The sequence below is a fragment of the Phocoena sinus genome, chromosome 10 (assembly GCF_008692025.1).
Source record: "Phocoena sinus isolate mPhoSin1 chromosome 10, mPhoSin1.pri, whole genome shotgun sequence".
Taxonomy (NCBI): domain Eukaryota; kingdom Metazoa; phylum Chordata; class Mammalia; order Artiodactyla; family Phocoenidae; genus Phocoena; species Phocoena sinus.
The window spans coordinates 76,921,977-77,066,155 of record NC_045772.1 but is presented as its reverse complement, the minus strand read 5'-3'; the positions used below and the strand labels follow the sequence as shown (position 1 = coordinate 77,066,155).

Here is a 144,179-nt window from a genome sequence, read left to right as displayed (position 1 = left end):
TCCCCAACCTTTTCGGCACCAGGAACCAGCTTCACGGAAGACTGTGGGGGGGGGTGGGGGGGGCAGGGCATGGGGATGGTTCAGGCGGCAATGCTCCTCTGAGGCTAAGAGAGCCTCACGTCTTATTCCCCCCACTTTAAGCTCTGCTCATCTTCAAGCAAAACTAATACTTACCATTCACCTACTTTGAATTTAAACACATGAAGCTCTTCGAACTCACGTGAAGAAAGGAACCAGATAGGACGGAGTGTGTGGGGACACCTGCCCAGTACATTAAAGATAAACACATGCTTGAATCATACATTCATTCCACAACCTATTATGTGTTAGGCATATTGATTCTGCCAGTTAGGACTGAGTATACAGTGACAGAAACTAACTCAGACTGGGCTCAGATGAATGGGAATTTATCAGCACACAGAATTGAGGACTGGTTTCAGGAAAGGCCTAACTCAGGGCTCAAACAGCACGAAGAAGAAACAGATTTCTCTGTTGGCTGACTCTTCTCTCCTCTGTGTGCTGGTTCTGTTCTCAGGCTCTGAGTCGCTGGTTGAAGCAGTAGCTCCAGCCTCACAGCCTCTTAGGTTCAAGTGCAACGAAAGGGAGAGAGATTCTTCCAGAGAGCTGCAGCACAAGTCCCGGGATTCAACGGCTGGACCATCTGGGGTCTTGCGCCCATTTCTGAACCAGTTGTGGTGGTCTGGGGATAAGGATGGATACTGGCTTAAGCTGGGCCCCAAGTTCTATGCCTGGTGCTGAGTCAGCATCACTGGGAGCACAGGGACTAGAAGTGGGGGAGGGGGTACTCTGCCCAAGATGTGCTACCAGCGACACATTCTCCCCCCTTGCAGGAATTCTCTGCAGACAGTAGGGCATCACTGAGAGCAGTATTGGTTCACAACCTCATTTGACTAAATACTCAGCTCACCCCCACCCCTCTATTTAATCAATGCCTCCCTCTAAAAGTGTTATCTCTACACCCGCGGTCCACACTGCTTCAGCCTTCCTTTAATGCGCTGGATGCGAGGATATTTCTAAATGTTTGGTCACGTCTCCTTTGAGATGCCACATACTACCCTTCTCTATAGGAGGAAGCAGCCTCTAGGGGAAGGAAGGAGGCCAACAGATGAAAGGTTACGTCTCTCCTTCCACCCCTAGGAAGATTCATAATTAGAACCTTCCTAGATGTAAAGAAAAAGGGCCAGAGCCAGCTTTCCAAAAGTGGAGGGACAGGTATTTTCCCAAAGGAGGGAGGTGGATCAGACAAGTCAGTAAAGTTCCCGCCAGTTACAGGATCCTCTGATTCACACCCTCTCTCAGAACAGGCAGGGTCTGGTTTTGTTTTCAAGAAGGGGAGAGGGCATTGGCTCCTGACAGGCAGGGAGCCCGGGAGACAAGTCCCTTCGGGAAGGAGGAAGGGGCGGGGCTGGGAGGGTGGCGGGACCCACTGCGCCCACTTCCCAGCTGCAAGCGTCAGGCTGCTGCTTCTCACACCCCGCTTGGATTCTGAGCATTTTCATAAATCCGCAGAATTAGCTCAGATCGTCAGCTTGTACTTGACAGCTTTATTCCTTCGGCTCTTGCAAGGCAAAGTAAATCAAAGCTTGACTGCTCAGAACTTGGCAGGAGCGTGTAATAAAGACGTTCCGCAAGGTGGGGGGCAGGCGTGGGCAGCCTCTCAGGGTCTATCCCAGATCCAGGCTGCCTCCAGGGCACATCGCAAATTGTAGGAATTACAAGATTGCCCCTCTCCATGGTGGACTATATGAGCAGCCCTCAAGCCGTGTCAACGGAGAAGGAAAGGCTACGCAAGGAGAGGACAGAATGAGAGGGAGATTTTCCAGGTGCAGGGTGCCCTGGCTGGAAAGCCCTGACACGCCAGCCAAACGCTGGAACCCATACAGGCGAAGTGAAGAAAGCAGCACAGCTTACTTCGGGGTGGGGGGTGGGGGCAGGGCAGAGGGTGCTCTGCAGGGGGAGTGGGCGGAACAGCATTTCAGCGCTGAGACTCCCCAAAGCACCAGCAGAGAGCTGGGCCCTCAACACGGGTTCAACTAAAGCACGGTTTCAGCCTTTGTGCTGATGTTGCCTCATTTCAAGTTTTATTTCTTATTGATCCACTTGTAGGTCAGAAGCAATGCAAGAGCCACACAAGTTACACAACGCGTATGTTCTAAACAGTCCAGTTTGCCGAGGGCTTTGCAAATAAACCTGCTCTTCCCTGGCCCTTCTGCCTTACAGACCTCAGCCTCTGTGTAAGGATCCAGGATCTCTCAGGTCATATTAAAGCCCAAATTTCATCCTTTATCTGAAACACAGCACTTTGAGAAATGGGAAACATGTAATTTGCAACCTGACAACGCTGAATTTTACCTGAGCCCTGGGATCCTGGAACACGTTGGTGAGGATTAAGAAATCCCCCAACAGTTTTTGCTTAATGCCAAGACGGGTCCTTTCTCATCTGACTTAAGATGCCCCCTGTTCACCTGTGACAAGGCCAGACACAGATCCTCATATTCCCTTTCTTTGCCTCATAAATGATTAGCTGAACTGCTTGTCCCCATTGATCAATGCAACAAAACACTGTTAACCAAACTTTGGTTAAGCTCTCTCCTTCCTCCAGGCCCTTGAACTTTGGCCCACCCTCAGCTTCTGAGAATAGGCTGACCTCAGGGTCAAACGTTCTCTGATCTACCATCCGCTCGTGACACTCTTTCATCCCACTTTCCCGAGGCCAGCTCTTTCCAGGCTTGTTTACTCCTCTCTATAACAGAGGAAATTTTTTTGCCTAACTCTGAGATGTTTGCAGATCTATGGTCACAGCCCTCTCTCACAGCAGTAGTTCTCCTCACCCCTGGCAATAATTCTTTTGAATACAAGTATCTCCTTACTAAGTCTGGAATATATATGTTTTGGACAAACCAGAAATGAAAGACAACCCATCAGCTTCCTTTATGAGCATATGCTGATAGTAGAAGTATTTTTAATAATTGTTTGATTCTTCAGTCCCCTAAATGGGTTTCCAGAGTGCACTGACCATTGTGACCTCTGACAAATAATGAATAGGGTAGATTAGTCTAAGTTAAATGCCTATCATGTGTTAGGCACTGTTGTGTTTACATATGTTATCTCATTTAATTTCCCCAGTTTCCAGAAGAGATAGGTACTAATTTTACTTTCTTTTACAAAAAAGGAAACAGGCACAGAGAAGTTAAATAACTTATCCAAGGTCACACAGCCAGTGAATGGCAGAGCTGGGATGCAAAGTCAGGTCGGTCCAAGGCCACAGTTCAGGCATTTAGCCATCATGCCATGGGCTTTCCTGGGGATGACTTCCTGGGATGCTCCTTCTAACAGCTGGCACCCCTGTGGATAGGAAGCATGTGAAAAAAAGAAAGAAAGAAAGAAAAAGAATCCCGACAGCTTGGCCTCCACAGCTGGGAACTGGTTTTACACCTACCAATCCTAAACCGTTTCGCAGACTAGCACTGTCTGCTGAGATCACTCTGTGGGGTGAGACAGAGACCACTCTGCAACTGTGCCTTTAGCACAAGCCAAAACAGCCGAGAGAACCACAGAAACGAGCAAACAACCACCCCCCACCCCCTTCCCCTACCCCCACCCTGCCTTCCTGGTTAACATGAGCAGCTACCACTTCTTTACGGGTGACAGCGTTAGCTAGATGCCGTTCCTGTCACCTCTTCGATGAAAATCATTAAGATACTCACCAAATCATTAAGATACCCCCACTTTCTTTTTTTTTTTTTTGATACCCCCACTTTCTGACAGCACCCAATCCGGAGCAATCCTCACTCTGCTGAACGCTTCCCAAAATCATCTAACAGAAACCCCAATCCTATTATAAGCCCTCCCAATTCTCTCTTGTCTAGATGCGGCACAGTTCCACGGTGTTTACAGTCGCCCTTGCTTTGTTTGACTACAGGTGGGAACCTGGCGGGCTGTGCGCCACCTGGTGGTTGTATCATGTAATCGCAGGAGCGTCTGTCTGGGAAGTTCCTCAAAGCCCACTCCCTTTCCCCTTTCTGCTTTGCAGTCCTCCTCCTTCCCTCTTCTTAACCTCTCCCCCAGCTCTCTTCCCCCATCCCCCAGTCTCCCTCTGGAAAAGGCTTTATTTCCTTTGGTATAGTGTGAATCGTTTACCATACTGAAGAGGTCTCTCTAACTTAGTTATCTTCAACTCAATTTCACCAGCTGGGGAATCGCAAGCCTCAGCCTTTACAGTCCCTGTGCTTTCTCAATACTCCTGAAAAGGGAGGAAGGGGGTCAGCAGAGGCCTCTGTGGGTACAGTTAGGCTCTCCTTGTGGGAATAGGAAGTCCAGAAGCATCTCTACCACAGCTCCTCTTCCCAAAGTTTGCACCCTTGAAATGAAGGATAAAACTGTTCAGTTAAATTATTCTTCTTACTAATATTCCCAAACACGAATCACAAAAAGTCACACACACACACACACACACACACACACACACACACACACACAAATTCTTGGGACTTCCCTGGTGGCACAGTGGTTGAGAGCCCGCCTGCCGATGCAGAGCACACAGGTTCGTGCCCCAGTCTGGGAAGATCCCACATGCCGCGGAGCGGCTGGGCCTGTGAGCCATGGCCGCTGAGCCTGCGCGTCCGGAGCCTGTGCTCCGCAACGGGAGAGGCCACAACAGTGAGAGGCCCGTGTACCGTCAAAAAAAAAAAAAAAAAAGAATCCGCCGACAGACGCAGGGCACATGGGTTTGAGCCCTGATCCGGGATGATCGCACATGCCACATAGCAACTAAGCCTGTGCGCCACAACTACTGAGCCTGCGCTCTAGAGCCCATGAGCCAAAACTACTGAGCCTGCGTGCCACAACTACTGAGCCCACACGCCTAGAGCCCACGCTCTGCAACGAGAAGACACCGCAATGAGAAGTCTGCGCACCAGAACGAAGAGTAGCCCCTGCTCGCCGCAGCCAGAGAAAGCCGGTGGGCAGCAACAAAGACCCAACGCAGCCATAAAAAAAAAATAAATAATTAAAAAAATAAAAACCTCTGGATTAGTGCAGAATATTGTCTCTAAATTTAAAAGTTTATTTTTGTTGTGACTTTCTTTTATTACCTATAATAAAACATGTCCTACGTAACAACCCATGGCTGTGGCGCAGATGAAATAATGACAGCAGCACATTTCTGGAACTTTTTTGGTTACATGAATATAAGATGATGATGTGGAAACTCAAATGGACATGATGATATTACTGCAGCAGGCTAAAGGCGATGACTGCTCTATATGGCAACACGGTAATGAAAATGGATGGCATCGTCACGTACTAACTTCCGTTATAATTACACCACAGGACGTTTCTTAAATTATGTGATTGGAGCACATTAATACAGTTTTCTATGACACTGCTTTACCTACTTCCTAAAGCAATCCTCTCCTATGGTAAAAATCAATGTGAATTTTTTCAGATTTGTATTTTTTCTAGATATTTTCAGGTTATTTTAGAAAACACAAAACCTGTATTACTTAATGAAATGATAGGTTTTTTTAGTATATGATGTGATATTTTCTAATAGTACTGCAATGACTGACAGTTCGTGTCTATACATCACTTTTAAAGTTCCACAAATAATTCACTGAGAAATAAATTCTCGTGTAAAAATTAAAATTCAGAAAAATACAGAGTAAATGTTAGAAGTCACCCATCAGTCCCAACCCCTCCCCCAAATCTCACTCCCCTTCCCTACAATAACCACTTTTGTGTGCTCCCTTCCAGATCTTTTTTTTTTTTGCATTTACACTCACATATACGCACATATTTTGCAGATAACAAGAGTAAACGTTTCTTCCATATTGATGCGTTCCAGATACACTATTTAATTCTTGTAGGAGAGGCAATATTTTACCTCTACCCTCTTAGAGTTTTCATCTGGGCATGAGAATTAAATTGACATGAGGCAGATTAACCAGAGAAAAGCATACAAATTTATTTAGTATAAGTTTTATGTGACATGAGAGCCTTCATAAGGAAATAAAGACCCCAAGCAGTGGCAAACCTAAATGCCTTTACACTAGATTGAACAATGACAGGCAATTGTGGAAAAGCAACTAAAGGAAACGGGGAAGCTAAAGAAAGCTAAGAGTTATTTTAACAAGGTCTGTTTGCAAAGAAGTCTCTTGCCTTCAACTTCCCACCCTTGATGATACGGTTGTTGGACGTCTCCCATAGGGCAGTTTATCTCCTGCTTTCAGGAAGAAAAGAGGGCCAGTCAGAGCATCTGCTGTGTACCTTTAGCTCGAAATAATCCTCATGCCAAAGTGGCCTGTTTTGGGGTGGCATATTTGGCCACCCTTCATCTTCACAACAACCTTTGAGGCTCATGCCATTAGCTATCCATTTACAGATAAGGTGCCGGAATCACAGAGGAGGTAGCTGTTCAAGTTGCACCACTGGTGAACAATGAAGCCAGATTTTGAACTCAGGCTCTCTGGGTTCTGTCCCAAACTCTCAATCACGACCCTGTATCGCCTGCCAGTGGCAAGTTCAGTATCAGCCCAGATGCTTTTCTGTCTGTTAACCACAGGAGCTGAGTGGGCTACATGCTAGTGCTATGTGGCTATTCAGTGGTGGCTGATGAGACTGCAATGGTGGTCACCCCGGTAACACTGTGCATCTGAACCTGGGCTGTTGCAAAGCTTTGCTGTGGTCTAAACACAATAGGAACACAGTAGAAAGTGCTAGTAACTCGAAGCAACAAATGCAGTAGATCTAAGCTTTTATGCACTGTCAAAAACTAGGGTGGGTTTCTCCAAACTGCAAGATTTACTTAACTGTCTTTGTCAGTTGGGTAAAATTAAATTTGGGAATATTTCTTCAAAATCACTTTCTTGCCACATTGCTGACCCCCAGTGTGGTTCCCCAAATACTGTTCCAATTTATCAAGAGTGAAAAAGTAGGTTTTTCCTTGGATCTCATTTTACGCTGCTGTCTTTGTTTCATCTATGTAATGAAGATAATCCTGGCCCTATTCCTTCAGAAAATTGAGGATTGTATTGGAGGACATATAAGTGAAAGCACTTTATAAGCTGCAAAGTGCTCCACATGCCTGTCTCTGACAGTGCCCCATGCCTTCCTCTCTGGGCTGTAAAAGTGGATGAATCAGCTCTTAGCATCAATCATTAAGAAACAATTAATGAAAGTGCTCAGATATGATTAATGCTTTCTAAATAACATTCAACCAACACAGACTCTACCTCCATAACCTCTTGTTACGAATATCTGGTTCAAATATTATAGTGGTAGAATGCTATTCTTCACCACTAATATAAGCACATTCCCTCCTAGGGAATATAAAGCAATGAAATAAAAACTGCATTAGGTGCCTGGCACTAGTAGGCATTCAAATATCTATTCAAAAATAAAAAAGAAACACCGGTCCCAGTCCAGCCCTATGAAAAGCTGACCACTGAAATTTATCGCACTTTCCATATGCATCCATTTTTCTCATCTTAAGATGGAGAAAATAAAGTCTGCCATCATCTTTGTCTCTCAGAGATGTCATGAGATTGAGATCATATATGAAGTACAATATATAAATTTAAGCTATTGCTTTTTTCTTTTCCATTATGGTTTATTACAAGATATTGAATATAGTTTCCTGTGCTACACAGTAGGTCCTTGTTTATCTATTTTGTATATAGTAGTTTGTATCCGTTAATCCCAAACCCCTAATTTATCCCCCCTCCTTTCTCCTTTGGTAACTATAAGTTTGTTTTCTATGTCTGTGAGTCTGTTTCTGTTTTGTAAATAAGTTCATTTGTATCATATTTTAGATTCCACATATAAGTGATATCAAATGATATTTGTCTTTCTTTGACTTCATTCACTTAGTATAATAATCTCGAGGTCCATCCATGTTGCTGCAAATGGTATTATTTCATTCTTTTTTATGACTGAGTAATATTCCATTGTATCTATGTACCACATCTTCTTTATCCATTCCTCTGTTGATGGACATTTAGGTTACTTCCATGTCTTGGCAATTGTAAACAGTGTTGCTGTGAACACTGGGGTGCATGTACCTTTTCAAATTAGGGTTTTCTCTGAATATATGCCCAGGAGTGAGATTGCTAGATTATATGGTAGCTCTATTTTTAATTTTTTGAGGAACCTCATATGTTCTCCATAGTGGCTGCACCAATTTACATTCCCACCAACAGCGTAGGCGGGTTCCTTTTCCTAAGGTATTATTTATATATGTATTTTCCATTAAGGCCCACATAGGTAAGGTGAGTTATCATCAGTGTGTTACACGGGGCATCGATGGAAATGGGAGCTGGCAGTGCTCAGGTCTTGGAGTTAAGCAGCGGGACCAAGGCCCGGTAGGCAGTAGGTAAGGCAGGGAAGTGCGTGGGGGAAGTCTGAGAAGGAACAGCTGGAGGGAAGCAGCATTCAGAGCTCAGGAGGTCTCACCAAGTGAATGGGAACTAGTCAGTGCTGGGAAGAGGGTAAAAGGCAAAGGACTCATCAAAGGTCGGCCACAGCAGGCAGGAGACTGGCAATCAGTGAGCGCGAGCTAGTCCTGGTACGGGAGTTGGTTGCACTTGCCCTGATTTACCACACCTGCGTCAGAATTCCATTGAGCTTTGCTCCATAAGGTTTTGCTGACACATGGAGCTGAAGGTTGAAGTCAAGAGAGAAGCGGTCACCATCCAATCAGCCCATGTTGCTTGTAGCTGTTGCCATGTTACAGGTGTGTGTTCATGGCCCCATCTGCTGCTAACAGTGAGTCATTCTTGCAAATAAAATAAATATCAATACATTTACATGCATCATATACCTTATACAAATCCTGTGAGTGGTGTTACAAAAAATAACACATTTGGGAAGCAAAACAAATGCTTAGGTTGGCAATTTCTTCATGTGATTCCGGTAGTGCTGTTAACCTTGCCGGGAGATATGACTGTTACCTTATTCAAATACTATCTACTAATGTTCACCCACGTTTATTCAGTGTTTGGATATCTGCCATAGACTGTAGTTCTCTGTAATACCACTAAACGTAATATTTATTAATTATTAAATAAATTTGTTTCCTATATCCATAATTGTGAATAAAGAGTAGGAATAATGTTGGCAGTATTTTAAGAAAAACTTATGGTTTCAGGAATTCTTGGGAATTCTGATATCTCATCCCTAAATCCCAAAGATTAATATCTGTCAGGAATTTGGAAACATTAATGTTCTTTGTTGTGTCTGGGGTGGGATTAAGGCTTTGCAAATGTGGAGAAGCAAGACCCTACAAATGTCTGTAGGTTCTAAGTGTCACATGGTGTGAAGTCTAAAGGTGGGAATGGTAGGGTGAGGTGGAGTGTGGTCATTGTTCTTCCATCTATGGAGGGTGGCTTATAATTAGAATATTCTTCCAGGTTAAGTGAAATCTTATGTAGATTAAGATGCTTGTGTAGGTTATGTAGGTGATAAATTCACAGGGATGCAGAAGTTTTATTTAATTTCTCCCTGTTATTAGAAATTTTATAGAATCCCAGAAGGTGGGATTGAAAGGGAAAGATGAACTTGATATTTACAGAAAGGTCCTTTGTTAGAAATAAAGATTCATGATCATGGCAGAGCTGATTATATGTGTCCACCAAACCATTTCATTTTCTTCTTGAGCTCAGAGGAAGACTACATTTCCCAGCATCCCTTACATAAAACTTTCTCACGTTCTTTCAGTCTGGCTGTCTCTCCATCTGCGCTGCTGGAAGTGAAGACTCCAAGATGGCAGAAACACGTGATAGGAGAAGCGCCAATCCCTGAATTTGCTGCTTAGAGAACAGCTGTCCCGGAAAGTGCTCTGACCAGGAACATCAGCATGAATGAAAAACAAATTGTTATACTGTTCAGCCACTGAGAGTTCAGGGTTTCGTTTGTTACCCGGTATAGCCTAGCCTATCTTAACACTGTGCTGTGATCTTCCTTACTCTTCACTGGAGCGAAGGAACAGCATGTGGGACGTACAGTGTGGTAAGTGACTATAAAATAAGGCACATTCATACTGTAGTATGTGCGGGACATTACAGGAAAATGCATTCCCCACATGTGGAAATGATGTGTCCCCTGAGACATCAGCAAACAAAACCCACATCTAATGGATTTGGCTACTATCAGTTGAAACAACTCAATAACTAAGAGCTCTTGCCATCAAACTGTGTGCCTCCATCAGTGCTCCTCTGCCCTACTTGTTCATTATGATGTAATAAGTTGCAGTGTATTGTTCTTTGTACCATAGTCTCTTGGGAATGTGGTAGTATAAGACTCCATCTTTGTGCCCTGCCAAAGTTCGCTTTTGGACCAGACCCTGACTGTGAGGACCCCACCAGCTTTCTGCTTCCCAGGAAGACCTTCTTTAGCAGCCAGCAAGGCTTACCAGCCAAAACTTCTCACACAGCCCAGTTCTCTTTTAAATAGTTTAGAGTAACTTAGGCCTTAAAGTAAGCAGATTGTCAGCAATAGGAAACAGCTGAAAGGGGAAAGCATACTGGACAACATTAGTGCAAGAGAAGGGGGGGCCTACAGCCATCACGCAGCAACACTAGGTGTCTTCCTGGGAGCGGAGCCCTGGGAACCGAGAGGGGCTGCATGACTGCCATTTTCTTGACTCAGGGTTTGATTTAGTCTAGAATCTGACTCGTGTCTTGACACCAATAGCACTTACGCAGATAAATGTAAGTGCGACAGTCTATCAAATTTAAATAAAGATCTAAGGTCAGATTCTTACTTAGATTTGGTGTTTCAGGGTTCAAAGAGATAAGATAATCTACTCCAGCAGATAAAGCTACTGGGGACTTGTCAGAACTGGAATAATTCTACAGGCTCTTGAGAGAATGGAGAAGTGAGAATCAGTTACCTTCAAGACTCCATTTAAAAGCATTTATACAAGGGATGTCAGTGACAGCAAAATCATTTGCTGAAACACATTCTGAATCTCTGGCAGTCTCTCAGTTACAAATACTAATTTGTAAAAGTCCCAACTGAATGAATGCATTAAACAGCAGTTTGTTTTTTCCTTTTTTTTTTTTTTTTTTTTCTCGGTACGCGGGCCTCTTACTGTGGTGGCCTCTCTCGTTGCGGAGCACAGGTTCCAGACGCGCAGGCTCAGCGGCCATGGCTCACGGGCCCAGCCGTTCCGCGGCATGTGGGATCTTCGCGAACCGGGGCACGAACCCGTGTCCCCTAGCATCAGCAGGCGGACTCTCAACCACTACGCCACCAGGGAAGCCTTTTTTTTTTTTTCCTTCTTAAACCACACTGGAAACGCCCTCTCTCACTTACAGCTCCCCGACCAAGGCAGTTATGAATGAGCTGATGGTGCCCCCTGGTGGCCACCATGGAGAATCACCTGGCACAGGTGCTTCCTTGATTTGTACTGGCCACCTCTTTACTCTTGTACCGATGTGCAGCATTTCTGAAAATCAAAAGTTAAAAAGTTGGATTTATGTGGTCTATATGAACTTATGTGTTATGGGAGTTTTCATTGCTATAGAACTAAAACGGAAAATCAAATCTTTAATTTTATTTCACACTCTTCAAATATATATTTCTAATACTGGGCACATAGTCTTTAATTTTCTTCTTTTCCTTCACAGCTTGACCAGTGGACATTCAACTGAGACTTAGGAGGTGTTCCTTTGAGAACCATCTCTGTCTCAATTGTTTTCTATTAATGTGGTCTTTATTTTTTAATTTTCTCTGATTTTTTAATTAAAATAAGAGAAAACAGAGTAAGGTATTAAATCATATGGGCTAACTGCCAAAGATGACATCCTGTAAAGTTGGCTGGCAGAAACCTCAAACAAGGGCCCAACTCCAACATTTGCTGGGTACCGTTGTTTACCATGTAAAAGTGCAGGTTTGAAATGTGCAGTGGTTGAAAATCAATGACTGTTATATTTTATTTTTCTTTTTGGGGATTCTATCCTGCTTTTTTTCCCTTAAAATGGAGTTAACTGCATTCCAGACAGCTTTTTCTTCCACATGTATACATATCATTTTAAGGAAAATATTTCGTCCTCTTCTGCCTCTTTTTAATTCCAGGTACAGGTGCAAAATCACTGCTAATAGTGGTTGGGAAAAAAAGCCATATAAGTCCTGAATGAAGTAAGACTTTCTAAAAACTTAGGAGTGTCGACCTCTAAAGTCTTTCAAGTACCCAGATGTTTCTTTTCATCTTGTCAGAAATTTTCATGTTCGTTTTCATCCATTTAAAAATCTACCCTGGGGACTCCCCTGGTGGTACAGTGGATAAGACTCCATGCTCCCAAGGCAGGGGGCCTGGGCTCGATCCCTGGTCAGGGAACTAGATCCCACATGCATCCTGCAACTAAGAGTTCGCATGCCACAACTAAGGAGCCCACGTGCTGCAACTAAGGAGCCCTGGAGCTGCAGCTAAGGAGCCCACCTGCTGCAACTCAGACCTGGTACAACCAAATAAATAAATTAAATAAAGAAATATTTTTAAAAATCTACCCTGTTTTTCTTAAAGTGTCAACTTTCAAGATAAATAAAAAGCTGATTATATTTTAAATCGTTTTTTGTTTTTTCTATTATTACAATAGAACGGTTTTAAATTTGTTTTTAAACTGCAAACATGAAAGTCTTAAGTGATAGCATGGCTTAAAGAGTCTTTTGTTTGAGGGCCTGGGAACTAAACATCGTCTATTACATCTATTACAATGTTTCCGTATAAAGATATACATATTCTAACTCCTGAAATAATGAACAGATGAGGACTTCCTGTGCTAATTTATAAAAATTCTAGCTGATTTGACTCATGCAGAGATATACTTATTGGTATTTTAAATAATAATAATTATTATAAATATTTATTGAATGTTTTCTGTCTTCTAGGCGCTGCTTTAAGAAACTTATAAGCATTGACTCATTTAATCCTCACCACGACCCTATGACAGTTACCTCTCGTTATCTTGTTTTATATATAGACAAGGATGCTGAAGCACAGAGAGGTTAAGTCACTTAATCAAGCTCACAGAGCTATTAAGTGGGGGAACAGTTTGCCTTTAGAGCCACTGTACTCTGCTCTTTTACAGAGTTTATTTTGTAACATAGGCAGTTAACTACTGAGATTCATATTCAAGCTCCTTGAAGGGAGGCAGCAAGCCTTACTCATTTTTGTTTCTCCCACAGCGTCCACCCCTAGCAGATTCTCAAAAGAGAGTTGTTGACAACTGAGCTAGTTGGGGATACCTCTCTCTAGTGGTTACTATTGTCCATCATACACAAGGTTTCTGTGTTCTTAATATGTCCCCGAGGGACATACTTTAGCAAATGTGAAAAACCTCAGTGCTGTAAATGTTGATTTAATCAAAAGAACTGACGAGTAGCTTGGGGTGCTGGCCTAGGTGAGTCCCTCTAGCCTCCACAGTTGACTGGGAGGGACACAGCCCACAGCCCTTAGCAGTATGTGACCCGGTCAGGGGGCACCTTATACCCGATGCACCTTCTTTGCTCTGGTCCCACCCATTCAACCTTCATGTCTCTGTTGTAAAGCCTTGGGTTCTACCTGCTGATCACTGCCAAATATGGTGAGGCCAGGACACTGTGTGTGATGTGAGCTCTTATGGAAGTCACCTAAGTAAACAGAGAGGGCATGGTTCCTGGGTTTCCCTTTTGGAGTGTTTTGCCACACGATCGGGTGGGAGTAAGGGTGGTGGGAGATGCTTCTGGATGCTGTCTCTAGTGGGTGGGGCCCGCTGTTTCCTCCTCAGCACGGGTACAGATGTTAAAGGCATTATGTACTGAAGCCAGAAGCTGTCCAAGCAGCTTACTGACGGACAGCAATTTGGGTACAACTGGAGACTATACTGGAAGAGGCAACGAAGAGAGAAGAGAGTGCACAGGACGCGATGCAGATGAAGTCTTAAGCCAGATGGACCTGGATCAGAATCCAGGTTCTGCCACTGCCAGGCCCAGGTGAATTTATGCAAGTTACTTAAGCTCTTTGGCCTCAGTTTCCCTATGTTGTATTAAAACTGAGATTAGTAATCTAGTTCACAAGGTTGTTAGGAGAAGTAAATGAGATATTGTGAATAAAGAGCCTGCCATACAGTCACACATGATACATATTGTTTGACTTTCCCCTGAATTCCCTTCCTGTACTTCTGGCATATGAAAAAATGATTAGGTAGAAATAGCCTGAGTCCAGAAGGGGAAAATAGACTAAGCTTTCCTGGACTACATTTTTATATGGATAAAGATTTTTGCAACTGCAAATACAGGCAGCCCTTAGTACCCTTGAGATATTCGTGATATTTTCCTCTGATGTTCTTGTAGCTCCTGAGGATTGCTGTGGGCTGAGGGTGAGAGACTGACTTTGTGAAATGCTGCCCATCCCCCATCTCGGAATCAGGCAGGACTCTGGTGAGTTTCAGATGTTGCAGAGAAAACGGAACCATAGCGCGGATGATATTAAAGTTTGTTTCCATTCTAACAGTCTATGGGTCTAGAACTGAGCATCAGTTTCCTCTTATGGACAGGTTGCTGTGCAGAAGTAAAGGATGTGAAATGTAGTACTCGGGTGATACGGTCATGACTGCATCATCACTGTTAACAATGGCTAATTACTGACTAGGACATCTAAATCTGTCTGCTGGAGACAGGGAAAGTTGGTGAGGATTGCCAGGCTACCTTTTAAAATGCATAATTAAAATACAGAGTAGTTTGAACTTGGTGATGAGAAAGCTTTTCTTTCACCCTCCCAACACTCCTTACTGTGTCTGCTTTGTTTTCAGAGGCTGTTAACATGCTGACAGCTACTGAACTGCTGTTTACATTTTGTTACTCCTCTGATCACACACCTACCATGACTCCCAGTTGAAATTCCTAATGGAATCCAAGCCTGGCAATTGAGCTGTCCACCGGCCGGCCCCACCCTATCTTTCTAATTTTCTCTCCCATTTCCTGGAGCCCATGAACGTCCTCTCTAGTCAGACTGGGCTCTTTATTCTCTCCAGAATGAACTTGTAAATTCTGGCCTTTCAGAAATGCTGTGCCTGAAATATCTTTCTCCTTTCTCATCAGCAAGTCTAAATCCTTAAAGGCTAAGGGACTACAGCCTGATCTTTACATGCCCAGCTCTGCCTGAGTTTGTCATCCCAGCCCTGCTGCGAATTATTTATGAGACTTCGAGCACGTGACCTACCCTCCCTGCGCCTCCATCTTTACCTGTAGAACAGAAGTCACAGGAGCGCCCACATTCTAGACCCATTTTGAAGCTTAAAAGACAATTTATGTGAAGCACTTAGAACAGTATCTAGTGGGTAGTATGTAGCCAAGAAATGTGAGCTGCCATTGCTCATCCTGCCTCCCTGGACCTGAGCCTTTTGTGATCGCCCAGTGTCACAATGACTCCTTTTTCTAAGTTCATGTATTGTCTCTGCTACTTCTTTGCCACTTATTTGTTCATTCCACAAATAGTTGTTGGATGCCTACTATGTGCCACACAATGTTCTCAACGCTGAAAACAAAGCAAAGGCCTTGTTTTCATGGAGCTTGCTTGCATTCTAGTGAGGAGACGGGCAGTGGACGATTAAGTAAGTGAGATGTATGGTAGGTCAGATGGTAATAAATGCGACAGAAAAAAATTAGGCGAGGGATTGGGAATGATGGTGCGGGCATGGCGGTGTTATTTTATATCGGTTGGTCAAGGAGACTCCTTGGAAAGGTCATCTGTGAGCAGAGCATGGAAGGAAGGGAGAGCTTAGATATCTGGGGAAAGAGCGAATAGCAGCTGGTGGGAGGACCAGCAAGAAGGCCAGGTGACCAAATCCTCAGAGGGCAGCGGGGAGAGGGCTGGGGATGAGAGGAGAGCTCTAGTGGGGGCCTTGAAAGCCAGTAAGGACTTTGGCTTTTCATTAGAAGAAAAGTAGTTTGTACATTTGTGGCTTTTTTCCCCCTGGGTACTGTCTCTGTCAATTAACTCCCATATCCTCAGCTTCTCCCTGTCTATTGTTTTTTTTACTTTTCCTCAATGTAAAACAAACTTAGGTGTAGTTATGAATTTAAGAATTTCATCTTCTGGTTTGTATCCCCTCATCTGGAGATTGCGTCCTCTCTTCACCTTCGATTTCCACAGCAAGATCCTCGAAAAGGTGTGGTCATGTGCTTCCCGTCTTCCCCGTGGCTCTGCTGAAACGGCCCTGGTCAAGGTCGCCATTAGACACTTTCAAACATTTATCTTCCTTGGCCTCTCTGCAGCATTTGAAACTGTTAACTCTCCTTCCCCTTAGTTTCTAGGACACAGCTCTTTCTGACTTTCTTCCCACCTTTCTTTCTTTCCTTTTCCATCCCTGTATCAGTAGGGATGGGTTTGGCTGCTCAGTGATACCAATCAAGAATCCAGGCTCTTTCCTTTGGACATGGTTTAGTGGTACCTCCCTCTGTGGACACAAGGTGGCGCTGAAACCCCTGGTAGGTAATATTTGTACCTACCACCAGGACAGTGTCCCATACATTTCATGCCATTTTACCACTGAGGCCTTTCCTGACTTTCCATATAAAATGTTACTGTACCTCAACCCATTTTCCCTATTCCCCTTATTCTGCTTTTTCTTCTTAGGGATGACATATGCCTTTATTTCTTTATTATCTTTCTCATCCATGAAAAAGTAGACTCCATGAGGTCAAGGATTTTCTTCTCATCTGTATCCCCACAGCCTTGGCACCCGGTAGGCAATCAGTCCCCGCTTGCTGAAGGAACCAAAGAATCTCATTTGTCAGCACCGGGTCACAAGTCCACCCTTAGACCCACATGGAAAGGGGGAGAGGATTGCCACGATTGGTTGGGACCAGCCACAAGGGAGAATGGCTACTGGGTAACCAACCAACAAAGCCATACTACCTTGGCCAGTTTTTTATTTCCCTGCCTTTTCATTTAGTGTTAGCATGCCTCAGGATTCGTTCCTTGGCAGTTTTTTATTTACACCACATCCTTCTTGGGTGATTCCATCCCTTCCTTGCTGTCACAGACTGGTGCTGCCCACATATATGTTTCTAACTCAGCTTTCTCTCTGGGGCCCCAGACCTGTCCTAGGGTGACCGGCTGTCCTGCTCTGCCTGGGACTCTCCTGGCTTTAGCACTGTAAGTCCCGTGTTCCAGGAAAGCTCTCAGTCCTGGGCACCTGGGAGGATTGATCACCTTGCAGACTGTCTACACAACATCCAAACCAGAACTCTCTTGAACTCCAGAAGTATATCAACTGCCTCTAGAGCTTCCCTTAATCCCAGAGTCCCTTACTTACCTCAAACTCAAGATGAACCCAACCGGAATTTATGTATCCCACCCCAAATCCTCTTCTTGTACTTCTCTAATTAGAGGAGTATTGCCACTAATTACATATAGTTTTTCAAGTCAGAAAGCCAAGTGTCATCATCAAAGGAAAAAGTCCACAGTGCATTTGCCTTAGTTCTCTGCAAAATTTCTAGGTTTTACCAAAAATCTGAAAAGGCCCCTTAGAGTGTGGTGCTCAAGTAGAAAAACAGCTGACTGCCACATTTCTTAGTATAATGTGTCTGCATCTCTTGAATCTGTACTTCCTCTCCATTCCTGCTACAACTTTAATTAAGATCATCCTTTTTGCTGGGGACTAAGCAACTGTCATCCTGCCTGGTTTCTTTCAGTAGTCATACACCTTCCCTTTCCACAATCCATTCTGCATACCTTAAAAGTCTCATCTTAGTTCTTGATGCTTAAAATCATCAATGGTTCTCTTTCATGAGTCCTTCCCCCAACCTACCTCTTCCTCCTTTTTCCAAAAATTTCCCCCTTTACTCTCTTGATCCAGCCACACTGAACTACTTCAGTTTCCAGAACACATCCTGTACTCTCACCTCTCCATCTTTCTCCTCCTGACTCCTTTGACTTGAAGTTCCCCTTTCCCATTCCAGCCTAGTGAACTACTAGTGATCTGTTATGCTACACAGTGGTTATGAATATGGGTGGTTAAAGCTCATTATGCCTGGTTAGGGCTGCTCAGCTTTACCACTTCAGAGCTGTGTGACCTTCTTGCCAGAACTGGGAAGTTTAGCCAAGTTCTTGAACTTCACCAAAGCTCAGTTTCCTCATCTGTAACTTGGGGGTAATATTTGTACCTACCACATAGGGCTGTAGAGAGGATCAAACGAGATAGTAATCTGTTAATAATGTTAACTACTATTATACAAGAATTAATTTCGGCTTCTCTTAAAAGCATTTACTGAACCCTCTCCTTCCGCGGCCCTGAGTTTGGATTAGGAAGACCTCCTCTGAGTGCTTGCTGCACCCTATGCTCAGTGCTAGTGTTGATCAAACTATAATATAATTAGTTCTTCTACTAATTTTCTCCATGAGACAATAAGTTTCCTGAGGACCTTGACTCATTTATCATTGACTTTTAGGGACTACCTTATGGCCTGGACACAATAGGAATTCCCTTTTGCTCAATTTATCTTTCCTGTCACTTCCCTGAAGATAAGAACAGTGTTTGATACTTCTTTGTATCTTCCGTAGGCCCTGGATACACTATACTCTCCACGGATGGCTTTATCTACACCTACTGTCCATTTTACTTGGTGGGAAATATGTTCCCTGACAACTCCTAAGAGTCAGTTGGTTCCAAGTCCAAATTCAGTCATTTTCTTTCTTAGGCCATCTGAATCAGGAGGCAGGGTCTCATAGTACAGACAAGCTGGTAGAACCCAACCCTCTAGAACAGAGCTGGGACCCCTCTGTGGCCTGAAGAAAAGGTGACTACCAAGAAGGTGGGTCGTGAGCTGAGGGAATTTGTCTATTTTAGAGAAATTAAGATATTTCCAGATAGAGACTTCCCTGGTGGTCCAGTGGGTACGATTCCATGCTCCCAATGCAGGGGGCCCGGGTTCGATCCCTGGTCAGGGAACTAGATCCCACATGCGTGCTACAACTAAGAGTCTGCATGCTGCAGCTAAGAAGTCCACATGCTGCAACTAAGAGTCCACATGCTGCAACTAAAAGCCCGCATGCCGCAACTAAGAAGCCTGTGTGCCGCAATGAAGATCTGCGTGCTGCAAAGAAGATCCAGCGTGCCACAACCAAGACCCAGTGCAGCCAAAAAAAAAAGGTATTTCCAGCTAAACAAAAACCAAGAGAATTTGTTAATAGCAGACAAATAGTAAAATAAGTCTTTCAGGTTGAAATGAAAGGACACTAGAAATGTTTTTTGGTTTGTAACACTTTTTTCTTATCCTATCTGACTTAAAAGGCAACTACAGAAAGCAATAATTATAAATTTATGTTAATGGGCATAGAATGAAGATGTAATATGTATGGCATTAATGGCACGAAAGAGGGGGAAGAAATGAAGTTATATAAGAGCAAAGTTTTTGTATACTATTGGAATTAAGTTGGTATTAATCTGAGCTACGTTTTTATAAGTTAATATATTAATTGTAATCCCAGAGCAACCACTAAGAAAATAACTAAAAATATATATACCAAAACAAACAACAAGGGAATTAAAATAGTATACCAGAAAATATCTACTTACACAAAGGAAGGCAGTAATGGAAGAATAAAAGACCAAAAAAGACATGAGACATATAGAAAACAAGTAGCAAAATGGCAGAAGTAAGTCCTTCCTTATCAGTATACACTTAAATGGATTAAAACACCAATTAAAAGGCAAAGATTGGTAGAATGGATTTTTAAAAAACCATGGTCTAACTATATACTGTCCACAAGAGATTCACTTTAGATTTAAAGACATAAACAGGTTGAACATAAAAGAATGGAAAAAGATATTCCATGAAAAGAGTAAGCAAAAGAGATCTAGAGTGGCTATAACAATATTAGGTAAACAGCAATTAAGACAAAAATACTGAATGGTTATGAAAGACAAAGAAGGAAAGTATATGATGACAAAAGGGCCAATCCATTGGGAATATATTATGATTATAAACACATACACCCTAACAATGAAGCCCCAAAATACAGGAAGCAAAAATTGACAGAACTGGAAGAAGTAGAAAATTTAGTAAGTGGAGACTTTGATAATAGCTTCAATAATAGCTAGAACAACTAGACAGAAGATCAACAAAGAAATAGAAGACAAACTACACTACAAAACCAACTAGACCTAACAGGCATCTATAGACATTACACCCAATAACAGTAGAATACACATTCTTCTCAAGGGCACATGGAACATTCTCCAGGATGGACAGTACGCTGGGTGAAAAAAACTTGTCTCAATGATTTCAAAAGTACTTAAATCATACGAAGTGTGTTCTCTAATCATAATGGAATGAAATTAAAAATCAGCAACAGATGAAACTTGGGAAATTCACAAATATGTGGAAATTAAACAACACAGAAAGAAAACTGTAAAATTCATATTTCTGCAATTTTCTCATTCTCTGAACACCAACTAGGTGCCCATTACTTCTATTCTGACACCATCTATTTGGAGTTAGCATCAGACCCCACAGGTCCAGGGGCTCAATCCCACAGACTGCCCTCACTGCAGACACCAGTCACAAGGACCCGGTTCTCAGGCTACCAACACTTCTGCCCAACTTGGCTGCAAAGTCAGGGGTTCCCACAATCCCTTTCTCAGTTTCAATAAACCACTACAACTCACAGAAATCAGGAAAGGGCTTTACTTACTGTTACCCGTTTCTTACAACTCAGGAAGAGTCAAATGGAAGAATGCATAGAAGAAGGTACTGGGGAGAGAGGAAGGGCAGAACCTTCATGCCCTCTCCAGGTGAACCACCCTCCCCCAATCTCGATGTGTCCACCAACCCAGAAGATCTCTGAACCCCATCGTTTAGGGGCTTTTATGGAGGTCCCATTAGGTAGGCACGATCGACTAAATCACTGGCCATTGGTGATTGAACTCCATCTCCAGTCTGTCTTTGCTCCCGTGAGTTCTGGGGATGGGGCTGAAAGTTCCAGCCCTCTAATCATAAGTGTGGTTCCTCTGTTGACCAGCCCCCATCCTGAAGCTGTCTAAAGGTCTACCAAGGGTCTTCCCTGGTGGTCCAGTGGTTAAAACTTCGTCTTCCAATGCAGGGGGTGTGGGTTGATCCCTGGTCGGGGAGCTAAGGTCCCATATGATCCGTGATCAAAAAACCAAAACATAAAACAGAAGCAATATTGCAACAAATTCAATAAAGACTTTAAAAATGGTCCACATCAAAAAAATCTTTAAAAAACTGCATTAAAAATAATAATATAAAATAAAGGTCTACCAAGAGTCACCTCATCAACCTAAACTCAGGGATGGTTGAAAAGGGCTTGTTATGAGTAATGAAAGATGCTCCTATCACAGGCAATTCCAAGGGTTTTAGAAGCTTTGTGCCAGGAACTGGGGACAAAGACCACATATATATTTAAAAATATACCACAGGTCTGGGGATCCTAACAGTTAAGAGATGCAGCACATGACTAGAGCCCATTCAGTCATTAATAATTAGTCCGGTCCAGGATCCATATACTGTATGAAAATGTCTCCAGGGTGAGGCCCCTCAGGTTTGCAGCCTTCCATTCCATCTTGTCAGATTCTAAAAGCAGGAGTGCTCTCAGCAATATCTGCTTTTACCCTTTTAGGCTCCTGATAAATTGAGCTAAGAGACAATGTCATCTCTTGCTCTGAGCCTCTTTTGAGGTATTAATGTAATATTGGATTTCCCTTATTTCATAACTCATTTATTTGTTCCTCTACCCTCAGCTACTATTCCTCCTTCTCTCTACCTGTACCCAAACTTTTCCACCTTTGGAAGGGACATTAGGTTTGGCCACAACGCTGGTTTAGACTGCAGGCAGCAGTAGTAGTCTAGCAAGCACCTCTGCCTCAGCGCACCCTGATTCACATAGGGAAGGGTTATAAGATTAGTGGGCTATTTCTAACACTAGGCAATACAGTTGCATTCACTGTTAACCCCAAGTTTTTTCAGATAGGGTGAAGGTACAACATGTACCAGGAACAAAGACCAAACACACATATCTTACTATATCAGAGTCTTCAATAAGCCTTTGTGGGAAATCTTTCATAAGACTTCAGAGGATATCTCTGGAATATGATCCATCCATCCAAACTATACTCCTGGGAAAACGGTAAAGAAGGAAAATTGAAATGAGCCAAAACCTTTATGCCCTTTTAAAACTCTACAGATGGATTTAATTCAGTCTCTTTCTCACGGGATTCTAAATGTGTTCTTACTACTCCGTCTCTGTTTTCTGCTTGGGTTGAAGCCTTCTCTTATTGTAAAGTAACTGCTATGACAGTAGCAAAATTTTTTTTAGTATTTATATTTCCCACTTGAAGAAAACTCACCTAATCTGTCTAGTGATTGAGGAACCCAATTCACTGAAATTGTAGTTAAGGAACTCTCTAGGGCCCTGTCACACGTAAGCTTTGCTGCCTTATCACCAATAGTCCTCAGAGAAAATTAAATGAATAAATGGTAATTTATGAAACTACCAGAGGAACTCTGGTTACTACAGCCAAAGGCTCTAATGGCCTTTCAGGTCACTCCAGCAGGAACTCATAGACAATCCCCACATTTGCTGCTCGCTGAATACTCCATGTGTCTGTGGATCTCACCCTCATCCTTGACTCTGTTTTGTACAGTCCAATATGGCAAAAGGTGATAGAGGGTGAATGCAGAATATCCCAGTTTATAAAATGGGTCTAGCAGCTTTTCCAAAAGGTAAACTATAGGAACTTCTGCATGACCTTCATCCCAGAGACTTTGGCTTATTGAAAATCATACCAATATAAGACTGTCTTGAGCATCACTGGGATGTTACCAGAAACAGAAGCATCATGAAGGAGACCATCTTCCCAAGAGCCTCAGACTACACAGCAGGTGGCTATCTATGAGCAGTTTCTACCCAAGACCTGGGAATCAGGATGCAGGCATACCTGGAGTAAGTGACTGCCAAACTCTTCTTTGTCTCTTTCTCTTCCTTTGCTTGGCTATCTTTTCTCTCTCTGTTAGTTTAAACCTCTTATTGCTAAAGTGAAATTCATAAAGTTTCTTCCCTTAATCTTTGTTGCTTTGGGAAAATGAGAAAGATGAGCAAAGAGAGTGTTACACAGACCCGTTAATCTAGAATCTTATTTCTCTATAGACTCAGGGGCCAGCACCTTAGGTTCTCGGTGAGGACCCTCTTCCTGTTTACACACAGCCATCTTCCTTTTTTTTTTTTTTTTTTTTGCGTTACACGGGCCTCTCGTTGTTGTGGCCTCTCCCGTTGCGGAGCACAGGCTCCGGACGTGCGGGCTCAGCGGCCATGGCTCACGGGCCCAGCCGCTCCGCGGCATGTGGGATCTTCCCGGACCGGGGCATGAACCCGTGTCCCCTGCATCGGCAGGCGGTCTCTCAACCACTGTGCCACTAGGGAAGCCCCTACACACAGCCATAGTGCTGAGCAGAAAGAGAACAAGCTCCTTCCTGTCTCTTCTTATAAGGGCACTAACCCCACCATGAGTGCTCTACCCATATGACATAATTACCTCCCAAAGGCCCCATCTCCAAATTCCAACACATTGGAGATTAGGGTTTCAACATCTGAATTTGGGGGGATGTAAACATGCAGTCCATGACAGGCAGTATTAACAGGACTGAGAGGCACTGTTCAAGGTCTTCTGATAAATCTCATGCTAATACTTGTCTCCACGGTCATTTGCTATATTCTCCTCTGTGCAACCACTCACATGTCAAGTGACTGGAGTTACAAAGGCAAAAGTCATGGGAAGCTTGGGTGCCTGTTCTTTGCAGAGTCTGAGATCGCAGTCGTCAGGAGTAACATAGACCTGAACAAACTGAACAAACCAAGATGTGGTAAGACCTAGATATGAGACTCAGTATCCATGTCGACCAAAATTAGGGACTGCAAGACCCTGAAAGACTAGAAAGTTTCCACTGAGAACCTGGCAGGTGTTTGTCCCAATGGCTCTTCTGCCCAACCCTCTTGCACAGGACTTTAGCCCCTATCAGTTCTTTCCCAGCGCTGTGAGCAAAATCCAGATGGCTAAAGATAGGGCTGCTAATCTTCAAGAACATTTCTTCTCTATTCCCAGAACGACCTGAATTTTGACAGACCCCTCTTGCTAAAGTCCCGTAAAACAGTCTACTTGAGCTTCCCTGGTAGTGCAGTGGTTGAGAGTCCGCCTGCCGATTCAGGGGACACGGGTTCATGCCCCGGTCCGGGAAGATCCCACATGCCGCGGAGCGGCTGGGCCCGTGAGCCATGAGGCTCATGAGCCTGCGCGTCCGGAGCCTGTGGTCCGCAACGGGAGAGGCCACAGCAGTGAGAGGCCTGCGTACCGCAAAAATAAATAAATAAAAATTAACAAAAAACAGTCTACTCTTTTCCCCTAAACTGACTGCTCCTCTTGAGATTTCTCATGCCAGGTATTCTCAAATAAAGGCTCATGCTTAGATTCTGTGGTTCATTTTTTTCTACATAAACGATAATTAAACTTTCCAAAATGCCTGGGGGATGCCTAGGATCCTTTCAGAATCACCACCTGAAAGTCTGATTATGGCAAAGTTGAAGAAACAGCAGTTTATCAAGCCCTGGAAGAGATAATTCAGAAGTTAACACCAAAGCTGTCACAGGGAGGAGACCCACACGTGTATGGAGACTAAACTACTTTCTCTTTTCCCACCACAATCCATTGATCTGTGCCCACAGCTGTGCTTACTTAACAGGAACTATGGCAGACGCCACATGAGCAAAACCGCAGAACCAGCCAGAGCTAGAAAGGCCCAAGATGGGGACAGTCAACTGCCCTGAACCAGCTCCAGCCTGACCATGAGGGCAGCGCCTGCACAGAAGAGCCCCAAAGTGTCTAAAAGTTGCCTTTGCCCCTTACCATGCTAGGACCTCCGCCCAAAGGTGGGACTTGCACGTTGCGAGGCACAATTAGTCCGTGTGCAAGGGAGCTCAAGGGACTGCACATGTTCCAGCTGTTTCTGGAACTCTCCGCCCCTTTCCCAGAATTCTGGTGGTGCACCCACCTCTTACCCCTTAAGTTTCCTGCTCTCCCCAACCCCCCGGCAGGGAGAAGGGGTCTTCAGAGCAGGAGCTCTCCCTTGCCTACTCCTTGATCAACAAATAGTTTCTCCTCTGCTTTGCCAAACCTGGTCTCGTTCAATTGGCGCCGTCGGCACTGGGCAAGGAAAGGACCCAGTCGGAGTCCACCCGATCCGAGACGGTCGTGACAAAGTCGAACGAATCAAAGAATGAAGAAATCCAAAAGCTGGAAAGCAGAATGGAATGGTTTATAAATTGTGTTTGAGGGCCATCGTCTGCCAAACTTTTGGGCTGATAGTCATTTGTGTCCCTTTTAAAATAGATTCCTGGGATCCACCCCAAACCTACTAAATCAGCACCTCCAGGCGAAGACCTGAGAACTAGCATTGAATCCAGTGTCTTAGGTGGTTCTTATCATCAGGGCAGTTTGGAATACGTTGTTGTAGCACTGCGTTTGTAAACAGAACTGGCCCTTGGAGCTTTTAAAATGACAGCTCCCAGATTCCGCTCTGAATATGTGCACCTAAACTAGTAGTGAGGGATATAAGTGTGTGATTTTTTTTTTTTTTTTTTTTTTTGCGGTACGCGGACCTCTCACTGTGGTGGCCTCTCCCGTTGCGGAGCACAGGCTCCGGACGCGCAGGCTCAGCGGCCACGGCTCACGGGCCCAGCCGCTCCGAGGCATGTGGGATCTTCCCGGACCGGGGCACGAACCCGTGTCCCCTGCATCGGCAGGCGGACTCTCAACCACTGCGCCACCAGGGAAGCCCCACGTGTGTGATTTTAAAACTCTTCTCAGGTGGGGCTTGGCACTGCCTTCCCTGGGAACTCGACAGGAATGCAGACTCTCCAGCACCACCAGGACCTGAACCAGAATCTGACCTTTAAGAAGATTCCTAGGTGACTGGTCTGCATATTAAGGTTTGAAAAGCACTGCCCTGGGGTACTTGGAGGTGCAGGTATTCTAATTCTGATTCCTAACGCTTATGTAAGACAAGTGCAGCGCCCTCCGGAGGGGAGACACCGAGGCACCTGTGAAGAGGAGCCCACGTGCCTTCTTGGGCTCTGGGTAATATTTCATTTGAAACAGTTTTTGCTGATGAGAAATATGGAAACAGACGAAGGTGAAGTGATGCTGTAGAAAGAAAACTGAAGTAGGAGTAAGCAAGATTTGAGGTTCAGAGTTTAGGGGTTACAATATGACTTGAAGGAATGTTGGGGGACGTGTTTGGAAACTATTTGCAAATGTTTTCTTCTTAGGGTGTTTGCTTATTTGAGGCTACTGGGAGAAGGGGTTCATGGCCAAAGACACCCAGGCTATGCTTGGGGTTCCCCGCTGCTCTCTGGTAAACCGCGTCATCTCCCCAGATCTCCATTTTGACTTCTGTAAACAACGAACTTTGGCAAGGGACAAGTCCCTTTCACCTTTAAGATTGAGAAACTGGGAACAAGGGACATTTTTTCCTGTACTGAAAATTAAAATCAAGTTTATTTTTAAAGTTTCATTTGTAATATTACCTTTATTTATAACAAAAATGACTGGCCTTAGAGTTCAACTCTCTTGTTTGCTGTCCCACAACTTTTCTGTATGATTTCATATCAGTAATATAGTTGAGGAATTTCTAGATACTTTTTGATCTCCAGGAAGAACGAATGAACCTGTAGTTTTCTGAGTGTTTCCTCTGGGCCAATAATAAATTCTTCATATAAGTTTCATGATTCTCTAGTGAAGTAAATGTATTATGTGGAAATAAACGAAGGGCACCCAGATGAGAACGAAGAGGCTATTTATTGGGAGTTTGCTCTAGCAAGGGAATCAGCCAGCATCTCTTACTTTGGGCAGAGACCCACAGGGGAGTGAGAGTCCCCAGGTGAGCAGTGATTGGAGATTGCTGGCACCGGAAGCAGGAGGTGGGCTGACTAGAGTAGGGCATCTTATGCTTTTGGTCTGAGGAGCATTTTGCCTTTCTCCGGTAGCTCCTGAGTTGGAAGTGGGGCAAATATTAAGGAAGCTGGCAGTCATTGACCTCATCTGATCATTCTGGACTAATAGCTGCAGAGGTTGTGATTTGGCTTCTGGGACTGCTTGCTGCCAAGGTTGTGGCTCAGAGTCTATTGTCATACAGACTGGTCATTGTTCATTTGTATATTCAGTCTCTTAATATGAAACTGTTGGAAAAAAGATAGCATTTTGTTTGTTTCTAAGAATAGCTCCTGTCACAAGCCACATTTAAAATATATTTTGAAGCAGAGAAAATATAGAGCTAGTCTATCTTAGACAACTTTCGTTTTTAAAAGACATAAGAACCATGTCTATTGAAGACCAAGTTTCTTTCTTTTTATTTTTTTTGTAATATAAAGCTTTTTAAATTGAAGTATAGTTGATTCACAATGCCATATTACCTTCCAGGATATAGCAAAATGGCTCAGCCATATGTACATATATGAATATATATATTGTTTTTCACAGTCTTTTATACTATAGGTTATTATAAGATATTGAATATAGTTTCCTGTGCTATACAGTAGGACCTTTTGTTTATCTATTTATATATGAAGACCAAGTTTCTGATCAAATATTACCTTAATTACCTCTCTGCAATCTGATCAGCTTGATCAGTAGGTAAGTGTGGGGTGAAAAAACAACTAAACTAATTCTGGCTAAACTAAGCCAGATCCCAGTTACTACAGTTCCTCTCTCTGTTAATGACGCATGTAGGTGAACCAGATTCCCAAAGTTAGAACTTAATTATAAGCCTTCTTATATGGTTAACTAATTCTTTAATTGATCAGCCAATTATTTAATTAAAGGATAATTATCCTCCAAAGGGCAAAATTATTACTCCCATACAGATATTATGAAACGAACATGTGTAAAATATTTTTAAAAACTCATTAATGAGGAAACTGGTGTCAAAGAAAAACCATAATGGAGGCCACAGTTTGAATATACCCTAAGCAATCACCCCTAGCCCCATAACCAAAGCTTCAACTGTCCTGATCTCCCCCAAATGCTGACTCTGACCTTAAACAAAACTTAAGCTTTCTTCACATCAGCATGCCCTTACAGCTTCCTAGCCCATCAGCTATAAACAGGTAAGCTTGTGCGATGCTACACTCCCTGCAAGAATGTAAGTTTCTATTAACCAATCGCGATAGAAAACAACATCCTTCCTTATTTAACTGAGCTGTAGCTGCTGAAAGCGAGTGTCTTATCCCTTCTGGTTTTCAAATCTCCCAGTTTGTGAAGTTTTTCTTGCTCAATAAAATATTCATATCAAGTAAAGCTCTCTGAATTTTTTTTTTTTGGCCGCACCTCGCTGGCTTGTGGGATCTTAGTACCATGAGCAGATGTCGAGCCCAGCCCCGGCAGTGAAAGCGCTGAGTCCTAACCACTGGACAGGCAGGGAATTCCCTCTGAATTTTCTTTTGACACAGGTAAGCTGTTACAACCAGTTCAAAGAGGACTCCAACAGATTCATTCATAGAGCAGGAAAATTGAAATGAATCTGCAGATGGAGGCAAAACTAGCTTCTTTTTCTGTAGAGCAGGAGAGAAGGAAACTGGACAGGACAAGATTTACATGACTATGGTTGGGATTTATTTAGGATTGCTGTAAGCTGTCTACAATTAACAAAGTTGTAAAATAGTTCCCAGAGAATCAGACTCGGATGACTGAGAGAGGCTGTAGGCTAAACAATGCATAGTTTTCCATTAAAACAAAATTTTCCCTACTACTGTTAGAAATTCTAACCTCAGAGATTCTTATAGTTTAACACCTCTATTCCCAGCCTAATTTTTCTTTATTAAATAAGGTAATAGTTTATGAAAGCTTGTGCACATGGTAGTCATTACACTTTAAGAATTCTGAGCGTATCAAATAAAAACCCAAGGATAATTTCCAATTAGTTACCTAAATTTTATTAAAAGTTCTTACATTTTTTTTTCTCCCCAAGCTATAAAAGCCTGATGATGTTCAAAAGTAGCAACAGCACTATGGGCATAAAATAATTTGAAAAAATTTAAACAAAGTTTTAGGGAACTAAAGCACTATGGCAAATTCTAACTACCATGACTATCAATGTAATACTAGTTCATAATGGGAAAAATGGGCTGTGAGTTGAATATCATTCCTAGTGAACTAAGCTAGGATATCTTTTCTCTTCCACTAAAGAAAGATTTCAAAATCCAAGTCAGAGAGAATGTTCTTTGGGTTATTATTAAGGGATAACAACCTTGAATCCAATCTAATTTGTTTATTTCTTAGAGTAAATCATTGATTAATTCATTCAACAAATATTCATTGATATCCTAATATGGGCTCCACCTTGCACTAGTGGGCAGGAAATAAAGCAATAAATAAAATGGACAAAATCCCAGCCTTCAATAAGCATGTGGAGGGGACTTCCCTGGTGGTGCAGTGGCTGAGAATCCACCTGCCAATGCAGGGGACACGGATACAAGCCCTGGTCTGGGAAGATCCCACATACCGCGGAGCAACTGAGCCCGTGTGCCACAACTGCTGAGCCTGCGCTTTAGAGCCCATGAGCCACAACTACTGAGCCCTCATGCCACAACTACTGAAGCCCACATACCTAGAGCCCATGCACTGCAACAAAGAGTAGCCCCCGCTTGCCACAACTAGAGAAGGCCCGCGCATAGCAATGAAAACCCAACACAGCCCCAAAATAAATAAGTAAATTTATATTAAAAAAAAGCATGTGGAAATAAGTCATAGGAGAATGCAAGTTAAAAACCACAATGAGATCCCACCCCACAGCCAGCAGAACGGCTAAAATTGAAATGGCTGACACCACAGTCCATGATGTGCAGCTCTTACACACAGCTGGTAGGAATCTTAAAATGTTATAATCATTTTGGAAAACTGTTCAATAGTTTCTTATAAAGTTAAACATACACCTACCCTATAGTCCAGCAATTCCTCTCTTAGTTATTTACCCCAAAGACATGAAAACATATGCCCACAAGAAGAGTTCTACAAGAATGTTCATAGATGCTTTATAGCTTTATCAATAATGGCCTCAAACTGGAAATGACACAAATGTCAATAATCAGAAAAAGAGGTAAAAAAAATGAATTATGTTCACACAGTGGAATGCTACTGAACAAGAAAAAGGAGCGAAGGACCACTGCAAGCAACAACGTGACTGAATCTCAAAAACGTCATGCTGAGCAAAAGAAGCCAGATACAAAAGGGTACAAACTGTATAATTCCATTTATATGAAACTCCAGAGCAAGTAAAGCTAACCTATGGTGATAGACATCAACACAGCGAGTGGGTGGATGTGTGAGACTGACTGAGAAGGGGCAGAAGGGAACTTCCTGGGGCAATGGGAATGTTCTATGTTTCGATAGGTGTGTGTTACATGGTTACGTGCATTACATTTATCAAAATTCTCGTCAGACTGTTCACTTGGGATTTGTGTCTTCAGCGTATGTGAATTAGACCTCAATTCGAAAAAAGGGAAAAAGGAAACAAATTTCTGTCCTCACGGCAAGTCCCTGTCCTCGTGGGAGTTCAACAAGCCAAATAAATGATGAATGTCTATGGAGAAAAACAAAACTGGGGGGCTTCCCTTGTGGCACAGTGGTTGAGAGTCTGCCTGCCAATGCAGGTGACACAGGTTCCAGCCCTGGTCTGGGAAGATCCCACGTGCCACGGAGCAACTAGGCCCATGAGCCACAACTACTGAGCTTCCGCATCTGGAGCCTGTGCTCCGCAACAAGAGAAGTCGCGTTAGTGAGAGGCCCACGCACTGCGATGAAGAGTGGCCCCTGCTTGCCGCAACTAGAGAAAGCCCTCGCACAGAAACGAAGACCCTACACAGCCAAAAATAAATATAAAAAATAATAATAAATTAAAAAAAACAAAAACAAAGCTGGGAAATTGTTTGCAATTTTAAATAGGGCGGTCAGACCTCATGGAGATGGTAGCATTTGAGCAAAGACTTAGAGGAGTTGGGGGGTAAAAATCCTCAGCAAAGTACTAGACAACCAAATTCAGCAGCACATTAAAAGGATTATACACCATGACTAAGTGGGATTCACCTCTGGAAGGCAAGGATGATTCAAATACAAAAGTTGATCAGTGTAATCCACATTAACAGAGTGAAGGGGAAAACCACGCCATCCTCTCTTTGATGCAGAAAAAGCATTTGACAAAAATCAAGGATATGAGGGGTTAGTTGTGCACACGTCTAAGATAAGACCATCCCAGGCTGTTGGTGGAGCAAGTGTGAAGACCCTGAAGCAGGAAACAGCAAGGTGTGTTTACAAAACATCAAGACTGTAGGCGGAGGGAACTCCCTGGCATCCAGTGGTTAGGACTCCGTGCTCTCACTGTGGAGGGCCTGGGTTCAATCCCTGGTGGGGAGAAAAAGATCCCACAAGCCTCGCAGGACAGCAAAAACAAAACAAAAGTTGGTCGAGTGTATTCGAAAAGTCGTCGAAAGGGGAAGGCAGTCGGAGTGGAAGTCAGAGAAGGGGCTGGGCTGGATGTGATGGGAATGGGCAACGGGGTGATGTCAGAGGGTTCCAGGGGAGCATCGACAGGACCTAACTTCCTTTTAAAAGGATCACTTTGGCTTTTTTGTTGCAAATAGACCACAGGGAGCAAGGGCAGAAATCAAGGGGTTGGTTAGGAGACCATCACGATAATCCAGGCTAGAGGTGATAGTGGCTTGTACTAGAGGGAAGTGCTGCAGGTGGTGAAGAGAGGCCAGATTCTGGGTATATTTTGAAGGTAGAGCCTACGGATTTCCTGGGGGTTAGTTGTGGAGTGTGTGTGTGTGTGTGTGTGTGTGTGTGTGTGTGTGAGAGAGAGAGAGAGAGAGAGAGAGAGAGAGAGAGAGAGAGAGAGAGAAAGGGAGACAGCCAGAGATGGAGAATGTGTCATGGGTGATACCAAATCTTTCCTAAATTTTAGGCCTTAACTCTTCTTTTCCTTTTTTTTTTTTTTAAAAAAAAGAATCAATTTTATTTATTTTTGGCTGCGTTGGGTCTTTGTTGGTGCGCGTGGGCTTTCTCTAGTTGCGGCAAGTGGGGGCTACACTTCGTTGCAGTGCACGGGCTTCTCATGTGGTGGCTTCTCTTGTGGAGCACGGGCTCTAGGCTCACAAGCTTCAGTAGTTGTGGTGCGCGGGCTCTAGAGCGCAGGCTCAGTAGTTGTGGCGCTCGGGGCTTAGTTGCTCTGCGGCATGTGGGATCTTCCCGGACCAGGGATTGAACCCGTGTCCCCTGCATTGGCTGGCAAATTCTTAACCACTGCGCCACCAGGGAAGCCCCAGGCCTTAACTTTTATCAGTGTAAAGTATTTCTGCCACATCCTACAACTAAACAAGTATACCAGTGTGTGGTCAAATTGTGGGTGAGAATCTTTGCTCTTTATTATTTTTTATTTTTACCATTTTAGCTCAGACGCACCTAAATTACCACTAGATGGCACTATAGCTTTAGTTGGCTGAGGATTTCACTTCTCAGTGGGCGCGTGATCCTTTCTACAACAAACTGGTCTTAAAGGGCCAGATGCTGGAATTTTTAGGCATGACTTAGTGACCGGTGTTTAAAAGCTTACCTAGGGGGCTTTCCTGGTGGCGCAGTGGTTGAGAGTACGCCAGCCGATGCACGGCACACGGGTTCGTGTCCCTGTCCGGGAAGGTTCCACATGCCGCGGAGCGGCTGGGCCCGTGAGCCATGGCCGCTGAGCCTGAGCGTCCGGAGACTGTGCTCCGCAACGGGAAAGGCCACAACGGTGAGAGGCCTGCGTACCGCAAAAAAAAAAAAAAAAAAGAATATGTAGATTATGACCTGATGAATGAAGGGGCACAAGACACCCATTCAGGGTCAGGCTGCCTCAGCATCCGAGCTCCCATTTAGGGAGGTAAAGCCCCACAGGTCATTTTGATTGAAGATGCAATTTCAGCACACCCACACAAAGGAAGTAGAATCACAAGATTTATTATTACTTACAGACCCCAGAAGCAAGAGGGTACAATGAGCTGGGGGAAGGGAGAGCCGGGCGAGCAGGAGATGGAGAGCAGGGTAGCAAGCACCTATTACTCATGAGGTAGTTGGGCAGAGGTCACTAACTTTCAGCAGGCTTAACCCAAAGTGGTTATTTTAAAAGGTGCCCCGGGAAACACAAAGCGGGTACTTACTGTGGGTATCCTCGACTCAAGTCTTTTTCTAAATGCTCAGACTCTAGGTGTGAGTGGTGTTTTTATACTGTAAAACGACTAGGCCGCAACTCAGAAAAATGAAATTGTTTTCCTCATCACACGGAAGGAACTGGGTTTCTCATTCACTGATGATGGGAATGGAAAATGACAACTCTTTTGGAGAAGGTTTGCAGTTAATCACACCACCATGTGATCTAGCCATTTCACTCCTAAGTATTTGCCCAATGGAAAAGAAAGCATATGTCCATACAAAGGCATGTGCACAAATATTCAAAGCAGCTTTATTTGTAATAGCAAACAAACAACCCCCTCAGATATTCATCAATAGATAAACGGATAAACACATTTTATATATACATACAGTGGAAAACTACTTAGCAATGAAAAGGAGTGAACAATTGATGCATGAAACAACAGATGAATCTCAAAGTAATTATGTTGAGTGAAAGCAAAGACAACATACTGTATAACTGCATTTATATAAAAATCTAGAAAATGCAAACTAACCTATAGTGACAGAAAGCAGATCAGCGGCTACCCGGGGATGGAGGGGATGTGGAGGACAGGAGGGAGAGAGAACACAGGGCACTGAATACGTTCAGTCTCTTGATTTTGGTGACAATTTCACGAGGGTATACACATAGCAAAACACCAAATTGTACACTTTAAATATGTGAAGTTTATTGTACGTAAGTTATACCTCAATAAAGCTGTTAAAAATAACATTTGGAAATGAGACACTGATATATAATATTTGTTAATTTCCTCCTTTATTTGCTTTCTCTTTCATTTAACAGAATTTACTGAGTGTCTTAACTGTGGCAGAAGGTAAAAGAGGAATGAGATGGTCTGCCTCTAAGCCCAGTAGAGGAGGCAGGCAGTGACAGTTCTGCATGGCGCTCTTGCTGGATATTGTAAGGAACGGCACCAAGAAACGGAGGAGAGCTTAAACAAGCTTTATTTGGGTACGCTCCCGGGCGAGGTTCACTGGTCCGAGAGAAAGGGGCCAGAGAAGTCGAGCCCGGGTGGGGGTTTGGGCAGAATTTATAGGGGAAGAAGGGAAAGGGGTGTGGTGAATCCGGGAGGGCGCAGAGTATTCCTTATTTGGTGGTCTTTTCGGTATCGTGGCAATATCTGGTGCCGGTTGCATCAGTCTTGGGACCGTTAGCCCCGCCCCTCGAAAGGCGGGAAGGCTGGGCCGGGTGGAAAGTCCCCAGGTCAGTTCCTGGAACTGGGTGGTCCAGAAAGTCCCCAGGTCAGTTCCTGGAACTGGGTGGTCCGGAAAGTTTCGGTCTGATGCAACCTGAGTCTGATTGCGTTCCCCTGCCTCGGGCCAGTTTGCCTTACAGATATATCTATAGGAAGCTAAGAAAATGTCAAGATCAGTATGTGTGTAGGGGCCATTTCTGAGGGCCTTAACTCTGAGCTGCGTTCTGAAGGGTAAGGAAGCGGTTAGGGTCAGTGAGGAGAGGGTGTATGTGTGGTGGCCCCAGCAACTTTGTCTTAAGCAAGGCATGGAGTGAGAGGACAAGGGCTTGCCACAAGAAAGCAAAGTGTAGAGGAGGGGAGCGTTCTGAAACAAGGCAGGATGGGTAAGTAGGGACTGATTACTAAGAGCTTCGGAAGCTGTGATCAGGAATTCGGCTCTGGTATTGAAGGCATGGGGAGCCAGAGAGGCTTTCAAGCAAGGAAGAATGAGATCAGATAGCACGGTCATTCAGGTCAAGTTGATAAAGAAAAAATGATATCTTTCCCTTAGATTGTCTCTCATTATGGTTAAGCAAGCATATTTAATTGCTGTCCAAGTCCTGCTAATGGCTTTTCCTGAGTCACGTTCAGATGTGTCCAATTCTTTCCATGCCCTCATCAGTGCTTGCTTGGGTTACCACCACATTCTTCAAGGGATGTCTCCTTCAATCCAACCTCTCTCTTTGATACCAGCAGCTTAAAACGGTTTTCTAAAACTCAAATCTGATCCCCTCACTCTTCGCTGAAAACCTGATCTTCAGCCTCCAGTCTGCGTCTTACCAGCACTAACTCCATAGTTCCAATAATGATAATCACAGCGTTTACGATATGCCAGGAACTGTGCTAAGCACTTTACTTTTTATCCCATTAAATCCTCCCAATACATTATTATTATCATCATTATTATTTTACAGAGGAGAACACTGATACTTAGTGTAGGGGAGGAAAAACTTTCCTTTACCCTGTTATGTTCAGTGTCTGGGATCTGCAAGTTAAACTGACAAAAGACAGATTAACAGGAGAAAAAAAAACAGAGTTTACACATGCAGTGCATAGGCACATGAGAATTCAGTGATGAATAACTCATAGGGGGTGGTTAAAATTTTGTGTTTATATACCTAACTTAGTAGGTGTTGATGAAAAATTAATTAACAGTCAATCTAAAGAAGAAATAGAGGTTTTTTTCCGAGCCAACCTGAGGATTATAACCCTGGAGACAGTCTTTCAGAAAACTCTGAGGACTGTTCCCCTAGTTAGAAGTCGAAAGCACATTTATATACATTTTTGAGACAGAGGATCGTTCATCAAAATGACACACTGACATTTTACATAACGTTAACCAGAGATACAAAGTCCAGACCTACATGTAGGAAGGGAGCAGCAGGTCACCATGACCCCTTACAGGATTAAGAAAAGAATGTTATCTTCTAAGGAGTTACATTGCTGGCGTCAGAAGAAGGGGAAAAAATGATCTTTATGGTTGAGCAGACATTCCTGCCTTGGAGGAGGTCTGGTTAATGTATAATGTAGATGCACGTTGCACATTAGGAAGAGCCCTGTCAGGAAGGGCATCTGCTGTGCTTAAATTCTCTTGTCCTGCCTTAAAAAACATATATTTTATTTCATCATAGGTGATGGGGAAGGAGAGAAAGGGCACTTATGGGAGTGACTTTTTGGAAAGATAAATGTTTTCTTTAGGAGAGTAGATAGGAGATATGATAGCCTTGAGACAATGTCTGTTTGGGTGTGGTGCCCACTTCTCAAGTCCAAGAAGATTAAAGTTGTTCTCAAGGAGGAGTTTTATGACAGTTGAGTTCTTTTGGGAGTGTCAGCTTTAGGCAGATAAGAGATTCCAGAAACTCTTTCGCTCAAAATAATTCCTGTGCCACAATGGCATATCCTAATCCCCTTCATTAGGAAGGTTTAATAATGTGCCCAAGGACATGCAGCTAATAAGTATAATTAAATAACTTGTTCAAAAAACGCTTAAAAACAAATTTGAGTATGGGGATAAATTTTTTTTACTTGCACTTGCAAGAATGTCCAGATATTAGAGAATTGGCTCGTGTACAAAAATGTAGGCACATATTTAAAGGCAAAAATCACAAGGTCAGATGATAGCTCAATTGTTATCAGACAGTTGATGGGTCTGCTTTGTTGCATTTGGGTCAATTTTGATAAAAGCGAGACAGTTCTTTCAATTAAAAAGAACAAAAGGGCGGGACTTCCCTGGCAGTCCAGTGGTTAGGACCAGGCAGCTCCCAATGCAGGGGGCACCGGTTGCGGAACTAAGATCATCTCGCATGAAAAGTGGCGTGACCAAAAACAAAAAACAAACAAAAAAAAACAACACCAAACAATAGAAAAGAAAATCCACGTTTGTTTCTCAGGGCTTACAGTCTGTTTCTCTTGGCTTATCTGGTTTATCTTATCTTGTAGGAATGTAAGGCCTTTTTTTGGACTATGGAATGAAAGTTTCAGAAAAAACCATTTCAGCTGCACTATAGAGAATGGGATAGAGGAAGGCAGGATTGCAGAGAGACCAGTAGCAGGAATTCAAGCAAGCAATCATAAGGCAGAGGCAGGAGGGATGGAGAGAAGCAGATCGATTTTAAAACTATCACTGGGATAGAATACAGAAGCTGGTTAAAAACAATAATACTTGATTTCCCTGGTGGCGCAGTGGTTAAGAATCTGCCTGCCAATGCAGGGGACACGAGTTCGAGCCCTGGTCCGCGAAGATCACACATGCCGCAGAGCAACTAAGCGTGTGCGCCACAACTACTGAGCCTGCGAGCCACAACTACTGAAGCGCCCCGTGCCTAGAGCCCCTGCTCTGCAACAAGAGAAACCACCGCAATGAGAAGCCCGCGCACGGCAACAAAGAGTAGCCCCCCGCTCGCCGCAACGAAAGCCCATGCGCAGCAACAAGACCCAAGGCAGCCAAAAATAATGTGGCTTGATTGCTCATCCATTAAAAAAAAAAAATCCTTAGACAAATTGATTTTTCAACCGGGAGTGGGGAGTGGGGGGTGGGCGGCATGCGGGATCTTAGTTCTCTGACCAAGGATGCAACCGCGCCCCCTTGCAGTGCAAGCGTGTAGTCTTAACCACTGGACTGCCAGAGAAGTCCCTAGACAAACTGATCTTGAACATCTATTAAGAATTATTACTAGCAAGAGAATCAGTGAGTGTTATTGAAATGAGAAGTTACAGTTGAAAAACAAAAATGATTGTACGTGTATGAAAATTATTATAAAAGGGATGACATATTATGATTTAATTCCAGTTGAATATAAGTGTCATTAAGGGTTTGTGCTGTGTCTATTTTGCTCACCGCTCTATGCCCAGTGCCTAGAAGTGTGATTGACACGAAGCAGATGATCCACGGCTTCAGAGTGGATTTTTTAGAAATCAGTATTTGACATTCCCTTATTTCCCAAATTAGGTCAGGGCGCCGGCGGATTTCGCTCTTCCTGTCCCTTTAAGAAGCCCAGGTAAGGGAGAGAAAGTGCTGCCGGGAAGGAGGGCGGAGCAGGAGGGCGGAGCGGGGACGCAGGGCGGGGGTGGGGGTGCTGGGTGTTGGGGGCCGGCTCTGGGGGGGAAGTGGGACCCAGCGTGCAGTTGTAAAGAAGGCGCGAAAAGAGGCGCAAAGGCGAGTGACAGACCTGCCCTGTGCTTAGCTTCCCAGGACGGTGTTAGCACAGCCAGGTAAGGAGAAAAGGAGGACTGTGCCTGCCCCTTTAAGACTGACTCCCGTCCTCCTTCGAGGGAAGTTACGTGCTAACACTTTGTAACTTGCCCCTTTAAACCTGTCTTCTCACCGTACCAGTTAATCCAGGTACCAAGTGTCCACCGCATAATCACATATTCATAACGGATGCTTCGTTGGTGCTGGCGTGGGCGGGGCATCATCGGTCTGCATGACAGGGTGTCCAAAATCAATCATCTTGTATTTGCTCTGCTTTCTTTTCAAACCTTAGGCTCGTGAGATTCAAGGGCTGACCCAATCCTTCCCTACACGATTAGTCCAATGAGGTCAGGCCGTTGGAGACCCTGAGATTACAAGGGATAAACGTGGGCTGCACCCACTTAAGGTCTATCCTTGGCTCACAGACATTTTGCCCCTCCTCGTGTCTTGGTATTTTAACTAACTGCCCACGTTTAAAAGTGGGAGTTTATGGGTAAATAGCTGGATTGTTTTGAGAAATTGAAAGATCTGGTCACGTGTCCCCTGGCTGGCTCCTTTGGACTGTTTTGAAATAGTTTCCAGTTTGCCACAGCCCTTCTGTGATCTAACAACCAGCCTGCATCACTCATTTATCACCAGTCTGGCCCTGGGTAGGCATTTGAGTTTGGGGCCCCTACTCTAAGTACTTGGGTGGATGTAAGACTATTTATATATTTATGCAGAACAGATCAGAGGTCCCAAGCAACTAGGTGTATAATTTGTGCTTAAACTGCTCTTCCTCATTCTTATTTTTATCAAGGTGTCTTTCTGTTAAGTCCAGGTTTGGTAAAGATGACTCCTCAGAGGTATTTACAGAAAGAGATTTGGGAGTTGATATTCTTTTATTACAATTAAATCCATAGTTTTTTGTTTGTTTTGTTTTTGTTTGTTTTTAGGAAAACACCTGAATCTTGATTACATTGATGTTTTATGCTAGGACTATCTTTATTGAGCAGTCAGTATAATTTGTGTATCTCTAACCACAGTTACAATTTGGTAATCTGCACGATCTTGGCTAGACTTCATAAAGGCAAGAACTGTGTTTGCCCTGATAATTGCTCTATTCCATCACTAGAATCTAAGCTTCCTGAAGATGGGGACTTTGTTTATTTTGTTCACAGTTGCCAAGCACAGTGCCTGCTTAAAGGGAAGTGATTTATTAAATGAATGAAAGAACTTTAAAGGTGCACCTTATTTTATGTAAAAGGTGTGTTCCTGAGGATTCTCTCAAAATCAGATGCTTGTATATTTGTTGTTATAAGTTACTGAAAAGGATTCTGTTGTGGAAAGGCATCTTTTAGAAGATTGGATTTTCCTAAATTAATGCACCAACGCTTTCACCTAAAATGAACTTGCACTTGTGCAGCATCGGCTACAGAGCTAACACTAACATTTTCTTACTATGCAATAGGATTTGGAAGTATTGGTGAGCCTTGGAGTTTTCAGTATTATTTATGTTTTTAGAGGTCCAGAGATTCCAGCTGAGATCAGTTTGGCAGCCAGACCCTTATTCTTTCCCCAGGAGGAGCAGCTGTTATCAAGAGCAGCACCAACAAACCTGTGCTTTGGACAGGACCGATGGCCTTGAGCCCAGTTTGGGAGAGCGTTTACATCATGTGCCATGAACCGCTGTGGTGGTCCTTCGGAGGCTGTGAGAAGCAGCGGTTTTCCTTTGTTTCCCTGGGGCCACTGCCCCTGGAGGGGAACCGGAAGCTTTTTGGACCCTGAGATGAAAGCTTTCCTGGAGGAGAACACTGAAGTCACCAGCCGTGGTAGCCTCACCCCTGAAATCCAGTTGCGGCTTTTGACCCCCAGATGCAAGTTCTGGTGGGAGAGAGCTGACCTGTGGCCCCACAGTGATCCTTACTGGGCAGTCTACTGGCCAGGAGGCCAAGCCCTGTCTAGGTACGGCCGTAAGTGAAGCGGGAACCTTTAGGGCTCCGCATATCCTTACTCTTTTCAGTCCCTTCCAATGCCTTATTCTCCCTGCTCCTCACAGAAAACCAGAGTAAAACCCCAAATTCTTTTCTTAATTTAGAGCAGTTTAGGAAAAGTTTTGGGTTGCTTTGTTGCATAGCTTTACCTTCTGCTCCAAGCTTATCAAGGTGTTTCCCGATATATAGCTCTCTCCCCAAGAGAAATCCTAGGTCAGCTATCAAGACCCTAGGTAGCTGGTCATGATCCAGAAATCTCACACTGTCTCAGGTTCATGGTTCATGATGCATGGCCCGTGCAGAGTTCCTTCAGTGGAGCTTAAAGCCCCAGTCCTTCAGGTCGCCTGGTTTAATCCTGCAAATATTGCTCCTTAAACCTTACACTTCCTCCATCACTGCCTCTTCCCAGGCTCCCAAAGGAGAGGGATGTGAGTGATTGGGACATTACTCAGGTGAACTCTGGAGTTGCACCTGCATTAAAATTATTTTTTTTTTAATATTTATTTATTTATTTGGCTGTGCTCGGTCTTAGTTGTGGCATACGGGCTCTTAGTTGCGGCACTGCCTCTGCATTTTTAAGGTTCCCCCTTTCTAACTCCCATACTGCAAAGGTCTTCTTTAGGACATTTTCTCCACATTCACACAGTGCTTTTTATTAAAACAGCCACTGAAACAAAGGCAAGAACTTACAGCATTTTAATCTAGTCTTTGCTCTTAGGACTGGTAAATGATTTAATCTTTTTATGCCTTGAGGTTACAAACTGAAAGGAAAAGGATAAGGACTTCTCTTTCACAGGAATGGTATGGTCTAGCAGAATTCAGGTTGTATATAGTTTTAAATGCAAAATAAATAAATGCAAACATAGAGCTTTTTGGAGACTCCTAAGTTCTGGAAAGCTTCCAATATCTAAACAAGTCCAATATTCTGGCTGTTGTGTTGCCAAATTTTCAAGCTTTATTTGCTTATATCATTAAAAAGAATACATTTTAAGTGATATCTATGCAAGTTGTTATTTATCAACTCCAAATATAAGTGCCATCAAATTCCTTAAGAGACTTGTCTGAATCAGAGGTCACAAATAGGTGATCCACAGATGTGTTTTCTTTGGCCTTTACTTGTAAACTTAAAAAAAAAATCAGTTGCTCACATTTAAAACTTGAGGGATTGCATGTAAAAATTTATTTCGATTTGGAAAAAAAGAATCTCTGGGGAATTCCCAGGTGGTCCAGTGGTTAGGACTCAGCGCTTTCACTGCCTGGCCTGAGTTCAATCCCTGGTCGGGGAACTAAGACGGCACAAGCCATGAGGCAGGGCCAAAAAAAGAATATCTGATAACACTGGATCTAAATCTCTGATAACACCCCATTTCTGTGGGGCAACAATTAGCTCAAGATGGGTAACAGCTGCCCCTTTTGACAGGGTACTACATCCCTGCCTTGCCATAGTTCCTTAGTCTTTTTTTGGCTTGCTGGATCTTAGTTCCCTGATGGCCCTCAGCAGTGAAAGCGTGGAATGCTATCCACTGGACCGCCAGGGAATTCCCTCTGCTCTTCTTTATTATTACAATACTAAGGTCGAGTGTCAGTTGACATTTATTATTTCAGTGTTTTCCCATTCATCTTCACTTGCTTGGTAATTACTTAGCCCAGGTCCAAATTCTTTGGTTGAACTGGTCTTTGATTGTACCTTACCAGAGAGGTCATTATAAAACAGTTCAAGCAGTAGGTAAAATCACTCTCTGTTGAACAATGAAAAGGAGACTGTGAATTTTGCATCTAGCTTACTGAGTCCTGGTTTTAGCAGTATTTTGTCAGTCTGTGTTTTTGGTGTTTAGTAGTTTCTGGATCATATAAGTGCTCAATACTTCTAAAAAGTTGACTTGAAGAGCATGATTAGTCAGTTGGATGGAACTGCCTCTTCACACCTGCCAAAGAGAAAGACCAAAATGACTAGGGATCCTCTCTCTGGCCACCTCTGCCAGCTCTTAAGGTTGACCATTTTATTCTCATTCTAGTCAGGCCAAACTTGCCAATGTTGGACCAAATTCCTTCTGCAAAGTTTCACTATTTCTTTGTCCAGTCAATCCAAAGAAAAATTTTTGTACACGTCTTACTGACCTTCTTCTATCTTAGATAATGTTTTCCCTTTTCTTTCTAATTTAGGTATCTTTTTGGATAATCCTGACGTTGTCAGAGAAAAATCTGTGTTAGATATTGGAGTGGATGTGGAGCTACAGCTATCGCTGCTAAGATGAGCGGAGCTTTTAAGGATCTTGGCCAATGACATAGACCCTAGTAAGAATTTCACATTTTAAAATATTTGAAGCTCATCTTTTTCTCTTCCAGGATAAATATCTACAGATGCCTCAACCCATCATAGCCTAGCCCATTTCCATGTGAATCTTATAATCTGATATTGTGAACTTGCTCAGTGGGACATTATCTGTGGGAATCCTCTGAGGCCTGAGTTGATGGTGCATTTTTCACAGGAGGACTTCCATTTGTGTCTGGCACATATACCAAAGTGATTCCAACCTGGGAGCACTTAACTGTTGGTCATTGCTGAGCTAGGCATTTCCTGAAATATGTAGGTAGTGTTTATTTGACCAAAACCCAAGTGAAGATAGGCCGGTGTCTTGAGGGAGATTTTATTCCATTCGAACCCAAGGTTGAGACAGGTAAGGTTTAATTTTATCTGATTTTTCTTCTAGTCTTCCCTTTCACTGAGGATCTAGCCCTTGAGGAGCTTTATTGTATATGGGGTCTCAGGTCCAACTTGTCATCCTGCTGCACAAGGCTTGTAGATCAGCAAATGTTCCTTAAAACCTCAACATTTCCAGGTGTTTGGTATTGGTTTTATTTTCAGGATATTCATATATTTGAGAATTGCAGGAAATAGCTTATATTGGCGTATACTTTAGGCTGCTTTACCTAAAAAAACAAACTTTCAACAGAATGGGAAAAAAAACATATTGTTGGAGGTTTTCTAGATTATTTAAATTAATTAATAGGGAATTTAAAACAACTTAGCATATACCAATTCACTATGTGCTTTTTTAAAGTTGCAGGAATGGCTATTACACTAAACTGTGAGTTGAACCAACTGAATCCTTTTCCCATTTTAACCAAAAACATGCTGGATTTGGAACAGGATAAGTGGGACCTTGTTGTGCTTGGAGATATGTTTTATGATGAAGACCTTGCAGACAGTCTACATCAATGGCTGAAAATTGCTTTTGGGTCTACAGAACTCGAGTACTGATTGGTGACCCTGGGCGACCCCAGTTCAGTGGACATAGGCATTCAGCATCAACTGCACAAAGTAGCAGAATATTCACTTCCAGAGCCCACTAGGCAGGAGAACAATGGACTGACAACAAGCACGGTGTGGGAATTTCAGCCTTGAGCTGTTGAAGTACCTACAATATGCATATAGCTATGTTTGGGTTTAACCCTAAAGACTGTCCAGTTCAAAGAAGGAAATTTGTGTTAAATGGCAAATCTTGTTTCCAAAATATGAAGGTTGAAGTTTTGTCACCCTTTGTCATGTAACTTGTTCTGCAGTAAGCCAAATATAGAAATCTCTATCTGTAATTTTTTTCTAGTTTTACTGCTATAGGAATATAATTATAGAAGGCAATATCCACATGTAATTCAAGTAGCTGAGAGGAATTAGATATTTTAGCAGAGTCTCTTTCTATAGTTGAGGACAACTGTGATGTATCTTTGAATTAAACAAAATAAAAAATACAGAATACTATATTTAAAAAAAATTATCTGTTAAGATCAGAGATGCAGTTGGTATGGTACAGAACACAGTAAGTCCCCTACATACGAACCTTCAAGTTGTGAACTTTCAAAGATATTAAAGTGCCCGTGTGCCAGCTGTTGTACTGCACTACCGTACTTTTCAAGGTACTCTACTGTAAGATTAAAATGTTTTATTTTTTGTATGTTTTTTATGATTGTTTGTGTGAAAAGTATTATAAACCTATTACAGTAGAGTACTGTATAGTTGATTGTGTTAGTTGGGTACCTAGGCTAACTTTGTTGGACCTACGAACCCACTCTCGTAATGGAACTCGTTCATATGTAGGGGACTTACTGTACATGGGCTTCGGAGTGAGGCCACTCGGTCACTTTCTAGTTGGGATTTTGGGCTAGTTAAGCTCTCTGAGCTTTCAGTTCTTCACCTATAAAATATTTTTATAGGTGCAAATAACCCTTTGCACCTCAAAGGGTTATTATAATAAAGTATAAAGTGTGTAATATAGGATAAGTACATAATAGGGCATCAATTAAGAAACACAGATAAAGATTTTAGAATTTCCTACATACTCAGTACTGTGATACCTTATGATGCCTCTTTTTGGTTTACTAAGGTCAGTTAGAAATTGGTTATGCCACCACTACATGCCCCAGCTTGTCAGGATCTTATATATCAATAAGAACATTAGGACATAAGTGAAAAACAATGTGAAGAATGTGTACAGTATACACTAGTTATGTAAAAAAGATGTATGTATATACCTACCTATGAATGTATGTGTAAAGAATGCATATTTACTTGTAGTAGATATAGAATATCCCTGGAAAGAACTGGTAACAGTGGTTGTCTTCTGAGAGGGTACCAGGTGGCTGGTGGATGAGGGTGGTAGGGAGACCTAGTTCTTACTTTTGGTCTTGTAATTTCGTACCGATTACATGTATTATATTTCCTATTCTCCAATTTAAAACAAAACGTGACCACGATATATGTTACAGGTATAAAACGCAGCCTGCAAATGTACCGTTGACGCTTGTACAACCTGGCGTTTAGGGGTGCTGACTACCCCACCCACCCCCTGGAGCTGAAAATCTATGTATAACTTTACAGTCCGCATCCAAGTTTCTGCATCCGGGGATGGATCGTGTAGTACTGTAGTATTTATTGAAACAAACCAAACAAAAACACATATAAGTGCAGTTCAAACCCGTGTTGTTCAAGGGTCAGCTGTACTCTCGTGTTCTCATATACTGCTTAGGAATTGTTTATGACACTTGCATTTTATGTTTTCTATACAATACACACATGCTAGTGGGATTAGGATACCAGGGAGACATGATCAGAGCTACAGTCATTCAAAAGAAATGTAGAGAAAGCAGTTAAGGGCAGGTTGTTGCCTTAGGCAGGAAAACAAGTATCATTAGGTGGGAGTTTTGGAGCTGGGTCACAGAGGATCTTGGTGATTCTTGAACTCTGGAAGTCAGAGTTTATTACAACCCAAATGAATCAACTCTTGTTTGTATCCAATTTCCATTGGTCTACTGGGGCTTAATTATAAACTCAAATTTTGATTCAGCATTGGTTAAAATCAATGGAAGTGATAGGCTACAGTGGCACTGGATGGCATTTGAGAGGAAAGAGTTTTGTTGACATATTCTTTGAAAATTCAGGATAGTCTCCTGGGTATTGTCCTTCTCAGCAAGATAAGACAGAGAAAATTAAAGGAAATTATACTCTGGAGCACTGCTGGAAATCAGCTTGAAGGGGCCAAGAGTAGATTTAATTTTAAGTATCTACATGGGACTTCCCCGGTGGTCCAGTGGTTGACAATCTGCCTTCCAATCCCTGGTTGAGGAACTAGGATCTCATATGCCGCAGGGCAGCTAAGCCCACGCATCACAACTAGAGAGAAGCCCAAGCGCCACAATGAAAAGCCTGAGCGCTGCAACAAAAGATCCTGCGTGCCGCAACTAAGACCCAACACAGCCAGAAATAAATATCTACAACACTGTTTCTGTTATCCTTTCTTAAGTATTTATGAGGAGGGTACAAGAAGGTCTTTGAGACGTCCAAATATTGCTTAAAATATTTTGAAATTGCCCATATATATAACAGTGATCCTTGAAATGACTTCATAGCATAACAAACATGTTTGTATTAAGACTGTTCACATTTAAAGAGATTATTGATATAGTTGGATTAATTTCTACCATATTTATAACTGTTCCCTATTCGTTGCCTTTGTTGTTTCTTTTTTGTGTTCTACTTTTTCTGCCTTTTCTGGTTTTATCTTTTTTGTGTGTGCTGCGTCTCATGGCTTGTGGGATCTTAGTTCCCTGACTAGGAATCACACCCCAGGCCCTCGGCGGTGAGAGCACAGAGTCCTTAACCACTGGATCACCAGGGAATTCCCCCCTTTCTGGTTTTAATTGAGGATTTTATGTGATTCCATCTTCTCTCTTCCCTTAGGATGTCAGTTATATTTATTAAAAAAAGTTTTTTAGCAGTTGCCCTAGAGTTTGCAGTGTATATTTACAACTAGTACAAGTCCATTTTGAAATAAACACTACTGCTTCATGATTTTCAGTTTGTTCAGCTTTTATCTTGTGAGGACAGGAGTGATGACATCTAATCTCTGTACGTCACAGACCAGAAACTTGAAGTATGGGTATTACTTTTATTTATTTTCTTGTCTATTCATTCAACAAACATTTGGGTGCTTATTATGTACCAGACACTGTTCTAGGTATTGGAGATACAGCAGTGAAAAAAAGAGAAATAATTTGTCTTCATGAAGCTTATATACTAGGGTGGGGAGACAGATAACAAATAAAAAATAAAACATGTCAGATGGTGACAGGTGGAAAGGGGAAAAATAGAGTCTAGAGTGACAGATAAGGGTGACAGGGATAGGTAGGATAGGGATGGGAGACCCAAATTTTAAACAGAGTGCCGAGAAACAGCTAAGGTAACTAGCAGTATAAAAAAGAAGGTCAAGCTGCAAACTGCTTTAGGATGATGAGTCCTTTATAGACTCTACAAACCTGATACCTTAGATCTTGAAACTAGTTTCCCCCAAAGCGGAAAAAGCTATTGACTTGGTTAGGTGTTCAATATTAAATCTTACTGAATTTGTCTTCAGAAAAATTTCATAGATGGAACAGGCCTTACCCATTTTACACATATATACATATGAACCACCTCTGCAGTGGCAATATATGTTATCTACGCTATAAACATATCACATTTATAAAGTAGTTAATAGTAAGGACAAGGAGTAGAGTTGAATATGTAAACCCTTCCTTCTAAACATATACAAGAAAGCTGCCATACCACACTTTCCCTGTTATTCACTACATCACAGTTAAAATAGGAAATCTTTAAGAAAAGTCCCACTGAGACAGGCTCATGGCACAGGGAATATGCTGAATTTGGGGGTAGTTTAAGCACAGTATACTTCAGAGAATTTTGTGATTATAGAGAGTAATACATTTCATTTGAAAACTAAGACCTGTGTGTTTATTTCACAATGTGAAACCAGTAGAGCTTCAGGATACAACCTCTGTGATGACATTTCATGTTTACTCATTCTTACACATTCTTGACTGCAGTTTTTAAGGATGAAAGTTTGTAGATGAATAGCATGTATTTGGGAAAAGTAGCCATACTCAGTAACATTCATATGCCGAATGGCTAAGGTATATGATGTCCTGGATTATGACATTAAACTATTATATTTCTGTTTCATTGAAATAATAAATTCTGTGAAGAAGTTACAGGCCTGATGTTCAGCTTTGCTTTCTGGCCAGTGGACATTTAAATAATTTGGAAGGTAGCAGCCAAAAAATAGCTAGGTAGGTAATTAATGCTTTTAGAAATACCTTTACTTAGAATTCTCCTAATGTTTATCCATATTGGTAAATCTCTCTTACAGCAGCTCAAATATCTAGGTAGGAGAAGGAAATTTCCAGGGAAAACAGGTAATTTAAAACTTTGCTATTAAAGAAACAAACACAATACCCTCCCCAAATACATCAGAGGGCATGCTAGGATTGTCATTTCAAGAACAATCACTCCTCAAACAAACTTAGAAATAACAGCACTATTAAAATGTTTAAGAGCCTGGTTAACTTCAAAGCATAAATCATATTATTGGAAAGCCAATCTCTAGATCGTTGTTTCCTGGGAAAGTTGTATGAAGATCATAGCTTTGATAAGCCTCAATAAGCATCAATATACAGTCCACGTCACTTGCTTTAGTTTGTTTGGGCCTACTAATTGCTCCAAGACTTCTCGTGAATGATCTACAAAAGAAAACAATGACAATATATTAATTCACGGTAATCAAAGATATTGAATGTGTCCTCATGTATAAACTGGGGATGATGATAACTATTATATCTCATAGGGTTATTTAAAGGATTAAATGAGACGATATATAAAGCATACTATAAGCTAAAAATACATTTAATTAGTGGTAACCATCACTATTATTAGCTGCAGTAAACATATCATAGTAATACTTCTAAAAAACAGGTATTTACTGTTTTCTCTGTAATTTCATCTTAATTTCACCAACCAGAGAGTAATAGGGTTAAAGTTTCTCAGGGTCCTGGCAGGAAGTAGATGACACACTAAACTAGGGTGCTTGAACAGGTTTTAACTACAAAGGAGTGATTAAAGAAAACATGATTAAAGAAACCCAACAGGTATGGTAAAACACCTTGGGAAGCTGCAACATGCCCATGACGGTTAGGGGACAGAGTAGTTACTAAAACAGGACAACTTGACCTGTAGTTGAACATTTTTCCATGTCATATAATATTTATAAAACATGATTTTAAATAGATAACTATTACATGAATTCCTTGTAATTTAACCAATCTGTATGACTGGACATTTAGATGGTTTTCAATTATTCACAATATATAGCCGTGATTTTAATATAGTTTACATATCTTTTGCAAAGTCAGTTTTATAGTATCTTTTAATGCTTTTAATGCTTTAATGCAAAAATACTGCTAAAATTTTATTACTTTAAAAATTATTCAGGAGTTTAATAAACTTGTTCCATAGATACAACCTATGTTGTGTGAACCTAGTCTTGGGAAATTTCTAGTTTAGTCATTCTCAGACTTAAAGATTTTGTAGACCACTAGGAAAAAAAGCAGGCCCAACACATGGTTACTAAGTTTTAAGTAAAACAAAAATAAGCCAAAACATTAAAGATTTAGTGCAAGAAAGAGAACTAGAGAGTGTTTGGAAACAAGAAGTTATAGTTGTGAAAACAAAGGTTTACTTCAGCAGCTAATTTTTTAAAAAGCAGCTAAAAATATAACAAATGCGCAATTTTCATTGTCATAAAAAATATCAGTTATTATAGAGGAAGTCTGTTATTACAGGAGATCTAGATTAAGGACAGGTTTCAAATAGGTTGAAAGTAAAAGGATGGAGAAAGATATATCATGCAGACAGCAACTGTAACAAAGCTGTAGTGGTTATACTAATAGAAAAGGGAGGAACACTTTCCAACTTACTCTATGAGGTCAGTATTACCTTGACACCAAAGCCAGACAAAAACATCACATACACAAAAAACAACAGACCAATATTTCTTATGAACATGTACTCAGAAATCCTCAATAAAACACAAGCGAACCAAATCTAGCAACACAGAAAGGGTTACATGCCATGATCAACTGGAATTTACCCCAGGAATGCAAGGTTAGTTTAACATCTGGAAATCAATTAATGTAGTACACTGTATTAGTTTCCTCTTGCTGCTGTAACAAATAACCACAACCTTAATGGCTTAAAACAACACAAATTTATTATTGTACAGTTTTGAAGGTCAGAATTTCAAAATGGGCCTTCCTGGGCTAAAAGCAGGTATTAGGAGCTTAGCGTTCTTTTTGGAGGCTCTAGGGGAGAATCCACCTCCCTGACTCTTCCAGTTTCTAAAGGCCGCCACATTCCTTGAATTCCTCCATATTCAAAGTGAGCAACATTGGACAAAGTCTTTCTTATGCTGCCATCTCTATGGTTCTCCTTCTGTCTCCCTCTTCTACTTTTAAAGACCCTTATGATTACATTGGGCCCACCTGGGTAATCCAGGATAATCTCCCTATTTTAAGGTCAATATACTTGTAGGTTCTGAGCATTAGAACATGGACATCTTTGGGTGGGGGCATATTTCTGCCTATGGCACCCATATTAATAGAATAAAGGACAAAAACGACATGATCATTTCAATAGACACAGAAAAGGCATTTTATAAAATCCAACATTCATGATAAAAAACATTCAACAAACCAGAAACAGAAAGGAACTTCCTCAACCTGATAAAGGGCATCTATGAAAAACCCACCACTAACATCATCCTTAATGGTGAGAGACTAAATAATTTCCCCCTAAGATCAGGAACAAAGATAAGGATTTCCCTGGGGCTTCCCTGGTGGTGCAGTGCTTGAGAGTCCGCCTGCCGATGCAGGGGACACGGGTTCGTGCCCCGGTCCGGGAAGATCCCACATGCCGCAGAGCGGCTGGGCCTGTGAGCCATGGCCGCTGAGCCTGCGCGTCTGGAGCCTGTGTTCCGCAACGGAAGAGGCCACAACAGTGAGAGGCCCGTGTACCGCCAAAAAAAAAAAAAAAAAAAGATAAGGATTTCTCCTTTTGCCACTTTTATGCAACACTGCACTGGAGGTTCTAGCCATGGAAATTAGGGAAGAAAAAGAAAAGGCATTCATGTTGGAAAGGAAAAAGTAAAACTCTTTATTTGTAGTTAGGTAATATGGTACTAAGGAATCCACTAAAAATTAGAACTAATAAATGAGTTCAGCAAGGTTGCAGGGCACAAGATCAATATACAAAAATCAATTTATTTCTACACAATGAACAATCCAAAAATTAAAAGCAGCTCTTTGTCCTTTTCCTGTTTGCCCATTTGGGTTCCCCTCTAACCTTAAAAGAACCTAATTATAGGAATGAGATCACTAAGCAATTGAAACTAACTCCTGACTTATGCTCTCCTGAACGCACATCATGCCTTGTCTAACCTGTTGATTCTTTTCCTAGATAAAAAGACGTAAGTATGAAGAATTAAGCAGTTAAAAAAGTGACTTGCTTTCTACCCCCAACAGCTCCCTTAGCAATCCTACAGGCAGACCATGCAGGCAAGGTTTTCTTCTCTCTGAAGAAAGAGTCAGCCAGTCTGCACTCAATGGAGAATGATGCAAAACCCAACCTCATGCCTCAATGATTCAATGAGATTCTTTCCCCCATTTTTCCATTTAAAAACTCATGGCTGAGCAGAATCTTTGGAGTTGGTCTCTGGACATGAGTTTACCATCTCCCCAGATTGCTATCTTTTCTTTTTCTTTCTTCTTATTTTTGGTCACATTGTGTGGCTTGCAGGATCTTAGTTCCCCGAGCAGAGATTGAACCCGGATCCTTGGCAGTGAAAGCACAGAGTCCTAACCACAGGACCACCAGGGAATCACCCTGTCTTTTCTGATTAAAGCACCTTTTTTTTTCTTTTCTTAATGGTGATATCTTTTTATTTTTTCTATTATTTATTTATTTTTGGCTGTGTTGGGTCTTTGTTGCTGCAGGCGGGCTTTCTCTAGTTGCGGTGAGGGGGGGCTACTCTTCCTTGTGGTGTGCGGGCTTTTCATAGAGGTGGCTTCTCTTTGTTGCAGAGCACAGGCTCTAGGTGCATGGGCTTCAGCAGTTGTGGCTCGCGGACCCTAGAGCACAGGTTCAGTAGTTGTGGCGCACGGGCTTAGTTGCTCCACGGCATGTGGGATCTTCCCGGACCAGGGCTTGAACCCATGTCCCCTGCATTGGCAGGCAGATTTTTTTTTTTTTGCGGTACGCGGGCCTCTCACTGTTGTGGCGCACAGGCTCTAGACGCGCAGGCTCAGCGGCCATGGCTCATGGGCCCAGCCACTCCGCGGCATGTGGGATCTTCCTGGACCGGGGCACGAACCCGTGTCCCCTGCATCGGCAGGCGGACTCTCAACCACTACGCCACCAGGGAAGCCCGGCAGGCAGATTCTTAACCACTGCGCCACCAGGGAAGTCCCAAAGCACCTTTCTTTTCTACTGACACTTGCCTCTTGAATTATTGGCATATTAGTGGCAAGCAGCCAAACCTGGGTTCCGTTACAAAATGAAATTAAGAAAATAATTTCATCTACATTACCATCAAAAAGAATAAAATAGGGCTTCCCTGGTGGCGCAGTGGTTGAGAGTCCGCCTGGACACGGGTTCGTGCCCTGGCCCGGGAAGATCCCACATGCAGCGGAGTGGCTGGGCCCGTGAGCCACGGCCGCTGAGCCTGCGTGTCCGGAGCCTGTGCTCCGCAACGGGAGAGGCCACAACAGTGGGAGGCCCGTGTACCGAAAAATAAAATAAAATAAAATAAAATACTTAGGAATACGTTTAACAAAAGAAATGAAAAACTTATACTCTGAAAACTACAAAACATTGTTGAAAGAAATCAAAGAAGATCTAATAAATGGAAAGATGTCCATGTTCATAGATTAGAAGACTTAGTATTAAGATGGCAGTACTCCCCAAACTGACTACAGATTCAATGCAATCCCTAGCAAAATTCCAGCAAACTTTTTAAAAAGAAATTGACAAAATGATTCTAACATTTACATAGGAATTCAAGGGACCCAGAAGAGCCAACACAGTTTTGAAAAAGAACAAAATTGGAAACGTGTACTTCCCAATTTCACTTTAGCTGGTGTTTCTAAGACTATTTTGGCATTTTTACTAGTTATGAATATATTATCAAATATTATATGTAAATATTTGTTTTCTGACTATATTTGTCACTCTTCTGTAGGAATTTATTATTGTACATAAATAGAAAAACACTTTTCCCTCTAGTTGTGAGCATACAGTATATTTTTATGTAATTTTAAAAACTGGATGCTAGAGGGCAGTATTACATTACTCAAAGTCTCCTCAGGCAGCTTTTCTTTTCCCCATAAAAGTATACAGTATTTAGAGCAGTGAGTCAATAGTAGGAATATTCGATGCCTGTAAGTTTATTACGCTATAGGGAGAAACTGTGGGGTCTCTAAGTATTTCATATCTCTTGCCAGAATACTCTGTAGAAATTGTGGAGGAGGAAAAATAATTTTCTCTTTACCCTTCTGAGTTCTTGGCTGAGATCCCCTGTGACCAAAGACAGACAAGAGAAAAACAAACAGAAGTTTATCAACAAGTATACTTCATGTATACATGGGAGATACCCAGGAAAAATGAGTAAACTCCCTGAGAGGGCCCAAGCCACCACCTTAAATACCATCTTCAGCTAAAGACAAAAGAAAGATTTTGGTGTTGTGGGGAGACCGGTTATGGGAAGTTACCAGGAAAAGCATAGTAAACAAGGGTAATGAAACCAGGCAGGACCCTGCTGGGCCCTCCTGGGTACAAGCCCCTCCATGTCTCCCACTTCCTGTTTGCAGAAAAAGCTTTTGTCTCCTAGGCCTTCCCCAAGTTCCAAAGAGCAGACTCAAACAGTTAATGATTAGAGAAGTAGAAAATGGAGAAACAAAGAAAGCAGGCAAACAAGAAAAGTAATAATAGCTAGAACAATGGAGTCACAGGACTCCTAGTTCCTCCTGAAGGGATAGAGATAACAATCTGACATATCTGAGTTGTTCTGCAGAAACTAGGACCCACCCCCCCAACCAGGTGAAGGATGTTGACTACATGCTGACCACCAGCACACAGACCCCAGACTGACTGGAACCAGGAGATTGATGATTAAGATTCCCAGAACTTCACCCTGTTATTTCACCACCAGCCAATCAGAAAAATGTCCACGAGCTGATCGCACACCCTGTGACCCTTATCCCTAAAGTTGCCTTCAAAACTCTTGACTGAAAGCCATCAGGGAGTTCCAGTCTTTTGAGCATCAGCTGTCCTTTCTCCTTGCTTGCACCCTGCACCACAACCCGGTGTCAGTAGATTGGCTTTGCTGCACATGGAGCAAGGAGACCTGATTTTGGTTTGGTAACAGTAAGATTCACTATACAGATTTAAGTCAGTGCCTTCTCCACTGAATCTGATTCTGATTTAGAGTCACCCTTCCCTTCTTAGTACAGAGAGGGAGACACTTTACAAATGGAGATTTCCTTTATAAATGTATATTTTCCTTACAAAAGGGTAACTTCTACTGCTTTCAGAGCTCCTCCAGTGTCTGTGAAAAATTAGCTTAAAATAATCCTTATGCTAAAGAGGCATATTTTGGGGTGGCTTATTCTGCCACTCACCAAAACACAGACTCTCAGGACTGAAAAAGACTCTAAAGGTCGTTTATACCAATCACACTACTGATGCTTGATGTCACTCTCCTACTTCCTTCCCTTTTCTACTAATAGTGAAACCACTTGACACCAAAGGCTTAGGAAATTGCTCTACTGGGGAAAGAAGTAGAAACTGTGGATTAGGTGATTTAGGTTTTTACTTCCAGTTCTACTATTAACTATTTCTAAGATTTGGGGCAAGCCACCTAAATTCATTGTATCTCTGTTCCCTTACTTTTAAAACAAGGGAGTTGTGTAGATGACTTCTAAGGAACCTTTTACCATCTTTCTAAAAATCTCTGACTAATGTAGTTGGAGACCACTTTTTGAAAGAGGTTCATTACGGGAGGTTATGGAGCCCCAAGAAAAAGAAGAAACTATGGGAAATATAAGTTAACAAACTAAGTTTTTCAAATGATCAAGGAAAATGTAATTTAGACATTTTTATAGAATACACAGTGAAAAAAGTGAGGCTGGACACATTTTTACAAACAATGATCAAGGTTCTAAGGCGTCACTACAGTGTATGGCATAAAGAAGTTTCGTAATTCTGGATTAGTAATGTATGAATAAATAATGATAAGGAAAGAGAATAATATAGGATTTAGAAAATAAAATATATGAAATTTAAAAAGTAGTTGTCCTTGAAGCAAGGAATCAGCTTTAATTACAGGGAAACTCTGAAGCAAACCACTTGTCTCTTTGTGGTAAATCTTGATATATTTATTATCCAGGAATCTAAGTAAAGAACTTGCTTGTAAAGTAATCAAGCTGATCCTTGAATCAAACAAATCCTCTGATATCACTAAAATTTGAGTCGATTAAATCAAAGTGGCAGATTTCCTGTTGGGTTTTCCTGCCTTTCAATGTAAACATAAGGACTCTAGTGCTAATTGCTTTATTGCCCTTCTAAAACCTAAACTTAGATGCCTGTGATTACTGTGAAACGCGTCTAGATAATGATAGAAACTGAAATGCATGTCCATTGTAGGAGATTAATAAAACTGTGTGAGTTGAAATTACTGAAAATCATTGCAGACATAATTTAAATTAAAATAATTTAATACATTTAAAAATTATTTTCTGTTTCCATAATGTCTGTGATCTACAGTATTTTAAATAGCAGCTTAGGTTTTTGGTCTCTTCTGCAGAAATAAAATCAGAGTGCTTCTAACAGTTTCAAGACTTAATTTATAATGTGGAGTTTTGCTTACAGTCTGATTGTAATGTTAAGAAATTTTATAAAAACTTACAGTGGAGAAGATAAACCTATTAATTCAGGGAATCTGATGAGTAACTACAGTTGACACTGCCAATTTGGGGGTCAGGTTGCTTTGAGGATAATATAACACTAGAATTGTACAAACATATGATATACATACATTCTTTTTATAGAATATGTATCATTATTGTCTTATCTAGTCAGATGTGAGCAATCACATGAATACGTAAGAGGAAACATATAAGGTGTCATGAAAGAAGAAAGAACATTTATTTATCAGGCAAAAAAAAGCATTTGTCTTTTCTGGAAAAAAGAGAAATTAACAAATAAATATAAGGTGAAGGCTTCCCTGGTGGTGCAGTGGTTGAGAGTCCGCCTGCCGATGCAGGGGACACGGGTTCGTGCCCTGGTCTGGGAAGATCCCACATGCCGCGGAGCGGCTGGGCCCGTGAGCCATGGCCGCTGAGCCTGCACGTCCTGAGCCTGTGCTCCGCAACAGGAGAGGCCACAACAGTGAGAGGCCCGCGTACCGCAAAAAACAAACAAACAAAAAAACATATATATATATATATATATGGTGAATATATTAGCCCACTTTATTTTCATTCAATGATGGTAGCAAAAATATACAATGGTAGGTGCTGACGGGAAAGTGGGAAGAGTAGAGATGATCTGGGTAGTTGAAAAACTTCAGCTTTTTTTCTCTTTAAGAACCTTTATTGGTAAAAGCCACTGTATGTGAACCCTTATATTATTATCAGATCACCCAATTTTATGACTGACATTTATACGTAAGGAAAAGTTGAGGTCCACAGAAGTTAAGTTATTCAGTGTTTTGGAGAGATGGTAGGAGACTAGGGATTGGTGCTCATTTCACTTTATCTTGAGATTTTTGTTTAATTTTAGCAGTGTTATTAAAAACTATGTCACAATGGACAAATACCATTTCAGTTTCTCACTTTCCTCTTCTGTGAAAGGAGGGATCAAAATAATAATACATGAATTATTCTGTGTTAAAAAATATGTGGGAAATGCTTGGGTAGGGGAGCAAAACGTGCCACCCCAAAATGTCTCTGTGGCATGAGGATTATTTCAAGCTGATAACAATCAAGCACCAAAAGACTCAAGAAGAAATTTTGACCTTCCTCCTTACTGCCTAAAAGAAGTATAGATCAAGTTATCGCCAGAGGTTGTCTGCAAGAATATGGGCTAGGTGTGGTGGTGGAAACTCAGCAGGGCCTAGAGATGAGAGTACCTTTATGGCGCAACTGCGCTGCATGGCCCAACAAATATTTGTTTACCAAACATTTGCTTTTTCATCTTTCATGTGAATTGCCTTCCTCCCTTTTGAATTCCCAAACCTCTACCCCCAACATCCTCTTTAGCTGCTGAAAATGTTGTTTAAGGCGAGGGTTTCAGCCATTTTGGTGAGTTACTCAGTTCTCCTGGGTCTCTTCCATGTATACATGTTATTAAACTTTTGTTTGATTTTCGCCTCTTAATCCGCCTCCTATCAATTTAATTCTTAGACCAGCCGGAAGAACCTAAAAGGGTAGAGGAAAACGTCTAACTCCCTGGCACTTAGATAAAAAAAGTTAAGTTTCTTAGCAATAGTATTTCTCAGAGCCTTTGAGAAATTAATATTCATTATAGTGGTATGTTGCATTTCCCAAACATTTGGACATATAAACATATTTTGTTTTATGCTTTATCCCTTGATGTCTTCTAGAACACCATACCATATAACTGTAATTAGTGAGATCAAGGGATTGTGGGGCAGATCAAGGAAAAAGATACGACCACAAGGTGGCAGTAGCACACAACGAGCTTTAATTGGGCAGCACTTTGATAGGTTTGCATGGAAGGGGAGTCCCTCACAACAGAACTTCCACTTACTCAGAAAGGGAGTAAGGTAAGGGAATTCCCAGAAGACTGAGCTGAGGAGGGGGGGGGTTATGTAGCTGTTGCTCAGCAGCAAGATAGTTGGTAAATTCAGTATTCTGAGCCATTATGTGGATGTGGAAAGATTTAGTGGGATTAAGTTTTCCTAGTATCTATAATCATACCAGGTAGGCATTTCTCTTGAATTCACCAACTGATAATACATCTTTGGTTTCCAGTGATCTCAGTAATTATATAATTTATCTCAAAAGCCTTCTGCTTTAAAAATCTGACTAATGACTGCAACATATTTTCCAGACTTCAAAATTCATATTTGTTAGTCATTTCTATACTGATACAGGCACCTTTAAGCATTTTATTATTGGCCTTGTTGTACTCAAATTTTAAGTTTTTGGTTGTACCTTCTAAAGATTTCATTACCTATAGGGTCTTTGATGATTGTTTTAAGCAGTTTGCCTAAGGATAAGTTTTTCTGGTTGACTGTGTGTATAGTTTGTCCTCACTTCTATTAAAAGTAGAGGGAAAATGCCAATGAACTATTTCCAAATTGTAGCCAGAAAGATAATCAAGATAAAATTAGCAAAGGCTGAGTTTATAACATGTTATGTAGCCAAGTTATCCTGAGACAAATATAACAGAACATTAAAACATTAACTATTTCAGCTAAGGTTCCAGGACTAGAGGTACCAGCTACTCTCTCATTCTAAAATGAGATACCAGACTTGTACATGATTTGCAAATGCTTGGCTGAAAACTCATTTTGAAATCCGTGGTGCCTCATCCATTCAAAGATGAAAGTGTTAAAGTGGGAAGCGACGGAAAACTGGAAATTGAAGAAAGTATTTTTTTGAAGACAGTTATGATTTGAGTTGTCGAAAGAGGGTTGCAGGTGCTTGCTCTTGCCTTCAAGCCTAGTGAGAGGGGGCTCTAAGGAGATCAGTTGGAGAATCTGATTTGTCCCTTGGAGCCTGGGAGACACATTACACTAATATCAGACCTGAGAAAACTAAAAAGCAAAAGGCTATGGTAAGAGTCCATGTGGCTAAAGAGAGGACTGAAGTTGGGGAAATAACCTGCACTCTTACTGTCTAAAGTATTGTGTTTCCTATGGACAGATGCGGGCTGGCATGGGTTGCCTTGTAGTTTGCTCATGAAAGCAACTTGGATGGTCTAGGAAACCTCAACAGAAAGAGACTGAAGGTGTACCACCAGCTGCCTGGGTGCAGAGGAAGAAAATGCTAGCTACTAGCCAGAAGAGACACATTTGCTTGAATCAAGAGAACTGTAGATGTAGGAGATATATGCAGTGATGAGGGGAGTGGCGGAAAGTGGACCCTGAAAAAGATCAGAAGTGCCCCACTTTTGAGAGAGCACGGATCAGGATGAGCTCCCCACAGGCCCTCAGTGCTGCCGCTAGATCACAGCCGTGGTAGTCAAGTTAGACTTTCCTTTCCCGACCCTTCCCTTCTGCTCACTGCAGTCCCACCCTGTACTGACATTGGTGGGGTCAGAAACCATGGTGGGCAAGCTGGGAAAGGAAGAAGAGAAGCGCGAGGTGGTAAAACAGAGTAACAACGTCCCCTTACCCACAGCAGCGTTTCCACCTACAGCAAACTGGAGCTGACTGGAGGAGCAAAAAGCTTTAATTTGAACTTGTTAGGAGTATTACGTGGGTCTAAGACGTTTTAATTGCTGAAATGAGAGGGTTTCAGTGATATGAAATGACAAGACTTTTAACTATCTGAGAATGATAAGAAAAGTCAGTGGCACATGTCGGAGATTTTCATTTGGCTTTGGGAAATATTAGGCCCTTTAGATTAAACCTGTAATTAATATAGTGTGAGGAAAATGGAGTCACTTTGTGAGTACCACTCTCTTGTTCAATGTATTGATTAAATGTACATATAGCTCAGTGAGTAGATTTACATACTTTTAGTTGGTATTCTGAAAAGACCTATTATCCAAAATTGCTGTTATTACATTTCACATACTGTGGGGTCTCCTCCACTTTACAATAATAGCCTACTTGTTAGAATATAATTTTCTGCCTTGTTTGATGACCAGAGAGCCTCTGCCTGCCTTCTCATAACCCCCAGAATAGTGTTCACATGTACCAATTCCCCGTACTCAGTCACATGAATTTTTCTGGTTCTAAATTATTTTCTTAAAATTATGATTACTAATTTTTAATAGGTAAAATAATTCACATGATACAAAATTCAAAAGGACAAACGGGTATATGGTGAAAGCTTTTTCCTAGTCTTGTTTCTCCACAACCTTCCCTAGAGGTACCCACTGGTAACAGTTTCTAACATCACTTTTGGCTTTAGTGTTGAGAGATGTCTGCCTAAAATAAGATTTAGTCTTCATTATAGATGTCACTGATAACCAAATACAACCCATTACAGGCTTAGTTTAGATTGGCAGTCCAAACACAAGAAAAACCAGAAGATGTCAAAAGTACTTCTAGGGCTTCCCTAGTGGTGCAGTGGTTGACAGTCCCCCTGCCAATGCAGGGGACACGGGTTCGTGCCCCGGTCCGGGAAGATCCCACGTGCCGCGGAGTGGCTGGGCCCGCGAGCCATAGCCGCTGAGCCTGCGCATCCGGAGCCTGTGCTCCACAATGGGAGAGGCCACAACAGTGAGAGGCCCGTACAGCAAAATAAAAACAAAAACAAACAAAAAGGACTTCTAGGATAGTAACTATTAGACTGTAATTAGGAAAAAGAGCTGGAAGGGCTGGGCATAAGTACTGACTCACACATAAGATCCTGGTTATATTGTGGTATGGGACCCACTGTAGGGGTGATGTGAAAGGCATATTATGGCTCTTATACAAGCCAAAAGGGCTGTGACTACTTTAGTGAAGTACCACATTAGCCAAATGATTCTGAATCTCAATGGCTACAGCTTGATAAGATTACAGTTAACAGGTCATTTATGGGGCTTCCCGGGTGGCACAGTGGTTAAGAATCCACCTGCCAATGCAGGGGACACGGGTTTGAGCCCTGGTCCAGGAAGATCCCACATGCCGCAGAGCAACTATGCCCATGCACCACAACTACTGAGCCTGTGCTCTAGAGCCCACAAGCCACAACTACTGAGCCTGCATGCCACAACTAATGAAGCCCACGCGCCTAGAGCCCGTGCTCCACAACAAGAGAAGTCACCACAATGAGAAGCCCACACACCGCAATCAAGAGTAGCCCCCACTCGCCACAACTAAAGAAAGCCCATGCACATCAACAAAGACCCAACACAGACAAAAATAAATAAATAAAATAAATTAGGGGAAAAAAAAGCAGGTCATTTAGCATATTTGAAAGATGTAATATTATAAACTTGACTTCATAAAGCATAATGTTTAATATCATGACCACTACCACTGCCACCATCGTCCTCCTCAAGGCAGTTAACATTTACTGAGCATTTGCCATCACCACATCGCCATCATCATCATGACTTAACATTTACTGAGCCCTCACTATGTGCTAGGCACCATATGAAGTGTTATCAGATAACCATCATGACCAAGTTTATGAGGTAGATACTGTCATTATACCCACTTAATGTGAGGAAACTGAATAATGGAATGGGTTAAGTAATTTACTCAAGGTCACACAGTTATTAAAAGGTGAAACCAAGATTTGAACCCAAGCAGCCTCATACTAACCTGTTACCAGGGGGCATCCATGGAAGAGTAATATACATATCTGAGGACAGCAAGTAAGGACAGCTTCTACAGCCTCATCAGTCAGATTCACACAATATCCCATATGAATCTCCTATTTAAAAATAAAGAAAGTATAATCAAAAGAAAAAATAGGACAATAATAACAGTGTGAAAAAGCTTGGGAAATACTGTACTCTGATAACAAAAAACCCAAATATCAACTTGCAAGAAAAACTCTATAGAAAGGACCAGTGAAATTCTGTAGTAATTTGGAAGGTATAGCACCTTTAAGAGTTAAATGCCCAACCACTTTATAAGGCAATTTGGCAGTATCTATTAAAACTGACAGTAAGTATGCCCCAGAACCCAGCAATTCCAACTGCAGATGTCCACTATATAGAGAGAAACTCTTGTACATGTGCGTAAGGAAACAACTTATAAATATGCCAATTGCAATATTATCTGTAATAGTAAAGAAGTGGAGACTTGGTAAATAAATGGTGGTTCATTAATATATTGTAATAAGATAAAACAGTTACAATGAAAAATATCTATTTGTATTAATAGACATAAATCTTAAACATAATGTTAGTGCAGACAATTTAGAAAACACTATGGTAGCATCTTATAAAGCTAAACATGTACTCAACTATATGACCCAGCAATTTCATTCTAGGTATTTACCCCCTCAAAATGAAACCATATGTCTACACAAAGACTTGTATGCAAATGTCCATAGCAGTATTTATAATAGTCCAAAATTGGAACAACCTGGATGTCCATCAAATGGTGAATGTATGAACAAACTGTGTCATATTCCAGACTATGGAATACTACTCAGAAAAAAAAGGAATGAAATATTAACACGTGCAACAACATGGGTGAATCTCAAAAACATTATGCCAAGTGAAAGAAGTAAAAGAAAAAAGTAAAAAACCAAAAGACAATTTACTGCATGATTCCATTCACATAAAAGTATAGAAAAGGCAAAACTATACTGACAAAATCAGTGGTTGCTTGGGAGAGGGCCACAGCAGGGCACTGACTGCAAAGGGATGGGAGATAACCTCTTAGGGTGATGGAAATATTCTATACTTAACTGTGGTCGTGGTTACAAGGCTGTATAACAATTACCAAAATTCATCACACTGTACACTTAAAATAGGTGAGTTTTATTGCATGTAACTTAAACCTCAATAAAGCTTGAAAAAATTTTAAAACATAATTTTGAATAAAAAAGCAAATTGTAAAACAACACACACACTATGAAACTATTATGTACTATTTAAAAACATATAAAACAATACAATATCTTATTTATGGATATATATACACATACACACACATATGCATAGAGAGAGAGATGATGCATCCAAATATGGAAGGAAAGATACACAGAAGAGTGGTTACCTCTGAAGGAAGAAAGGGGGAATAAATAAGGGGAGGGAGCTTTAGATGTAACATATAATAATTTTTTAAAAAAGAACTGGAACAAATGCAGAAAATGTTAAAATTCAAATGGTTGGTCCACAGGTCTGTTATATTACTTTCTATACTTTTTCATATATTTGAAACATTATATATCTTTTGTTTACTGTTCTAATTCAGAACCCTTTTGCATTGCTGGTGAGAATGTAAAAGGATACAGTTGCTATGGAAACCGTATGGCAGTTTCTCAAACAATTATACATAGAATTAGCATATGATCTAGCTATTTCACTTCTAGGGATATACCCAAAAGAATTGAAAGCAGGGACCCAAACAGATATCTGTACACCTGTGTTCATAGCAGCAGTATTCACAATGGCCAAAAGGTGGAAACATATCAATGGATGAATGGGTTAAAAAAAAAAATGTGATTATAATGGGCAAATTCATAAAGACAGAAGATAGAATAGAGGTTGCCAGAGGCTGGGGGAGAAGATAATGGGGAGTTATTGTTTAAAGGGTAGAGTTTCAATTTGGGATGATGAAAAAGTTCTGGAGATAGTTAATGGTGATGGCTGCACAATGATGTGAATGTACTTAATTCTACTGAACTGTACACTAAAAATGGTTAAAATAGCAATTTTTATGTATATTTGCCCATATTAAAAAAATTTAACAATTCTGGAAATAAGATTCATGTGGTAATTGATATGCATACTTATGGTAATATCAGCTTTTCAGGAGAAAAGAAATACTATGTTGATGTACATATTATAATTAATCATATCTTAGAAATAAAGGAAACTTGAATATATTGAAAACTCATAAAAATTGAGGCAGAAAGCATTGTATATTATACATTGGCAAAGGCATCCTATGATATGAATTGGCAAAGGCTACAGACAATGAAATACAACTGAGAACAAGAGATGGAAGGAACAGTGTTCAAGTCAGGTTTCATTTAAAATACATTAAGGCATTAAAAAAAAGAAAAGATTCAACTCTGGCAAATTGGGGTCCTAGCAAAAACTGTGAATTCACAACGTAACCTTTATGTGAAACAATTCAGCAATCTGAATTTGGGACCGTTAAAAAAAGGATTCATACCTATTGATCCACTTGTTTCATTATGGAGAGTTCATTATAGCAATGGAAGAAAAAAGTGATATGTCCCAACATATGAATATTTCCAGTAGCTAAAAGCTGTAAATAATCTGAATTACCAACATTAGAAAAATGATTAAAGGAAAGTGATACATAACATGGACAGATTTTGTTCTCTGATATGCCTGTGCCTAGAACACAGCAGATACTCAATAAATATTTGTTTAATAAATGAATAATTTTATACAGCAAATTAAACTTTTAGTCATGAAGACTACAGAAAACTATAAAATGACTGTAATATGAAGTTAAGAATATGATAACATTTATTAGGTGCTACCATATGTCTGGAACTGCAGTCAAACCTGGGGATAAAATGACAACAAAGTGATGAACAAAATGGTCCATGCTCACTGAGAACTCAGATCAACAGAGATTTCAGAGGCAATCCTGACATTCAACAAACGCTGTAGCATACGTTTGTACTAAATGTCAATCTTTAAGAGAGGTCCTTAGACTTTTAATCAAATTTATTTTCAAATTATAAACTATTTAGCAACATTGGTAATTTAATTTTCCAGAATTGAACAAATTAAAACCAACAGATTAAAACAGGGTATCTAATAAATAGCAGGCATACATGTTACCCAAAAGAGAAGAATCAGTTAAAAAGATGAAGATACCTGTATTTCAGTTTCAGTCTGAAATTGTGGTCAGAAAGATGCTATGAGCCAAAGGTTAAAATATATTCCTTTAAGGAAGGAATTAAGTTCTAACAAATTTCAGAAAGATTTCCATTAAAATGTTTTGGCACTTAACAGAAATAAGCTTTGGAAAACTGAAAAAGTGAAAAATTCAATGACACTACAATGACCAACACATTGGTTACTGGATTTTTTCCTAAGTCTGCTTAGGTTGGTGCTCCTAATTTTATAAAGCTGAAGTAAATATGTAGGTATATTTCCTACCACTGCATAACAACTAATTTCCTGGTGGTTTTATTAGGAAGTGATAAACTAGGTTAACTGTTTGAGAACTTTGTTAAAAATGATGGTGACTAACACACCACTGTAAAGCAACTATACTCCAATAAAGATGTTAAAAAAAATGATGGTGATTATAGGATAATGTAAAAATTGAATAACCTAATGAATATAAGGCAGTAGCATGGAGGCTAGAATGTAGTAAGTGCTCAACAAATGTTAGTATTTAAACAGTAAAAATTATGGCAGTTATTGTCCTTACAGTTAGAATGCAATTTGGAATTTGGAACTTCATATTTTAAAGAAAGGAATTTCTTAATTAAAAGATTTGTAAAAATATATATGCTATTTTATATACACACATACACACATAAATACAAGCAGAATGCAAATATATAAATATCACCAAAAAACTATTTGAGCATTAAATCAAGCAGAAATATTTTGGCAAAAACATGGCACCACCATTCTATTATAATAGTGATTACTAACTTTTATAATTCATTTATAGCCAGCTTACTTCCAAAAAGGATTTGATGTGATTTATTGTTGAAAAGCACAGCTATATTAATTATGAGTAAAAACAAAATAAAACACTGTAAACTGAAAAAGGAAAAAAACAAAATCTTGGGACAAAAGTCTTCTTCATATTTAGAAACAGGTTACAGGTATCACATCAGTCATTGGATACAAAGGTTGAACACTAATTTAAGATCTTTTCAAACAGCTGCACAATGTGGCTTCTGGAGAGGAAAAACCTTTTCTCTATCCTCTTATGTTTGTCTTTGGAAGCCTTCGAATTAAACTGACAGTAAGATTAGCAAGAGAAAAGATGAGGTTTATTCACAAGATCACAAAGAAAGTGGCTCAAAGAAATGGCTAGAATTTAGAGTTTATATACCATCTTAATAGGGGAAGGGGAGGGGGAGAAAGGACACTCAGAAAAACAGGTGACTTTTTAGGGAAGACAAAATGAACTTTAGGAGAATAGATGGGACTTAACGATAATCTTGTGACAATGTTTATTTAATGCAATTTGTCATCTGACTTCCCCATGTATGGGAAGCCTACCTTAAAGGGGGTTTGAGGCAGTTGAATTCTTTTGGAATGGTCTGCTTTTAGGCAGATGGGGGAAGGTGGGGTCTAAGACAAAGTCTTTTTTTTTTTTTTAAACCCTTGTTGTTTCTCAGACATCTTCAGATCAAAATAATTTTTACGCCACAGTGGTATAGTCTGGATCCCTTCATGGATTCAGAAAAAGATGATGGCAAGAGAAAAAATATGATGTCAAGAAAAATACACTGGCAAGAGAATAAGTAGTCCTGGTAAAAATATCAGCCAGACATGAAAATTCTAAAGAATGTCATTTTACATTGATAAATTTTCATCCATAATAAGACTATCTTTAAATGTATTAGAAGCTAAAATTTCTGGAGAATAAGAACTTTTATTGGAAGTAAAATGGGATTTATTATAAAGTATACTTTATCTCCTAATTTTAACCAGTTTTTCTTCACTCTGGGAATAAAGAGGTGGAGGTAAAAAAAAAAAAAGTCCATGTTAATATCTAATTGAGAATAAGGCACTGGTTGTCTTCTAGGTTTAAAAAAGAATTTCTGAGGATAATGTGAATTCAGATAATCATCATCTTTACAGATATTTAAAATTACCTCTAATTTCTTGGCACAAGGTCCACTAACAAGCGCAACCACACCACTGTCAGATACCTGAGCAAAGGGAAAAAGGAACATAGCACGTAAATGGAGAGGATGGAAGCAAACTTTTATAAAAATTATTAATTATTTAGATATAGTTTTATTTCCTCCCGTTTGGCAAAGGTGTCTTAGCCACACATACCTTCCACCCTTACTGAAAATAATTGGGGGGGGGTGCCAAATTATACTGTAATTATTTAACTATCAAAGCATGAAGCCAACGATTTTAGTGGACTTCCCTGGTGGTGCGGTGGTTAAGAATCTGCCTGCCAATGCAGGGGACACGGGTTCGAGCCCTGGTCCGGGAAGATCCCACATGTTGTGGAACAACTAAGCCCGTGCGCCACAACTACTGAGACTGCGCTCTAGAGCCCGCGAGCCACAACTACTGAAGCCCACTCACCACAACTAGTGAAGCCCGCACACCTTAGAGCCCATGCTCCACAACAAGAGAAGCCACCGCAATGAGAAGCCCGTGCACTGCAACGAAGAGTAGCCCCCACTCTCCGCAACTAGAGAAAGCCCGCTCACAGCAATGAAGACCCAACATAACCAAAAATAAATAAATACATAAATAAACAAATAAAAAAATTTTTAGCAACAACAAAAAGAACTAATTATGTTCTGATGAGTTATGGATATACTCTGGGCAAATACATACAGTCTCTACCTTTCAAGTCTGTATTTCATTTACCTGAGTAGCTGAAAAATCAACACACTGCAAAAATGGGCAGTTTTCTCCTAATGCCTGTAAGGACACATCAGTAATACCTAAGCAGCCACCTAAATCAATGATCTTTAGCAGCCGGCAATTGAGTGCAAGAGCAAGGACTCCTTCATCAGTGAGATTGCAGCATCTTTTCAAAGAAGCTTCGTGCAGGTAAGAACAAGATGAAGCCACAGCTTTTATTCCTGAGGGAAAACATAATTCTGTATCAATGAGCTATATATGTTTATATATGACAAATGTGACTGATTTTCATTTCATCAATCACCAGTACTGATACATCCAATTGCATGTTAGCCTTTTTCAAAGTAGTGCATGTGGGGATATACTTTATTTCCAGTGATGTTGTCATTATTTAAAACTCTTTTGGAATGTTTCAAGAATTCTCTACATAATCTGTAGTATATTCTTCAGAGTATCTGCAATTAATGACAAGACTTTTTTGTTTATGATTAGACTTGCTTTTAGGAAATAGCCAAAAGTCATTCAGAACCAAAATAGGTAATTAAATAGTAGATGATTCTCCTTTTTGTTAAAAGTTTTAAATAAAGTTAATTTTCTCGTGGACTCTGAAAAGAAATCAAAAGTTAAATGGCCCAAATGTCTTAAGTAATAGTTTTCATGCTTATCCTTAGGAATCATACCTGTATCTCTGTGTTTTCTCTTCCCTCTTTGATTCTGCCCTTTGCTATCAACATGCACCTTCTTTGTTAGCCTGGACCAATCTTACATTTTATCAACGGTCAAGAAAACAGAAGCCCTTAAATTCAATTCAACTGATGTAAAAGCACTCTGGTGACAGGTACGTGATAATGTGCCACATAAATAGAAACATACTTCAGGAATCCTGGGCCCTTTAGTCATGGACAAACATTATAGCACTGTTAAAAGGAACTTTCATGGGCAAAATACACAAAAGGGAAGATGGTAAATTCGTGTGTAGGTCATTTTTATTGTTTTCCATACCTTAAGAAAGAACTCTTATTTTATTCATTAGTGTCCAGCATGAAAGTTCTTTTTAGTGAATCAATATTTGTGTAAACACTTTAAAACTTATGCTTCTTTGCAGTATTATGAATATCTTAACTTGCTAACCAAGCTGATTGTAAAATAGAGCCAACTACCCACAAGATTTTTCAGAAACCTAGGTAGCCAAATAACTCTTTCTTTCTTATACTGAAGAAAAAGATAAAAATCCTCTATTGAAAAAAAATGGTAAAAATCCATTAATTCATGTAACAGTCACACTGAAAAATGCAGTTTGTCTGGCTATAAAAAACTGTAACTGGAGAGGCCCGTGTACCGCAAAAAAACAAAAAAAACAAACAAAAAAAAACTGTAACTGGACAAGGCCGGTACCAAGTTCAGTTGCTTGCTGCTCGAAAGGCCAATACTCCAGAGACAAGTATTGGTGGAAAAGGAAAAGTCTGCTGTATTCAGGAGGCCAGCAACCTGGGAAGCTGGTGGACTACTGTCCTAAGACCATCTCCAAGTTGCCGGATGGGAGACAAAGGTTTTATAGGCAGTGTGAGGGAGGGAGCTGGAGGGTACATGAGCAGTTTGTACACAATTTTCAGATTGGTTGGCATCAAGGTGAAGTTTCAAGCAACACCAATCTTCTGGTTTCAACCAGTCTGGGGTCTACGCGCTGATGGTCAGCAGTTTTCATCTCGTGGGGGTATGCTTCCTGTAAAAACAACTTAGGAGTGTGTGTTAGACCTTTATATCTTTCAGGGAACTGGGAGCTTGGTGATTTTGCTATTTGACTGGCTTATAGTATAAATTGTTGCCATCTTCCAGGCAATGTCTTTGAAGTTGGTATCTGGAATTAAGCAAGCAGGATTAGTTCTTTCCTAGTCAATCAGTCATTGTCTAATATAGTTTTATGGCAGCAGAAAATATATGATTAGTTTTTTTTTTTTTTGTGGAGCACAGGCTCCGGACGCGCAGGCTCAGCGGCCATGGCTCACTGGCCCAGCCGCTCCGCAGCCTGTGGGATCTTCCCAGACCGGGGCACGAACCTGTGTCCCCTGCATCGGCAGGCGAACTCTCAACCACTGCGCCACCAGGGAAGCCCTATGATTAGTTTTGTGCTGTTCAAAATGGGGCAGCTTATGCTCTGGCTACAAAACTATGTAGTAAACAGGCTGATAGGAGAGTGCCTAGTAAATTTAATCTGATGATGATTTAACTTTCTGTTGTAATAGCACAAGAAAGCCTTAACAAAGTATGAACTGGTCATTTCTTGTTTCACTATACTAGGTAAAACATTTAAAATATAGAGGTATATCTATCCATGTTTATTTTAAACATGTTTAAACTTCAAGGTAGTGACTTAGTGTATTTCCCAACTTTCAGCACTGATTATAAGCAAGAATTCTAATTTGGATTCTTTAGCTTAGTTTGAATATTTTATTGATAAATATAGTTCTTATTTCTTTGACATACTTATACTCTCTTTTAACATATTTTCCCCTTCTCTGCTCCAAAATTATGCCAGATGGTGAATAGTACTCAACCAATTCATTGTGTTAATAAACATACCTTTTGAAGTTATGGAAATTCTGTTTTCTTTTGAGGAATTTAAAATTAATTTCTTCAATTTTCTGCAGTTACATAGGTGCAGGAGAGCAGTATCTGAAATATCACAGCTTCGTAGATCTAGAGTTTGGACTTCAGGATGTAAAATCTATAATAAATACATGATTTTGAGAAATTAGTATTTCCTATAAATATAAATGTTTATTCCATATTCAGTGTTTTGATGGTCATAAAAGACAAACAGCAGGTGGAAAATACAGCAAAGAATACAGAAACATATCTGTGTGAAGACAGATACATAGAGCAGGAAAAAAACAACCTAGTTCCAACTGGAGGTGCAGCTTCTAGTGTCCCCAAAGTCTTACTGGGACACAGAGCACTGTTGAGACAGCTGGTACAGAGTAAGGACCCACTAGACCTGCAAGCAGAACCAAGGTGGTGGTGGGAGCTTATCCTCTTCTAGTGGTTCCTATTATTAGAGATTCTAACTCTGTGTCTCTTTGCTCAGCAAGTACGAGTCTTTAGGCACTTATATACCAAATGCTTATCTAGAATATTTACCTCCTTCATTTTTATTTTTGGGAGCTAGTACAAACAAACCCAGTATTACTGAATGTTTACTTGAGGGCAACAAATAGCAGATTAATTTCAAAGGATTCTGAGCTCTTTTTCTGGGGGTATTTTCCTTCTCTTTTGCTTTATTTTTTATTTTATTTTTTTTTTTTCTTTTGCTTTATTTTTATGAAAATAGAAATGGTTTACACTTTTCTGAACAAAGTAATGTACTGTTATTATAAAACATTCATACAGCACAGAAAAATTACAGAAATGATACAAATAACTATTTCTGTTTATTGAGCACTTACCGGGAAGGGTACTAAGTGTTACATAAAATATGTCATTTAATATTCTCTCTCTCTCTCTCTCTTACATACACATACACATACACACACACATACACACACACACACCACCCTAAGAGATTGGTCATTGCTATTTTATAAATGAGAAAATTGAGTCACCCAGAGCTTAAGTAGCAACACAAAGTACACAGCTAAAAAAAGGAGCAGAGCTAGGATTGGAAGCCAGGTCTTCCTAATTCCAAAGGCCATGCGTTTAACTAGTTATAGCTAAAATTACCCATAATATCAACACCCAGTGACAAACATAATATTAGTTTTGATGCTTTTTGAGTTTTTTAAAAAAATTTGAAGAAAAATGGGATCAGATCACATATATTTATAAATGGGCACTTTTTATAAAAATAATTAATTGTGGTTGCATACTATTTCATTTTATGCATGCACCGTAACTTATTAAATGCGTCCTACACTGGCAAACACTTAAGTTGAACATTCAGACTGATTTTAAGAGGCAATATAGTACAGTGTATAAGAGCATGTACTCTGGAGGCAGGCTGCCTGAGTTCCAACCCTGTGATTGTGATCAAGCTCTGCTTTCTTTTTGTGCCTCACTATCCTCATTAAGATGAGGATGATATTTGTGAGAAATAAAGGTGCCTTGCTTATAATATATGCTATATATAACTGTTAGCTATTTTATTATTATGAAAATGTTATGGTGAGCATTCTTGTGTGCTTTTTAAATTATTTTCTTCTTGAGATTAACACCAGTAAATGGTAATTATGTGAGGTGATGGAGATGTTAACTAACCTGCCGTGGTAACCATTTCATAATATATAAGTGTATCAAGTCATCACGTGTGTTGTACACCTTAAACTTACACAAGGTTATATGTCACTTATATCTCAATAAAGCTGGAAAAAAATAACAGAAGTGAAATTTTTGAGTCAATGGTAAGCAAATTTTTAGGACTTTTGATAGAATGCCAAACTGTCCTCCTAAAAGGTTTTTTTAAATCAATTTATACTCTCACAGCAGGGGATAAAAGTGATTGCTCCCCACACTATTGCCAGCACCAGGTATTACTATTTTTTAAGTCTCTGCTAAACTGAAAGACAAACTGTGACTTTGATTACTAATAAGGTTAAATATCCTTTTATGTATTACTGCTGATTTATATTTTTTCCTTGGAGTATTTCCTGATTCTTCTATTTTATTATTTGTTTGTTTTGATTTTTCTTAGTGGTCTGCAGGCATGATTTACATTGGCAAGATAAAAAAAAAATAGAATTTCATACATACTGCAAATATTTTTCCTAGTTTGTTACTTTATTTTTTTCTTCTTGCCATAAAGAAGTTTATATTTTTATATATTTAAATCTATCAATCTTTTTCTTCTTGTTTTCTAACTTGGTGTCATGTTTAAAAAGGCCTTCTCGGGCTTCCCTGGTGGCGCAGTGGTTGAGAGTCCGCCTGCCGATGCAGGGGACACGGGTTCGTGCCCTGGTCCGGGAGGATCCCACATGCCGCGGAGCGGCTGGGCCCGTGAGCCATGGCCGCTGAGCCTGCGCGTCCGGAGCCTGTGCTCTGCAGCGGGAGAGGCCACAACAGTGAGAGGCCCGCGTACCGCAAAAAAAAAAAAAAAAAAAAAAAAAAAAAGGCCTTCTCCACCCAGAGACTATAAAAAGACTTAGGAAATTTTTCAAAAAAAGCCATCCCCAGATGTGTGCAACTTTTAAAAAAATGTTAGATCTGGTCTTTTAAATAATTTCATAAGCAGGACTTTCATAAGAATGGGGATTAGATGGAAACACCAAGGGAAATAACGCTTTTGATTTTTCTATCTCATTTACCCCCTTAGCCCTTTTTTATTCAGGTAAAATTAGGTTTAAATGAATGTTCAGGATTGTCATAAAACAAAAATTTAAGTCACTGAAATACAGGTTAAAGGGATGTGGGGAAGTGAAGAAAACCACGTTTTCTGTAGCGTCAATGTTTCATCTGTGAGCCACACAAACATTATATACATCCACAGAACCATCAACAGTAAGAGCTGGATTCTACCTCCAAAGAGCAAAGCAGACTACAACACTAAAATGTCTATGTTCAAATGCAAGCTAACAGGAAGAAAATAAAGCATTAAAGGCACATCAAGTTAATGTAGAGGAAACACTATGGCACACTGAAGCACAATTCCAATGTGAAGTCACCATTGTAGACATATGGGGAGTGCTACCATCAGAGCTTGCTTCCTTTTGATCACAGGCTTTGGGCAGAACATGTAGTAAAGTCAGCAATAAGTAGTTCCAGTCTCTGTAGGCAGTGAGTGATGATAGCTGCAAACCCATTTTACAGTTAAGACAACTGTGGTTCAATGTCAGAAAGAGTAGCAAGGCTAGAATTTTAATTCAGGTTGGAGGCCTTTACTACACTTATTCCCTTACAGAATAGTTAATTTTAGCTTAGTTAGTGAAGGGGAGTAAGTATAAATTAGCTGGAGTGAGGTACCCAAGAAGAATGAGAAGAATTTAGAAGAGTGATTTTTAACTGACTGCTAACCATGAATGGACAAAGTCAATAGGCTACGATCATTTTTTAAATGGAATAAGACATACTAGAATAAAATAGAAAATATCCAAGTGTACTGTACAGAGTACTGTTACACAGAGGTGTGGCTTGTGCGCTAGCGTCACAATGTAACATATATATTTCTTACTGTGGGTCTTTTTTTTTGCCATTTGTTTATTCACCCAGCATTTTAATTTTTTTCCAGCTTTATTAAGGTGAACTCAATCAAAAAGTTTAAACTTCTTGAAAATATGGAGTTCATGGATGCTGGTACCATGAAGACAAGAGAAACACCTGAAAGAATAGTGGGAGAAGATTTTTTAGAAACTATTACACATGGACATTCTGGTTATCTGGAGAAAAAAAGAACCCCAACACTTTATTATATTTTAAAATTATTACTAATCCTACTATAAACCACTGTTCCAAAAATCTGAAACCATAGCTAAACAGTAAAATATAATAGCCTGCTTTACAGGCTACACATACTCTTTGTATATGCTCTTACCTCACTTATATTCGAATCTGTTATCTGCCCCTGCACGCTCATTATTTTGATCAGTCTGTCTTTTATGTTGGGTGGCAAAGGCTTAATGTCTGTGATATATCTAGAAATATTCTTCATGAAGCACCAAAGGCATCTGAAATACAAATACAATATAGTAAATTACACTGTACAGGTACTGATTCCTAATATTTGTTTGTTTTAAAATAGATCTTTATTGGAGAATTGCTTCACAATACTGTGTTAGTTTCTGTTGTACACCAAAGTGAATCAGTTATATGCATACACATGTCCCCACATCCCCTCCCTCTTGAGCCTCCCTCCCATCCTCCCTATCCCACCCCTCTAGGTCATCACAAAGCACCGAGATGATCTCCCTGTGCTATGCAGCTACTTCCCACTAGCTGTTTTACATTTGGTAGTGTATATATGTTGATGCTACTCTCACTTCGTCCCAGCTTCCCCCTCCCATCCTGTGTCCTCAAGTCCACTCTCTATGTCTACATCTTTATTCCTGCCCTGCAACTAGGTTCATCAGTACCATTTTTTTTTTTTTAGATTCCATATATATGCGTTAGCATATGGTATCTGTTTTTCTCTTTCTGACTTACTTCACTCTGTATGACAGACTCTAGGTCCATCCACCTCACTACAAATAACTCAATTTCGTTCCTTTTTATGACTGAGTAATATTCCATTGTGTATATGTGCCACATCTTCTTTATGATAATTCATCTGTCGATGGGCATTTAGGGTGATTCCATGTCCTGGCTATTGTAAATAGTGCTGCAATGAACATTGTGCTACATGTCTCTTATTGAATTATAGTTTTCTCAGGGTATATACCCAATAGTGGGATTGCTGGGTTATACGGTAGTTCTATTTTTATTTTTTTAAGGAACCTCCAAATGCTATTTGTTAGTGCTTAGTCCTTTCATAAACAGGGTGTACATTTTTTCTTTTTTTTTTCGGTATGCAGGCCTCTCACTGTTGTGGCCTCTCCCGTTGCGGAGCACAGGCTCCAGACACGCAGGCTCAGCAGCCATGGCTCACGGGCCCAGCTGCTCCACGGCATGTGGGATCTTCCCGGACCAGGGCACGAACCCGTGTCCCCTGCATCGGCAGGCAGACTCTCAACCACTGCGCCACCAGGGAAGCCCCAGGGTGTACATTTTATATTAATATTTACAACTTAAGCTTGGTAAGATGCAAAAGCCTAGTCTGTGCTCAGTTATGGGCAACTTTCTTTTCCTCTACAACTTTTTCTCACCATACCTCATTTACTAAAATGCATCCTGATAACAAGATATTTTTCTTAAGTCAGTCTCTCCAATTCCTAAGACACAATTTCCACCAAGTTTTTAGTCACATATTTCTAAGTAAACATTAAATTAGGGCCTACAAATTGACAAATTTTATTTGTTAATGCAACAATCTTGCTTTCACTATTTTTCTTAAAAATTATGCAGGTATTAGAATCACTCAAGAAAGAACTGTAACCACAAAGATTCCACAAATAGTGCAAATCACAGAGATAATAAACTTAGTGCCAGTATTGCATATGCACAGAGTTATCAAAGCAGGCAACAACCGAGACCTACATGACCAACATACCTCAAATGTGGCCTGAGATTCCAACTATCTGAGACTCTCATATGTTAGACAAATAATACAAACCTTATTTTTATTTATTTATTTTTTTGTGGTATGCGGGCCCCTCACTGTTGTGGCCTCTCCCATTGTGGAGCACAGGCTCCGGATGTGCAGGCTCAGCGGCCACGGCTCACGGGCCCAGCTGCTCCGCGGCATGTGGGATCTTCCCGGACCGGGGCACAAACCCGTGTCCCCTGCATCGGCAGGCGGACTCTCAACCACTGCGCCACCAGGGAAGCCCAATACAAACCTCATTTAATTTCTGCCTACAAATACTCCCTCATATATACACTTTTACATTCATGAATAAATATGATCATACACTTGAATTTTTTTTAGTACAATCTTTATTTTTTCTTCTTTTGGTTGCCTCTGCCTTTCCCTCGCCTTTCCTTCCCCCTTCCATTATTTAGTTCCTCACCCTGTTCCGTGTATGTTCCCTTATTTTTTCTCTGTGCTTGTACACACACACGTTTACTCACACATGTATGTATGTATTCAAACATACATTTAAAGGGTTAGGTTGGGGGTGGGGAGAGATCACTGTTTCCTAGAATGGCATCACTGTATATATACTCACTTTTCTACACCCTCTTTCATTCAATAATACCTTAGGAAATTCTTTAAAGCATCAAGTGTGGTTTTAAGTTTCCTTTAATGCCGATATAATATTTCACAGTGTGGATGACTTTAGTCATCCCCTATTGATGAGCATTCCACTGTTTCTAGGATATGTTAACATATGGTGTCAAATTGTTTTCTTCATATTTCCATCAGCAGCGTTGGAGGGTTCCCTTTCATCTACATCCCTAAGCAGTAGGTATTATTGTTCATTTTATTTATTTTTCCATTATGTCCATTTCCCAGTCTCATCCCCCACCACTGAGGAAACCATTCTAATGTCTAATATGTATCCTTTTGTTGTATGTACCCTCAACATGATTGTTATATGGATGTATTTCTAATTTATGTATGTGGTATTTGTCATAGATTTGCTCAGTCTTTCACTCAGCACTGTTTTTTTTGTTTTATTTTTTTGTTAATTATTTATTATTATTTTGGCTGCGTTGGGTCTTCATTGCTGTGCATGGGCTTTCTCTAGTTGCAGCGAGTGGGGGCTACTCTTCGTTGTGGTGCATGCATTTCTCATTGTGGTGGTTTCTCTTGTTGCAGAGCACGGGCTCTAGGTGCATGGGCTTCAGTAGTTGTGGCTCACGGGCTTAGTTGCTCCGCGGCATGTGGGATCTTCCCGGACCAGGGCTCGAACCCATGTCCCCTGCACTGGCAGGTGGATTCTTATCCACTGCCCCACCAGGGAAATCCCTTAGTACTATTTTTTTTTTTTTTTTTAAACATCTTTATTGGGGTATAATTGCTTTACAATGGTGTGTTAGTTTCTGCTTTATAACAAAGTGAATCAGCTATATATATACATATGTTCCCATATGTCTTCCCTCTTGCGTCTCCCTCCCTCCCACTCTCCCCATCCCACCCTTCCAGGCTGTCACAAAGCACCGAGCTAATATCCCTGTGCCTTGCGGCTGCTTCCCCCAAGCTATCTACCTTACTACGTTTGTTAGTGTGTATATGTCCATGACTCTCTCTCGCCCTATCAAAACTCACCCCTCCCCCTCCCCATACCCTCAAGTCCGTTCTCCAGTAGGTCTGCGTCTTTATTCCTATCTTACCCCTAGGTTCTTCATGACATTTTTTTCCCTTAAATTCCATATATATGTGTTAGCATACGGTATTTGTCTTTTTCTTTCTGACTTACTTCACTCTGTATGACAGACTCTAGGTCTATCCATCTCATTACAAATAGCTCAATTTCATTTCTTTTTAAGGCTGAGTAATATTCCATTGTGTATATGTGCCACATCTTCTTTATCCATTCATCCGATGATGGGCGCTTAGGTTGTTTCCATGTCCTCGCTATTGTAAATAGAGCTGCAATGAACATTTTGGTACATGACTCTTTTTGAATTTTGGTTTTCTCAGGGTATATGCCAAGTAGTGGGATTGCTGGGTCATATGGTAATTCTATTTGTAGTTTTTTAAGGAACCTCCATACTGTTCTCCACAGTGGCTGAACCAATTCACATTCCCACCAGCAGTGCAAGAGTGTCCCCTTTTCTCCACACCCTCTCCAGCATTTATTGTTTCTAGATTTTTTTGATGATGGCCATTCTGACTGGTGTGAGATGATATCTCATTGTAGTTTTGATTTGCATTTCTCTAATGATTAATGATGTTGAGCATTCTTTCATGTGTTTGTTGGCATTCTGTATATCTTCTTTGGAGAAATGTCTATTTAGGTCTTCTGCCCATTTTTGGATGGGGTTGTTTGTTTTTTTGTTATTGAGCTGCATGAGCTGCTTGTAAATTTTGGAGATTAATCCTTTGTCAGTTGCTTCATTTGCAAATGTTTTCTCCCATTCTGAGGGTTGTCTTTTGGTCTTGGTTATGGTTTCCTTTGCTGTGCAAAAGCTTTGAAGTTTCATTAGGTCCCATTTGTTTATTTTTGTTTTTATTTCCATTACTCTAGGAGGTGGGTCAGAAAGGATCTTGCTGTGATTTATGTCATAGAGTGTTCTTCCTATGTTTTCTTCTAAGAGTTTGATAGTTTCTGGCCTTACATTTAGGTCTTTAATCCATTTTGAGCTTATTTTTGTGTATGGTGTTAGGGAGTGATCTAATCTCATACTTTTACATGTACCTGTCCAGTTTTCCCAGCACCATTTATTGAAGAGGCTGTCCTTTCTCCACTGTACATTCCTGCCTCCTTTATCAAAGATAAGGTGTCCATATGTGCGTGGGTTTATCTCTGGGCTTTCTATCCTGTTCCACTGATCTATCTTTCTGTCTCTGTGCCAGTACCATACTGTCTTGATTACTGTTGCTTTGTAATATAGTCTGAAGTCAGGGAGCCTTATTCCTCCAGCTCCTTTTTTCGTTCTCAAGATTGCTTTGGCTATTCGGGGTCTTTTGTGTTTCCATACAAATTGCGAAATTTTTTGTTCTAGTTCTGTGAAAAATGCCAGTGGTAGTTTGATAGGGATTGCATTGAATCTGTAGATTGCTTTGGGTAGTAGAGTCATTTTCACAATGTTGATTCTTCCCATCCAAGAACATGGTATATCGCTCCATCTATTTGTATCATCTTTAATTTCTTTCATCAGTGTCTTATAATTTTCTGCATACAGGTCTTTCGTATCCTTAGGTAGGTTTATTCCTAGATATTTTATTCTTTTTGTTGCAATGGTAAATGGGAGTGTTTTCTTGATTTCACTTTCAGATTTTTCATCATTAGTATATAGGAATGCCAGAGATTTCTGTGCATTAATTTTGTATCCTGCTACTTTACCAAATTCATTGATTAGCTCTAGTAGTTTTCTGGTAGCATCTTTAGGATTCTCTATGTATAGTATCATGTCATCTGCAAACAGTGACAGCTTTACTTCTTCTTTTCCGATTTGGATTCCTTTTATTTCCTTTTCTTCTCTGAGTGCTGTGGCTAAAACTTCCAAAACTATGTTGAATAAGAGTGGTGAGAGTGGGCAACCTTGTCTTGTTCCTGATCTTAGTGGAAATGCTTTCAGTTTTTCACCATTGAGGATGATGTTTGCTGTGGGCTTGTCATATATGGCTTTATTATGTTTAGGAAAGTTCCCTCTATGCCTACTTTCTGGAGGGTTTTTATCATAAATGGGTGTTGAATTTTGTCAAAAGCTTTCTCTGCATCTATTGAGATGATCATATGGTTTTTCTCCTTCAATTTGTTAATATGGTTTATCACATTGATAGATTTGCGTATATTGAAGAATCCTTGCATTCCTGGAATAAACCCCACTTGATCATGGTGTATGATCCTTTTAATGTGCTGTTGGATTCTGTTTGCTAGTATTTTGTTGAGGATTTTTGCATCTATGTTCATCAGTGATATTGGCCTGTAGTTTTCTTTCTTTGTGACATCCTTGTCTGGTTTTGGTATCAAGGTGATGGTGGCTTCGTAGAAGGAATTTGGGAGTGTTCCTCCCTCTGCTATATTTTGGAAGAGTTTGAGAAGGATAGGTGTTAGCTCTTCTCTAAACGTTTGATAGAATTCACCTGTGAAGCCATCTGGTCCTGGGCTTTTGTTTGTTGGAAGGTTTTAATCACAGTTTCAATTTCAGTGCTTGTGATTGGTCTGTTCATATTTTCTATTTCTTCCTGATTCAGTCTTGGCAGGTTGTGCATTTCTAAGAATTTGTCCATTTCTTCCAGATTGTCCATTTTATTGGCATAGAGTTGCTTGTAGTAATCTCTCATGATTTTTTTTATTTCTGCAGTGTCAGTTGTTACTTCTCCTTTTTCATTTCTAATTCTATTGATTTGAGTCTTCTCCCTTTTTTTCTTGATGAGTCTGGCTAGTGGTTTATCTATTTTGTTTATCTTCTCAAAGAACCAGCTTTTAGTTTTATTGATCTTTGCTATTGTTTCCTTCATTTCTTTTTCATTTATTTCTGATCTGATTTTTATGATTTCTTTCCTTCTGCTAGCTTTGGGGTTTTTTTGTTCTTCTTTCTCTAATTGCTTGAGGTGCAAGGTTAGGTTGTTTATTCGAGATGTTTCCTGCTTCTTAAGGTGGGCTTGTATTGCTATAAACTTCCCCCTTAGAACTGCTTTTGCTGCATCCATAGGTTTTGGTCGTTGTGTCTCCATTGTCATTTGTTTCTAGGTATTTTTTATTTCCTCTTTGATTTCTTCAGTGATCACTTCATTATTAAGTAGTGTATTGTTTAGCCTCCATGTGTTTGTATTTTTTAAAGATCTTTTCCTGTAATTGATATCTAGTCTCATGGCGTTGTGGTCGGAAAAGATACTTGATACAATTTCAGTTTTCTTAAATTTACCAAGGCTTGATTTGTGACCCAAGATATGATCTATCCTGGAGAATGTTCCATGAGCACTTGAGAAAAATGTGTATTCTGTTGTTTTGGATGGAGTGTCCTATAAATATCAATTAAGTCCATCTTGTTTAATGTATCATTTAAAGCTTGTGTTTCCTTATTTATTTTCATTTTGGATGAATCTGTCCATGGGTGAAAGTGGGGTGTTAAAGTCCCCTACTATGAATGTGTTACTGTTGATCTCCCCTTTTATGGTTGTTAGTATTTGCCTTATGTATTGAGGTGCTCCTATGTTGGGTGCATAAATATTTACAATTGTTATATCTTCTTCTTGGATCGATCCCTTGATCAGTATGTAGTGTCCTTCTTTGTCCCTTTTAATAGTCCTTATTTTAAAGTCTATTTGTCTGATATGAGAATTGCTACTCCAGCTTTCTTTTGGTTTCCATTTGCATGGAATATCTTTTTCCATCCCCTTACTTTCAGTCTGTATGTGTCTCTATTCTGAAGTGGGTCTCTTGTAGACAGCATATACAAGGGTCTTGTTTTTGTATCCATTCAGCCAATCTGTGTCTCTTGGTGGGAGCATTTAGTCCATTTACATTTAAGGTAATTATCGATATGTATGTTCCTATTTCCATTTTATATATTGTTTTGGGTTCGCTACTATAGGTCATTTCCTTCTCTTGTGTTTCGTGTCTAGAGAAAGTTCCTTAGCATTTGTTTGAAAGCTGGTTTGGTGGTGCTGAACTCTCTCAGCTTTTGCTTGTCTGTAAAGGTTTTAATTTCTCCATCAAAATGTGAATGAGATCCTTGCTGGGTAGAGTAGTCTTGGTTGCAGGCTATTCTCCTTCATCACTTTCAGTATGTCCTGCCACTCCCTTCTGGCTTGTAGGGTTTCTGCTGAGAGATCAGCTGTTAACCTTATGGGGATTCCCTTGTGTGTTATTTGTTGTTTTTCCCTTGCTGCTTTTAATATGCTTTCTTTGTATTTAATTTTTGACAGTCCTGATTAATATGTGTCTTGGCGTGTTTCTCCTTGTATTTATCCTGTATGGGACCCTCTGTGCTTCCTGGACTTGATTAACTATTTCCTTTCCCATATTAGGGAAGTTTTCAACTATAATCTCTTCAAATATTTTCTCAGTCCCTTTCTTTCTTTCTTCTTCTTCTGGAACCCTATAATTCGAATGTTGGTGCATTTCATGTTGTCCCAGAGGTCTCTGAGACTGTCCTCAGTTCTTTTCATTCTTTTTTCTTTATTCTGCTCTGCAGTAGTTATTTCCACTACTTTATCTTCCAGGTCACTTATCCGTTCTTCTGCCTCAGTTATTCTGCTATTGATCCTATCTAGAGTGATTTAATTTCATTTATTGCATTGTTCATCGTTGCTTGTTTCATCTTTAGTTCTTGTAGGTCCTTGTTAACTGTTTCTTGCATTTTGTCCATTCTACTTCCAAGATTTCGGATCATCCTTACTATCATTATTCTGAATTCTTTTTCAGGTAGATTGCCTATTTCTCTTCATTTGTTAGGTCTGGTGGGTTTTTATCTTGCTCCTTCATCTGCTGTGTGTTTTTCTGTCTTCTCATTTTGCTTATCTTACTGTGTTTGGGGTCTCCTTTTTGCAGGCTGCACTTTCGTAGTTCCCGTTGTTTTTGATGTCTGTCTCCAGTGGCTAAGGTTGTTTCAGTGGGTTGTGTAGGCTTCCTGGTGGAGGGGACTAGTGCCTGTGTTGTGCTGGATGAGGCTGGATCTTGTCTCTCTAGTGGGCAGGTTCACGTCTGGTGGTGTGTTTTGGGGTGTCTGTGGCCTTATTATGATTTTAGGCAGCCTCTCTGCTAATGGGTGGGGTTTGTGTTCCTGTTTTGCTAGTTGTTTGGCATAGGTTGTCCAGCACTGTGGCTTGCTGGTCGTTGAGTGAAGCTGGGTGCTGGTGTTAAGATGGAGGTCTCTGGGATATTTCCACCGTTTAATATTATGTGGAGCTGGGAGGTCTCTTGTTGACCAGTGTCCTGAAGTTGGCTCTCCTACCTCAGAGGCAGAGCCCTGACTCCTGGCTGGAGCACCAAGAGCCTTTCATCCACACAGCTCAGAATAAAAGGGAGAAAAAGTAGGGAGAATTAGTAGAAGTATGAGGAAAGAAAGAGGAAAGGAGGAAAGGAAGGAAGGAAGAAAGAAGCAAAGAAGGAAAGAAAGGAGGGAGGGAGGGAGGGAGGGAGGAAGGAAGGAAGGAGGGAAAGAAGGAAAAAAGACAGAAAGAAAGATGATACAGTAAAAATAAAATAAAGTATAATATAGTTATTGAATTAAAAAATATTTAGAAAAAAAAAAAAAAGGGACGGATAGAACCTTAGGACAAATGTTGGAAGCAAAGCTATACAGAGAAAATCTTACACAGAAGCATACACATACACCTTCACAAAAAGAGGTAAAGGGGGATAAATCATAAATCCTGCTCCCTGAGACCACCTCCTCAATTTGGGGTGATTCGTTGTCTAAAGGAGGGAAGGAAGGAAGGAAAGAAAGAAAGAACGAAGGTAAAGTATAATAAAGTTATTACAATTAAACTTAATTATTAAGAAAAAGAATTTTTAAAAAAAAGTCATGGATGGATAGAGCCCTAGGACAAATGGTGAAAGCAAGAGTATACAGACAGGATCTCACACAGAAGCATACACGTACACATTCACAAAAAGAGGAAAAGGGAAAAAAATCATAGATCTCGCTCCTAAATTCCACCTCTTCAATTTGGGGATCATTCCTTGTCCTATTCAGGTATTCCACAGATGCAGGGTATATCAAGTTGATTGTGGAGCTTTAATCCGCTGCTTCTGTGGCTGCTGGGAGAGATTTCCCTTTCTCTTCTTTGTTCTCACAGCTCACAGGAGCTCAGCTTTGGATTTGGCCCTGCCTCTGCATGTAGGTCGCTGGAGGGCGTCTGTTTTTTCGCTCAGACAGGACGGGGTTAAAGGAGCCGCTGATTCGGGGCCTCCGGCTCACTCAGGCCGGGGGTTGGGGGATGGGGGTAGGAGGGGCACTACGTGCGGGGCGGGCCTGCGGCTGCAGAGGCAGCGTGACGTTGCGGCAGAGGCCGGCGTGATGTTGCACCAGCCGGAGACCCGCCGTGCGTACTCCCGGGGAAGTTGTCCCGGATCCCGGGAACCTGGCAGTGGCGGGCTGCACAGGCTCCGCGGAAGAGGGGTGTGGAGAGTGACCTGTGCTCGCACACAGGCCCCTTGGTGGCGGCAGCAGCAGCCTTAGCGTCTCCCGCCCGTCTCTGGGGTCCGCAGTTTTAGCCGCGGCTCGCGCCCGTCTCTGGGGTTTGCGCTTTCAGCCGCGGCTCGCGCCCGTCTCGGGGGCTCGCGCCCTCAGCCGCGGCTCGCGCCCGTCTCTGGGGTTCGCGCTTTTAGCCGCGGCTCGCGCCCGTCTCTGGAGTTCCTTTAAGCAGCGCTCTTAAACCCCTCTCCTCGCGCACCAGGAAACAAAGAGGGAAGAAAAAGTCTCTTGCCTCTTCGGCCGGTGCAGGCTTTTCCCCGAACTCCCTCCCGGCTAGTCGTGGTGCACTAACCCCTTCAGGCTATGTTCAAGCCGCCAACCCCAGTCCTCTCCCTGAGCTCCGTCCAAAACCAAAACCCGAGCCTCAGCTCGCAGCCCCGCCCGCCCCGGCGGGTGAGCAGACAAGCCACTCGGGCTGGTGAGTGCCGGTCAGCACCGATCGTCTGTGCAGGAATCTCCCCGCTTTGCCCTCCGCACCCGTCCGCTGTGCACTACTCCGCGGTCCCGAAACTCCCCCCTCTGCCTCCCGCAGTCTCCGCCCGCGGAGGGGCTTCCTAGTGTGTGGAAACTTTTCCTCCTTCACAGCTCCCTCCCACTGGTGCAGGTGCCGTCCTTATTCTTTTGTCTCTGTTTTTTCTTTGCCCTACCCAGTTTACGTGGGGAGTTTCCTTGCCTTTTGGGAGGTCTGAGGTCTTCTGCCAGCCTTCAGTAGGAGTTCTGTAGGAGTTGTTCCACGTGTGGATGTATTTCTGGTGTATCCGTGGGGAGGAAGGCGATCTCCGCGTCTTACTCTTCCGCCATCTTCAAGGTCCCCCCCTCTTAGTACTATTTTTAAGATCTACTTACTCTTAAATGTTGGAATATCTCATGGGTGAAAAGTGGTATCTCATTACTTTAATTTGTATTTCTTTAATTACTAGTAAATTTAATATCTTTTCATAAACATGCTGGCTATCTAGATTTTCTTTTCTCAGGATTGTCTATTCATATCCTTTGTCTTATTTGCTGTTTTTTTACTTAAATTGTAAGAGTTATTTTTGTGGCCAAATACATGACTGATTTTGTATATGCTCTATAATATTCAGAGAATGTATACTATCTATCTGAGAAATGTAATATTCCTCTGTGTATTATATATGTGCATCTAAATATCTCTCTCTGTGTATGTATACACAAATATTGTGTATATGATTACTTATTGATAGTACACAAATATTATTGTGTATATGATTATTTATTGATGAGTATCTTAATTCTTTATGTTCTTATTTTTTCTACTAAATCTGTAGAATTCTTAGTTTGCAATACTTGTATTTTGAAATCAACTTTTCTTTTTATTTCTACAAGTTTTTGCTAGTTTATATACATTACCATTTTATAATGAAAAATTTAAAAATACAGAAAAATAAAATAGAATGATATAAATCATGTACCCAAAACCAAGAATTTAAAAATTTATTTTATCATTTTGTGTCAGGTATCCTTCATAAGATATAAAACACTTCAGATAAAATTAAAACCTCCTTTGTCTGCCTATTCAGGTTTACTTTCTTTATCTCCCTTTGCAGAAACAACTACTACCATGAAGTTGTTCTTTTTTAAAAAATTTTTATTGGAGTATAACTGATTTAGAATGTTGTGTTAGTTTCAGGTGTACAGCAAAGTGAATCCAGTTATACATATACATATATCCACTCTTTTTTAGATTATTTTCCCACATAGGCCATTAGAGTATTGAGTAGAGTTCCCTGTACTATACAGTAGATCCTTATTAGTTATCTGTTTTATATACAGTCGTGTGTATATGTCAATCCAAACCTCCCATTTATTTCTCCCCCTCTCCTTATCCCCTGGTAACCATAAGTTTGTTTTCTATGACTGTAACTCTATTTTTCTCTTGTAGATAAGTTCATTTGTACCCTATTTTTAGATTCCACATATAAGTGATACATTTGTCTTTCTCTGTCTGACTTACTTCATTTAATATGACAATCTCTAGGTCCATCCACGTTGCTGCAAATGGCATTATTTCATTCTTTTTATGGCTGAGTAATATTCCATTATATATATGTACCACATCTTCTTTATCCATTCCTCTCTGTCAATGGACATTCAGGTTGTTGCCATGTCCTGGCTATTGTAAATAGTGCTGCAATGAACATTGGGGTGTATGTATCTTTTTGAATTATGGTTTTCTCTGGATATATGCCCAGGCATGGGATTGCTGGGCCCTATGGTAGTTCTATTTTTAGTTTTATAAGGAACATCCATACTGCTCTCCATAGAGGTTGTACCAATTTACATGGCCACCAACAGTGTAGGAGGGTTCCCTTTTCTCCACACCATCTCCAGCATTTACTGCTTGTAGTTTGCTTTTTTTTAATTTATCTTTGGCTGCATCAGGTCTTAGTTGCAGCGTGCAAGATCTTCATTGAGGCATGCAGGATCTTTCGTTGCAGTGCGCAGGCTTCTCTCTAGTTGTGGCATGCGGGTTTTCTCTTCTCTAGTCGTGGCACACTGGCTCCAGGGCATGTTGGCTCTGTAGCTGTAGTGCACGGGTTCCAGAGCACATGGGCTCTGCAGTTTGTGGCATGTGGGCTCTCTAGTTGAGGCGTGCAAGCTCAGTAGTTGTGGTGTTCGGGCTTAGATGCCCCGTGGCATATGGGACCTTAGTTCCCTGACCAGTGATCGAACCCGCATACTCTGCATTGTAAGGCAGATTCTTTACCATTGGACCACCAGGGAAGTCCCTGTTTGTAGATTTTTTGATGATGGCCATTCTGACTGGTATGCGGTGATACCTCATTGTAGTTTTGATTTGCATTTCTCTAATAATTAGTGACGTTGAACATTTTTTCATGTGCTTTTTGGCCACCTGTATGTCTTTTTTGGAGAAATGTCTATGTAGATCTTCTGCGAATTTTTTGATTGGGTTGGTTTTTTTGACATTGAGCTGCATGAGCTGTTTGTATATTTTGGAGATTAATCCCTTGTTGGTTGCTTTGTTTGCAAATATTTTCTCCCATTCTGAGGGTTGTCTTTTCATTTTGTTTATGGTTTCCTTTGCTGTGAAAAAGGTTTTAAGTTTAATTAGGTCCCAATCATTTATTTTTGTTTTTATTTTCATTAATCTAGGAGGTGGATCGAAAAAGATCTTGTTGTGATTTATGTCAACGAGTGTCCTATGTTTTCCTCTAAGAGTTTTATAGTATCCGGCCTTATGTTTAGGTCTTTAATCCATTTCAAAACATTATATTAATAATATTAATATATAATTAATTATTATATCAATAATATAATTATGATATTAATACTAATAATATTAATAAGATTATATAACATTTCAGATAAATTAAAGCTCTGTCAACCTATTCAGGTTGACTCTCTTTATCTCCCTTTGCAGAAACAACTACTACCATGAAGTTTTAAAAAGAGTTCCTGTCCATGATTTTATTATACTTCTAATACTAAAGTATATATGCATAAAGAGCATATAGTATTCTTTCTGTACTTATAAAATATCGTGTATTAAGTTTCCTACCATGACTAAATTTGACAATTGTCCTTGTAATTGTGATAGTTTTCCTTTTTATAAGACTATGGTGTTGGTTGCAAATTCATGATCATTTTATCTCCTCATGGAACATTCCTTTTACCCTTAAGTAATGTCTCTATCTATATTGATGTTTTTCACTTAAGTAAAACCATTCAGTCTGGTTTTACTATTGCTCCACCATCCTTCTTTGGCTTCTTTTGCTAACATCTTTGCAAGATTCATCTGCATTGTTGTAGACAGCTATAGTTTGTTCATGCCCATTTTCACTGCTGCACAATATTCCACTGTACAATTTATTTTTCTATTTGACTGTTGATGTACAGTGTGGTGGTTTATAATTTTTTACTATTAGGAATATTAATATGAATATTTTGGGACATGTCTCTTGGTACACATGTGCCTATGTTTCAATCAAGTTTATACCTGGGAGTGGAACTGCTGACTCATATGGTATGCATATGTTTAGCTTAATGCCCAACAGTTTTCCAAAGTGTTTGTACTGATTCAAAATCCTACCATCAGTCAATGAAAGTTTCTGGAATCCATATCCTTGTCAACACTTGGCATTGTCAGTCTCTTTAATTTTTGCCAGTATAGTGAGGGTATAGTAACAATGCATTGTGGCTTTAAATTTCAATCCCAGATTATTAATTTGAGCACATTTTCATTCCTTTATTGTATTGATACATTTGGATAGTCTCTTGGAGTTTCCGTTCAAGTATCATGTCCAGTTTTCTTTTGGGTTGACTGTTTCACTTAGTGGTATGTAGGAGTTCCTCTTATATTACAGACATGAGCCTTCTGTTGATTATGTATGTTGCAATTATAGACTCCCATTCTGTGGTTTGCCTTTTCATTCTCTTAATCATGTTTTATGTTGTAGAGAAGTACATTTGATGAGGTCCAATATGTGTTTTCTTTATAGCAAGTATTTTTTTGTGTCCTGTTTATGAACTCTTTCACTGTTCTACATTCATGAAAATAGTCTCCTATGCTTTCTTCTAGAAAAAATTCATTCATTGTTTTACCTTTCACTTTTTGACTTAAAAACCCTCTTGTAATTGATTTTTGCAATTGTCAAGAACTGTGCAGAGTCTGAGAGTTTACCCTACTTACTTGTTTATGAGTTAGCCTTATTACCATTTCATGAATGCTAGCAGAAGACATGAGATCCCTGGGTCAGAGAAAAGGGACTTTATTACTAATGACAAGAGCAGTAGCCAGAGCTTTGTTTCTGTTGGTTCCCCATGCCCTCCAAGTCCTGCAAATATAATGTAGGTAGGTCAAGATAGATGTTTGCCCATGCAGTGGGTTGTATTACAGGAGAAGAACACTGAGCTTGGGGGAATTCACCATTTTTATATCAAACTGAAGCAAGACTGCTCTTTTTGGAAGGAGAAAATACTTCATCCCTCAAGTCTGTCTGCTACAAACACAACCTTGAGAAATGTCCTAGGTAATCAAGGTCCCGCATTCTTGGTATACCCAGCAAAAATGTGCAGGTCCACAGCACTGCCTCTCCCAACAATCTACCCCAACATGTTCTTGGCTGAATTCAAATATTCATGTAAGTATGCCATTCTGTCAGCCATTTTAATTAATTTGACCAACAGAGGCTAAAACCAAATCTGTTCAATTTGTCACTTAAAGCATTTAATTAAAGCTATTATCAATAGTACTCCAAGTAGCAGGATAAGGCCAACCTGCAGTAATGATGACCTCAAAAGTGCCTGCTGGCAGCCATAAAAAGAAACAAAACTGAGTTACTTGTAGTGAGGTGGATGGACTCTGTCTGCCATACAGAGTGAAGTAAGTCAGAAAGAGAAAAACAAATACCATATGCTAACACATATATATGGAATTAAAAAAAAAATGGTTCTGAAGAACCTAGAGGCAAGACAGGAATAAAGACGCAGGTATAGAGAATGGACTCGAGGACACAGGGAGGGGGAAGGGTAAGCTGGGACGAAGTGAGACAGTGATATGGACATATATACACTACCAAATGTAAAATAGCTAGTGGGAAGCAGTCACATGGCACAGGGAGATCAGCTCGGTGCTTTTGACCACCTAGAGGCGTGGGATAGGGAGAGTGGGAAGGAGACGCAAGAGGGAGGAGATATGGGGATATATGTATATGTATAGCTGATTCACTTTGTTATAAAGCACCATTGTAAAGCAATTATACTCCAATAAAGAAGTTAAAAAAAAAAAACTTAAAAAAAAAAAGTGCCTGCAGGGTCCCAGACTCAGCTAACTGTGAAAAAGTATGGAATGGGGTGGGGGTGGGGGGAACTAGTAGGTCTTATTTTAAGACAGGATGTGGTCAAAATCCAGTCTATCATCCATTATGAAACATGCAAAGGAATTTAGGTGGTTATTTCAATGACTACCTTTTTGTTTCTTAGGGCTTTTAATTTTTAAAAAATCTGTCTGTTATTTTATCTATATCCTTCCCTTAAGGATAACTGCTCCTTTGTTTTCGAACATTTCCAGTATCTTTGTTTTAAAATAATTTTCAAAATTCTATTGTCTGTAGTTCTTAAAATGTCAATTCTCCTATTTTCTGTTGAGTCTCTTTCATGCAATTTTTTTCTTTAGATACTTTATAAATTTTGACTGTTAACGCTTCTTTGCACAAGTAGTTTTGCATGAGAGTCCTGTATTCTTTGCGTTGTGAAAGCAAACCTCGCAGAGAAGGTTTCAGTTTTCCTCCTCTTAAGGACCCTGTCTTTATCTTGTTGAACTGCAATAACAAAATACCATAGACCAGGTAGCTTAAAAACAAAAGAACTTTAATTTTTACAGTTCTGGATGCTGGAAGTCCAAGATCAAACTGCCAGCATGGTTGGGTAAGGGCTCTCTTCCTGATTCACAGCTGGGACCTTCTTTATGTGTCCTCACATGGTGGAAGGGACTAGGGATTTCTCTGGAGATTCTTTTGTAAAGGCACTAATCCCATTCATAAGGCTCCACCCTCATGATTTAAACACCTCCCAAAGGCCCCAGCTACTACCAGCATACCTTTAGGGGTAGGACTGCAACATAAGAATTTTAGAGGTACACAAACATTCAGACCATAGCAGACCTCATAAGTATTCACAAATTCCAAAGCATAGTTAACTGTTATGTATCCATCTTGAGGATATTAACAGTGAAAATTTAAACCATACATCTGCATATAATAAATGCACGAGATACTAGTTTTTAAACAGGAATTCTATTTTTGGCTGGGACTTTATATCCTTGCCATTGATGTGGGCTGGTCTTGGAAGAGTGTGACCTCAAGCTAGGTGGCTCTGCAACAGAAGTAGATTCTGATGGAGCTGAGTAATGGAAGCTATCTGCTCACCCTCCTCCCACAGGAGGGCAGAAAGTCCTTCCCTGAAGGATGAGCTGGGTGGCACATCTCCACGGATTTCACTCCCGTTTTCCAAAACTATGCATTATTTAGGTTGTTTACACATTTTAAGTAATTCATACTGGATGGACTACAAGAAATAAGAAGGGTAACGAGTTTAGACTCTCTCAGCTCTCATTATCCTCAACTCTGTTATGATATTGAAATCAGATGCTCTACCATCAATAGAAAGTTACGTCATTTATTCTAAAAGTTAAAAGCTTAACTAAAAAAGATCATTTGGGGAGTAACTGCTTTATTAAGATATAACTGATATAACAGTGGTTTTTAGTGAATCCACAGAGTTGTGCATCCATCATCATTATCTAATTCCAGAAGATTTTCAATACACTAAAAAGAAATCTTGTACCCATTAGCAGTGACCTGCCAATCCTCCCCACCTTCCACAGCCTAGGGAACTACCAGAAGCTCCATAGAAATCCCTAGCCCCTTCTACCATGTGAGGACACATCAAGACAGGGTGCTATTTTCTGTATCTCTAGATTACCCTATCTGCACATTTCATATAAATGGAATCATAAAATATGTGGTATTTTATTACTGGCTTCCTTCACTTAGCATAGCATTTTCAAGTTCATCTACGTTGTAACATGTATCAGCACTTCATTCCTTTTTACCGTCTTTTGTTTATCCATGCATCAGTTTATGGGTATTTGGGTTGTCTCTACTTTTGGGCTATTATGGATAATGCTGCTATAAACATTTGTGTATGAGTTTTTGGATGGACATATGTTTTCATTTCTTTTGGGGACATATCTAAGAGCTCAGTTGCTGGGTCACATAAAACTGTTGGATCATATGGTAACTCTATGTGTAAACATTTGAGGAACTACTGAACTATTTTCCAAAGTGGCTACACCATTTTATGTTCCTACCAGCAGTGTATGAGGGTTCCAATTTCTCAACATCCTTTTCAATATTTGATTTTTTTCTTTAATCTTTATTTTTAAATTAATTAATTAATTTTTTTTTTTGCTGCACCAGGTCTTAGTTGCGGCACGTAGGATCTTCATCATGGGATGCAGGCTCTTAGTTGTGGCATGCGGACTCTTAGTGGCAGCATGCACATAGGATCTAGTTCCCTGACCAGGGACTGAACCCGGGCCCCTACATTGGGAGCATGGAGTCTTGACCACTGGACTGCCAGGAAAGTCCCTAATCTGTCTTTTTTTAATATAGCCATCCCAGTGGCTATGAAGTAATAGCTCATTGTGGGGTTTTTTTAATGGTTTTATTTATTTTTTTTGCGGCACGCGGGCCTCTCGCTGTTGTGGCCTCTGCTGTTGCGGAGTACAGGCTCCAGACGCGCAGGCTCAGCGGCCATGGCTCATGGGCCCAGCCGCTCTGCAGCATGTGGGATCCTCCCGGACTGGGGCACGAACCCACGGCCCCTGCATCAGCAGGTGGACTCTCAACCACTGTGCCACCAGGGAAGCCCCTCATTGTGGTTTTGATTTGCATTTCACTGCTGGCTGATGATGTTGAGCATCTGTGCATGTGCTTGTCAGCCATCTGTATATCTCCTTTATAAAACCATCTGTTTAGATCCTGCTCCCACTTTTAAGTTGGGTTTTGCTATTTATAGGATTCTTAGTTGAGGTTTTTCTTTCAGCACTTTAAATATGTCATCCCATTACCTTCTGCCTCCATTGTTTCTGATAAGAAGTCCACTGTTAATCTAATTAGGCTTCCTTTATACGTGAGTAATTTTTCTCTTGCTGCTTACAGGATTTTCTTCTGGTCTTTGGCCTCAGCATTTTTACTATGATATTTGTGTTTAGATCTCTTTGTATTTATCCTACAAATTCATCAAGTTAATTTCAATTCACTGAGTTTATTGGATGTGTAGATTAATATTTCTCATTAAATCTGGCTTTTAGCTATTATTTCTTCCAAGAATTTTTTTCCGCTCCTTTCTCTCCTTTTGTTCTGGTATTCCCATCACATGTATGTTGACATGCTTACCCCATACTTCTCTGAGGTTCTGTTCCATTTTCTTCATCCTATTTTCTTTCCACTCTTCAGATTGCATACTTCAAGTTCATAATTCTTTCTTCTGCCAGTTCAAATCTACTACTGAGTCCCTCTAGTGATTTTTAAATTTCAGTTATTGTACTTTTTCAATTCCAGAATTTCCATTTGGTTCTTTTTTATACATAATTTCTATCTCTATATAAATATTCTCTATTGTATCTATTGTATGAGACATTGTCATCATGCCTTTCTTTACTTCTTTTATTTTCCTTTTTTGAAATTGAGGTAAAATTTGCATAATATAAAATTGATCATTTAAAGTGTACAATTCAGTAGCATTTTGTATATTCATGTTGTGTAACTACTACCTCTATACTTATAAAATATTTTCATTAGCCCAAAAGAAAACTTACACTTATTAAGGATTTAATTTCCATTCCTCTTTTTCCCCAGTACCTGGCAACTACCAATATGCTTTCTTTCACTATGGAATTTTCTGTTTCAGGTATTTCGTATAAATTAATTCATATAAATGTGAACTTTTGTGTCTGGCTTCTTCCACTTAGCATAATGTTTCTGAGGTTCATCCATGCTCATGTATCAGCACTTTATTCCTTTTTATGGCTGAATGATATTTCATTGTATGGATATACCTCATTTTGTTTATTGATTCATTGGTGATGGACATTTTGGTTGCTTCTACATTTTGGCTGTTGTGAACAGTGTTGCTATGAACATTTGTGTACAAGTATTTGTTTGAGTACCCAGTTTCAATTCTGTTGGGTACATACCTAGGAGTGGAATTGCTGCGTAATATGGTAATTCTATGTTTAACTTTTTAAGGAACTGCCAAGCTGTTTCTCCCTTGACTTCTGTAAGTATGGTATCTTTTAGTTCTTTGAACACATTTATAGTCGTTTCTTTAAGTCTTTGCTAAGTCCAACATCTGGGTCCTCTCAAAGGCAGTTTCTGGGTAAATACAATAAAAGCTGTTACCACTGTCTTAGACCAGGGGTCAGAAAACTATGGCTAATGGGCCAAATCTGGCCTGTTATCTGCTTTTGTGTATAAAGTTTCCTTGGAACGCAGCCATGTCTGTTCATTTATGTACTGTCTATGGCTGCTTTCACACACTATAATGGCAGAGCTGAGACTGTATGGCCTGCAAGTCTGAAAATATTCATTGTCTAGACTTACAGCAGTTTGCCAATATCTACCTTAGATAATGGTAATACTATTAAGATTAAAGCTTATATTTTTACTGACTCTTGGACTATTGCCAATTGCCTAGTCACCTGGTCTGCCATTTGCAAGACCACAGATTGGTAGATTAAAGATCAAGTCCTCTTGAGGACTGTGAATTGTAGAAACAAATTATAGCTGATATACATGGCAATGGCTCATTCTCTAATGGAATGGGCTAGGTTCATGCTGTTAATTAAGTATGCCCCACCCAGATCCCTGTCACTGCTACTGGGAATCCATCATCACACTGAACATGGCAACACATCTACCATCATGGCCGAGGAAAGTAAGGATTATCTGTGTCTGATGTTAAAGCTACCACTGCATGCCAGTCTTGTGCCTCCTTTCAAAAGTTTGCCTGTTGGGCTTCCCTGCTGGTGTGGTGGTTAAGAATCTGCCTGCCAATGCAGGGGACATAGGTTCAAGCCCTGGTCCAGGAAGATCCAACATGCTGCGGAGCAACTAAGCCCGTGTGCCACAATTACTGAGCCCGCACTCTAGGGCCCATGAGCCACAACTACTGAACCCACACGCCACAACTACTGAAGCCCATAAGCCTAGAGCCCATGCTCCACAACAAGAGAAGCCACCGCAACGAGAAGCCTCCACACCTCAACGAAGAGTAGCCCCTGCTTGCTGCAACTAGAGAAGGCCCGTGCACAGCAATGAAGACCCAACACAGCCAAAAATAAATAAATAAAATAAATTAAAAAAAAAGTTTGCCTGTTTGTTTTCTAATGAAATAGGCCACAATACATAGAGTGTTGTCCCCTCTCACTCCTGACAAGCTGACTATATTGAGCCTTTGACCACTTGCCTTGGGTCCTCCATTGATGCCTTACTGTTGTCGACATGTTTTCAGGTTATGGTGTCACTGTTCCAGTCTGATCAACCAACTCAAGCCACATTGGCCATAACATAAAATGTGTTATGTTTTTGGCCTTTCAGGCCATATTTAGTTGGACAGTGTGATGTCTCTTATTGCAAAGGTTCACTCAACACTGGACCAATAGTCAAGGTATTCAATGGACATTTCATATCCCTTATTATCCTCAAGCTGCTGGTTCCAACAAGAGGTAAATGGATTTTTTAAAAAGTCAACTAAAGAGATTTCTGACTCTACCTCCTTCACTTTCTCCTGGTCCGCACATCTTAATTAAATGCAAGCATCCACTGAAAGAGTTCACATCCCCTTGGCCACCTTCTAGATAATGATCAGGATAAAAGGGGTGGAGGGGTTATCTTGACCAATTCTGAAATTTTAGAATTCTATTCTGACATTTCCTGAGCATGATGCATCTTTCTTTTCCCTAACAGTTACCCCAAGCCAGCCTGGTTGGTACAGCTGGGTGGCAGCCTGGCCAAAAAGAAGCTTATAGAATTCAAACTTAATCTTGGTTTAGTCACCTGTATTCTCCTTTTGGATTGAACTGGTTCTAGATCAAAGTCGGCAAACTATAACCCATGGGCCGAGCCTGGTCTGCTGCCTGCTTTTGTAAATAAAGTTTTACTGAATCACAGTCATGACTGTTTCTTTATTATGTATTGTCTATGTCTGCTTTTGCTCTACAAAGGCAGAGTTGAGTAATTGTGACAGAAGCCTACAAAACTGAAAATATTTCTCTTCAGCCCTTTACAGAAAAAGTTTGCCAACCTCTATCCTATGAAGATAATGACCATTTGGTTGAGTAAACTGCTCACCAAGTTCCCCTGCAGTAGCCCATGCCCATGAAGGTGGGAACTATGATGGATTCCTATAAATTTTGGAAAAATATCCTTGTTGGACTACCCTGGTGGTCCAGTGGTTAAGATTCCACACTCCCAATGCAGGGGGCCCAGGTTCAATCTCTGGTCAGGGAATTAAGATCTTACATGTTGCACAGCGTGGCCCCCCAAAAAATAAATTAGGGGGACCCTCAAGATGGCGGAAGAGTCAGACATGGAGATCACCTTCCTCCCTACAAATACATCAAAAATACACCTACACGTGGAACAACTCCTACAGAACACTTACTGAACGCTGGCAGAAGACCTCAGACTTCCCCCAAAGCAAGAAAATACGCACATACCTGGGTAGGGCAAAAGAAAAAACAGAGATAAAAGAATAGGGACGCAGGCTTCCCTGGTGGCGCAGTGGTTGAGAGTCCGCCTGCTGATGCAGGGGACACGGGTTTCATGCCCCGGTCCAGAAAGATCCCACATGCCGCGGAGCGGCTGGGCCTGTGAGCCACGGCTGCTGAGCCTGCACGTCCGGAGCCTGTGCTCCGCAACGGGAGAGGCCACAACAGTGAGATGCCCGCATACCACGATAAAAAAAAAATAGAATAGGGATGGAACCTGCACCTCTGGGAGGGAGCTGTGAAGGAAGAAAAGTTTCCACATACTAGGAAGCCCCTTAACTGGCGGAGATGGGGGGTGGGGGGATGGGAAGCTTCGGAGCCATGGAGGATAGCACAGCAACAGGGGTACAGAGGGCAAAGTGGAGAGATTCCCACACAGAGTATCAGTGCCGACCAGCACTCACCAGCCTGTGAGGCTTGTCTGCTCACCCGTCGGGGCGGGTGGGCACTGGGAGCTGAGGCTTGGGCTTCGCAGTTCAGATCCCAGGAAGAGGACTGGGGTTGGCTGCATGAACACAGCCTGAAGGGAGCTAATGAGCCACAGCTAGCCAGGAGGGAGTCAGGAAAAAAGTGTGGACCTGCCTAAGAGGCAAGAAACCATTGTTTTAGGGTGCACGAGGAGAGGGGATTCCTTACCTGTCTGCCCACAGAAGGCAGAGCACCGCCTAAATGAGCTCCAGAGACTGGTGTGAGCCATGGCTATCAGCTCAGACACCAGAGATGGGCAGGAAACACTAACGCTGCTGCAGCCACCAAGGATCCTGTGTGCAAGCGCAGGTCACTAACCATACCCACAGGGAGCCTGTGCAACCCACCACTACCAGGGTCCCATGATCCAGGGACAACTTCCCTGGGAGAACACACATGGTGCGCCTCAGCCTGTTGCAATGTCACACTGGCCTCTGCCACCGCTGGCTCACCCCGTATTCCAATTATAACTACTGCACCCATCCCTCCTCCTGGCATGAGTGAGCCAGAGCCCCTAATCAGCTGATGCTTTAACCGCATCTTGTCTGGGCAGGAACAGAAGCCTGAGGGCAACCTACAGGCAGAGGTGGCGGCAAAACCAAAGCTGAACCCCAGGAGCTGTGCAAACAAAGAAGAGAAAGGGAAATTTCTCCGTGCAGCCTCAGGAGCAGTGGATTAAATCCCCACAATCAACTTGAGGTACCCTGCATCTGTGGAATACCTGAATAGACAACAAATCAACCCAAAATTGAAGAGGTGGACTTTGGGAACAACTGTGGACTTGGGGTTTGCTGCCTGCAACTGACTTCTTTCTGATTTTTATGTTTATGGTAGTACGGTTTTTAGTGCTTGTTATCATTGGTAGACTTGTTTATTGGTTTCGTTGCTCTCTTTTTTTAAAGTATTTTATTTTAATAATTAAAAATTTTTTAATTTTAATAGTTTTATTTTACTTATTTTTTTTTTCTTTCTTTTTTTTCTCCCTTTTCGTCTGAGCTACTTGGCTGACAGGGTCTTGGTGCTCCGGCCTGGTGTCAGGCCTGGAAGAGCTGAGTTCAGGACACTGGTCCACCAGAGACCTCACGGCCCGACGTAATATCAATTGGCGAGAGCTCTCCAAGCAATCTCCATCTCAATGCTAAGACCCAGCTCCCCTCAACGGCCAGCAAGCTCCAGTGCTGAACACTGCATGCCAAACAACTAGCAAGATAGGAACACAACCCCACCCATTAGTAGAGAGGCTGCCTAAAATCATAGTAAGTTCACAGACACCCCAAAACACACCACTGGACTCAGCCCTGCCCAACTGAAAGACAAGATCCAGCCCCACCCACCAGAACACAGGCACCAGTCCCATACACCAGGAAGCCTACACAAGCAACTAAACCAACCTTAACCACTCGGGGCAGACACCAAAAACAATGGAAACTATGAACATGCAGGCTGTGAAAAGCACATGCCAAACACAATAAGTTAAACAAAATGAGAAGACAGAGAAATATGCAGAGATGAAGAAGCAAGGTAAAAACCCACCAGACCAAACAAATGAACAGGAAATAGGCAGTCTACCTGAAAAAAAATTCAGAGTAATGATAGTAAAGATAATCCAAAATCTTGGAAATAGAATGGAGAAAAAAAGAGGAAACATTTAACAAGAACCTAGAAGAACTAAAGAGTAAATACACAATGATGAACAACACAATACATGAAATTAAAAACTCTCTAGAAGGAATCAATAGCAGAATAACTGAGGCAGAAGAACAGATAAGTGACCTTGAAGATAAAATAGTGGAAATAACCACCACAGAGCAGAATAAAGAATAAAGAATGAAATGAATTGAGGACAGTCTCAGAGACCTCTGGGACAACATTAAACACACCAACATTCATATTACAGGGGTCCCAGAAGAAGAAGAGAAAAAGAAAGAGTCTGAGAAAACATTTGAAGACACTATAGTTGAAAACTTCCCTAACATGGGAATGGAAGTAGTCAAGCCCAGGAAGTGCAGAGAGTCCCATACAGGATAAATCCAAGGAGAAACACGCCAAGACACCTATTAATCAAACTATCAAAAATTAAATACAAAGAAAAAATATTAAAAGCAGCAGGATAAGGCAAGAAATAACATACAAGGGAACCGCCCCCCCCCCATAAGGTTAACCACTAATCTTTCAGCAGAAACTCTGCAAGTCCGAAGGGAGTGGCAGGACATATTTAAAATGATGAAAGGGAAAAACCTACAACCAAGATTACTCTACCCAGCAAGGCTCTCATTCAGATTCAATGAAGATATTAAAACCTTTACAGACAAGCAAAACGTAAGAGCATTCAGCACCACAAACCAGCTTTACAACAAATGCTAAAGGAACTTCTCTAGGCAGGAAACACAAGAGAAGGAAAAGACCTAGAAACACAAACCGAAAACAATTAAGAAAATGCTAATAGGAACATACATATCAACAACTACCTTAAATGTATATGGGTTAAATGCTCCAACCAAAAGACATAGACTGGCTGAATGGATACAAAAACAAGACCCATATATATGCTGTCTAAAAGAGACTGACTTCAGACCTAGGGACACATACAGACTGAAAGTGAGGGGATGGAAAAAGATATTCCATGCAAATGGAAATCAAAAGAGAGCTGGAGTAGCAATTCTCATATCAGACTAAATAGACTTAAAGACTATCACAAGAGACAAAGAAGGACACTACATAATGATCAAGGATCAATCCAAGAAGAAGATATAACAACTGTAAATATTTATGCACCCAACACAGGAGTACATAAGGCACATACTAACAGCCATAAATGGGGAAATCGACAGTAACACATTCATAGTAGGGGACTTTAACACCCCACTTTCACCAATGGACAGATCATCCAAAATGAAAATAAATAAGGAAACACAAACTTTAAATGACACATTAAACAAGATGGACTTAATTGATATTTATAGGACATTCCATCCAAAAACAACAGAATACACTTTCTTCTCAAGTGCTCATGGAACATTCTCCAGGATAGATCATATCTTGGGTCACAAATCAAGCCTTGGTAAATTTAATAAACTTGAAATTGTATCAAGTATCTTTTCCGACCACAACGCTATAAGACTAGATATCAATTACAAGAAAAAAACTGTAAAAAATACAAACACATGGAGGCTAAACAATACGCTACTAAATAACCAAGATCACTGAAGAAATCAAAGAGGAAATCAAAAAATACCTAGAAACAAATGACAGTGAAAACACGATGAGCCAAAATCTACAGGATGCAACAAAAGCAGTTCTAAGAGGGAAGTTTATAGCAATACAATCCTACCTCAAGAAACAAGAAAAATCTCAAATAAACAACCTAACCTCACACCTAAAGCAATTAGAGAAAGAAAAACAAAAAAAACCTAAAGTTAGCAGAAGGAAAGAAATCAAAAAGATCAGATCAGCAATAAATGAAAAAGAAATGAAGAAAACTATAGCAAAGATCAATAAAACTAAAAGCTGGTTCTTTGAGAAGGTAAACAAAATTGATAAACCATTAGCCAGACTCACCAAAAAAAAAGGGAGAAGACTCAAATCAACAAAATTAGAAATGAAAAAGGAGAAGTAACAAATGGCACTGTAGAAATCCAAAGAATCATGAGGGATTACTACAAGCAACTAAATAACAATAAAACGGACAACCTGGAAGAAATGGACAAATTCTTAGAAAAGCACAACCTTCCAAGACTGAACCAGGAAGAAATAGAAAATATAAACAGACCAATCACAAGCACTGAAATTGAAACTGTGATTAAAAATCTTCCAACAAACAAAAGCCCAGGACCAGACAGCTTCACAAGCGAATTCTATCAAACATTTAGAGAAGAACTAATACCTTTCCTTCTCAAACTCTTCCAAAATACAGCAGAGAGAGGAACACTCTCAAACTCATTCTACAAGGCCACCATCACCCTGATACCAAAACCAGACAAAGATGTCACAAAAAAAGAAAACCACAGACCAATATCACTGATGAACATAGATGCAAAAATCCTCAACAAAATACTAGCAAAGAGAATCCAACAGCACACTAAAAGGATCATACACCATGATCAAGTGGGGTTTATCCCAGGAATGCAAGGATTCTTCAATATATGCATGTCAATCAATGTGATACACCATATTAACAAACTAAAGGATAAAAACCATATGATAATCTCAATAGATGCAGAAAAAGCTTTTTATAAAATTCAACCCCCATTTATGATAAAAACTCTCCAGAAAGTAGGCATAGAGAGCACTTACCTCAACGTAATAAAGGCCATATATGACAAACCTAAAGCCAACATCGTTCTCAATGGTAAAAAACTTAAACCATTTCCTCTAAAATCAGGAACAAGACAAGGATGCCCACTCTCACCACTATTATTCAACATACTTTTGGAAGTTTTAGCCACAGCAATCAGAGAAGAAAAAGAAATAAAAGGAATCCAAATCAGAAAAGAAGAAGTAAAGCTGTCACTGTTTGCAGATGACATGATACTATACTTAGAGAATCCTAAAGATGCTACCAGAAAACTACTAGAATTAATCAACGAATTTGGTAAGTAGCAGGATACAAAATTAATGCACAGAAATCTCTTGCATTCCTATACACTAATGATGAGAAATCTGAAAGAGAAATTAAAGAACCACTCCCATTTACCATTGCAACAAAAAGAATAAAATACCTAGGAATAAACCTACCTAAGGAGACAAAAGACGTGTATGCAGAAAACTATAAGACACTGATGAAAGAAATTAAAGATGATATAAACAGACGGAGAGATATACCATGTTCTTGGATTGGAAGAATCAACACTGTGAAAATGACTATTCTACCCAAAGCAATCTACAGATTCAACACAATCCCTATCAAACTACCAATGGGATTTTTCACAGAACTAGAACAAAAAATTGCACAATTTGTATGGAAACACAAAAGACCCCAAATAGCAAAAGCAATCTTGAGAACGAAAAACGGAGCTGAAGGACTCAGGCTCCCTGGCTTCAGAGTATATTACAAATCTAGAGTAATCAAGACAGTATGGTACTGGCACAAAAACAGAAATATCAATCAATGGAACAGGATAGAAAGCCCAGAGATAAACCCGTGCACATATGGTCACCTTATCTTTGATAAAGGCGGCAAGAGTATACAATGGAGAAAAGACAGCCTCTTCAATAAGTGGTGCTGGGAAAACTGGACAGCTACATGTAAAAGAATGAAATTAGAACACTCCCTAACACCATACACAGAAATAAACTCAAAATGGATTAAAGACCTGAATGCCAGACAGTATAAAATTCTCAGTGGAAAACACAGGCAGAACACTCTTTGACATAAATCACAGCAAGATCTTGTTTTATCCACCTCCTAGAGTAATGTAAATAAAAACAAAAAGAAACAAATGGGACCTAATGAAACTTCAAAGCTTTTGCACAGCAAAGGAAACCATAAACAAGACGAAAAGACAGTCCTCAGAATGGGAGAAAATATTTGCAAATGAAGCAATGGACAAAGGATTAATCTCCAAAATATACAAGCAGCTCATGCAGCTCAATATCAAAACAACGAACAACCCAATCCAAAAATGGGCAGAAGATCTAAATAGACATTTCTCCAATGAAGATATACAGATTGCCAACAAACACATGAAAGGATGCTCAACCTCACTAATCATTAGAGAAACGTAAATCAAAACTACAATGAGGTATCACCTCACACAGGTAGAATGGTCGTCACCAAAAAATCTACAAACAATAAATGCTGGAGAGGGTGTGGAGAAAAGCGAACCCTCTTGCACTGTTGGTGGGAATGTAAATTGATACAGCCACTATTGAGAACAGTATGGAGGTTCCTTAAAAAACTAAAAATAGAACTACCATATGACCCAGCAATCCCACTACTGGGCATATACCCTGAGAAAACCATAACTTTTAAAAGAGTCATGTACCACAATGTTCATTGCAGCACTATTTACAATAGCCAGGACATGGAAGCAACCTAAGTGTCCACTGACAAGATGAATAGATAAAGAAGATGTGGCACATATATACAATGGAATATTACTCAGCCGTGAAAAGAAAGGAAATTGAGTTATTTGTAGTGAGGTGGATGGACCTAGAGTGTGTCATACAGAGTGAAGTAAGTCAGAAAGAGAAAAACAAATACCATATGCTAACACATATACATGGAATCTAAAAAAAAATGGTTCTGAAGAACCTAGGGGCAGGACAGGAATAAAGCAGACGTAGAGAATGGACTTGAGGACATGGAGAGGGGGAAGGGTAAGCTGGGACGAAGTGAGAGAGTAGCACTGACATATATACACTACCAAATGTAAAACAGCTAGTTAGTGGGAAGCAGCTTCATTGCACGGGGGGAGATCAGCTCAGTGCTTTGTGACCACATAGAGGGGTGGGAGGGAGATGCAAGAGGGAGGGGTATGGGGATATATGTATACATATAGCTCTTTCACTCTGTTATACAGCAGAAACTAACACAACATTGTAAAGCAATTATACTCCAATAAAGATATTTTTTTAAAGTAACAAAAAAATAAATTAAAAAAATAACAAAAATAAAAATCCCCTTGTCCTTTCTGCACTTGACCACTGTGAGTAGCAGATGATCGGAAAAAAGTGAAATCATTTGCACTGGTATGGGGCACACCAATTTTATGATCATAAGGGATGGCAATAACTCCAGAACCTGGGGAGGGAACACTTTAGACCCTGGGAAGTAAGTACTTAAGGAAGGGGAGGAATTAATGCTCCCTTCCACCTCTAGATCCAGCATTGCACCTTGGCAAAACAATTACATGGTCCACCTGAGGCAAGCAGCCGCTGCAGCTGACAATCTGACCTACTGTTGGATTTCTCATCATTGTCTTTGTGCTATGATAAGTGAATAATTCATGGAAATATGGAAGGCCTTGAACTATTCTGCTTTGCCTAGCCTCTCTTCATAAGGGTATAAAAACATGGACCAGCACAACTTGTTTCAATATGACAAATACAAATGCATGTTTTCCTTGATGTCCAAGTGATCTTGAGCTATGTGTTAACAATCAAGGCTGCAACTACTCAGTGACACTTTCCCATGTGATATATGCAAAACAATGTCATGGTGATCCAAATCAAGTTTAACAATAAATCCAAACTAGAGTGACCTGTGTCTCTTGGTTTTATATGCTTGTCTATAGAGAATAGGCCACGGAATATCTCTCAGTTGGGGTTCTTTCTTGGCCCATCTATTATATATGTCCCTGTAATTACAGATAACAGCACCAAAGATTAACAGGTAAACTTAAATTTCCTTGTGCAGGCCATAATGGAGAATATCCTGGGCTTACACTACATCTTGGATTTCTGAAATAAGACCTACTGGTCTCCCCTGGGATTTAGTCACAGTTGCCTGACTCTGGGACTCTGGAGTCATAGCTGAAGTCAATATTGCCAGTTGGCCTCATCCTCCTTTTGGGAGCGATATTAATAGCTTTAGTTGATTGCTGTATGACACAAATTGAATATATTTGGTCCTAGCCTCTGCTGTTTAAATGAATCAGTGTGATGAAGAAGCGTCATACTCATGTGATAATTTGTCAGAAGCCAAGGTGGTAGGACCAAAAGGTGAAATGTTGGGAAAGGCAGTTCTCTACAGGTTTTTCATGGCCTTACCTTTCTTGCTGGGAATGACAAGATTATAAGGCCCTGACACTCTATCTGGGCCACTCTCAGGGTTGTGTTTACAATGAGCAACACTGTGAGATAATGTCTCCCTCCAGAACAAAGAGGTTGCTTACTGCTTGCTATAAAATGCAGAGTCCCCAAATTCAGAGTCTGTCTCCTGTAACACAACCTGCCCTTTGTGTAGGTATCCAGCTTGGCCTTCTGTGTTGCTGGCGTGTGTCTTGGAGGTCAAGGGGAAGTGACATAAACATGCTAATGCTCACGCTGCTTGTTGTGCAATGAATAATAAAGTCCTTAGGGCCTCTGACCCAAGACCCAAGCCTTTAGTCTTCTACCAGCATTCGTGAAACAAGACCAAGCTAAAAACATTTTAGCTTGAAGAAGAGAAAAATCAAATTCCACAATCACCCCTCTTATATTTTCCTTTATACAGATTTCAGCTATATTTTAAATGTTTTCTTCTTTCCATGATAACACCTTTTTCTCCCCTCTCCCTCTTTTTTTTTTTTTTTGTTGCGGTACGCGGGCCTCTCACTGCTGTGGCCTCTCCTGTTAAGGAGCACAGGCTCCGGACGCACAGGCTCAGCGGCCATGGCTCCTTGATATCTCTTTCAAATTAAAAATTATATTTTTCCAAAAAAAAAAAAAAAAAAAATTATATTTTTCCAAGGAAGACACACAGATGACCAATACATGAAAAGATGCTCAATATCACTAATCATCAGAAAAATGCAAATCAAAATCACAATGAGATGTCACCTCACACCTGTCAGAATGGCTATTATCAAAAAGAAACAAATAACAAGTGTTGGCAAGGATGTGGAGAAATGGGAATCCTTCTGCATTGTTGGTGGGAATGTAAATAGGTGTAGGTGCTATGGAAAACAGTATAAAGGTTCCTCAGAAAATTAAAAATAGAACTACCATATGATCCAGCAATTCCACTTTTGGGTATTTATCCAAAGAATATGAAAACACTAATTTGGAAAGGTATCTGCACTCCCATGTTCACTGCAACGTTATTTACAGTAGCCAAAATATGGAAATAACCTAAGTGTCCATCAATGGATGAATGTATAAAGAAGATGTGGTATATATACTGTGAATATTATTCAGCCATAAAAAAGAATGAAATCTTGCCATTTGCAACAACATGGATGGACCTAGAGAGCATTATGCTAAGTGAAATAAGTCAGACAGAGAAAGACAGATACCATATGACTTCTCTTATATGTGAAGTCTAAGAACAAAAACGAAAAAACCCCAAACAAAAGTTCATAGCTACAGAAAACAGATTGGTGGTTCTCTGAGGTGGGAGGTGGGAGAAATGGGTTAATTGTTCAGGTTTTATTAGTTTAAATAAATTGAATTTAAAATGTTTTGTTTGTTTGTTTGTTTTTGTCCTCTGAGGCATTTTATTTGCACGTATGTATTACATCCCTAGAAAAAGAATCCATAGAAGAAGAATCCAAGGATTTTCCCTCCTGTGTGTTTTCTTCTTGCTTCTTCATGGTCCATGATGCCAGCTGAGGTTGTCAGTACAATGAAACCAAACTGACAGGACGGGAGCAGGTTATTCTGCCATTTTTCTAGATCTTTGAGTTGCACATCAAACCTGGGGCTGATCACTCCACACTTATTTATCCTGCCTGTGAGGTTCACAACAATCTTCCCAGCCCTGTGATCATCGATGATTTCAAATTCGCCAACGTAACCATGCTTCATCATCACAGTGAGAAACCTGACGATGACTTTGGAGCATGGCCTAATAAGAACCTGGCGTTTGCCTCTCTTTTCGGCATTGTTGATACTCTTGAGAGCATCAGCCAGGGCATTCATGTGCACCATTATGGTGGCATGGAAAGATGGCGGAAAGAAAAGCTGAATTAAAAATGTTTTAAATTATACTCCTAACTGCCTATTTCAACTGGATGTTCTGATTAATCTTCCTGAAAAGATACTTACTCCTCCACAATTATCTAACGATATCACCATCCTCCTGGCCAATGAAGCCAAAAACTTTACAGTAATTTTTAATTTTTGCCTTTCCTTGCTCCCCTTATTCAAAATTGTTCACCATATCACAGATCCAAAGGATTCTCCAAGGCAGTGCTATTCAAAGTGCTGGTCCAGTGAAGAGGTTAACAACTTATGCAAGGATGTAAACCAAGCAGTTTTCAGTCACGGAGAAGTCCCATTCCTGTGGACTTAACAGTGCACTTAGTAAAACAGTTGACTGCTATTCTGAACCAAGCTTGTTACCAAAGTAACAGAAACCCAAGGTAACCCGGAAACAGCTTGCTGAACAACTGCCAGGCTGACCATATCTCATCCCAAAAAAAGTTAGAAAATATTATCCTAAATGTGGACCTTTACATGGGAGAGAACACTTTAGTATGACAATGAAGGTCATATGGTCATCTTTTTGCTTTAATTCCAATTTTTGGATAATTTTTCTTAATATATTCTTGTTTCCTCTTTTTTCACTAAGCACTATGTTTTCAAGTTCCATCCATGTGAATATACACACATTTACTCTTTACTTTTCTAATAGCTGCATAACATTCCATGGCACCTCTCCCAGTGATGGACATTCCAATTCTCTTTTACCAGAATGAATTCTGCAAGAACATCTTCACATATGTCTCCTAGTTTGGACTCTCCTTACTCTTTTCCAAAATTTTAAAACAGTTTCCTGTCTTCTTATTCTTAACTGCCCCCTAATTCAACTCTCCCTCTGCTCCCAGCAGTTCCAAAACCTTTGACAGCTTCCCATGTTACAGAATTAAACACTCTTATTTCATTTTGGTGGCCAAGGTTCTGATCCTAATTATCTGGCTTTATGTCTTACTATTACACTATCCATATTGTATTCTCCAGCCAAATAGAAATACTATTTTCTGGTCTTCTCATATATTTCTAACTTTCCTGTTCAACAAGCCTTTGCTTTTATTATTATACTCCTCTTTTTTTTTAATTTGTTTATTTATTTATTTATTTTTGGCTGCATTGGGTCTTCGTTGCTGCACGTGGGCTTTCTCTAGTTGTGGCGAGCAGGGGCTACTCTTCGTTGCGGTGCGCGGGCTTCTATTGCGGTGGCTTCTCTTGTTGCAGAGCACGGGCTCTAGGTGCATAGGCTTCAGTAGTCGTGGCATGCAGGCTCAGTAGTTGTGGCTTGTGGGCTCTAGAGCACAGGCTCAGTAGTTGTGGCGCAGAGGCTTAGTTGCTCCACAGCATATGAGATCTTCCCGGACCAGGGATCGAACTCATGTCCCCTGCATTGGCAGGCGGATTCTCAACCACTGTGCCACCAGGGAAATTCCTGTGCTCCCTCTTGAACGCATTTCCTCCCATTTGTAAATCCAGCTTTTGTGGTATTATTATACCTAGATTATATTTATTCATATACTTGTCTTGTGCTAGTCCCATAAGACTATACCTCTTTTATGCTAGTTATTTCCAACAATCATCAGCATAGTGCTTCATATGCCACATGTCCTCTTTATATACATGCTTAACTGAATAGTAACTCCTAAAAATAAGGAACTGTGGGTACAAAGAGACAAAAGACTTGATTCTGGCCCCAGGAGTTCATAGGATCATTTGCATGGAACCCTCACGGAGCCTTAGAATAGAGATTGGAACTAAGAGTAGGAATTAAGCTAGGCCTTAGGAAAAAAGGTCAGGTCTTAGGTAACATATTCCTTGTTACGGTGCTTTCCATGGTAGGAATGATATAACATTAATAACTAACGTAAATGAATACTTACTATGTGCCAAGCACTGTTTTATGGAATTTACATGTACTGGCTTTTAATCTTCACAGCAGTTCAGTAAGGTAGGTAATAATATCATCATCTTCCATTTACAGAGGAGAAAACTGAATCCCAGATAAGTTGAAACATTTGCTCAAGATTGTATAACTAGTAAATGTTAGGTGTATGTACAGAACCCATGTAGTCTGTTTTCCTAACTTGCACCCTTAACTTACTCTGTCTTTACTAACAGAAAGGATATTCTGTTTGGATGAGGTGTAAAAGTTTCACCAAGAACTAAAGTAAAGATACTTTTCTCAGGACTCTACACAAGTCTGAGAATCAACAAAGGAGAATCAACAGATTTCCCTTTTATGAAAACTGACTGTGGATCGAGGGCCAGAAGTTTATGAGATATAACGCAAATGTCAAATCCTACTGTTTTAGAAGGCATTCAGTAGATTATAGTGATTGTTCTCCTTAGCCTTAACTTTTTTACATGGGAATAATAATGGACTGAAAGCTCCTGGAGAGAAGCAATTACCATTATAACTGCAATTTTCAGCACAATTTCTGGTGTGAAATAACTAATAATAACAATAACTAACGTTTAGTAGTGTTTATTATTTGCTAGTGTTAAAGTAAAATAAAATGGAGACCAAGCTTGAAAATCCTCCAAGCAAACAAAACCAGTTAGGCTGCATAAGTTAAACTTAATCTATTGATAGCTTATTTCATGAACTTAAGCAAAAGGTAACATTATTTCTTGTATATGCCTCTGATAACAATAAGCAGAACTTAAATCATCTTCTGAAATAGTATAAGATAAACACTTTTAACCAGTCTCCTGTCATCTGTAAACTCCCACTGTAACAACCAATCATCGTAAATGTTAAACAACTTCCTCATTCTCACTTTAAAAACCATCCTGTAATTACATGCCTCTGAGCTTCTAACCACTTTCAGTTTGAAGTCTCTCTGTTCACAAATAGCTTATTTCTCACTTAATAAAATATTCGTATCAAAAAAACTCTCTGAACTTTCTTTTGACAGTTTTTGGTGTCAGAAGTGGGACCTACAGAAGATCCCTGATTAGTCAAGAGGCTGGTGAGTAAACAAGTGCCAGTACTCATGGAGCCCATTATGCTCACTGTTTTCTCACTGACCAAGAAGTTTCACAGTACACCTCTCTTGAATCCAAGCTTCACTCCCTTTCGTGTTGAGCTCTCCAATTTTACCGAGCAACTATTGTCGAAACTTTTTGATAAGTCACCCTATTCTGTTCAAAAAGGGGCGGGAGTGTAATTCCCTGTGTTTCAGAACAGCTGTTCAAAAACAGGACCCCTCAGAGTTAAGATGTCCTGGAGAATCTAAGGTGAAGATGGGTTCTACCTGGTCCAAATCACAGACCAGGATCTTGTGCCTTTTGGAAAAATGGGTGAACTTTATGAAGGATGACTGGAATTGCAGTGGCCACTTTGGGGAACCTTTAATTTAGATAAGATAGTCCACCTTAGGGACACCCTTAAAAAGAGAATATTCCAAATTTCTCAGAGATGATGGTAGGCAAAACCTTCTAAAAGACAAAATGACTCCAAAAACAGCTTCTCTAAAAGAATCCTTACAGCACACAGAAAAAAATTTACCAAAAAAATTTTGGTAAAAAGCTCTAGCCATCAGCAGGTAACCTTAATTTATTACATCTGCCAGAAATAATTTGGATCCAGCTATTCTTTTGAGTTTTATATTACTGTACCTGACACATGGTTAAAATTTAAAAATGAAAGTTATACAATCTCTGTTTGTGTCTGTCTATATATTTATGTATATACGAGTTCATGTATGGTCTGTGATATTTTTTAAAGAGCTCTATTTAATCTGCTTAAAGGAAAATAAGCACTTATATAAATTAAGTGCTCTTAAAATTCTCAGAAATATAGAAACTAATCCAAATGCTTTTCAAGTTGGTGTGATCTGGAATGATATTTGGTAAATAAAAGCTACTTTAAATGTGTTGGTTTAATAAAATAGGGTTGTCAACATTAAATATAATGCAAATATACAAACATTTCTACCCAGGTTTACTAGTAAAATAAGCTCATGCTATCTTTATATTATAAAATTTGGCAGCAAGAAAAACAATATAAGATGATGATTAGCTGTTTAATCCAAGCATATTTACTAAAAACAAGTAAAATAAATAGATGTAAGATAAAAGTTTATACTAAGTTAACTTAAATGATGGATATTCATTATCTATTATATCCTATCTAGATCATTTCCAAATAAGATAATATACTGAAACATTAATTGCTAAACATAAATTTATCATAAGTTTTTGGCTTGTTAATTTTTACAGATAAAAGCTACTTGGGGTTATAATAAACATGTCTTTTCCCAGATTAAAAAACTGTACTATCAAAAATATGAACAGGTCAATTATGAATGTGAATGAAGTTGAATCAGTAACTTAAAAACCTCCCAAAAGTTCAGGACCAGATGGCTTTACAGGTGAATTCTACCAAACATTTAGAAAAAAGTTAGCACCTGTCCTTCTCAAATTATCCCAAAAAATTGCAGAATGAGGAATGCTTCCAAACTCATTCTGTGAGGCCAGCATCACTCTGATACTCAAACCAGACAAAGATATCACAAAAAAAGAAAATTACAGGCCAATATCACTGATGAACATAAACACAAAAATCCTCAACAAAATACTAGCAAGCTGGGCTTCCCTGGTGGCGCAGTGGTTGAGAGTCCGCCTGCTGATGCAGGGGACATGGGTTCATGCCCCGGTCCAGGAGGATCCCACATGCCGCGGAGCAGCTGGGCCCGTGAGCCATGGCCACTGAGCCTGCGTGTCCGGAGCCTGTGCTCCACAATGGGAGAGGCCACAACAGTGAGAGGCCTGCGTACCGCAAAAAAAAAAAAAAAAAAATTAGCAAGCTGAATTCAGCAATACATGAAAAGGGTCATACACTATGATCAATGCAGATTTAACCCAGGGATGGGACTGAACCAATCTCATCCTTGAATGTTTCAATATCCACAAAGCAATTAATGTGATACGTCACATTAACAAATTGAAGAAGAAAATCATATCATCTCAATAGATGCAGAAAAAGCTTTTGACAAAATCCAACAACGATTTATGATAAAAAACTCTCAACAAAGTGGGTACAGAGGAAATATACCTCAACATAATAAAGGCCATATATGACAAGCCCACATCTAACATCATACTCAAGAGTGAAAAGCTGAAGGCATCTCCTCTAAGATAAGAAACAAAACAAGGATGCTCACTCTTACCACTTCTATTCAACATAGTATTGGAAGTCCTAGCACAGCAATGAGACAAGAAAAAGAAATAAAAGGAATCCAAATCAGAAAGGAAGAAATAAAACCATCACTGTTTGTAGATGACATGATACTATACATAGAAAATCCAAAAGACACTGTCCAAAATCCTACCATAATTCATCAATGAATTCAGTAAGGTTGCAAGATACAAATAAATATACAGAAATCTGTTGCATTTCTGTATACTAACAATGAACTATCAGACAGAGAAATTAAGAAAACAATCCCATTTACAACTGCATCAAAAAGAATAAAATACCTAGGAATAAATATAACTAAGAGGGTAAAAGATCTGTACTCAGAAAACTATAAGGCACTGATGAAAGAAATTGGAGACGACACAAATAGATGGAAAGATACACTGTGTTCATGAATTGACAAGAATTAAAAATGTTAAAATGACCATACTACTCAAGGCAATCTACAGATTCAGTGCAATCCCTATCAAAATACCAATGGCATTCTTCACAGAACTAGAAAAAATAATCTTAAATTTTGTATGGAAACACAAAAGACCCTCCAATATCCAAAATAATCTTGAGTAAGAAGGTCACAGATGGAGGTATCATGCTTCCTGATTTCAAACTATACTACAAAGCTACAGAAATCAGAAGAGTATGATACTGGCAGAGAAACAGAAGCATAGATTAATGTAACAGAATAGAGAGCCAAGAAATATACATTTCTGGTCAATTAATCTATGACAAAGGAGGCAAGAATATACAATGGGGAAAAGACAGTCTCTCCAGTAAGTGTTCCTGGGAAAACTGGAAGCTACATGTAAAGGAATGAAATTAGAACATTTCCTCTCACCATATATAAAAATCAACTCAAAATGGATTAGAGGGGCTTCCCTGGTAGCACAGTGGTTAAGAATCTGCCTGCCAGTGCAGGGGACACAGGTTCGAGCCTTGGTCCAGGAAGATCCCACATGCTGTGAAGCAACTAAGCCTGTGCACCACAACTACTGAGCCTGTGCTCTAGAGCCCACGAGCCACAACTACTGAAGCCTGTCTGCCTAGAGCCTGTGCTCTGCAACAAGAGAAGCCACTGCAATGAGAAGCTCGTGGCGCCACAATGAAGAGTAGCCCCCACTCACCGCAATTAGAGAAAGCCCGCGCCCAGCAACGAAGACCCAACGCAACAACAACAAAAAATGGATTAGCGACTTGAACGTAAGACCTGAAACCATAAAATTCCTGGAAGAAAACATAGGCAGTATGCTCTCTGACATTGGTCTTAGCAATATTTGAGGGTACGTCTCCTCAGGCAAGGAAAACAAAAGCAAAAATAAACAAGTAGGACTATATACATCAAACTAAAAAGCTTTTGCACAGCAAAGGAAACAATCAACAAAACAAAAAGGCCATCTACTGAATATAAAGATATTTGCAAACAGTATATCTGATATGTGGTATCCAAAATATACAAAGAACTCATACAATTCAACATTAAAAAAAACAAACAACTCGATTAAACAATGAGCAGTGGAACTGAATAGATATTTTTTCAAAGAAGACACACAGACAGCCAACAGGTACATAAAAAGATGTTCAATATCGCTAATCATCAGGGAAATGCAAATCAAAAGCACAGAGATATCACTTCACACCTGTCAGAATGGCTATTATCAAAAACCAACAAATAACAAGTGTAGACAAGGACGTGGAGAAAAGGGAACCCTTGTGCACTGTTGGTGAGAATGTAAATTGGTGCAGCCACTATGCAAAACAGTATGGAGATTCCTTAAGAAATTAAAAATAGAACTACCATATGATCCAGCAATTCCACTGCTGGGTAATTATCCACAGAAAACAAAAACACTAATTCAAAAAGATATATGCACCCCTATGTTTACTGCAGCATTACTTACAATAGCCAAGATATGGACGCGACCTAAGCACCCATCAACAGATGAATGGATAAAGAAGATGTGATATATATTTTAAAATGGAATATTACTCAGCCATTAAAAAGAATGAAATCTAGCCATTTGCAACAATATGGATGGACCTACAGGGCATTATCCTAAGTGAAGTAAGTCAGACAGAGAAAGACAAATACTGTATGATTTCACTTATATGTGGAATCTAAAAAACAAAACTGAACAAACAAAACAGAAATAGTTATAGATACAGAGAACAAAGAGCTGGTTGCCAGAGGGGAGGGGATGGGGGGCAGAAAAAAAATAGGTGAGGAAGATTAAGAGGTACAAAACTTCCAGCAGCAAAATAAATGAGTCATGGGTATGAAATGTACAGTGTGGCGAATATAGTCAACAACTATATAATATCTTTGTATGGTGACACTGTAACTAGATTTATCATGGTTATCATTTTGAAATGTATAGAAATACTGAATCACTATGTTGTGTAACAGTAACTAACATAGTGTTGTAGATTAATTATACTTCAAAAACAAACAGCAAACAAATTCATAGAAAAAGAGATCAGATTTGTGGTTACCAGAGGCAGGGAGAATTGGATGAAGGCAGTCAAAAGCTACAAACTTCCAGTTATAAGATAAATAAGTACTAGGGATATAATGCACAACATGATAAATATAATTAACCCTGCTGTATGTTACACATGAAAGCTGTTATGAGAATAATTTCTAAGAGTTATCATAAGAAAAAAACCCTTTTTTCTATTTCTTTAATTTTGTATCTGTATAAAACAATAGATGTTCACTAAACTTATTGTGTATGTAAGTCATTATGCTGTATATTTCAGACTTACACAGTGCTGTATGTCAATTATAGCTCCACAAAACTGTAAGAAAAAATTATACTGTGAGAAAACGTCTCTAAAAAATATAATTTTTTAAATTATGTATTCATGAATTTGCTAATCTACTATAGGATGCTGCTATTATGACAGTTCTCAACTGCATGCTTCCTAGTTTTCACTGGAAAATAAATGTTAATAAAGGTTAAAATTTATAATCAATATATAAAAAAATACTAGAAACAAGAAAGAAAGAAAACAACTTTGTATACAAAGTATGAGAGGAAAATGGGATGTATTTTTAGAAGAAGAGCGTACAAAGAATATATGTTGTATTTTTGTTATGGAAAAAAGAAAGTAATTTTGTACAGTAATTTTGTAAAGTAAAATTACTGTTCATTCCAGAATGAGAAAGAGAAAAGGAATAACACAAACTCTAAATGGATATAGAAAGTGCTTGTTTAGAAATTTTATGTTGGAAGGTCAAAGTTAGCTAAAATTATTTATAAGGGTTTTAAAAAATGAGCTCAATAATAAACTGAAACAAACTAGAACGTTTTTACCCTCTGTGTTAAAAGCACAAAGTTTAAATTATTGGTCTGCTCTTAATAAGATAGAGTAAGTCCCCTACATATGAACCCTCAAGTTGCGAACTTTCAAAGATGCGAACGTGCATTCGCATGTCCAATCACATAAGTTAGTTCACGTGTCTGGCATACATAGTCACGTGTGCATCCTCTACAAGGGTTGTGTTTTTGTGTACTTCACTGTACAGTACTGTATAGAGTACAGTAGTACAGTATCTTTATTTCAAGCCCAGGATGTCCAGAAGTAAGCGTAAAAGCAGCAGTATACAGCCGATTGTGTTAGTTGGGTACCTAGGCTAACTTTGTTGGACTTATGAACAAATTGGACTTACAAACGCATTCTCGGAACAGAACTTGTTTGTACGTAGGAGACTTACTGTATTATAAAAGGTTTTTCTTTACCTTTTGTGTAAACTGTCTAGGAACTAAAGATTCTGTGTCTTAGCAAAACAATTTCCTGTGCTTCATGTTACCTAACTACTTAGGAAAACTGAATCTTTACAACATTACAAGAGGTAAGGTTTTTTTGGTTTTGTTTTGTCTTTTACAACTATGTAACTTTCTGTATTTGCTTTTGAAATCTTTTAGTTGTCACTTTGGCTGAATAGGTAACTAAGTTTTGCTTCACAGTAAAGCATTTACAATCAACTACAGGCCAAAATGCTTTGTCTTTATGGAGATTCATGGAAAGGACCCTGACAAGTACTCTGGAATACAGGTTTCTAATAACTTTAAGCTCATACCACTAAACTGAGTAAGAATTTCTAGAACTCTAATGGAGAAACTGCTTAATTCATAAAACTGCTAACCCAAGATCAAGCAAAACAAGGATTAATTACATGGGACCAAATGAACTGATGAAAATAATTATAACTTTTATGACTTTGTTTGAAACACTGTCAGTTCTTCAATGCTTGTTTCCCGGATTTAAAGAACCCTTTTTTCCTCTCCTTCTAAGCTATCTAAACTTAAAACAATTTGGTAAAGTATACTTTTAAAAGCAAAAATGAAACATTTACTTTTTCTCCTTACCTGATCCCTTCAGAATTAAAACAAACAAATTAAAAAAAAAAACAACAACCCTTACTAAGTATTCTTATTTTCATGGCAATATAGATGTTTGCGTAAATTCAATAAGAATCTGTTCTCTTTGTAACAGGACACAACTGGACAAGTCCTTGGCTTGCCTTCTTAGCATAAAGAGGCTTTTAAAGATCTAACCTGAGTTTACTTATTAAGACAGTTTTAAGGATCTAAAGTTGACTTTATGGAGCCAATAAAGCCCCTTGGATATTACCAAAGCTTTGACTGGAGTATCGTATTTGAGAATGTGCATAAAATCACTGTTCCTGCTGCACTTATGTAAATAACAAGCCAAGTTTAAAAAGACTAGGCTTATTTTACAAACAAATTATTTATGATTATCTTTGGTAAAAAATGAGGTGACTACAGAGAGAAAAATTATGTTTAAACAGAAAACTTTGGTATATTCATAATCAAATTCGAGTCCTGTTTATTGTCTTTAAGGTTTTGTATCTAACTGTAAACTGGACTGGGTCCTGAACTCTTCTAGTTTTCTCCAATATCTGGCTATGACTCTCCAAACTAATATTTTCAATTTTCTCCTACCCTTCTGACTTGAAATAAAAACTAAAACTGTCCTTTTCCTCAAACCCTACAAGCTAAAACTATCAGTCTTGATATAGACTTCAGAGAAGTCACACAGTCTTGATATAGACTTCAGAGAAGTGATTATCCCATGATCTGTTGATCATGTATAGACAAGACAACCTTCATACCTACTTCTATGTAGGCCACTCAGAGCTCAGCAGAACACCTGATGACATCATCAAAGACATTCAAACTGCAAACCAGGAAAATCTATCAGTTTGAAACTGCCACCTTCATTCCACCTTCATCTAAAAATCCGAGCTCAATTCCAAAAATTTTCTCGACGGGCTGCTCTCTAGACTCAACAACTACATTTATAATTTGTTCCAACTAATCTTTAATCTCTGTCTTTTTTTGTTTCCATAGAAATGCTTCTTATTGAATACTTGATTGCTCACACCATATAGAAGCCTACTTAGATGGAAGCTTACCTATAGCACCGCCTCCTAAAATAGGACATCCTCATGTTTATCCCATTCTAAGTAATCATGACATAGTTCAGTACTATAAGGCACTAATGCAATATTGAAAGGCTTATTTCCACAGGTCCATAAAGCTTTCTGTGATCTGCTTCCAAAGAAGACAATGTGCCCCATATATTAGAACCCAGAGATTCCATTTATTGGAAAAGACACCAACAAAAGACTGCACTTAAACTTCATTGGGAGAGACCTTATCCTCTGCAAAATCTCTACAGTTACAGCAAGAATTTGTAAATTCTTTAGCCAGAGTTATTTTAGACAACTGCATAGCCTTAGACACCCTAACCACCCAAGACAGAAGTGCATGTACTGTAACTGGTAAAAAAAAATGTTGTTTCTATGTTAATATATCAAAAAGATCTTAAGGATCAGATGCCAGTCTTTAATCAAATAGGCAACGCTTCTTCCCTTGATTATTTAGTTGGTTAAATCATGGCTCCTGGGACTCTCTGCTCTGGAGAATCTTTCAATCCTTGACTACTATTCCCCTCATAGTCATTATATTAACCTCCCTAGTGCCTTGTATCCTCTCAAGAGTTTAAATGTCTTTCAGCGACTACTCACACATCATATGTTATCCATCAGGATTAGACAACTGGAAGAACTCAATGATCCCACTGACCGTATTCAGGGTGACTATGTAACTGCAGGTAACAGCAACTACATGACCATCCATGCCAAGGACTACATCAAAGGGGTAGTGAGAGTAACACCATATTGGTTCACACTCTCAGCTTGTCGAGAGAAAGACCAAAAGTCGGAGACTTTTTAAATAAAATAAATGGAGACCAGGCTTGAAAATCCCCCAAGCTGACCAAGGCAGTTAGACCACATAAGAGAAACCAAATCTAGTTTATATCATGAACATGTGACACTTAACAGGTTATTCCTTGTATATGCCTCTAATAATCAACGTAAATTGTCTTCTTAAAATAGCGTAAGATAATCACTTTTAACCAATCCCCTGCTGTCTGTAAACTCCCAACGTAATAACCATTGTAAAGGTTAAACAACTTCCTCGCGCTCACTTTATAAGCCATCCTGTAACTACATGCCTCTGTGCTTCTGGTTTCTCCCTCAATAAAATATTCATATCAAGTAAAAAAATTTATTTTAATTAATTAATCCTTTTAATTAGGAGGTTAATCCTTTTAATACTAGGTGTTAATCTAGCTGTTAATAAGGAGGTTAATCCTTTTAATACTAGGTAGCCTTCTAAGGATTTAAATATGTTAAGTTTATTGCTCACTACAACGCCACGAGATAGGTACTGTTATTATACTAATTTTGTAGCTCAAGAACTAGGGCCCAGAGAGGTGAAATTACTCTCCTATAGTCACACAACTGGAGAATAATAGCAAAACTGGGAGCTGAACCCAGCAAGCACAACCAAGGATTTGAGCGCTGTGTCAAAGAATCAATATTTATCCCTGTTACAGTAACTGGGTGGAACTTTGCTAAAGGCTTTTGAGAGCCCCATCCAGTGTTTTGTTTTTTGTTTTGTTTTGTTTTACCAAGGCTTTCAGCTCCCGTCAGAGACAGGCCGCTGCCAGGAACCGCCCGGGCGTGGAGCTGTCAAGGCTGACTGATAGGACATCTATCGGGGGCCAGAGGGGCAAGCCTGCCGGGCAGCCCCCTGGTACGACGGTCCTCAGCGAGGAGAAGACAAAATCAGCGACCCAGGTCTAGAAACACCCGCGGGGCCTCCTCGGTGGGAGGCAAGAAGGGGGCGGGGAAGGGAAGCCGCGCGGGGCGGCGAGCGCGGGCGGCGGGCGCGGGCGGCGCCGGGGCGGGGCGACAGGGAGGCGGGCCGGGGCGGACTCACAGATCCAGGAGCTGACTGACCCGCTGCTGGCTCGGCATCGCGGCCGCCCTCGGAAGCCTCTTCCGCGGTCCCGAGGCCCTCGAAATCCAGCCAGAGACCGTCTGTCAACTCCTGCCCCGACAAGACGCGTAGGCCCTTGTGACGTCGCCCGCCTCTTCCGGTAACCAGGCGCGGGCGCGCTGGCGACTGCCGAGCTCCTTTGGGGCGGAGCCCGGCGCGGTGCGCCGGAGCGGCGGCGGGGTAAAATGGAAAGGAACCTTACTCTCAGAGAAGCGCCGCGGCAGTTGTCGTTCTGCAGACCTGCGGCCGGGCTCCGGCGCTTTCCTGAGTCGGCCAGCCCCGCGCGCGACCTAGCCCGGTACCCCTGGAGCCGCGCGTGGCTGCGAGGTCGCTGCTCTTACTACAGGGGTGCGTTTGATCCTGGGCCGAGCATCTGGCGATGCACACCAGGGACCCTCTTGGATACAGACTCCGTGACCGTCAAACAGAGAGTTTTAGCGGATCCGAGAGTGACTGCCGTTTACCGAGCACTTTCTGTAAGAAAGCACGCACTGAGCTGAGTGCTTTCATTAATTAACCATATTCTTTTTAATCCTGTGAAGTCGGAATTATTTAGCTTATTTTACAGATGAGGACATTACGTGCCTACAAAAAAGCTCAGTAAGCATTTCATCACGGAGACAGGGGCTTGTGTTTAAATCAGAAGGGTTTCTAAAGAAGAGGGACCTTTCCTCAGGTGGAATTGTCTCTCCTTGGTTATGCTGCAGAGTACTTCCTACTTTTTGGTGCTTGTTCATTCTTCCTTGTAGATTAACCTGTTGTTTATATGTCTTCCTTTTGTAAGCTTTTGAAAGTTGGAACCCAGTCTTGTTCATCTCTTCAGGATGCTGCTTATTCAATCAGCACGCATTTACCAAGCACTGAAGGAGGGCAGGGATTGTGCTGGGTGCTGAGGCTTCAGTGGTGAACCCTTGAACCAGACAAGTAAAAAGACAATCAGAACAACTGTTAAATACTAAGATGGAGTTAGTTCTATCGGAACACCCATGGAAGGGTGTGGGGAGCAGGTTGAGAGAAAAACGTGGCCTGTTAGGGACTGCAAATAGTTCAGGATGGCTACAGTGGAGAGTGGTGAGGTGCATGTAGAGGAGGGAACAGGCAAACTTCTTCTATAAGGGGGCAGAAAATAAATATTTTAGGTTTTGTGGGACATCCCTTGTTGCTGAACCGAACTGGGCTCCGCGTGTCCTACCTGAAGCCAAGCTGATCTACTGACAACTGGGTTGTGGTGAGGGAAAGTACAGGGCGCCAAGCAAGATGAACAGGCAGCTGATGATCAAAAGACCGGAACTCACCTGATGGCTTTCAGGCAAGAGTTTTTAAAGGCAACGCTACAGGTGAGGGTGGCAGGGTGCATGATCAGCTCATGGACATTTTTCTGATTGGTTGGTAGTGAGGTAACAGGGTGATGTTTGGGGAATATTAATTATCATCCTTTGGTTCCATCCAGTCTGGGGGTCTGTGTGCCTGTGGTCAGCGTGTGTTCAACATCCTCTACCTGGTTGGGGATCTTAGTTTCTGCAGAACAACTCAAAGATATGCATCAGATTGTTATCTATATCCCTTCAGGAGAGCTAGGAGTTCTGTGGCTATTGTTCTAATCATTAACTGCTTGAGTCTGCTCTGGAACTCATGGAAGGCCAAGCAAGAAGCAGGGGATACGAGAAGTTTGTACCCAGGAAGGCCTCACAGGGTCCTGCTTTGTTTCAGTCCCACTTTTCTTTCATACTCCTCAATCCTGAAGGGAACAGGGGCAGGACAAGAAAGGGAATAAGTTTTGGACAAGAGAGGTTAATCATAAACTTGGCAGGGAAACTCGGTTTTAGGAGGACTGGGTTTCATCCTTGACCTTAGGAGGTCACAGCTACTAACCTTGTAGCTCAAAAGCAGCCATAGACCATATGAATGGCAGGGATGGGGGAGGTGTGTTCCAATAAAACTTTATGGATGCTGAGGTTTGAATTTCATGTAGTTGTCAGTGTTATGAAATATCATTCATCTTCTGATTTTTTTCAACCATTTAAAAATGTAAAAACCTTACATTGAAAACTGTACAAAAACAGGCAGCGGCCTGGGTTGGATGGCTGTGGTGGCTTGCCTTCTGATCTAGAAAGCTAAAATGGGGTCATGATGGCCTGTGTTATGTTAAACAGTTTAGGCTTTGTCTGAAGTACTTTGTGCAGAGTCATAGATAGGTTTTAAGCAAGGACAGTACATGCATAGGAAGGATGAGTTTTTGAAAGAACTCTAGCTGTTAAGTAGTAAACGAATTGTAGTGGTCACAGATGGAGACTTGGAGACTAGAAAGGTGTCTTTTGTTAATAGCCTAAACTAAAGTAATAGCAGCAGACTGGATAGACAGATTCAAGAGGTAATGGAAATAGAGCCAATAGGATTTAGAGATTGGTTGGAGTGGAGGGAAAAGAGAAGAGTCAAGGCTAATTTCTAGGCTTTGGGTTTGGAGAATTGGGTGACATATGGTGATGCCATTTTAATGAGCTGAGAGGATTACAGGGGTTTTTTGAAAACAAGGGGAGATTAAATTTTAGACATATGAATTTTGCAGTGTCTGTGGAAGATATAGCCTTGGGGCTATAGGTCTGGAAATTATGCTGTCTTGCTTCTAAAGGTGAGATTGAATAGCAGCAATAGTACATGTATTTACTTTTGAATTCAGTACTTTGGGGGAAGAATCGTCTGCTGCTCTGGGAGTCATTTGGACCTTGGAAGACCTTGACGGATCAGATAAGGGTAGACTTCATGGTCCTTCCTATCTGTTTGTTGAGTGCTGCCCAGCTTGAATGCTACACAGCTATCCATCTAGTTCTTCCTGCTGATTACCTGATTTTTCAACACCAGAAAAGTGAAGGTCACTGCCCCAGTATTACGAGGTGTTAAACTTTGGGTGCCTGCGTTCTTCTAGATAGTCAAAAGAAAATGTCACAGCTGCTTTTTTATGTTTTTTTCTTTCTTTCTTTCTTTTTTTTTTTTTTTTTGGCGGTACGTGGGCCTCTCACTATTGTGGCCTCCCCTGTTGCAGAGCACAGGCTCCGGATGCGCAGGCTCAGCGGCCATGGCTCACGGGCCCAGCCGCTCCACGGCATGTGGGATCTTCCCAGACCGGGGCATGAACCCGTGTCCCCTGCATCGGCAGGTGGACTCCCAACCTCTGCGCCACCAGGGAAGCCCCCTGTTTTTTTCTTTTTAAGAAAATGTCAATTATATAAAGTCCTAGTTATTTCTAGCCAATTATTTTAAAGGTCAAAGATTTGTAAACCTTCATGATATCACAATTCTTAGAAGTGTTTTTACAATGATTTCATGCAGATTTTAGGGCCTACAATTTACAAACTAGCCTCTCAGTTACTTAGCATAACTGTGTCAAGAATTTGAGTTTCTTGCCACTGAATAATATAGGTCTGATATATGTTGTGTTTGCCCTAACGTACTCTTTTCATTCCTACCTTATTTTTTGGCAGCAATGTGGTTTGGGGACTGACTTCATCTTCAGATTAAGGCTAATCAGTGATTACTATAGTAATTGATTCAAAGGTTAGCAGGCCTACATTAATCAAGAAACTACAATATTCCCTCAGCCACCAAGATGGGTTCAAGAATGGGCACGTGGGCATGTGACTCATTCGTGGCCAATAAGAAGCAGGAAAAGTTTTTCTGGAGATTTCTGGGAAAGACGTTTCCTCATATTTATTTGTATGATGCTTTGTGAAGCAACACTCTGTTCTCTCATCATTGTCATTTTGAATGAAGTTAAACAGGAAAACAGAGTAAGAGAATCACAGGAAGACAGCCGGAGACCTGATTGAATCATGCATAAACACCACCCCTCCTCTTTACTATCAGATGACAAAAATAAAACAAGGAGTTTGATATCCTTTATTCAAGGGGAAACAATTATGAATTGGGGGAATACAGTACTTCACAAACAGTGGAACACTCTTCCTGAGGGATGTTTGGGCAACAGTGCATTTTACACAATGTTTGAAGCAGCAATGAGGAAATGGCATGATTGATTGGCTAGGAGGTCAGGTATTTCCTTATAAGGCTAGCAGGTCAGTCAGGGAATAAGGAAAGAGTATTTGGCTTAAGTTGATTGGCTGGGGTTGCATATCTGAAAACAAGGAAATCATCACAGTTTCTTGGCAGTTGGGGATTGGCTGGCTGGATACTGTGTTTCTGATCAAGCAGAGCATTTACAGGAACATGAAAATTATCTAAGTTTGGGTTTGTTGACATGCCATCCTGGACAGGAGCAGCCTCATCTTGGACCTAGAAATTTATTTCAACACTACTCTCTGTTATATAATTCAGTTAATCCCTTTTGTTGTTGATAAAATTGGTTGACTTGAGTTTTCTGCTTCTTGCTGCCTCAAACAGCCTAACAGTTACATATTCATACCAGGAGTCACCAGCATATAGACAGAAATTGAAGGTATAGGAATAGATGAGCTCACTCAACAGCTGTATATAGAGTTGTATGTAGAGAACAATCAGTCCTTGGAGAGATAGCTGAGGAATAGCAATTGGCTGGCAATTGATACTGAGAAGGAATAGCCAAAGAGGAAGGGAAGAAATAGGTACTACAGAAGATAAACATCACCAAAATTGTCACATGCTACAGAGAGGTCAACTAAGATAACACTTGAAGGTGATTTAGCAGCAAGGAGGTCACTGAGGGTCACTGAGGTGGTGGTGGAGGATGTAGCCTGATTGTAATGAGAGGAATGAATGGGAGGTGAGGGAATGAACGCGTAAGTACAGTAAGTCCCCTACATATGAATGAGTTCCATTCCGAGAGTGTGTTCGTAAGTCCAATTCGTTTGTAAGTCCAACAGTTAGCCTAGGTACCCAACTAACACAATCGGCTATGTAGTACTGCACTGTAATAGGTTTATAATACGTTTTGCACAAATAATACATAAAAAACGAACACAAAAAAATAAAACATTTTTAATCTTACCGTACGGTACCTTGAAAAATATAGTAGTACCAGTTATATCACTGCTGCTTTTACTCTTGCTTCCAGACATCGTGGGCTTTAAATAAAGATACTGTACTCTATGCAGTACTGTACAGTAAAGAACACAAAACCACTACCAGTTGTAGAGGATGCACGCATGTGACAATGTACGCAAGACATGTGAACTAACTTGCGTGATTGGACGTGTGAACAAACGTTCTCATCTTTGAAAGCTTGCAACTTGAAGTTTTGAGTACTGTATCCCAACTCCCACTCAAATAAATACTTGTTCAAATGAATTGCTGCTTCTATTTAGATTCATGCTGAGAAGAGAAGTAGATTGTATAAGGCTATATAGCTCTACTTCAAAGAAGGTAAAATGGGGCAATTCAGAACTATTATTTATGGACCTATTTACCCAGATGTCAAACATGATAAATACTTACATGAGTTCACATAATCATCAGTCTGAAGTATCATGCTATTTTATAAAGTGAGAACTTTCCCAAATAAGAAGGTGTGTCAGACTCCAAAGACCATGCTCTTTCTACTGTTTGGGTGCTCAGGAGAGAGGTTTATGGTACATCCAGGACGAGCAATATAAAAGTGATTAAGAATTTCAAGACGGTGATAGCAGAGCATTAAACCAGGGGTGGGGCCTGTGCAGCTGCACAAGTGCCCCCCCCCCCGCCCCCGCCATGAGGCTGGCTCTTGGTGCATCTGACCTCAGGACTTCCCAAGAGAATCAGTTACTACTGCTGACTATTCAGGAACTCTGTCAAAATAAAATTCAGAGACAAATAGTGAACACAGGGAAACATTTTTACTAGCAGTGCAAGGGAACTAGGCCTTTAGAAATAGTGGCTCATCAAATAGAATGAGAGGAAATTGTAGTTCAGATGATATGGCAGATATTTATAGTTCAGATACAGCAGCTGACAATTCAGATTGGATAAGAACAAGATGTTCCTGTCTTTTGGTAAGAAAAACAGGATGTTCTTGTTTTTGTGGCTTATCTCAGGAGGCAAAGCTTTTAGGATTTCCTGTTAGTCAAGGCTTTTAGGAGGTTCCTATTATTCATTGTTTATCTTGGAATGCAAGGTTATTAGGAATGGACGTCTCTTCTGGTGCATGGTCAGTGATTTGTGGACAGGCTGGGCAAAGGGCAAGATGTCATTTTTCCTTTCTTGCCTCTTTGCTTGCTGTGTCCACTTTACTGTAGTTACCTCTAGCTCAGAACCTTCTCCATTTCCTTCCCTAGATACCATATAAAGAAAACTTTATTATAGTTTGTTCCTCTGGGCAGGTTATATAAGAATAATAAACAATATTACTTTCCTTAAATCATGTTATTCATTCCTAGTGTGTGTATACAAATATATAATAAGTATATATATATAAAATGATTTAAGTATATCTCTTATGCTATATATAAGTGAATATTGGGTCAATAATAGGAACATGTGTGCACATAAGCAGACGGCAATAAATTGTTCAAATCATCTTTACATGTCGTATCTCAAAATATAAGAATAGGCCATGAGTTAGGTTCTTCACTCTTAAGCCATACTGATTATATCTGGATTCAAAACAGCAATTGCGGACTTCCCTGGTGGCGCAGTGGTTAAGAATCCGCCTGCCAAGGCAGGGGACACGGGTTCAAGCCAGGAAGATCCCACATGCTGTGGAGCAACTAAGCCCATGCGCCACAGCTACTGAGCCTGCGCTCTAGAGCCCACGAGCCACAACTGCTGAGCCCATGTGCCACAACTACTGAAGCCTGCATGCCTAGAGCCCGTGCTCTGCAACAAGAGAAGCCACTGCAATGAGAAGCTCACGCACCACAATGAAGAGTAGCTCCCGCTCACCGCAACTAGAGAAAGCCCACACGCAGCAACGAAGACCCACCACGGCCATAAATTAATTAATTAATTTAAAAAAAAACAGCAATTGCTCCTCTAATATTAATTTTCAATTCAGTATAACATGCACATCATCATCTATTACTAACCCAAAGTCATTTCAGTTGGCTATTGTTAAAGTGACCAGGTTAGGCCGAAGGTGGAATCATTTATGTAAAGCCCCCACATTTGCAAATCAGAGTTTAACTTAGTTTCTATCCTCTGCTCTCCCAGCAGAAGACCTAGGCCAACCAGTCAACGCTTGCCTACTCAGTAGAAGTTAACCTGACGTGGCTCCAAGATTTCCCTTTGCTCCATATAATGGAAGTAACACTGCCATTGGTTAAAACCAATCAGCAAATGCCCAGTGTCACTTCCTTATACCTCCTTGCTTTGGTCTGTAAACATTTCTTGCCTTGTATGGCTCTTTTGAGCTCCTTTCTATCTGCTAGATTAGATGCTGTCCCATTTATGAATTGCTGAATAAAAGCCTACTTGATCAGTAAATTATCTCTGGAAAATTTTCTTTTAACAGTATCGATGATGACTATGAATATTTATTGAGTGGTTAGAATAATGCCTTGCACACAGTAAGCATTTTACAAGTTCTAACTCATATAATCCTCAAAGTAACCCTGATTGGTAGGTATCGTTATCATTATCACCCATTTTGCAAATGAGGAAACAGAGGTCCAAAGAGAGTAAGAAACATGTCCAAGTCCACATGGCTTATCAGTGGTAAAGCTGGTATTTGAAGCCAAGCAATCAGGCTGTACAGCTGGATTCTTAAGCATGTAGTCATGAGCTATGTGCAAAAGAATCAAATTGGACTGCTTTCTCACACCATATATTTGAATAACTCAAAATGGATTAAAGTCTTAAATGTAGTCCTAAACCATAAAAATCCTGGAAGAAAACATAGGCAGTATGCTCTTTGACATTGGTTTTAGCAATATTTGGGGGGGTATGTCTCCTCAGGCAAGGGAAACAAAAGCAAAATAAACAAGTGGGACTATATACATCAAGCTAAAAAGCTTTTCACAGAAAAGGAAACTATCAACAAAACAAAAAGGCCATCTACTGAATATAAAGATACTTGCAAACAGTATATCTGATAAGGGGTTAATATCCAAAATATACAAAGAGCTCATACAACTCAACAACCACAAAAAACAATCAGATTAAAAAATGAGCAGAGGACCTGAATAGATATTTATCCAAAGAAGACACACAGATAGCCAACAGATGCATGAAAAGATGCTCAACATCACTAATCATCAGGGAAATACAAATCAAAATCACAGTGAGCTATCACCTGACACATGTCAGAATGGCTATTATCAAAAAGACAAGTAACAAGTGTTGGTGAGGATGTGGTGAAAAGGGAACCCTCATGCAGTGCTGTTGGGAATGTAGATTGGTGCAGCCACTATGGAAAACAGTATGGAGATTCCTCAAAAAATTAAAAATGGAATTAGTATATGATCCAACAATTCCACTCCTGGATATTTATCCATAGAAAACAAAAACACTAATTCAAAAAAATACACACCACTATGTTCACTGCAGTGTTGTTTACAATAGCCAGGATATGGAAGCAACCTAAGTGCTTATCAATAGATGAATGGATAAAGAATATGTGGTATAAAAAATAATGAAATCTTGTCATTTGGAACAACATAGATGGACTTAGAAGATATTGTGCTAAGTGAAATTAATTAAATCAGACAGAGAAAGACAAATACTATATAATTTCACTTATATGTGGAATCTGAAAACCAAAACAAGTGAGCAAACATAACAAAACAGAGATAGAGTCATAGATACAGAGAACAAACAGGTGGTTGCCAGAGGGGAGGACTTGTGGGGAGGAGAAGAGAAATAGGTGAGGGAGATTAAGAGGTGCAAGTTTCTACTTATAAAATAAATGAGTCATGGGTATGAGTTGTACACTGTGGGGAATATAGTCAATAATTGTGTAATATCTTTGTATGGTGACAGATGGTAACTATATTTATCATAGCGATCATTTTGAAATGTATAGAAATATCTAATCACTATGTTGTGTAATAGAAACTAACATATCGTTGTAGGTCAATTATATTTCATAAACAAACAAACTCATAGAAAAAGAGATCAGATTTGTGGTTACCAGAGGCAGTGAGTGTGGAGGGGAAAGTGGATGAAGGCAGTCTTCCAGTTGTAAGATAAATAAGTACTAGGGGTGTAATGTACAACTTGATAAATATAATTATCACTGCTGAATATTATATATGAAAGTTAAGTCGCAGTGTGCTTGGGGTCCCACGGATCTGTCTCTTGCTTCAACAGTGTCTGGACTGAACAGACCCAGGGACGCCTCCATGCTCCAGCCTCTGCAACCATCCTCCAACATTTTTTCCAGTTGCAACCTTCAGAATCAGCCACTGGCACCAGCCAACACCATTTTTTGGCCTCAGCTCCTTACAAACATGACCTCCCAGATTCGTCAGAATTAACATGCACGTGTGGGCCTCCCACACCTACCTCTCTCTGGGCTTCTATTTCCATCGTGACTATGTGGCCCCGGAGGGCGTGGGGCACTATATCCACGAACTGGCCAAGGAGAATCACAAGGGCACCGCAGGACCGTCTCTTGAAAATGCAAAACCATCGTGGCAGCCACACCCTCTTCCAGGATGTGCAGAAGCCACCTCAAGATGAGAGGGGTAAACCCAGGATGTTATGGAAGTTGCTGTACTCATGGCAAACAACCTGAACCAGGCCCTTTTGGATCTGCATGCCCTGGGTTATGCCCGTGCAGACCCCCACCTCTGTGACTTCCTGGAGAGTCACTTCCTAGATGAGGAGGTGAAACTCATCTAGAAACTGGGCGACCACCTGACCAACATCTGCAGGCTGGCTGGTCCCCAGGCTGGGCTGGGTGAGTATCTCTTCGAAAGGCTTAAAAGGCTTAACTGCAAGCATGACTAGGAGCCTCTGAAGCCCAGAAACATTTGAGGAGCCCCTCTGGTGTCAGGGCTTCTACCTGAAGTCCCACTCTGCAGCCTCTAGGCAGCTTTTTAACCACCCTGGAACCCTCTCCCAAGCCTTGGACCAAATGAAAACAGTAAAGCGTTTTGCAGAAAAAGAGAAAAGAAAAAAGAGAAAAAGAAAGCTAAGTGAGTAAATGCTAAGATTTTCTTCATCACAAGGAAAAACATTTTTTCTGTTTAATTTCATATCTCAAGAGATGATGGATGTTCACTAAACTTTTTGTGGTAATCATTTCATGAGGTAAGTCAAATTATTTTGCTGTATACCTTAAACTTATACGTGCTGTTTGTCAATTATATCTCAATAAAATTGGAAGAAAAGTAAAAAAGTCCTTTACTATTGTGTTATTGTCAAGTTCTCCCTTTATGTTTGTTAATATTTGCTTTATGTATTTAGGTGCTCCTATGTTGGGTGCAAAAATATTTACAATTATTATAAATATAATAAGATATTTATTGTTGGATTGATTGCTTTATCATTCTGTAATATCCTTCTTTGTCTCTTGTTAGTCTTTTTTTTAAAAATAAATGTATTTATTTATTTATTATTTATTATAAACATTATTTTTGGCTGTATTGGATCTTTGTTGCTGTGTATGGGCTTTCTCAAGTTGCCGCAAGTGGGGGCTACTCTCTGTTGTGGTGCACGGGCTTCTCTTTGCAGCGGCTTCTCTTGTTGTGGAACACGGGCTCTAGGTGCACGGGCTTCAGTAGTTGTGGTGCACAGGCTCAGTAGCTGTGGCTCGTGGGCTCTACAGCGCAGGTTCAGTAGTTGTGGCGCGTGGGCATAGTTGCTCCGTGGCATCCTAAACTGGTATTGAACCCTTGTCCTCTGCATTGGTAGGTGGATTCTTAACCACTGCGCCACCAGGGAAATCCTACAGTCTTTTTTTAAAGTCTATTTTGTCTGATATAAGTATTTTTAACCCAGGTCTTCTTTTCATTTCCATTTGCATAGAATATCTTTTCCATTCCCTCAGTTTCAGTCTGTGTGTATATTTAGATCTGAAGTGAGTCTCTTGATGGTAGCATATATATAGGTCTTGGTTTTGTATCCATTCAGCCACTCTATGTCTTTTGGTTGGAGCATTTAGTCCATTAACATTTAAAGTAATTATTGATAGGTATGTACTCATTGCCATTTTGTTTCTTGTTTTCTGGTTGTTTTTATAGTTCTTTTTTTCCCTTTCTTCTTTTGCACTCTTCCTTTGTGATTTGATGATTATCCTTAGTGTTATGTTTGGATTCCTTTCTCTTTTTATGAGTGTGTATCTATTGTAGGTTTTTGGTTTGTGGTTACCATGAGGTTTATATATAATTACCTATATACATATACTTGATTATTTTAAGTTGATGATCTCAAGTTTGAATGCATTCTAACAACCTTGCAGTTTTACTCTGCTCCCACTGTTTAACTTTTTTCTTCTTCTTTTCTTTTTTCCTCCCTTTTTTCTTTTTCTTTTATCTTTTCAACCAACGTTTAATACTTTTGACATCATATTTTACATCTTGTTGTTTTGTATATCCCTTAAATACTTAGTGTGAGTATAGATGCTTTTACTACTTTTGTTTTTTAACCTTCTTACCAGCTTTACAAGTGGTCGATCTGTTAACTTTACTGTGTGTTTGCCTTTACCAATGAGATTTTTCTTTTCGTAGTTTTTACATGTCTTGTTGTGGTCTTTTATGTTCTGCTTAGAGAAGTCCCTTTATCATTTCTTATAAAGCCAATTTATTGATGCTGAACTTTTAGCTTTTCCTTGTCTGTGAACTCTTTATCTCTCCTTCAAATCTGAATGATAGCCTTGCCAGGTAGAGTATTCTTGGTTATAGGTTTTTTTCCTTTAATTCACTTTGAATATCATGCTACTCCCTTCTGGCTGGCAAAGTTTCTGCTTGAAAAGTCAGCTGACAGTCTTATGGGGGTGCCCTTGGCCCACTGATGAGAGAGGCTGGGTCTTGGGGGTGAGGGGGTCCAGGACTGACTGATGCCTTCCCACTAGTGGACAGGTAACCCCTGGTGCTAATAGGCTAGAGGGAAGATTCTAAGTTGGCGCTTGTCAACACCATTGTCTTCATGGCAGAATGAACTTAGAAGAATGGCTGCCACCAGTTTCTGTCTCCAGGGGTGATTCCCAGTTGCCTCCTGCCTCTCCCAGAGGCTCTCCAAGATCAGCAAGTGGGTCTGACCCAGGCTTCTTTCAAATTACTGCCTCTGTGCTAGATCTTAGAGCATGTGATATTTTGCATGCTCCCTTTAAGAGTGTAGTCTCTGTTTCCTACAGCCCTCTGCCTCTTGCATAAGCAAGCCCCACTGGACTTCAAAGCCACATGTTCTGGGGGCTCATCTTCCTGGTATAAGACCCCTGGGCTGGGAGGCCTAATGTGGAACTCAGACCCCTCACTCTTTGGGGAGAATCTCTGAAATTGTGATTATCCTCCTGTTTGTGAGTTGCCTACCTAGGGGTATGAGTCTGGACTATATTGTGTCTCCACTCCTCCTACCCATCTCACTGTGGTTGCTTGTTTATATTTTAGTTGTGGAAAATCATTTCTGCTAGTCTGCAGGTCATTCTCATAGATAGTTGCTCTATAAATAGTTTTAATTTTTGTATGCCCATGGGAGGAGGTGAGCTCAGGGTCTCCCTACTCTGCCGTCTTGACCACATCTATGATTTCCGAGCAGGAAAATGGCAAAGATGGGAGTAGAAAGTAGCCAATCCCTTGTCTGGTACCTTTTTAAAACCTGATCTTTAGGTTATAACTTTGAAGGGGGCTAAGTGCAAAAAGAATAAAGATAAGCCAAATGAGCCACTACTTTATTATCCTACCATATGCAGGTTATTTCCCAGTAGGAGTGTCCTTAATTCGAGGTAATATGAAAATAACATGCGTTCTTTTTATTTAATTTCTTTTTATATCTCAACTTATGTCTTAATCCAAATTGGAAACAATAGTGCCCATGATCATGAGTTCTTGTGCATTGTTAAAATTTTCCATTAGCTCGATCCTTGATTTAATTTGTTTCTAGGCTATATAGATCCATGTCTTTCAAATTCTCATGAGTTTGAGGCATACAGTGTATGACTCCAGATCCAAGGCAGGAAACAGCTGGGCGAATTCAAACAGGATAAGCAAGGAGGTGTTAATAAAGGGGCTGCTTACAAAGGTTTGGGCACAGTTAAGGGAAAGCAGGGGTAATAATGTTTCAATACCTTAGGACTAGCAATAGCAGGAAGCCCTTACCTCTCCTAGTCCTGAAAGGGCAGGGAGGGAAAGTTACCGAAACCTGGAGAGAATGGCCATACCCACCTAAAAGGAGCTATGGCCTTTGGGTCAGTTAGGGTAAACAGCCTGTGGCAACCCAGCCAGGAGGGAGCTGGAAGAATAAATACTCTAACCCATTCTCTACCTCTCCTTTTGGTCTGCTGTTGCAGTCATGTTCTCAACCCAACCAGAAATCAGAGGTCAAGGGATCCTAGTTTATGCAATCTATAAAGGTCGGCTTGTTAGAGCCCAGAGTAGAGAAGGATAGAGTGGAAAATATTCAATTCATAAACAGACCACTGAATTTTTTTTTTTTTTTTTTTTTTGCGGTATGCAGGCCTCTCACTGTTGTGGCCTCTCCCGTTGCGGAGCACAGGCTCCGGACGTGCAGGCTCAGTGGCCATGGCTCACGGGCCCAGCCGCTCCATGGCATGTGGGATCTTCCCGGACCAGGGCACGAACCCACGTCCCCTGCATCAGCAGGCGGACTCTCAACCACTGCGCCACCAGGGAAGCCCTGATTTTTAGATAATGTAATTAAATATCATTAACATTTTGAAAATTAAGAATAATCGCTTAGTAATGCCAACATAATAATGATCAGTTTTGTAACAGTGACAGGGATGGCAATTGTCCTTCATCAGGATGCTGACCCACTGCAAAGACAACCTTGTCTTTTTCTAGTTAGCGTCACCAGTTATTTTTATTTTTACAAAATTATATGATTCCTAACTCACATTTATTGGTCATTTAAATGGGACTTTTAAAATCCATTAATTACATTCATTCAAACAGATATTTAATACCTACTATGTGCCAGGGAGCATGTATCAGTAAACAAACATGTCCTCTTGGAGTATAGATTTTAGTGTGAGAGATAGAAAACAAGCACACAAACAAACAACATGTGGAGATAAGATAAGGACTATAAAGAACAAGATAGGATCAGGGAGAGAGAGGGTGTAGGGAGAGGCCGAGAGATGAGAGAAGGATTACTTTTGCTCGGATGGTCAAGGGAGGCATCTCTGAGGCTGTGACATTTTTGCTGAAACCTATTAAAAGATAACTTGAAGCTTATTAAAAATTTTGAGAGTTTATTTGAGCAAAAACTGCTTAGAATTGGGCAGTGCCAAACTAGAAGTGGTTAAGAGTGCTCTGCTAATAGGATTTGGGAGGAAAGACACAGAGAAAGCAAAGAAGGAAATTATCTGGTTGGCTATGGCTTAAAGCTTAGTTGGCTCTTTGTTATTGGTTAAGTGTTTTGATATCATAACTTTGAGGCGTTTACAGGCTTAGATTTTGGTTTGCTTACATAGGATGCCATGGCATTAAAGCCAACCCCAATCTAATTGTTTCCCTATTTAATTGTTTTATACTTCAGACCTGAACTATATAAAGGAGATAACCATGCAGAGATCTGGGGACAGAGGGAAGAGAAAGACTCTCGTGAAAGGAAAGTAAAAATGGAGTCAGCATTGCCAAGAGAGCTCTCTAAAATGGAGCCAGGAGACCATTAAGGAAGTATGACTTATGCACATCTCAGTCTGGATGGAATCTGACCTTTTGACCTGATGAAGTAATCCAGAACACCTGCCAGAAACCCAAGATACTTATTGGATCCTTACCCTAAAATAACTCGTGATAGTCTATCTAATTATTGGACTCCGATCCTAAAACAACTTGTAATTCCTAAGGACAGATATTTTCTGACTCATATCAGAGTCAATCACAATTCTTGCCAGGCAACTTTTAACAGCCTTGTCTTTTTGTCTTTATAAGCTCCTGACCCTTTCTCTTCCTCAGAACTCTCCTTTGGGTTCACCTGAATCTGTGTCTCTCGAATTGCAGTTCTTAAGACCCCAAATAAACTCCTTTCTTATTTGGAGCCTCCTGCATTATTTTTTTGGTTGACATTCTGATGCAAAAAATGCACTTAGTAAAGTTTGAAGGACTGAAAGAGGTCAGTGTGGAGCGAGGAATAGTAGGAGATAAGATTGGAAAAGTCAGAAGCCAGACCAGGTGAAACCTTGATGACCAAAGAACTGAATTTGAATGTTATTCAAAATGAAATGGAAAATAAACAAGCAGTTACATCAGTTTCATTCTTCACGGCAAAGGTAGAAAACTGCAGAATACTGAAAGTAAAAGCATTAAAATTCAGATGCATGTCCTCTACCTTTCGGCTTAAAGCTGTAGACGATCCACGTTTTATGTTGTATGTGACTGAAATATGTTATTAAAAAGTATTTTAAAGAGTATTTTAGGGACTTCCCTGACAGCGTAGTGGTTAAGAATCTGCCTGCCAAATCAGGGGACACGGGTTTGAGCCCTGGTATGGGAAGATCCCATATGCCGCAGAGCAACTAAGCCCATGTGCCACAACTACTGAGCCCATGTGCCACAGCTACTGAAACCCCTGCACCTAGAGCCCATGCTACACAATAAGAGAAGCCAGCACAATGAGAAGCATGTGCACTGCAACAAAGAGTAGCCCCTGCTTGCTGCAACTACAGAAAGCCTGTGCACAGCAGTGAAGACACAATGCAGTGAAAAATAAATAAATTCAAAAAAATTTGAAAACAGTATTTCAGTTATCACTGTTAGGAAAAGCAACCGTCAAAATTCCTCCACTCTATGTGCCTGTTAATTTTGAAAACAGCAAAAGGAAACATGTTCTTTACAGATATTAATGTCAAAAGTTAAACATTTTCAAAGTCTAACTAGAATGGATAACCAGTGTTTCCTACTACCTGCATGGGGTTCACTATGTACTATTTTTGTGAGACTTATCACAGAAGGATCACAGACCCACTTTAGACTATACACGTAGCAGGTCACCACCTACCTTTGTGTAGTTAGATGTGTGTGGAATACCTGTATCTATTAGTGGCAGTTTTTTACTGTAATGGGGGAAGAAAAAGCAGTATCACTGTATATGGGCCATCAACCCCAATCAACTACTCTTCCCACTGCATTCATCTGTCCTCATGGCTAATTTTTTTTAATATATACATATATATTTATTTATTTGATTGTGCTGGGTCTTAGTTGTGGCACACGAGCTCCTTAGTTGTGGCATGCAAACCCTTAGTTACGGCATGCATGTGGGATCTAGTTCCCTGACCAGGGATCAAACCCCGGGCCCCCTGCATTGGGAGTGCAGAGTCTTATCCACTGCACCACAAGGGAAGTCCCCATGGCTAACTTTTAATAAGTATATTTTTGCATTATGTACATTTTTAATCAGCCTGTCCTGTTTAGATTGTATACATCATTATATCTGACATTCTTGTAACCACTGTGTGATCAATAAGATTCCTATAAGAATTCTGCTTTCTAAAGACAAAAATACCATGCTGAGAGAGGTGACTTATATCCCACATTAGTGGGTAGACACTATTTATAGGATCTTTATTATTTATTCATTTATTTATTTTTGGCTGTGTTGGGTCTTCATTGCTGTGTGCAGGCTTTCTCTAGTTGTGGGGAGCAGGGGCTACTCTTCGTTGCGGTGCGCGGGCTTCTCATTGTGGTGGCTTCTCTTGTTGCAGAGCACAGGCTCTAGGCATGGAGGTTTCAGTAGTTGTGGCACGTAGGCTCAGTAGTTGTGGCTCATGGGCTCTAGAGCCCAGGCTCAGCAGTTGTGGCGCACGGGCTTAGTTGCTCCGCGGCATGTGGGATATTCCAGGACCAGGGCTCGAACCTGTGTCCCCTGCATTGGCAGATGGATTCTTAACCACTGTACCACTAGGAAAGTCCTTATAGGATCTTTAAAACAAGTACATTTGTAATGAACTAAGATGAATAAAGGTACAACTAAAAACTGTCCAAAAAAATAGATGCAATGAAAACCACTAAAAGTTTAAAGAAGGGGATTGTTACCATTTGGGCTGCAGTGTGAAGAATGGAGGAAGCTGTGGGGAGTGAATCACAGCATGTCTTAAACAGAGCTGAGCCTGGTAGTGGTTTCCCCAAAGGCTACACCTCTCCAGAGCCCCCACCTAGAATCCTCAATCCCCTTACAAACAGGTGGAAGGTGCCCTCCAGGGAAAAAGAACAGTGGTGGTGGTGGTGGTGGCAGTGGTGCTGCTGGAGATGGTGGTAGCGTGATGATGTTACCGAACACAAATCCATGTGCCTGACACACAGTGAGGCCAATTAATACTGAAATGACAGAGTTTAGAGGAGAGAAAAGTTTATTGCAGGGCCACACAAGGAGCTCATGCATTAGAAAAACCTTGAACTCCCCAAAGGCTTTCAGCAAAGCCTATTTAAAGGCTAGGTGAGGGAGGGGCATGGTTAGTTGTTGCAGACTTCTTGGTGTTGGAGCCTTTGTTCTGGCAGCTGTCCACTTAGGGCAAGTCATGATGCTCCTGTAAACCTCCAACAAGATAAATGTTAATCTCTGTTCTGCAACTTTTTATCTCTATGTGAATGAACTCTTAAAAGTCAAGAGCCTTGCGAATAAGCTATCCTATGTATTTCAGGCTATAGGCAACATTCTTTTACAAAAGGTGCAGAGCCAGCATGACTAAGCACAGGCAACAAAGCACAAAGTTTAAAGTAAAATGGAACAGATCTAATATGGAGTCAGATTTGTTCTTCCTTATTACAATGGCATAAGGAAGCATGTGTATCTACAGGACCTCAGTGCCTGGGGCTCTGAAGCCTTTGACCCTGGGTTGCTGTCATGGCAGTGATAACACTTGGAATCTCTTCATCATAGACCCCTAAATCTCAGAACCATGGAGCCTGCATGGTTGGGCTCTGACCTCAGAGTCTGAACCCTTATTTTGGCCCAAGATTAGTGTGATATTGTGATTTATAACAAGAAATATATATTTATTTGTTCTTTGTCCTGTTTCTGGCAAAGAGCTCCTAAAACCCTTGTACTTTCCTAAGCAATAAGAGCAAGGGAAGCATCTTTTGTTATAGTATTTGGACTTTGTTCCTGAAACAGCTTCAGAGGAACATCTTGTTCTAATAGGGAAGAACAAATCTGACACCATATTAGATCTGTTCCTTTTGCTTTAACCTTACTTTAACCTTTGTGCTCTGTTGCCTGTGCTTAGTCATGCTGGCCCTGCACCTTTTGTAAAAGAATGTTGCCTATAGCTTGAAATATATAGGATAACCTGACCATGACCTGAACAGAGAATAACATCTGTCTTGCTGGATGTTTACAGGAACATGGTGACCTGACCAACATGGACAGTTGCAAGAACAAAGGATCCAATACCAAGAAGTTTGCAACAGCTAACCATGGCCCTCTCTCAACTCGCCTTTAGAAGGGCTTTGCTGAAAGCCTTCAGGAAGTTCGGGCTTTTTAAGGCCTGAGCCACCCATCTCCCTGCATGGCCCTGCAATAAACCTTTCTCTGCTCCAAACTCTGAACTTCAGTATTGTTTGGCCTCACGGTGAGTTAGGCACAGGGACTTGAGTTCAGTAACATTGTTATTCATAAAAAGCCCCTTTCAACTACACGTGAGTTTATGTTAATGAGTTGACTTTTGGAAAGCTCCTAAGGATGGGAGTTGGTTGCCAAGGGAACCAGCTAGTGATTAGATGGTTGGAACTTTCAGCCCCTGCCCCCCAGCCTCTGGGGAGGGGAGAGGGGCCTGGGACTGAATCAATCACTAAATAAAACTTGCTCTATATATCTCTTCCATTGGCTGTTCCTGAGTTATATCCTTTCATAACAAACAGGTAGTGCGTAAAGTATTTTCCAGAGTTCTATGAGCCACTTTAGCAAGTATAATTGAACCCAGGGAGGGGAACCTCCAATTTATAGCTAGAAGGTCAGAAGCCCAGGTGACAACCTGGACTTGCAATTGGCATCTGGTGGGAAGGCAGCCTTGTGGGACTGAATCCTTAACCTATGGGATCTGATGCTATCTCCAGGTAAATAGTGTCAGAATTGAGTTCAATTATAGGACAGCCAGCTGGAATTGCAGAACTGCTTGATGTGTGGAAAACCTACACAGCTGGGGTCAGAAGTGAAGAAGTGTAGTAGTGTAGTATTTGTCGTGGTCCAAGTGTGGGTTGGAAAAGAGTTTCCAGACACAAGGCAGAATATAAAGAAGACAGAATTTATTAAAGGGAAGTGTCACTGCCGGAACAGCGGGCTGACTTCCTGATAATCCAGGAGAGCCGACCCCAAGCAACGGTTACTGGTCTGTTTTTATAGCCAGGGAACAAAGGAACATGTGAGTCACCTGCTGATTGGGCAGGGTATGCATACTTCCAGTGTGCAGAGCGGGAGAAGAACAGGACAAATACCTTTCCTTATATGGGATGGGAAAGGAGCAGGGCATGCTGCTTGGGAGGGTTCGGGGTTATTGTAATGGTCACTATGTGACAGAGTGATAAGTGTCTGTCTGGTAACTCTCTGTCCCTGCGATGTTGGCCTTTGAGTTTATCTTGTTTTTAGTCCTTGGAGTACCACAGTATTGAGAATAGAGGAGAAAAACACAGATGTGAGTGTGTTAGACTGAGTCACTTGACTCCTAAGTAATTCAATTTCTTCACTTGTAAAATGGCAATAGTAATATAGTACCATACCTAAAACCCATGAGGACAGTATGTCTCAGAATTCAAAACTTTCAGGATTTTAGAAAGATGTCATGGTACATATACCAGATATTATGAGACACCCCCATGGGGGTCTAGGGCATAATCAAAACATTAACATTTCTGCATTGAAAGGTATCAAAATTGTGGTGGACAGACTCTTAAGATGGCCCCACAATCCCCATCTCCTGGTGGTATGTGATCTAGTCCCTTCAAGTGTTACACAGGACCTGTAACTTGCTTCTGACTGAAAGAATAAGGCAAAGGTAATAGGATGTATATGATTAGACATATGTGATTATGTTATATAGGATTGCAGCACTCATCTTGCTGGAGTCTCAGTCTCAGCCTCCCCTCACCCCACTTCTTACTGGCTTTGAGGAAGTATGTGGCCACATTAGGGGACCCCATACAACTAGGATGTAGGCAATCTCTGGCTGACAGGCAGAAAAAGAAAAACAAAAAAACACCCGAACTGAAGCCCTCAGTTCTACCAACTCAAGGTATGCATTCTGCCAATAACACAAGTAAGCTTGGAAGTGGATCCTTCCCCATTTGAATTCAGAAGAGACTGCAGTCCCAGCTGACACCTTGATTGAAGCCTGGTGAGGCCCTAAGCAGAGGACCCAGCTAAGCCACACTCAGACTCCTGACCAACAGAAACTTAGAGACAGTTAATATGTGTTGGTTTAAATCACTAACTTTGTAGTAATATCATTACACAGCAATAGAAAACTAATAAAGGTATGGCTATTCATGCTTTTCCCTGATCTTTAAAATTAATAAATAAAAGATATAAAAAATTATAAATAATTGAAATAGCCTCACATCTGTTTGAGACAAATTTTGCCACCAAAAGAGTTTGGGCAGCAAATATAGGAAAAGTCGTTAGTTTTCAGAGGTTTTTTGTTTCCGAATTACAGATTAGGGATTGTGAGCTTGAGGTATATAAATTTGCAGGGTTGCTGTTGGTTGAAAAAAGATACCATGTGTAGTGGGCTTGGAATAGAATTTACCACCCAGGAGTACTCCATAAATATTGGCTACTCTTATGATTAGAATCAGAGCTCCTGCGGCAGGTCAGCCTGTCTGCTCTGTTATTCCTTGCCAAGTCACTTTTCCTCTCAGGTTCCCCATCTCTAACAGGAGGGCCTCTCAGAGGAGTCCAGAAAGGGTCAGAAACACCTACGTGTTGAGCCCCTGTTCTGGGGAGCCTCTGGGCTGGGTGCTCAGCGAGCTGTAATGTGAATTGCTCTTGAATGAAAAGGCCTATGGTCTGCTTGTGGCCTTACTGCAGAAGAGATGCACAACCCTGGGGAAATGGCTTCTTGATGAGTCTCAGTTTTTCTGTCTGTGAAATGGAGCTGGTTGGGCCTTCCCACCTAATTATTTGTATGACAAGATATACTCACTGTGGACTGAGGGATTATTTTTGTCTTGAGTATTATTTGAGGGGAAGAACAGGTGCAAGGGTTTGTCTGGCCTCTCCTCATATACACAAAGGAAACAGAAATGTTCCTGACCCTAATCCTAAGCCCCACCCCTACCCCCACACAGACCACAGAGGAGGGGCTCCTTTCTTCTTGCCTAGCCTTCTGTGCAACTGGAGTGGGGATTGCAGTTCTCTACCTGCCCAGACCACCATACCCACCTCTGCATTCCTCATATCTCACACAGAAAAGATCTGTGTCAGTACCCCTCTCCCACTTCCCCCACTAGACTGTGGGTTCATATGGGCAGCCCAATGCCCTGCATGTACCCTGGCAAAAGTAGAGTCAGTGAAAATAGGAAGAGTGGGGAGTTTACCAGGTGAACAGGAGGGTGAGACAACACTTCCCACCTGGACATGCACTGATGACAGCCCCAGGGATGGTCAGAGTAGTCAAAGTTGGATATATTTTGAAGATTGAACCAATAGACTTGCTGAAGGACTGGAAGTAAGGGAAAGAGAGAAATAAAGGTGTTGTTCATTCATTAATTTTCAACTAATAATTACTGGTATTGACTAGATACCAGGTACTGCCTAAGATGCTTCAGGTACAGTGGCAAAGAAGAGAAGGACCATGATCTCAAGGAGCTTTCATTCTAATTGATGGAGACAAGCAATAAACAAAATATTACAGAAACTAAGTGCTAAGAGGAAAACAAAAGAGGGCAATGTAATAGATTACGAGGTAGGATAGATGTGGCTGAAAACCCAATTCAAAATGCTTTAACTTTAAGGTTTTTATCTCACGTGAAAAGTCAAAGTAGGATGGTTCCAGGGCTGGTTACTCAGTGGCTCAATGGCATTGTGACTCCAGCTCAGCATCTCTGTGATTCTCTTGAGTTTTCCTCTCATGCTTGTAAGATGGTTCTGTGGGTCTAAGCAATATATTCTCACGCTAAGGTGTCTGGAGGCAGGGAAAATGGAACTGTGTTTTCTCACATGTCCCATTGTAAGAGCACAAAATATTTGCCTAGAAGAACCCCCAGCAGTACCCTTGTATTATAGCACATACCATGACTAAACTAATCATTGCCAAGAAAAATGAGACATCACCTTTGGCTTAGATCAGTCGTGCTTTATCTCTTGGGTTGGGGATGGGCCTGACTGCCCCTGTAGCATATGGCCACCTGATACTTGAACAAAATCAGGGTTCTGTTAAAAGAGAAGAGGAGGGCACAGGGAATTAGTGTAAGCAACAAACACTGTCATCCACAGAGAGTCAGGGAATAATTAAAAGGGGCAGTAACTTAGTCTCCCTAGAGATGGTAATGTTTGACTTGAGACTTGTCAGGAAGTTGTCAGTCTTATGAAACCTGGAGACTAGCATTCACGTGTAAAGAGCAAATGCTCTACTTATGGGTACAGGGTTTCTTCTGAGGGGTATAAAGAAGTTCCACAATTGACTGTGGTGATGGTTGCACAACTCTGAAATATTAAAATCTATTAAATTATATACTTTACAAGGATATGACTAGATCTGATAGGCATTTTTTTTTTTTTTTTTTTTTTGTGGTACGCGGGCCTCTCACTGTTGTGGCCTCTCCCGTTGCGGAGCATGGGCTCCGGATGCACAGGCTCAGCTGCTCCGCAGCATGTGGGATCCTCCCGGACCGGGGCTCGAACCCGCATCCCCTGCATCGGCAGGCGGACTCTCAACCACTGCGCCACCAGGGAAGCCCCTGATAGGCATTTTTAACAGATCAATTTGGAGCCATAAATTTGGGAAGAGTATCTGCAAAACAAATAACTGAAGAAGACTAGTACCTAGAGTATTAAAAGTACTCCTACAAATCAATATGATAAAAGAAAAAGAACACAATTAGAAAATTTGCAAAATACTTGATTAAGCAGTTCTCCAAAAGAGGAAATGCAGATAGTCAATAAAGGTATGAAAAATGTTTAATCTCATTAATTAACCAGGGAAATACGTATTAAAACTGCAATAACGGGGGCAGAGTCAAGATGGTGTACTAGGAGGACGTGGAATTAGCATCTCCTCACAACTAGGGCATCTACCAGGCAGCTGTGAGGGACCATGGACACCTAAGGGAATGGGAGGAAACCCCAGTGACCGGGTAGGATGTGAGGTGTGGCGGGAGTGAAGGGGGAGGAGAAGTGGAGGTGGGACGGGACCGGCACCCCTGAGGGGCGGCTGGGGGAGGAGAAGGGATCCCACGCCAGAAGGGGGGAAATTGGGGAACCATTGGGAGGACAGAGGATCAAAAGGGAGTGTGGCCAGGTTTCCCCTTACCATTTGGACCCCCAGGAACCTGCTGAGATCCCAGGTCTGATCCTCTGCCCACCTAGGCCCCCTCCAGCTGGGCGGGTCCTGAGGGAGTGGGAGGGAGGGAAGGGGGAGCAAAAGTAAAGGCTGGGCCTCTGGGACCAGCACCCCTGAGGGGTGGCTGGGGGAGGGGAGGTGTCCCTACACCCAGCGGGACCCACCCACGGTTAGCGGTCCAGTGGGGAAGGCGGAGACCCTGGGAGAGATGGTGGGGGAGGGGTGTGAAGGAACGGAACAGAGCGGGGCCAGCGCCTTCCCTGTCCACTTAGGCACCGGGGAGCCTGTTGAGCTCCCAGGCCTAATCCTCTGACCTAGGAGCCTCCCTTCTGCCGCACAGAGTCCAAGCCCCCCAATACACCCCCACCCAGGCCTCTACCTCTACACTCGGAGACCCCCTCCAACAGAGCTGGGCCTAAACCACACCCACACACCCTCACGCAGGGCCCTAGCTCCAAACTCTTGAACTCCACACTCCAGGTGCCCTCCTTTCCGCATGCTGCCTCTCCCCTTCTGCACAGGTCCTAAGCAGAGGCCCCGCCCCACGCTTGAACGTTGCCCTGCCTAGGCCCTGCCCCATGCTCAAACATCACCACCCCACCCACATAGGTCCCCCCCCCCACCTAAACCCCGCCCCTGCCTAAGTGCCACCACCCAACTAAACTCTGCACCCATAGCCAAGGGTTTATTTTTCTTCTTTCTTCCTCTGTTACATCGGGGTTCTGTTTTACCTTGTTGATTCATTATTGTTGATTATTTTATATTTCTATTTTTCCTAATGAAGCTTTTATTTTTCTAATTCTATTTTGTTCTTTATACTTTGTTAGTGATCTCTCCTTTTGGCTTGTTGCCTCCCCCTTTTTTTTTCTTTTTTCTGCTGTGGTTTTATTTTGCCTTGTTGCAGTGGTTTCAATTATACTTTTATTTTTCCTAAAAAATTTTTATCTTTCTAATTTTATTTTGTTATTTATCCTTTGATATTGTACTGCTTTTTTTCTTTCTTTCTTCCTTTTTTTATAACATTAAATTGACCATCTTAATCATTTTTATTAAAATAATATTAAAATTTTATTTACTTATTTATTTTTGGCTGCGTTGGGTCTTTGTTGCTGCGTGTAAGCTTTCTCTACTTGCGGTGACCAGGGGCTACTCTTCATTGCAGTGCACAGGCTTCTCATTGCGGTGGCTTCTCTTGTTGTGGAGCACGGGCTCTAGGCGCGTGGGCTTCAGTAGTTGTGGCACATGGGCTCAGTAGTTGTGGCTCACAGGCTCTAGAGCACAGGCTCAGTAATTGTGGCACACAGGCTTAGTTATTCCATGGCATGTGGGATCTTCCCCGAGAAGGGCTCAAACCTGTGTCCCCTGCATTGGCAGATGGATTCTTAATCACTGAGCCACCACGGAAGCCCTTTTTATTTTTTTACCATGCCACAAAGCTTGTGGGATCTTGGTTCCCAGGCCAGAGGTCAGGCCTGAGCTTCTGTAGTGGGAGCTCTGGGTCCAAACCACTGGACTAACAGAGAACCCCAAACCCCAGGGAATATTAATCAGAGTGAGGCCTCCCGGAGGTCCTCATCTCAGCCCCAAGACCCAGCTCTATCTAACTGCCTGCAAACTCCAGGGCTGGACGACTCAGGCCAAACAACCAGTAAGACAGGAATACAGTACCACCCATCAAAAAAAAAAAAAAAGAAAGAAACAACAAAAAAATATCTTACTGATGAAGGAGCAAGGTAAAAACCTACAGGGCCAAATAAATGAAGACAAAATAGGCAAACTACCTGAAAATGAATTCAGAGTAATGATAGTAAAGATGATCCGAAATCTTGGAAACAGAAAGGAGAAAATACAAGAAACATTTAACAAGGATCTAGAAGAACTAAAGAGCAAACAAACAGTGATGAACAACACAATTACTCGAATTAAAAATACTCTAGGGCTTCCCTGGTGGCACAGTGGTTGAGAGTCCGCCTGCCGATGCAGGGGACATGGGTTCATGCCCCGGTCCGGGAGGATCCCACGTGCCACGGAGCGGCTGGACCCGTGAGCCATGGCCGCTGAACCTGCACGTCCGGAGCCTGTGCTCCGCAATGGGAGAGGCCACAACAGTGAGAGGCCTGCGTATCGCAAAAAAAAAAAAAAAAAAAAAAAAAAAAAATACTCTAGAAGGAATCAATAACAGAATAACTGAGGCAGAAAAATGGATAAGTGAGCTGGAAGATAAAATGGTGGAAACAAATGCCAGGAAACAGAATAAAGAAAAAAGAATTGAGGACAGTCTCAGAGACCTCTGGAACAACATTAAACATACCAACATTCGAATTATAGGGGTCCTAGAAGAACAGAAAAA

General features: G+C 40.7%; 3 protein-coding genes and 1 long non-coding RNA gene across 5 annotated transcripts; 2 read left to right on the top strand and 2 right to left on the bottom strand.

Annotated features, from left to right (window-relative positions):
* Window positions 1-38,127: 38,127 nt before the first annotated feature.
* Window positions 38,128-44,080, top strand: ETFBKMT (electron transfer flavoprotein subunit beta lysine methyltransferase). The gene is given in 8 exon segments (XM_032644170.1): window positions 38,128-38,239; window positions 39,781-40,171; window positions 42,356-42,409; window positions 42,412-42,455; window positions 42,457-42,487; window positions 43,255-43,419; window positions 43,422-43,489; window positions 43,491-44,080. Coding segments are annotated over 7 exon segments (762 nt in total). The 5' UTR covers window positions 38,128-38,239; window positions 39,781-39,879; the 3' UTR covers window positions 43,599-44,080.
* A 1,898-nt stretch (window positions 44,081-45,978) lies between these two features.
* AMN1 (antagonist of mitotic exit network 1 homolog) lies at window positions 45,979-118,502 on the bottom strand. Of its 2 annotated transcripts, none has more exons than XM_032644647.1 (7): window positions 118,269-118,502; window positions 73,519-73,651; window positions 69,582-69,726; window positions 67,005-67,222; window positions 66,266-66,322; window positions 61,081-61,192; window positions 45,979-48,262 (listed from the first exon to the last, which is right to left on the bottom strand). In XM_032644647.1, the coding sequence occupies exons 2-7, from the start codon at window positions 73,633-73,635 to the stop codon at window positions 48,189-48,191; spliced, it is 723 nt and encodes a 240-aa protein (XP_032500538.1). In that variant the 5' UTR covers window positions 73,636-73,651; window positions 118,269-118,502; the 3' UTR covers window positions 45,979-48,188. The 2 variants fall into 2 exon arrangements, with proteins under 2 accessions (XP_032500538.1, XP_032500537.1); XM_032644646.1 differs by having other exon boundaries at window positions 118,249-118,496.
* LOC116760183 (40S ribosomal protein S15a-like) lies at window positions 105,244-105,715 on the bottom strand. Its single transcript, XM_032644648.1, has one exon. It carries the CDS (start codon window positions 105,688-105,690, stop codon window positions 105,283-105,285), a length of 408 nt encoding a protein of 135 aa, XP_032500539.1. The 5' UTR covers window positions 105,691-105,715; the 3' UTR covers window positions 105,244-105,282.
* Window positions 118,503-118,649: 147 nt separating the features above from the next.
* Window positions 118,650-125,697, top strand: LOC116760184. The gene is made up of 2 exons (XR_004351675.1): window positions 118,650-118,784; window positions 125,425-125,697. It is a non-coding gene; the product is annotated as an uncharacterized LOC116760184 (long non-coding RNA).
* Window positions 125,698-144,179: the final 18,482 nt, after the last annotated feature.

Bases quoted from the DNA above. Each gene is read 5' to 3' on its own strand.
- LOC116760183 (XM_032644648.1), bottom strand. From the start codon at position 105,690: ATGGTGCACATGAATGCCCTGGCTGATGCTCTCAAGAGTATCAACAAT.
- AMN1 (XM_032644646.1), bottom strand. From the start codon at position 118,286: ATGCCGAGCCAGCAGCGGGTCAGTCAGCTCCTGGATCT. The intron at 67,223-69,581 runs GTATGTTTATTA...GTTTTCCCTCAG, and splicing joins AATTTCCATAACTTCAAAAG to GAATAAAAGCTGTGGCTTCA. The intron at 66,323-67,004 runs GTAAATGAAATA...CCCTTTGCTCAG, and splicing joins TTGATTTTTCAGCTACTCAG to GTATCTGACAGTGGTGTGGT.